The sequence below is a fragment of the Erinaceus europaeus genome (genome assembly GCF_950295315.1).
Source record: "Erinaceus europaeus chromosome 6 unlocalized genomic scaffold, mEriEur2.1 SUPER_6_unloc_53, whole genome shotgun sequence".
In the NCBI taxonomy this organism is placed as follows: Eukaryota; Metazoa; Chordata; class Mammalia; order Eulipotyphla; family Erinaceidae; genus Erinaceus; species Erinaceus europaeus.
Genome location: NW_026647162.1, coordinates 67267 through 211445, shown reverse-complemented (window position 1 = coordinate 211445; position 144179 = coordinate 67267). Strand labels below are relative to the sequence as shown.

The 144179-nt window shown below is 45.5% G+C and overlaps 1 long non-coding RNA gene across 1 annotated transcript; it reads right to left on the bottom strand.

The window, feature by feature from the left end:
• Positions 1-33289: 33289 nt before the first annotated feature.
• LOC132536218 (uncharacterized) lies at positions 33290-133069 on the bottom strand. The gene is made up of 3 exons (XR_009547878.1): positions 133024-133069; positions 39619-39851; positions 33290-33819 (listed from the first exon to the last, which is right to left on the bottom strand). It is a non-coding gene; the product is annotated as an uncharacterized LOC132536218 (long non-coding RNA).
• Positions 133070-144179: the final 11110 nt, after the last annotated feature.

Below are 144179 nucleotides of genomic sequence, written 5' to 3'. Positions count from 1 at the left end.
TGCACTCCTTTGGTTCCCCTTTCGCTGCCCTTGTTGCTTGGTCACTGTGGTGGTTATTGTTGTGGTTGTTGTTGTTGTTTTGACCTTGCATCAGACAGAGAGAAATGGAGAGAGCAGGGGAAATACAGAGTGGGAGAGAAAGATAGAGCCCCTAAAGACCTGCTTCACCCCCTGTAAAGCGACTCCCCTGCAGGTGGGGTCTGGGCGCCAGACCCCAGACCCTTCCACCTGTCCCCTCTTTTCGTGAGCGCCACAAGGCCTTAACCCTCCTACATACCGCCAAACCTCCCGGGATTTACTTTTGAAGGCAATATCACCTGCCTCATTTTGAATCTCATTATCCTGAGGGTCAGTCCTGGAGACAGCGTCATGACACGACACATGGAGATCTCTCTTATCGGACAGCACCTGGAACAGCAGCTGGGGCTCTAGTGCCAGGGCAGGAGCAACTCCCCATCCACCGTACACGGAGTCCACCTGCCTGCATTTTGGTCCTTTTCCCTCCAAAAAAGATCTTTCCCTTTTTTCACTGAGAAACAAGCAGCAGACAGGTTACCCAGGCAGGGGGAAAAAAAATAATTAAAAAGCCTTTTTTTTTTTTTTTTTTTTTTTTAACCGTAGCGAATGACCATCTTCTGGGAAGTACAGTTTTCGAACCAGAAAACTCTGTCTGTCTGTCTGTGTCCTAGTCCACAGAAAGAGCCACTAGACCAGGCAGATCTCACACTCAGATGGGGTGTTTTTGCCAGTCAAAAGTCTGCACAGCGCACTAGGGATTGGGCGGCCTGAGACCCAAATGTTACATTGTAGATGGACTGTTGGCAGAGCTTGCTCCCCAGGACATTGGACTTTCTCAACTCCCTCCCCTACAGCATGAAAAAATGTTCTTGACCAACCATAGAGCAAATGGAGTAGGGGCGAATGGAGCTTCTTGCATGTCTGCGCTGCTCATGCCCAGGTGTCTGTGGGGGGCCGTGGCAGAGGATGTAAGGGGGCTAGGGGCCAGAAGGAGACTGTTTGAGAGCAGGCTGCAGGCAGGGGAGCCCGTGAGTGTGTGCAGGGCTGTGTGTGTGGGTGTGGTGGCAGGGGGTTAGGGCAGGTCCCCCTGCTGGATGATGAGATGGCAGCTGGGCTGGCTCTGGGCCCCCGGGCTGAAGCGCAGAAGCAGGGTGGCAGGAAAGTAGTGCATGGAGGCATACAGTAGATGTTAATTGGGGAGCTGGGGGACAGAGGGCAAGGGGAAAGGGGGCATCCTTGAGCAGGGATCTGGAGTAGAGAGTGGGGGGATCTGTAGGCATGGAAGGTCCCAGGAACCAGGGATTGACAGGAACAGATTCCTGCACCCACCCACTGGATAGAAGCTGCAACAGCCAGAGCACCAGCCCTGGCTTGCCTAGACCAAGGGCACTGAGTGAGTCCCGCTGAGGATGAGGAAGATAAGGAGGAGGAAGTGGAGGAGGAGGAGGAGGAGGAGGAAGAGGAGAAGGAAGAAGAGGAGGAGGAAGAGGAGTAGGAGGAGGAGTAGGGGCAGGAGGGCAGCTATTAGTAGGCAATGGGATTAATAGAGGCCTCCATTACGGAGGGATGCGTCCAGGCAGGCACCCACCAACCCTCAGGGGCAGCTCAGGGCACCCAGGGACCTGGTGTGGGTATATCTGGGTCGGGGACTGTCAGTCAGTCAGCAAGACTGTGTGTCAGTGCAAATGGTGGGACAGGGGCCTGGCGGAACTTGGTCCCCAGCCCTGGGCTGTCAGATGACAGCCCCATGCCCAGACACACAACAATCTGCACATAGCCCCTTGGCCTGGCCGACCTGCACCTGCTTTGGCCTGGTGCTCTGGCTCTGGTGGCTGGCCTCCATCCCTCAAGGTCAAGTTCAGGGTGGGGATCATGGATGCTGGTCAACTGGAAGGGCGGGGTCCCCGTGGCCTAGCAACCACAGGAGCACTCTGTGATGTCCTAGCCCCTGGCAATTTGTGCTGGCCACACTGGCACTGGGCAGCCCAACTGCCCTGCCACTAGGTCAGCCAGCAGCGCCCAGATGCCTGGGCCCTGGCACAGAGAGACGGAAGGATGGGAAGCCAGTGCTGACCGACAAGGGACCTCAGGGCTGGCAGTCAAGAGAAGACAGGTGGAGGTGTGCCCGGGATCCAGGGAGCCCAGGCCAGAGCTGCCTGAATGCCTGCCTGCCTTGCTGGATGTCTGTATGCTGCCTTTGTCTAGGTAGGTTTCTCAGGTCCCCTCCACTCCTGTCCTCTCCTGTCCTCTCCTGTCCTCACCATCCTCTCCCCTCTCCTCTCCTCTGCACTGTGCTTCTCTCCTTTGTCTGTCTTCTCTTCCAGGTGCCCTGCTCAACAGCTCCAGCACTTGTGACGGTTCTCCAGTGACGGCTGTTCGCAACCCCTTCCACCCCCTCCCTGCCCCTGAAGTGACCCACTCACAGGTCTCCGGCTCACCCCACCCACACCCCCCAACACATTCTCTGGTTCAGCCCCTCTGCCCTATTCAGCTGAACTCGCCCCTTTGCAACCTACCTATGCATCCTGGTTTGTCTTCACCATTCAAGGACAGATCTCCTTTTATACTTAGCTTGGTTGACTGGTGGATGGATGGATGGATGGATGGATGCATGGATGGATGGATGGATGGATGGATGTATAGATTGATGGGTGGATGGATGGATGCATGGACAGGTCAATGGATTGGTTTTGTAGAGGCAGAGTACTATCTAGGGGTACTTGAGACCGCTGGCGTCAGAGCCATAGTCTATGTCAAATGTAAAACATTAATTCATCAATAACAAAAATGATTAAGCACATAAATAAATAAATAAATATATAAATAAATATAAAAACTGGTTTAAAAAATACATGGCGACTTTGATTTTCTGCATATGGTATGCTGTGAGGATCTTAAGAAGGAAAGCATTGTCCTGAGTAGCCCCATTGAAGTAGTGGAATATTTCCTTTTTCTTTTTTTACTTTCAATTTTCTTGATTATTTATTGGAATAAATAGACAGGAATGGATAGGGAAGGGAGGGATAGAGAGTTTGTGACACAGAGAGAGTCACCTGCAGCACTTCTGCACCACCTGTAAAGATTTCCCCCGGCAGGTGGGGACCAGGGTCTTGAAGCCCAGTCCCCCTGCATTGTAACATGAGTGCTTAACTGGGTGTGGCACCACCTGGTACCCTTGACGGGACACTTTTTTTTAGCAATGAAAAGAAATTCTCGTGGCAAGGTAATAAATAAATGAAGAAATAAACAAAAGTGCATTTACATGAACTCTGGAAACACACAGGGACATATACATCTCTGTAACCTGTATTACTTATTCGTTGATTGATTGATTGCCTCAAGGGGTTATTGCCTCAGCTCAGTGCCTGCGCCACGAATAATCCACAGCCCCTGCACTCCTTTGGTTCCCCTTTCGCTGCCCTTGTTGCTTGGTCACTGTGGTGGTTATTGTTGTGGTTGTTGTTGTTGTTTTGACCTTGCATCAGACAGAGAGAAATGGAGAGAGCAGGGGAAATACAGAGTGGGAGAGAAAGATAGAGCCCCTAAAGACCTGCTTCACCCCCTGTAAAGCGACTCCCCTGCAGGTGGGGTCTGGGCGCCAGACCCCAGACCCTTCCACCTGTCCCCTCTTTTCGTGAGCGCCACAAGGCCTTAACCCTCCTACATACCGCCAAACCTCCCGGGATTTACTTTTGAAGGCAATATCACCTGCCTCATTTTGAATCTCATTATCCTGAGGGTCAGTCCTGGAGACAGCGTCATGACACGACACATGGAGATCTCTCTTATGGGACAGCACCTGGAACAGCAGCTGGGGCTCTAGTGCCAGGGCAGGAGCAACTCCCCATCCACCGTACACGGAGTCCACCTGCCTGCATTTTGGTCCTTTTCCCTCCAAAAAAGATCTTTCCCTTTTTTCACTGAGAAACAAGCAGCAGACAGGTTACCCAGGCAGGGGGAAAAAATAATAATTAAAAAGCCTTTTTTTTTTTTTTTTTTTTTTAGGCGTAGCGAATGACCATCTTCTGGGAAGTACAGGTTTCAAACCAGAAAACTCTGTCTGTCTGTCTGTGTCCTAGTCCACAGAAAGAGCCACTAGCCCAGCCAGATCTCACACTCAGATGGGGTGTTTTTGCCAGTCAAAAGTCTGCACAGCGCACTAGGGATTGGGCGGCCTGAGACGCAAATGTTACATTGTAGATGGACTGTTTGCAGTGCTTGCTCCCCAGGACACTGGACTTTCTCAACTCCCTCCCCTACAGCATGAAAAAATGTTCTTGACCAACCATAGAGCAAATGGAGTAGGGGCGAGTGGAGCTTGTTGCATGTCTGCGCTGCTCATGCCCAGGTGTCTGTGGGGGGCCATGGCAGAGGCTGTAAGGGGGCTAGGGGGCAGAAGGAGACTGTTTGAGAGCAGGCTGCAGGGAGGGGAGCCCGTGAGTGTGTGCAGGGCTGTGTGTGTGGGTGTGGTGGCAGGGGGTTAGGGCAGGTCCCCCTGCTGGATGGTGAGATGGCAGCTGGGCTGGCTCTGGGCCCCCAGGGCTGAAGCGCAGAAGCAGGGTGGCAGGAAAGTAATGCATGGAGGCATACAGTAGATGTTACATGGGGTGCTGGGGGACAGGGCAAGGGGAAAGGGGGCATCCTTGAGCAGGGGTCTGGAGTAGAGAGTGGGGGGAGCTGGAGTCACGGAAGGTCCCAGGAACCAGGGATTGACAGGAACAGATTCCTGCACCCACCCACTGGATAGAAGCTGCAACAGCCAGAGCACCAGCCCTGGCTTGCCTAGGCCAAGGGCACTGAGTGAGTCCCGCTGAGGATGAGGATGATAAGGAGGAGGAAGTGGAGGAGGAGGAGGAGGAAGAGGAGAAGGAAGCAGAGGAGGAGGAAGAGGAGTAGGAGGAGGAGTAGGGGCAGGAGGGCAGCTATCAGTAGGCAATGGGATTAATAGAGGCCTCCATTACGGAGGCATGTGTCCAGGCAGGCACCCACCAATCCTCAGGGGCAGCTCAGGGCACCCACGGACCTGGTGTGGGTATATCTGGGTCGGGGACTGTCAGTCAGTCAGCAAGACTTTGTGTCAGTGCAAATGGTGGGACAGGGGCCTGGCGGAACTTGGTCCCCAGCCCTGGGCTGTCAGATGACAGCCCCATGCCCAGACACACAACAATCTGCACATAGCCCCTTGGCCTGGCCGACCTGCACCTGCTTTGGCCTGGTGCTCTGGCTCTGGTGGCTGGCCTCCATCCCTCAAGGTCAAGTTCAGGGTGGGGATCATGGATGCTGGTCAACTGGAAGGGCGGGGTCCCCGTGGCCTAGCAACCACAGGAGCACTCTGTGATGTCCTAGCCCCTGGCAATTTGTGCTGGCCACACTGGCACTGGGCAGCCCAACTGCCCTGCCACTAGGTCAGCCAGCAGCGCCCAGATGCCTGGGCCCTGGCACAGAGGGACGGAAGGATGGGAAGCCAGTGCTGACCGACAAGGGACCTCAGGGCTGGCAGTCAAGAGAAGACAGGTGGAGGTGTGCCCGGGATCCAGGGAGCCCAGGCCAGAGCTGCCTGAATGCCTGCCTGCCTTGCTGGATGTCTGTATGCTGCCTTTGTCTAGGTAGGTTTCTCAGGTCCCCTCCACTCCTGTCCTCTCCTGTCCTCTCCTGTCCTCTCCTACCCTCACCATCCTCTCCCCTCTCCTCTCCTCTGCACTGTGCTTCTCTCCTTTGTCTGTCTTCTCTTCCAGGTGCCCTGCTCAACAGCTCCAGCACTTGTGACGGTTCTCCAGTGACGGCTGTTCGCAACCCCTTCCACCCCCTCCCTGCCCCTGAAGTGACCCACTCACAGGTCTCCGGCTCACCCCACCCACACCCCCCAACACATTCTCTGGTTCAGCCCCTCTGCCCTATTCAGCTGAACTCGCCCCTTTGCAACCTACCTATGCATCCTGGTTTGTCTTCACCATTCAAGGACAGATCTCCTTTTATACTTAGCTTGGTTGACTGGTGGATGGATGGATGGATGCATGGATGGATGGATGCATGGATGGATGGATGGATGGATGGATGTATAGATTGATGGGTGGATGGATGGATGCATGGACTGGTCAATGGATTGGTTTTGTAGAGGCAGAGTACTATCTAGGGGTACTTGAGTCCGCTGGCGTCAGAGCCATAGTCTATGTCAAATGTAAAACATTAATTCATCAATAACAAAAATGATTAAGCACATAAATAAATAAATAAATATATAAATAAATATAAAAACTGGTTTAAAAAATACATGGCGACTTTGATTTTCTGCATATGGTATGCTGTGAGGATCTTAAGAAGGAAAGCATTGTCCTGAGTAGCCCCATTGAAGTAGTGGAATATTTCCTTTTTCTTTTTTTACTTTCAATTTTCTTGATTATTTATTGGAATAAATAGACAGGAATGGATAGGGAAGGGAGGGATAGAGAGTTTGTGACACAGAGAGAGTCACCTGCAGCACTTCTGCACCACCTGTAAAGATTTCCCCCGGCAGGTGGGGACCAGGGTCTTGAAGCCCAGTCCCCCTGCATTGTAACATGAGTGCTTAACTGGGTGTGGCACCACCTGGTACCCTTGACGGGACACTTTTTTTTAGCAATGAAAAGAAATTCTCGTGGCAAGGTAATAAATAAATGAAGAAATAAACAAAAGTGCATTTACATGAACTCTGGAAACACACAGGGACATATACATCTCTGTAACCTGTATTACTTATTCGTTGATTGATTGATTGCCTCAAGGGGTTATTGCCTCAGCTCAGTGCCTGCGCCACGAATAATCCACAGCCCCTGCACTCCTTTGGTTCCCCTTTCGCTGCCCTTGTTGCTTGGTCACTGTGGTGGTTATTGTTGTGGTTGTTGTTGTTGTTTTGACCTTGCATCAGACAGAGAGAAATGGAGAGAGCAGGGGAAATACAGAGTGGGAGAGAAAGATAGAGCCCCTAAAGACCTGCTTCACCCCCTGTAAAGCGACTCCCCTGCAGGTGGGGTCTGGGCGCCAGACCCCAGACCCTTCCACCTGTCCCCTCTTTTCGTGAGCGCCACAAGGCCTTAACCCTCCTACATACCGCCAAACCTCCCGGGATTTACTTTTGAAGGCAATATCACCTGCCTCATTTTGAATCTCATTATCCTGAGGGTCAGTCCTGGAGACAGCGTCATGACACGACACATGGAGATCTCTCTTATCGGACAGCACCTGGAACAGCAGCTGGGGCTCTAGTGCCAGGGCAGGAGCAACTCCCCATCCACCGTACACGGAGTCCACCTGCCTGCATTTTGGTCCTTTTCCCTCCAAAAAAGATCTTTCCCTTTTTTCACTGAGAAACAAGCAGCAGACAGGTTACCCAGGCAGGGGGAAAAAATAATAATTAAAAAGCCTTTTTTTTTTTTTTTTTTTTTTAGGCGTAGCGAATGACCATCTTCTGGGAAGTACAGGTTTCAAACCAGAAAACTCTGTCTGTCTGTCTGTGTCCTAGTCCACAGAAAGAGCCACTAGCCCAGCCAGATCTCACACTCAGATGGGGTGTTTTTGCCAGTCAAAAGTCTGCACAGCGCACTAGGGATTGGGCGGCCTGAGACGCAAATGTTACATTGTAGATGGACTGTTTGCAGTGCTTGCTCCCCAGGACACTGGACTTTCTCAACTCCCTCCCCTACAGCATGAAAAAATGTTCTTGACCAACCATAGAGCAAATGGAGTAGGGGCGAGTGGAGCTTGTTGCATGTCTGCGCTGCTCATGCCCAGGTGTCTGTGGGGGGCCATGGCAGAGGCTGTAAGGGGGCTAGGGGGCAGAAGGAGACTGTTTGAGAGCAGGCTGCAGGGAGGGGAGCCCGTGAGTGTGTGCAGGGCTGTGTGTGTGGGTGTGGTGGCAGGGGGTTAGGGCAGGTCCCCCTGCTGGATGGTGAGATGGCAGCTGGGCTGGCTCTGGGCCCCCAGGGCTGAAGTGCAGAAGCAGGGTGGCAGGAAAGTAATGCATGGAGGCATACAGTAGATGTTACATGGGTGCTGGGGGACAGGGCAAGGGGAAAGGGGGCATCCTTGAGCAGGGGTCTGGAGTAGAGAGTGGGGGGAGCTGGAGTCACGGAAGGTCCCAGGAACCAGGGATTGACAGGAACAGATTCCTGCACCCACCCACTGGATAGACGCTGCAACAGCCAGAGCACCAGCCCTGGCTTGCCTAGGCCAAGGGCACTGAGTGAGTCCCGCTGAGGATGAGGATGATAAGGAGGAGGAAGTGGAGGAGGAGGAGGAGGAAGAGGAGAAGGAAGCAGAGGAGGAGGAAGAGGAGTAGGAGGAGGAGTAGGGGCAGGAGGGCAGCTATCAGTAGGCAATGGGATTAATAGAGGCCTCCATTACGGAGGCATGTGTCCAGGCAGGCACCCACCAATCCTCAGGGGCAGCTCAGGGCACCCACGGACCTGGTGTGGGTATATCTGGGTCGGGGACTGTCAGTCAGTCAGCAAGACTTTGTGTCAGTGCAAATGGTGGGACAGGGGCCTGGCGGAACTTGGTCCCCAGCCCTGGGCTGTCAGATGACAGCCCCATGCCCAGACACACACCAATCTGCACATAGCCCCTTGGCCTGGCCGACCTGCACCTGCTTTGGCCTGGTGCTCTGGCTCTGGTGGCTGGCCTCCATCCCTCAAGGTCAAGTTCAGGGTGGGGATCATGGATGCTGGTCAACTGGATGGGCGGGGTCCCCGTGGCCTAGCAACCACAGGAGCACTCTGTGATGTCCTAGCCCCTGGCAATTTGTGCTGGCCACACTGGCACTGGGCAGCCCAACTGCCCTGCCACTAGGTCAGCCAGCAGCGCCCAGATGCCTGGGCCCTGGCACAGAGAGACGGAAGGATGGGAAGCCAGTGCTGACCGACAAGGGACCTCAGGGCTGGCAGTCAAGAGAAGACAGGTGGAGGTGTGCCCGGGATCCAGGGAGCCCAGGCCAGAGCTGCCTGAATGCCTGCCTGCCTTGCTGGATGTCTGTATGCTGCCTTTGTCTAGGTAGGTTTCTCAGGTCCCCTCCACTCCTGTCCTCTCCTGTCCTCTCCTGTCCTCACCATCCTCTCCCCTCTCCTCTCCTCTGCACTGTGCTTCTCTCCTTTGTCTGTCTTCTCTTCCAGGTGCCCTGCTCAACAGCTCCAGCACTTGTGACGGTTCTCCAGTGACGGCTGTTCGCAACCCCTTCCACCCCCTCCCTGCCCCTGAAGTGACCCACTCACAGGTCTCCGGCTCACCCCACCCACACCCCCCAACACATTCTCTGGTTCAGCCCCTCTGCCCTATTCAGCTGAACTCGCCCCTTTGCAACCTACCTATGCATCCTGGTTTGTCTTCACCATTCAAGGACAGATCTCCTTTTATACTTAGCTTGGTTGACTGGTGGATGGATGGATGGATGGATGGATGCATGGATGGATGGATGGATGGATGGATGTATAGATTGATGGGTGGATGGATGGATGCATGGACAGGTCAATGGATTGGTTTTGTAGAGGCAGAGTACTATCTAGGGGTACTTGAGACCGCTGGCGTCAGAGCCATAGTCTATGTCAAATGTAAAACATTAATTCATCAATAACAAAAATGATTAAGCACATAAATAAATAAATAAATATATAAATAAATATAAAAACTGGTTTAAAAAATACATGGCGACTTTGATTTTCTGCATATGGTATGCTGTGAGGATCTTAAGAAGGAAAGCATTGTCCTGAGTAGCCCCATTGAAGTAGTGGAATATTTCCTTTTTCTTTTTTTACTTTCAATTTTCTTGATTATTTATTGGAATAAATAGACAGGAATGGATAGGGAAGGGAGGGATAGAGAGTTTGTGACACAGAGAGAGTCACCTGCAGCACTTCTGCACCACCTGTAAAGATTTCCCCCGGCAGGTGGGGACCAGGGTCTTGAAGCCCAGTCCCCCTGCATTGTAACATGAGTGCTTAACTGGGTGTGGCACCACCTGGTACCCTTGACGGGACACTTTTTTTTAGCAATGAAAAGAAATTCTCGTGGCAAGGTAATAAATAAATGAAGAAATAAACAAAAGTGCATTTACATGAACTCTGGAAACACACAGGGACATATACATCTCTGTAACCTGTATTACTTATTCGTTGATTGATTGATTGCCTCAAGGGGTTATTGCCTCAGCTCAGTGCCTGCGCCACGAATAATCCACAGCCCCTGCACTCCTTTGGTTCCCCTTTCGCTGCCCTTGTTGCTTGGTCACTGTGGTGGTTATTGTTGTGGTTGTTGTTGTTGTTTTGACCTTGCATCAGACAGAGAGAAATGGAGAGAGCAGGGGAAATACAGAGTGGGAGAGAAAGATAGAGCCCCTAAAGACCTGCTTCACCCCCTGTAAAGCGACTCCCCTGCAGGTGGGGTCTGGGCGCCAGACCCCAGACCCTTCCACCTGTCCCCTCTTTTCGTGAGCGCCACAAGGCCTTAACCCTCCTACATACCGCCAAACCTCCCGGGATTTACTTTTGAAGGCAATATCACCTGCCTCATTTTGAATCTCATTATCCTGAGGGTCAGTCCTGGAGACAGCGTCATGACACGACACATGGAGATCTCTCTTATCGGACAGCACCTGGAACAGCAGCTGGGGCTCTAGTGCCAGGGCAGGAGCAACTCCCCATCCACCGTACACGGAGTCCACCTGCCTGCATTTTGGTCCTTTTCCCTCCAAAAAAGATCTTTCCCTTTTTTCACTGAGAAACAAGCAGCAGACAGGTTACCCAGGCAGGGGGAAAAAATAATAATTAAAAAGCCTTTTTTTTTTTTTTTTTTTTTAGGCGTAGCGAATGACCATCTTCTGGGAAGTACAGGTTTCGAACCAGAAAACTCTGTCTGTCTGTCTGTGTCCTAGTCCACAGAAAGAGCCACTAGCCCAGCCAGATCTCACACTCAGATGGGGTGTTTTTGCCAGTCAAAAGTCTGCACAGCGCACTAGGGATTGGGCGGCCTGAGACGCAAATGTTACATTGTAGATGGACTGTTTGCAGTGCTTGCTCCCCAGGACACTGGACTTTCTCAACTCCCTCCCCTACAGCATGAAAAAATGTTCTTGACCAACCATAGAGCAAATGGAGTAGGGGCGAGTGGAGCTTGTTGCATGTCTGCGCTGCTCATGCCCAGGTGTCTGTGGGGGGCCATGGCAGAGGCTGTAAGGGGGCTAGGGGGCAGAAAGAGACTGTTTGAGAGCAGGCTGCAGGGAGGGGAGCCCGTGAGTGTGTGCAGGGCTGTGTGTGTGGGTGTGGTGGCAGGGGGTTAGGGCAGGTCCCCCTGCTGGATGGTGAGATGGCAGCTGGGCTGGCTCTGGGCCCCCAGGGCTGAAGCGCAGAAGCAGGGTGGCAGGAAAGTAATGCATGGAGGCATACAGTAGATGTTCCTTGGGGTGCTGGGGGACAGGGCAAGGGGAAAGGGGGCATCCTTGAGCAGGGGTCTGGAGTAGAGAGTGGGGGGAGCTGGAGTCACGGAAGGTCCCAGGAACCAGGGATTGACAGGAACAGATTCCTGTGATGTGTGTGTGTGTGTGTCTATCTGTCTGTCTGACTGTGTGTGTCTGTGTGTACTCAGAGCTCACCTGTAGTAGTCTCAGAGCATGGGTGGTAAGGTAGCCAGCCTCACCTGCAACTTATGTACAGAGAACCTAGCTGGTCAGGGCAAGCCAGCTAGCCCAGATTGTGGCTAAGCATGAATGCATATGCAAAGGGACTCTCATGTCTAAAATTCCTGTGTTCCCTATTCAATCCCATGCCTCACTATCTATCATCCAAACACTGCCAACAGGGGAAGCTGGGGCACCCCTCAGATTTCAGGGGCATGAGGCTATCCAGTCACCTTTGGCTGCCTACTCAGCCTCCAGGCTCTCAGTCCACTGCTCAGGGCAGCAGATTACAAGCACAGAAAGTACCCAGAAAGAGCTGTGTTTCAACATAGATGGGAACAGTGTTCGACCAAACAATAGTGGATGAATCCGGTCCCTTACACCTACCCTTTGGCTCAGGCTAAGGCAATTGCTCCTGTGGCCTCACTCTCTTGATCATGGTATCCTGGTGTCCACACAGCACACTCAGAGAGATTCCCAGAAGTAGGCATGCATGAGTGTCCCAAACAAAGTCGCTCTGCTTGCAGGAAGCGCAAAATCCCTGGGCCCTTGCTATAGACAAACAAAAGAAAGACGGATGCCTCCATTGGCTGAATTCGAAGCTTCCAGTGGAGATCACAGCCCCGCATCTCACCTGAGGGCCTGGCTGCTGCTAATGAAGGCTATTGGAAACACCTGTTACCACTTGGGCCCTGAGAACATACTCAGTAATCCCTCTAGGAGCTATCAGGCTGGCAGACCTCCTGACCCCTGGATAGCTGTGCTCCTAGTTGGGCGACCCTTCTGGCCAGAGGTGAGAATCTACCCTAGATACAAGAAAGAACTTCAGGTTTCAAAAGGATTTGAAACCCCATGAGGCACTTGGAAAAGACATTTCACAGCCATCAAAACACCCTATTTCTGAACCCTAAAAGCTTCGGTTTTGCGTGGAAAATATGGACACTGGTGTGGCCATCAGTACCACAGATCCTTTACATTTGGCCCAATAGAGGGAAAGCACAATGTGTGCGCCAGGTGGATAGAGTTTCACTTCTCTTGACCTGGGCTCTTATGGAATAAGGACAAGTGTGGTGCAGGCAATTGAGGAGGGCTGCATTTAGGCTGAGTGTCAGCCTCGGGGCCCTGGAGAATGGGAGTCAAGCACAGAGGGCCTGGACGGCTGCAGCTGGAGATGTACATATGCCTGTTACCTGCAGGAGGATCGCTTTCTTTTCAGTTCCCCTCTGTACTACACCATATACATGAGACTAAATAATCCAAAGGGCAAAGAAAGGAAAATTTCAACTCCAGGAAGACCTAGTCTACAATGCATGCACTGACTTTCCGTAAGGGACCAGTGAGGAAGGGACGAAGAGACAGTCAGAGAGACAGAATGACAGGGACAGAAAAGGACTGAAATTCTGGCCCTCTTTTGATCAGTGCCAGAGCACTGAAAACAAACCCTCCATGTCCATGAATACTTCTTACAAGTGGCATTGTTATTTTATGTTTGTGAGGAAAGGTTACACTTAGAACATCTAGGTCTTAGCCCACTCTAATAAACAACATGGCCTGCAGCCTACTCTCCAAAACTGCACTCTCCTCTGCAAATTGGAAGTAGTCTTAGTGATGCTCCAACCAAGATTCAGGCTGGAGTATCTCATCTCCCTGGTCCAGCCTCAGCCTGTCCTGTGTGCAGGGAACTGCACTAAGTCTCTTTCTTCTTTGATTTACAGTATTGGGGTAGGACTCGGTGGACAAAATGAGCAAGAGGGAAGTAGATGATTTGGCAGCTGTAGTTTGTGCTGAGAGAGATTTGTAGAGTGATAAGAGTTATATGAATGGCTCTGTGAGATGTCTCTCATGACTGTGGCTCAGAAGGGCCAGGTGTATCCACTTTACTACCCTAATCCAGAGCTGTGCAGGTCTCTAGCCAAAACATATTTTCAGAGCTCTACATGTTACATATATATATAGAGACAGAGAGAGAGAGAGACACTGAAGTAGTCATTTTCTAAAATGGATTCGATATGACATTCAGAAAAATGATTGCTAAAACCTGGAGAGAAACTGAGCATCAGGAAAAGAATTGTTCAAATGAGTAAAATCTCCAAATCATTAGCAATATGCAGCTCCATCGGTACTGATCAAAAAAGGCTTGAGAAGGAACTCATCTAGGAGACTCTCCACATGGACAGGCACCACAAGTTTCCTAGTCTGGCAACACACACAGGGCAGCTGCTAGTTCCCAGTGCAAGCCTCAGGGCAAAAACTCTCCCTCTTCAGTGTCTCAGAATTCAAAAACCTCCTACACTGTGTTCATTGATGATAGGATCAAACCTGGCTTGTGGAGATTGTAAGGCAGCAGATCCCATGCCCACAGACCCCAGACACACCCAGCCTTCACCATATGCTGTACTACCAGACTTGACAGTAATGTGTGTGTGTGTGTGTGTGTGTGTGTGTGTGTGTGTGTCTGTCTGTCTTCTGACTGTGTGTGTCTGTGTGTACTCAGAGCTTACCTGTAGTAGTCAGAGCATGGGTGGAAGGTAGCCAGCCTCAAATGCAACTTATTAACAGAAAACCTAGCTGGTCAGGGTAAGCCAGCTAGCCCAGATTCTGGCTAAGCAAGAATGCATATGCAAAGGGACTCTCATGTCTAAATCTACTGAGTTCCCTATTCAATCCCATGCCTCACTATCTATCATCCAAACACTGTCAACGGGAGAAACTGGGGAACCCCTCAGAATCAGGGGCATGAGCCTGTGAAGTCACATTTGGCTGCCTACTCAACCTCCAGGCTCTCAGTCCACTGCTCAGGGCAGCAGATTACAAGCACAGAAAGTACCCAGAAAGAGCTGTGTTTCAACATAGATGGGAAGTGTGTTCGACCAAACAATAGTGGATGAACCTGGGCCCTTACACAAACCCTTTGGGTCCAGCTGACACAATTGCTCCTGTGGCCTCACATCCCTGATCATGGTGTCCTGGTGTCCACACATCACACTCAGAGAGATTCCCAGAAGTAGGCATGCATCAGTGTCCCATAGAAAGTCGCTCTGCTTGCAGGAAGCACAAACTCCCCGGGCCCTTGCTATGGACAGACAAAAGTAAGATGGATGCCTCCATTGGCTGAATTCGGAGCTTCCACTGGAGATCACAGCCCTGCCCCTCACCTGAGGGCCTGGCTGTTGCTAATAAAGGCAAATGGAAACCGCTGTTACCACTTGGGCCCTGAGGACATACTCAGGAATCCCTCCAGGAGCTAGCAGAGGCAGACCTCCTGACCCCAGGATAGCTGTGCTCCTAGTTGGGTGGCCCTTCTGGCCAGAGGTGAGAATATTCCCTAGATACAAGAAAGAACTTCAGGTTTCAAAAGGATTTGAAAACCCCATGAGGCACTTGGAAAAGACATTTCACAGCCATCAAAACACCCTCTTTCAGAACCCTGGAAGCTTCCGTTTTCCGTGGAAAATCTGGACACTGGTGTGGCCATCAATATCACAGATCCTTTACATTCGGCTTAATAGAGGGAAAGCACAATGTGTGTGCCAGGTGGATAGAGTTTCACTTCTCTTGACCTGGGTTCACATGGAATAAGGACAAGGATGTGGTGCTGGAAATTGAGCAGGGCTGCATTTAGGCTGAGTGTCAGCCTCAGGGCCCTGGAGAATGGGAGTCAAGCACAGAGGGCCTGGACAGCTGCAGCTGGAGATGGACATATGCCTGTTACCTGCAGCAGGATCGCTGTCTCCTCAGTTCCCCAATGTACTACGCCATATGCATGAGACTAAATAATCCAAAGGGCAAAGAAAGGCATATTTCAACACCAGGAAGTCCGAGATCACGATGCATGACTACCAATAAGGGCCCAGTGAAGAAGGCATGTAGAGACAGTCATACAGACCGAATGACAGTGATAGAAAAGGACTGAAATTCAGGCCCTGTGTTGATCAGTGCCAGAGCACTGAAGACAAACCCTCCATGCCCATGCATACTTCTTACAAGTGGCATTGTTATTTTATGTTTGTGAGGAAAGGTTACACTTAGAACATCTAGGTCTTAGCCCACTCTGAGAAGCAACACTTGGCCGGCAGCCCACTCTCCAAAACTGCCCTTGCATCACCAATTTGGAAGTAGTCTTAGTGATGCTCCAGCCAAGATTCAGGCTGGCGTATTGCATCTCCCTGGCCAATCGTCAGACTGTCCTGTGTGCAGGGAACTGCACTATGTCTATTTCTTCATTGATTTACAGTTTTGGTATAGGATTTGGTGGACAACAAGAGCAAGATGGAAGTAGATTATTTGGAAGTGGTAGTTTGTGCTGAGAGAGAAGTGTAGGGTGATAAGAGGTATACAAATGGCTCTGTGAGATGTCTCTCATGACTGTGGCTCAGAAGGGCCAGGTGTATCAGCATTACTACCCTAATCCAGAGCTGTTCAGGTCTCTAGCTAAAAAATATCTTCAGACCTCTACATGTTACATATATATATATATATATATATATATATATATATATATATATATAGAGAGAGAGAGAGAGAGAGAGAGAGAGAGACTGATGTAGTCATTTTCTACAATGGATTTGATATGACATTCAGACAATTGATTGCTAAAACCTGGAGAGGAACTGTGAATCAGGAAAAGAATTGTCCAAAGGAGTAAAATCTCAAAATCATTAGCTATATGCAGCTTCAACGGGACAGATCGAAAAAGGCTCGAGAAGGAACTCATCAAGGAGACTCTCAATATGGACAGGCACCACAAGTTTCCTAGTCTGGCTGTTGTTGAGGTGGTCTGGTGTCGGGCTGCACCGCGGAGAAGAGAGCGGACGTCCAGAGCAAAGGGGTACACAGATCTTTATTATAGGATGGGGGGGAGGTTTGGTTCAGACCACGTGAAGCCAGCCAGCAATGGCCGACCACGGGGCGAGAGCAGGGAGCGAGACCTCAGAGAGGGAGAGCCAAGAGCCCAGAGAGAGCGAGGGGAGGTGTGAGGGGGCTTTTTATTGGGTGACAACCAGGTGTGACGTGTAGGGCCAGGATTGGTTGAAAGGGGGCACTCTAGGATTTAGCGAGGCATAGAAAAACCTGGGGGCGGAGCCAGGATTGGTTGAAAGGGGGCACTCTAGGATTTAGCTAGGCATAGAAAAACCTGGGGGCGGAGCCAGGATTGGTTGAAAGGGGGCACTCTAGGATTTAGCGGGTCATAGAAAAACCTGGGGGCGGAGCCAGGATTGGTTGAAAGGGGGCACTCTAGGATTTAGCGGGGCATAGAAAAACCTGGGGGCGGAGACTGCATCAGAATAAGTCCTCAGCAACATCTCCTCCTATCCCTTTATATCTAAATGGACACAGTAAAGAAAAATGGAGCATGCTTAAAAGTTTTAGAGGAATGCCATGCTCAGGTGGGAAGATGTAGGACTTTCTGTGGAGGAGGGAAGGCTTAAATGGCTGCCAACCTTGTGTGATTTAAATGTCCTCCTGTGCTCAACCCCTCTTCAGAGAGAGAGACTTACCTGGAGAGACTCATCTCATAGGTTTAAGCGCAGCCTGCTCAACCATCTCTTCACAGTATATCTACATCTTTTCTATCTTTCTATCTAGTAATTGCATAAGATGTACAAAGTCTATAAAAGACTATCATGGGGCAGAAACCTTTTGGACATAAGCCTAAATGACATAACAAAATAGGAAGGGACACGAAGGGGAGAAGTAAAAGTCAGTGTGGTGTGAAGGGAAGGATTGGTGTGTAAAGGAACATTCCCTGCTTGAGTGGGGAAAAGGGCAAGGGTACATAATGAGGGGGAGGCGGGAGGCATGACCCACCAAACAGAGGGGCTATTTGGCATTGTATAGTCCTCAAGGCAACAGTCTGTAAAGTCTATGAATTACTCAGGATTAGTCTATGAAAAACCAGCAGCGTGAAGGGAAATAAGCTGCTTCAAAATTGTGTAAAATGTATATAGGGTATGTCAGAAAGTCCGATACAAGTCTCAGTCCGAAGTAGATGGCTAGGGGAGGAATTGGCAGGGGATGCAATGCTGCATGAGGGAGGTCAGCCGCTGGAATGTTGCTCTTTTGTAGATAGCTAGCTGGAACTGCCAACACGTAACAAGCGGCAACAGACAAGGTGTATCTGGTAGTTCCCAGTGCAAGTCCCAGGGCTAAAAACCTCTCCCTCTTCAGTGTTTTTTTATCTGAAAAGAAGAAAAGTGACCAAGGGCCAAGAGAGCTACAATGGTGTCAATATTGAGCTGTAAATCAGAACGTACCAAGTGTTTTGCAAAAAAATCACTTTATTATAAACTCTGAGTGATAGTGGCATGGAAATGAGGAGACAGAAAATGGCTTGTGTAAGAAAGACTTACAAACTGAGGCTCCAGTAGACTAGGTGAAATCGCCAACACAACAAGCCAGAGCTCAGCAGTGCTCTGGTAACTCTCTTTGTATATTTGGTCCTGTCAGTAAAATAAGTATATAAGTAAAATATTAATGAATGAAAACAGAGTGTCTGAGAGCATGTGAGAGTTAGAGACAGAGAATGCAAGAAGAGAAATAGATGAGTTGGAAAGAGACCAGAATTCAAAAACCTCCTACACTGTGTTCATTGATGACAAGTTCAAAGCTGGCTTGTAGAGATTGTAAGGCAGCAGCTCTCATGCCCACAGAACGCAGACAGCCCCAGCCTTCACCATATGCTGTACTACCAGACCTGGCATGAATGTGTGTGTGTGTGTCTGTCTGTCTCTCTGTCTATCAGTGTGTGTCTGTGTGTGCACAGAACTCACCTATAGTAGTCTCAGATCATTGGTGGCAAGGTAGCCAGCCTCACCAGCAACTTAACTACAGAGAACCTAGCTGGTTAGGAAAAGCCAGCTAGCCCAGATATTGGCTAAGCAAGAATGCATATGCAAAGGGACTCTCATGTCTAGAACTCCTGAGTTCCTGATTCAATCTCATTCCTCACTATCATCCAAAAGTGCCAACGGGGGAAGCAGGGGCACCTCTCAGAATTCAGGGGCAGGACCCTGTCTTGTCACTTTTGGCTGCCTACTCAGCCTCCTGGCTCCCAGTCCACTTCTCAGTGGACAGCAGATTACAAGCCCAGAAAGAACACAGAAAGAGTTGTGTCTCAACATAGATGGGAACTGTGTTTGACCAAACAATAGTGGATGAACCCGGACCCTTACACCTCCCCTTTGAGTCCTGCTAAGGCAATTTCTCCTGTGGCCTCACATCCCTGATCATGGTGTCCTAGTGTCCACACATCACACTCAGAGAGATTCCCAGAAGTAGGCATACATGAGTGTCCCATACAAAGTCGCTCTTCTTGCAGGAAGCACAAACTCCCCGGGCCCTTGCTATGGACAGACAAAAGAAAGATGGATGCCTCCATTGGCTGAATTAGGAGCTTCCAGTGAAGGTCACAGCCCCGCGCCTCACTTGAGGGCCGAGATGCTGCTAATAAAGGCAATTGGAAACAACTGTTTCCACTTGGGCCCTGAGGACATACTCAGGAATCCCTCCAGGAGCTAGCAGGCTGGCAGACCTTCTGACACTGGGATAGCTGTGCTCCTATCTGGGCGGGCCTTCTGGCCAGAGGTGAGAATATTACCTAGATACAAGAAAGAACTTCAGGTTTCAAAAGGATTTGAAACCCCTTGAGTCACTTGGAAAAGGCATTTCACAGCCATCAAAACACCCTCTTTCAAAACCCTGGAAGCTTCCGTTTAGCATGGAAATTCTAGACACTGGTGTGGCCATCAGTACCACAGATCCTTTACATTCGACTTAATAGAGGAAAAGCACAATGTGTGTACCAGGGGGATAGAGTTTCACTTTTCTTCACCTGGGCTATCATGGAATAAGGACAAGGATACTCTGCAGGAAGGTGAGGAGGGCTGCATTTAGGCTGAGTAACAGTCTCAGGGCCCTGGAGAATGGGAGTCAAGCACAGAGGGCCTGGACAGCTGAAGCTGCAGATGGACATATGCCTGGAACCTGCAGCAGCAAAGCTGTCTCTGCAGTTCCCGTCTGTACTACACCATGTGCAGGAGACCAAATAATCCAAAGGGCAAAGAAAGGAAAATTTCAACACCAGTATGACTGAGTTCATGATGCATGCACTGACTTCCAGTAAGGGCCCAGGGAAGAAGGCTCGGAGAGACAGTCAGAGAGACAGAATGACAGAGACAGAAAATGACTGAAATTCTGGCCCTGTGTTGATCAGTGCCAGAGCACTGAAGACAAACCCTCCATGCCCATGCATACTTCTTACAAGTGGCATTGCTATTTTATGTTTGTGAGGAAAGGTAACACTTAGAACATCTAGATCTTAGCCACTCTGAGAAGCAACACTTGGCCGGCAGCCCACTCTCCAAAACTGCGCCCTCCTCTCCAAATTGGAAGTAGTCTAAGTGATGCTACAGCCAAAATGCAGGCTGGCATATTGCATCTCCCTGGTCCAGCCTCAACCTGTCCTGTGTGCAGGGAACTGCACTATGTCTATTTCTTCTTTGATTTACAGTTTTGTGATACGCCTTGGTGGAAAAAAAGAGCAAGAGGGGAGTAGATGATTTGGCAGCTGTAGTTGTGCTGAGAGAGAATTGTAATGTGATAAAGGATATGGCTCTGTGAGATGTCTCTCATGACTGTGGCTCAGAAGGACCAGGTGTATCCACTTTACTACCCTAATAGAGCTGTGCAGGTCTCTAGCTAAAAATATTTTCAGACATCTACATGTTACATATATATATATATATATATATATATATATATATATATATATATATATATACATATATATATATATAGAGAGAGAGACTGATGTAGTCATTTTCTACAATGGATTCGATATGACATTCATACAATTGATTGCTAAAACCTGGAGATAAACTGTGCATCAGGAAAACAATTGTCCAAAGGAGTAAAATCTCCAAATCATTAGCTATATGCAGCTCAAACGGGACCTATCGAAAAGGGCTTGAGAAGGAACTCATCCAGCAGACTCTCCACATGGACAGGCACCACAAGTTTTCTAGTCTGGCAACACACACAGGGCAGCTGCTAGTTTCCAGTGCAAGCCTCAGGGCAAAAACATCTCCCTCTTCAGTGTCTCAGAATTCAAAAACCTCCTACACTGTGTTCATTGATGACAGGTTCAAACCTGGCTTGTACAGATTGTAAGGCAGCAGCTCTCATGCCCACAGACCCCAGACAGCCCCAGCCTTCACCATATGATGTACTACCAGACCTGAGAGTGATGTGTGTGTGTGTGTGTCTATCTGTCTGTCTGACTGTGTGTGTCTGTGTGTACTCAGAGCTCACCTGTAGTAGTCTCAGAGCATGGGTGGTAAGGTAGCCAGCCTCACCTGCAACTTATGTACAGAGAACCTAGCTGGTCAGGGCAAGCCAGCTAGCCCAGATTGTGGCTAAGCATGAATGCATATGCAAAGGGACTCTCATGTCTAAATCTCCTGAGTTCCCTATTCAATCCCATGCCTCACTATCTATCATCCCGGGCAAGCTGGGGCACCCCTCAGAATTCAGGGGCATGACCATGTCCAGTCACGTTTGGCTGCCTACTCAGCCTCCAGGCTGTCAGTCCACTCTTCAGGGCAGCACATTACAAGCACAGAAAGTACCCAAAAAGAGCTGTGTTTCAACATAGATGGGAAATGTGTTCGACCAAACAATATGTGGATCAAACCTGTCCCTTACACATAGACTTTGGGTTCGGCTAAGGCAATTGCTCCTGTGGCCTCACATCCCTGATCATGGTGTCCTGGTGTCCAAACATCACACTCAGAGAGATTCCCAGAAGTAGGCATGCATGAGTTTCCCATACAATGTCGCTCTGCTTGCAGGAAGCACAAACTCCCCGGGCCCTTGCTATGGAGAGACAAAAGTAAGATGGATGCCTCCTTTGGCTGAATTAGGAGCTTCCAGTGGAGATCACAGCCCCGCCCCTCAACTGAGGGCCTGTCTGCTGCTAATAAAGGCAATTGGAAACCCCTGTTACCACTTGGGGCCTGAGGACATACTCAGGAATCCCTCCAGGAGCTAGCAGGCTGGCAGACCTCCTGACACTGGAATAGCTGTGCTCCTAGTTGGGAGGTCCTTCTGGCCAGAGGTGAGAATATTCCCTAGATACAAGAAAGAACTTCAGGTTTCAAAAGGATTTGAAACCCCAGGAGGCACTTGGAAAAGAAATTTCACAGCCATCAAAACACCCTCTTTCTGAACCATGGAAGCTACCGTTTTGCATGGAAAATCAGGACACTGGTGTGGCCATCAGTACCACAGATCATTTACATTCGGCCCAATAGAGGGAAGCATAATGTGTGTGCCAGGGGGATAGAGTTTCAATTCTCTTGACCTTGGCTCTCATGGAATAAGGACAAGGATGCGGTGCAGGAAATTGAGGAGGGCTGCATTAAGGCTGAGTGTCAGCCTCAGGGCCCTGGAGAATGGGAGTCAAGCACAGAGGGCCTGGACAGCTGCAGCTGGAGATGAACACATGCTTGTTACCTGCAGCAGGATCGCTGCCTCCTCAGTTCCCCACTGTACTTCGCCATATGCACGAGATTATATAATCCAAAGGGCAAAGAGTGGAAAATTTCAACACCAAGAAGTCCGAGTTCACTGTTCAAAATGTATGCACTGACTTCCAAAAGGGCCCAGTGAAGAAGGCACGTAGAGACAGTCAGAGAGACAGAATGACAGAGTCAGAAAAGGACTGAAATTCTGGCCCTGTGTTGATCAGTGCCAGAGCACTGAAGACAAACCCTCCATGCCCATGCATACTTCTTACAAGTGGCATTGCTATTTTATGTTTGTGAGGAAAGGTAACACTTAGAAAATCTAGGTCTTAGGCACTCTGAGAAGCAACCCTTGGCCGGCAGCCCACTCTCCAAAACTACCCCAGCCTCTCCAAATTGGAATTAGTCTTAGTGATGTTCCAGCCAAGATGCAGGCTGGCTTATTGCATCTCCCTGGGCCAGCCTCAGACTGTCCTGTGTGCAGGGAACTGCACTATGTCTATTTCTTCTTTGAATTACAGTTTTGGGATAGGACTCGGTGGAAAAAAAGAGCAAGAGGGAAGTAGATGATTTGGCAGCTGTAGTTGTGCTGAGAGAGATTTGTAGAGTGATAAACGATATGGCTCTGTGAGATCTCTCTCATAACTGTGGCTCAGAAGGGACAGGTGTATCCGCATTACTACAATAATCCAGAGCTGTGCAGTTCTCTAGCTAAAAATATTTTCAGACCTCTACATGTTACATATATATATATATATATATATATATATATATATATATATATATAGAGAGAGAGAGAGAGAGAGAGAGAGAGAGAGAGGGAGAGAGACACTGATGTAGTCATTTTCTACAATGGATTCGATATGACATTCAAACAATTGATTGCTAAAACCCAGAGAGAAATTGTGCATCAGGAAAAGAATTATCCAAAGGAGTAAAATCTCCAAATCATTAGCTATATGCAGCTCCATCGGTACCGATCGAAAAAGGCTTGAGAAGGAACTCATCCAGGAGACTCTCCACATGGACAGGCACCACAAGTTTCCTAGTCTGGCAACACACACAGGGCAGCTGCTTGTTCCCAGTGCAAGCATCAGGGCAAAAACATCTCCCTCTTCAGTGTCTCAGAATTCAGAAACCTCCTACAATGTGTTCATAGTTGACAGGTTCAAACCTCGCTTGTAGAGATTGTAAGGCAGCAGCTCTCATGCCCACAGACCCCAGACAGCCCCAGCCTTCACCATATGCTGTACTATCAGACCTGACAGTAATGTGTGTGTGTGTGTGTGTCTCTGTCTGTTTGACTGTGTGTGTCTGTGTGTGCTCAGAGCTCACCTGTAGTAGTCTCAGAGCATGGGTGGCAAGGGAGCCAGCCTCACCTGCAACTTATGTACAGAGAACCTAGCTGGTCAGGGCAATCCAGCTAGCCCAGATTCTGGCTAAGCAAGAATGCATTTGCAAAGGGACTCTCATGTCTAAATCTCCTGTGTTCCCTATTCAATCCCATGCCTCACTATCTATCATCAGGGGGAAGCTGGGGCACCCCTCAGAATTCAGGGGCATGAGCCTTTCCAGTCATGTTTGGCTGTCTACTCAGCCTCCAGGCTCTCAGTCCACTGCTCATCACAGCATATTACAAGCACAGAAAGTACCCAGAAAGAGCTGTGTTTCAACATAGATGGGAACTATGTTGGACCAAACAATAGTGGATGAACCCGGTCCTTACACCTACCCTTTGAGTATGGCTAAGGCAATTGCTGCTGTAGCCTTACATCCCTGATCATGGTGCCCTAGTGTCCACACATCACACTCAGAGAAATTCCCAGAAGTAGGCATGCATGAGTGTCCCATAAAAAGTCGCTCTGCTTGCAGGAAGCACAAACTCCCTGGGCCTTTGCTATGGACAGACAAAAGAAAGATAGATGACTCCATTGGCTGAATTCTGAGCTTCCAGTGGAGATCACAGACCCGCACCTCACGTGAGGGCCTGGCTGCTGCTAATAAAGGCAATTGGAAACATCTGTTATGACTTGGGCCCTGAGGACATACTCAGGAATCCCTCCAGGAGCTAGGAGGCTGGCAGAACTCCTGACCCCGGGATAGCTGTGCTCCTAGTTGGGCGGCCCTTCTGGCCAGAGGTGAGAATATACCCTAGATACAAGAAAGAACTTCAGGTTTCAAAAGGATTTGAAAACCCCATGAAGCACTTGGAAAAGACATTTCACAGCCATCAAAACACCCTCTATCAGAACCCTGAAACCTTCTGTTTTGCATGGAAAATCTGGACACTGGTGTGGCCATCAGTACCACAGATCCTTTACATTCGGCTTAATAGAGGGAACGCACAATGTGTGTGCCAGGGGGATCGAGTTTCACTTCTCTTCACCTGGGCTCTCATGGAATAAGGACAAGGACGCTGTGCAGGAAGGTGAGGAGGGCTGCATTTAGGGTGACTGTCAGCCTCAGGGCCCTGGAGAATGGGAGTCAAGCACAGAGGGCCTGGACAGCTGCAGCTGCAGATGGACATATGCCTGTTACCTGCAGCAGGATCGCTGTCTCCTCAGTTCCCCAATGTACTACGCCATATGCAGGAGACTGAATAATCAAAGGGAAAAGGAAGGAAAATTTCAACACCAGGAAGTCCGAGTTCACGATGCATGCATTGACTTCCATAAGGGCCCAATGAAGAAGGCACGTAGAGAAGGTCAGAGAGACAGGACGACAGAGACAGAAAAGGACTGAAATTTGGGCCCTGTGTTGATCAGTGCCAGAGCACTGTAGACAAACACTCCATGCCCATGCATACTTCTTACAAGTGGCATTGTTATTTTATGTTTTTGAGGAAAGGTTACACTTAGAACATCTAGGTCTTAGCCCCTCTGAGAAGCAACACTTGGCCTGCAACACACTCTCCAAAACTGGCCTCGCCTCTCCAATTTGGAAGTAGTCTTAGTTATGGTCCAGCCAAATGCAGGCTGGAGTATTGCATCTCCCTCGTCCTGCCACAGACTGTCCTGTGTGCAGGCAACTGCACTATGTCTATTTCTTCATTGATTTACAGTTTTGGGATAGGACTCGGTGGACAAAAAGAGCAAGAGGGAAGTAGATGATTTGGCAGTGGTAGTTTGTGCTGAGAGAGATTTGTAGAGTGATATGAGGTATACGAATGGCTCTGTGAGATGTCTCTCATGACTGTGGCTCAGAAGGGCCAAGGGTTTCCGCACTGCTACCCTAATACAGAGCTGTGCAGGTCTCTAGCTAAAATATATTTTCAGACCTGTACATGTTACATATATATAGAGAGAGTGAGATACTGATGTAGTCATTTTCTACAATGGATTCGATATGACATTCAAACAATTGATTGCTAAAACCTGGAGGGAAACTGTGCATCAGGAAAAGAATTGTCCAAAGGAGTAAAATCTCCAAATCATTAGCTATATGCAGCTCCAACAGGACTGAGCAGAAAAGGATGAGTAGGAACTCATCCAGGTGACACTCCCCATGGACAGGCTCACAATTTTCCTAGTCTGGCAACACACACAGGGCAGCTGCAAGTTCCCTGTGCAAGCCACAGGGAAAAAACCTCTCCCTCTTCAGTGTCTTCACAACTGAAAAGAAGAAAAGTGGTCAATGGCCAAGGAGAGCTATAATGGTTTCATATTGAGCTGTAAATCAGAATGTGCCAAGTGTTTTGCAAAAAATCACCTGTGCCACAGTGATTCTGTTGTTCTATCTCTCTCTCCCTCCCTCACACACACACACACACACACACACACACACACACACAAACACACACTCTCACAGTCACACACACGCACACATCCACAGAGGCACAGGCACCAGCGGAGTTATACACATGCGCACTGTACAGCTTTTTCAAGGCACCGCCCTGGGCTGAACCCTGCTTCTCACTTCCTGGAAGCATTCCCTGCCTTTTCAGGCCAGCTCTGAGCTCCCATTGGCGGGCTTCCTTCAGAAGGGCCACTCACAGGTCGCCAGCCAGACTCTGATAGGCCAGAGGCCTAGGCCAGTGTGCTTGGACACGCCCAGGAGGGTCAGGGCCCCTAGTCAGTGATAGGCCAGCAACCTTGAGTACCATGAGTGAAGACAGAGTGTGAGAGAGCATGTGAGAGTTAGGGACAGAGAAGGCAAGAAGAGAAATAGATGAGTTGGAAAGAGACCAGAATTCAAAAACCTCCTACACTGTGTTCATTGATGACAGGTTCAAACCAGGCTTGTAGAGATTGTAAGGCAGCAGCTCTCATGCCCACAGACCCCAAACAGCCCCAGCTTTCACCATATGCTGTACTACCAGACCTGACATTGTGTGTGTGTGTGTGTGTCTGTCTGTCTGTCTGACTGTGTGTGTCTGTGTGTGCTCAGAGCACAAATGTAGTAGTCTCAGAGCATGGGTGTCAAGGTAGCCAACCCCAACTGCAACTTATGTACAGAGAACCTAGCTGGTCCGGGCAAGCCAGCTAGACCAGACTCTGGCTAAGCAAGAATGCCAGAGAACTATGTGGAAGTCCTGGACCCCATTTTGAGCCCCTGGTCACCACTTACCCAGCTAGGGAAAAGCTGGGCTAGTGGCAAATCAGAGCTGCAGCTGTCTCTCTGTCTCTCTTCCTGCTTGGGGCCTGCTCTATCAATTTATGACTGTTTCCTTCTCCTCAATAAGAAAGTTACTAGTGATGTACAGAAATACAGGGAAAGTGGGAAAAATTACCCCCCTTGCCCACTATTACATGTAACTGTTACTGTAAACCATTCATCCCCCTAGAAATAACAGAATAAATATTTTGGACGTTAGAAGCATTGTAGGTTAAATAGTGAGCATTCTCTAGAGCCATGCAATACTAATCCATTGTGCATTGGATGTCACTGTCAAAAACAGTGCAGTAGTAGTTGTAGTAGTGTGTAGTATCTGCAAAAGGAAATGTATTGTGTGTCAGAAGTTCCCTTCAAATATAAGAGAAAATCTATCAGGCAGAAGAAATGACCCCTCATGTGATATTGGACTAAATAAATAAATAAATAAATATGCAAATAAATGGGGATGATCTATGAGGATTTGAAAAAAAATAAAAAATAAAAACAAAGACCACAGGAAGACCTGATTACAGCAGAAATATAAAAAACGTATGCTGAGAAACAGAGGGCTGCTTCAAAAATTCCCTGACACTTCAGGGTCCAGGCATATTAAGAATTCCTGAGAATGGAAAGAAAAGCATACTTATTGAAGCTTACGCTAGAAAATGGAGACAAGTTCTGTGCTATGATAATTACAATAAGGATACTGATAGAAAGGCTACTGTAAATGCTCCTGGAAGGTTTCTAATTTAAAATTGTAGTGAATCCTGCTCCAACTATGTGACCAATTATTTATGAATAAGGAGGCTGTTATAAATGTGGTAATTCTGAGTTAAGATCAAATAAAAAGGTCAATGATTCTAAAAATAACTGATATATGTATATATATATGTACATATATGTATGTGTATCTTTATTATCAACTATGAGGGATATTGGCATGGCTATGAGGAGACAGAGTATGGCTTCTGCCAGAGAGACTTACAGAGCTGAGGCTCCAGAAACCTAGGTGAAATCGCCAACAAAACAAGCCAGAGCTCAGCAGTGCCCTGGTGACTCTCTTTGTATATCTGGGCCTGTCAGTAAAATAATATATAAGTAAAATATTAAAGAGTGCAGACAGAGTGAGTGAGAGCCTGTGAGAGTCAGAGACAGAGAAGGCAAGAAGAGAAATAGAAGAGTTGGAAACAGACCAGAAGTCAAAAACCTCCCACACTGTGTTCATATATTACAGGTTCAAACCTGGGTTGTAGAGATTGTAAGGCAGCAGTCTCATGTCCACAGACCCCAGACAACCCCAGCCTTCACCATATGTGTGTACTATTTAGGACAGGAAATGTATTGTGAGTGTAAACTTCCCTTCAATTATAAGAGAAATATCTATCAAGCAGAAGAAATGACCCCTCATGTTATATAGGACTAAATAAATAAATAAATATGCAAATAAATGGGGATGATCTATAAGGATTTGAAAAAAAGAAAAATAAAAACAAAAAGAACAGGAAGACCTGATTACAGTAGAAACATAGAAACCATCTGCTGAGAAACAGATGGCTGCTTCAAAAATTCCAAGACACTTCAGAGTCCAGGGAAATGAAGATTTCAGGAGAATGAAAAGAAACTCATATTTCTTGAAGCTTATACTAGAGAAAGGAGGCAAGTTCTGTACTATTATAATTTCAATAAGGATGCTGATAGAAATCCTATTAGAAATGCTACTGGAAGGTTCTATTATTTATAATTGTATTGAATCCTGCTCCAGCTATGTGGCCAATTATTAATGAAAAAGGAAGCTGTTATAAATGTGTTAATTCTGATCAATTACATAGTTTGACAATTCCAAAAATGACAGATATATATATATATATATATGTATATTTATATATGTATAAGGATGTATATCTTTATTATAAAGTCTGAGAGATACTGCCATGTATATGAGGAGACATAATATGGCTTGTGTCAGATACACTTACAAAGCTGAGGCTCAAGTAACCTAGGCGAAAACACCAACAAAAAGCCAGAGCTCAGTAGTGCTCTGGCAACTCAATTTGTATATCTGGGCCTGTCAATAAAATAAGGATATAAGTAAAATATGACTGAGTGCAGACAGAGTGAGTGAGAGCCTGTGAGAGTCAGAGACAGAGATGGCGAGAAGAGAAATAGAAGAGTCGGAAATAGACCAGTAGTCAAAACCCCCTAGATTTTGTTCATTCATGACAGGTTAAAACCTGGGTTGTAGAGATTGTAAGACAGTAGCTCTAATGCCTACCGACCCCAGAGAACCCAAGTCTTCTCAATATGTGTGTATTATATGCCCCAGGAAATGTATTGTGCTTCAAAAGTTCCCTTCAATTATATGAGAAAATCTATCAAGCAGAAGAATGACCGTATATGTGATACCTGACTAAATAAATAAATATGCAAATAAATGGGGATGATCTAGGAGGACTTGAAAAAATAAAAAATAAATAAAAAGAAAAACCACAAGAAGACCTGATTACAGCAGAAACATAGAAACCATCAGCTGAGAAACAGAGGGCTGCCTCAAAAATTCCCTAACACATCAGGGTCCAGGGAAATTAAGATGTCCGGAGAAAGAAAAAAAAACACATATGTATTGAAGCTTACACTAGAAAAAGAAGGGAAGTTCTGGGCTATGATAATTACAATAAGGATGCTGATAGAAACATGATTAGAAATGCTACTGGAAGGTTCTATTATTTATATTTGTATTGAATGCTGCTCCAACTGTATGGCCATTATTTCTGAAAAACTAGGCTGTTATAAATGTGGTAATTCTGAATTAAGGTCAAATACATAGTTCGACAATTCTAAAAATATCAGATATATAAATATATATATATGTATATCTTTATTATAAACTCTGAGTGATACTGGCATAGAAATGAGGAGACAGAATATGGCTTGTGTCAGAAAGACTTACAAACTGAGGCTCCAGTAGCCTAAGTGAAATCGCAAACACAACAAGCCAGAGCTCAGCAGTGCTCTGGTAACTCTCTTTGTATATCTGGGCCTGTCAGTAAAATAATTATATAAGTAAAATATTAATGAGTGAAGACAGAGTGTGTGAGAGCATGTGAGAGTTAGAGACAGAGAAGGAGAGAAGAGAAATAGACGAGTTGGAAAGAGACCAGAATTCAAAAACCTCCTACACTGTGTTCATTGATGACAGGTTCAAACCTCTCTTGTAGAGATTGTAAGGCAGCAGCTCTCATGCCCACAGACCCCAGACTACCCCAGCCTTCACCATATTCTGTACTAACAGACCTGACAGTAATGTGTATGTGTGTGTCTGTGTGTGGTCAGAACTCACCTATAGTAGTCTCAGAGCATGGGTGGCAAGGTAGCCAGCCTCACCTGCAACTTATGTACAGAGAACCTAGCTGGTTAGGGAAAGCCAGCTAGACCAGATGCTGGCTAAGTAAGAATGCATATGCAAAGAGACTCTCATGTCTCGCTCTCCTGAGTTCCGGTTCAATCTCATGCCTCACTATCATCCAAACACTGCCAAAGGGGGAAGCTGGGGCACCACTCAGAATTCAGGGTCAGGACCCTGTCCAGTCACGTTTGGCTGCCTACTCAGCCTCCAGGCTCTCAATCCACTGCTCAGGGCAGCAGATTACAAGCACAGAAAGTACCCAGAAAGAGCTGTGTTTCAAAATAGATGGGAACAGTGTTTGACCAAACAATAGTGGATGAACCCGGCCCCTTACACCTACCCTTTGGGTCCGACTAAGGCAATTGCTACTGTGGCCTCACAATCCCTGATCATGGTGTCCTGGTGTCCACACATCACACTCAGAGAGATTCCCAGAAGTAGGCATGTAAGAGTGTCCCATACAAAGTCTCTCTGCTTGCAGGAAGCACAAGCTCCACTGGTCCTTGCTATGGAGAGACAAAAGAAATATGGATGACTCCATTGGCTGAATTAGGAGCTTCCAGTGGAGATAACAGTTCCGCCCCTCACCTGAGGGCCTGGATTCTGCTAATAAAGGCAATTGGAAGCAGCTGTTACAACTTGGCCACTGAGGACATACTCAGGAATCCCTCCAGGAGCTAGCAGGCTGGCAGACCTCCTGACCCCAGGATAGTTGTGCTCCTTGTTGGGGAGGCCTTCTGGCCCGAGGTGAGAATATTCCCTAGATACAAGAAAGAACTTTAGGTATCAAAAAGGATTTGAAACCCCAGGAGGCACTTGGAAAAGACATTTCACAGCCATCAAAACACCTTCTTTATGCACCCATTGAACCTTGGAGGCTTCCGTTTTGCATGGAAAATCTGGACACTTGTGTGGCCATCAGTACCACAGATCCTTTACATTTGGACCAATAGAGGGAAAACACAATGTGTGTGCCAGGGGGACAGAGTTTCACTTCTCTTGCCCTGGGCTCTCATGGAATAAGGACTAGGATGCTGTGCAGGAGGTGAGGAGGGCTGCATTTAGGCTGAGTGTCAGCCTCAGGGCCCTGGAGAATGGGAGTCAAGCACAGAGGGCCTGGACAGCTGCAGCTGGAGATGAACACATGCTTGTTACCTGCAGTAGGCCCGGCCAGCAGGGCGGTGAGCAGGGGCTAGGAACCCAATGAGACCTGAAATGAAAGGGACAAGAGACACGAAGAACGAAAGCAAGACAGGTTTCTGATCAAGCTCTAAATTTTATTGTGAACACAGGCATTATAAGGCTTTGGGGAAGGAGGGGGAAGTGCTGGAGGAGGAGGAGGGGGAGCAATCTTCAAAGGGGGAATGTTCCTTGCAACATACAATGGATGAAATCATGTTTGCTACCACAACTATGTGTTGTGTCACTGTTTCTGATAATTGGTCTACCTGAGGGGAAAATGGCCTGCCCAGGGGGAAATGAAACTTGTCTCGAGGGCTTCCATTGTTTCAAAGCTTATCATCTATCAAGCAGAGAAATGGCTCCTGGCATTTCATCCCTTCGTTATAATTTAACTTGAGGCAGTTAGTTGAGGTGAGGAGCAGGGACCTGAACAGCAGGTATAACCAGAGGGGGGAAGTACTGACCCAATTCCTCCTGCGGGGTGGGTGCAGAAACCAACCTTCCCGCATCTTATAAGGCTCTCGGTGTCTTTTTGGGGAGGGGAGGCAGAGCCACAGTTTCCAGGGAAATGATTTTTTGTTCCTGAAACCAACCTCCATGCAAATCAGGTTTGCTTCACGGGGGACTCAGAGGCGGACAATAGGGTCCTCCCCCTGCAGTGCTTTGCCTTGCACCCCTTACTGGTGTCTTTTCCCTGCCAAGGTTGGATGTCTCACTGCATAATTATGACTTTTATGCCATCCAAAAGGGAGGTCAGTCATCCTCAGGTTCAGCCAGGCCTCTATCAGCCAAATCAAGTCTGTGATAATGGATTTGCAAAGGTTTTGATGCCAAGGAGTCAATCTGCCGTTTTATAAAATCAGTAATCTTATTAAAAATAAAGGGTCCTAAGGTAATCATTAACAAAAGGCTAATCAAGGGTCCTACAATTGATGGCAGCCAAGTAAAAAAGGGGGAATTCATCCATGATGGTGTAAAGGAAGGGTCATATCTATTTCTCAAATCTCGACTAAGTGTTTGTAGGTTCCTGACATTTTCTTCTATAACTCCTGATTCATTAATGTAAAAACAACATTCTTCTTGTAAAGCTAAGCAGGTTCCTCCCTTTTCTGCCATCAAAAGGTCAAGAGCTCGCCTGTTCTGTAAAGTAACTTTTGCCAGTGACGTGATCTGTCTCTGTAATGACTCTAGACTATTTGTGGTGGAGTCTATGACTTGCTGTAATTTGTTAGAAAAATCATGGGAGAAGTAAATGGAATGTCCTAGTGCCCCACCAGCTATGCCGGTAGAGGTAGCTAAGCCTATGCCAATTATCAATGGGAGGAAAACAGCTCTTTTACGAGTGGAGTGTAAGAGCCATGCAAACTCATCAGGTTCATATAAAGTGAGTTGGGGGACTATAGCTACTATGAGGCAGGGTCCAGGGGTAGTGGTATTTATGCTAGTCAGAAGTGTCCCACCGCACCAGAAGTAAGCTAATGGGGGGGCTGTATGGACAGCACTTACAGAGACATTACGGGTGCAGGTGAAATTAACAGAGCTGGAGTTGCTGGTATAAAGACACACCAGTATAAATGAACTGCCTATGTGTTCTAGAAAAAGTGGGGCTGAGGGGGCGGAGGGATGGGGCCCCATAGGGGGTTTTTTTGTAGTGACCTACAGAGAAGCTGGAGGTGTGTTGTTTAAAGGTGCTGCTGCGATAATGGGTCGTGAAAGGGATGCACACAGCAAGCAACGAGAAGTGTTGAGAACAATCTGAGAATAATTTAAAAGATTAATTGCATATTGAAGATAAAGGGGCCAGTTAGCCCATTTTTTAGTGACTTCCATGGCCGAATTTGTTTGGAAAACCGAATGGAGCTTATTTTCTGTTTCTATAATGACTTGATTTACTTGTTGACTGTGCTCAGCCAACACCAATTGTCAGGAGATGTGTATAGTTCCAGTAGGATATCTGGAATATCCATCATTATATAATTTACCTATAACTCCCTCTTGCCAGCGGGTATTCAAAGGATCAGAAATCTGAATAGTAAACTGGGACCCTTGTAATCTGAGAATACTGGGCTTTCCAGTGCGGGTTTTTGGCGAGTGGGCATCATGAATAATGCAGGACCAGTAGCGGCAGCCTCCATAAGTGGAGACATCAGTAAGGCATCCGCTCCTGTCTTTATTATCAAAGGGAAAGCAGGCATAATGCCGATAGGTGCTAGATATAGTTTTGGGAGAAATATTAATAACAACAGTCTCCCGGCAACCTTTAGGAGGACAGCATGCCATGCCAATGTTTCAGACTGTGGTGTGTGAGTCCTTAGTTTGTGTCTCTCTAACCTGAAATTCCCACTGATAAACAAGAGCTGCATGTGTGGGAATGGCCAATAATAGGGGCAAGTAGAGAAGACAAGGAAGTATCACACGGCTGGACTTCTTTGGAGCCATCTTCAAATTGTTGAGTTGTTTTTCTGAAAGACAAAAGAAGAAAAAAGGCCTCAGGAACTTACGTTCTTGGGTGTGGAATGCATTAGTAACTCTTGGTGCTTTTAAGGAAGTGTATCAACACTGTTTTTTGGAAGAGCAGGGCAATCTCCCCTTGAGGGTGAGATACCATTGACTTGTCTAACAAGTCTTTCAGGAAGCCACCTAGGAGCTCCTTCATTCTGATCATATATGCAGGCTGAACCACGTCCCCATATGAGGACAGGGTCGGGACCCTTCCATTGCGAGGTCAGGGGATCACGCCATCTGACCATGGCTTGTCTATCATGGGTCTCTGGGTGCCAGAGACGGTCAGCAGCAGATTTTCCTTGTGCATCGAGATTGAGAAAATTAAGGACAAAAAGAGCATGGTTAAGGATATTACGTGGCGCTCCACGAGTCTCATAGAGGGAGGTATTTTTGAGTTTATGCAGAGCTGCCTTAAGTGTTTGGTGAGCTCGTTCTACAATACCTTGGCCTTGAGGGTCATAGGGGATGCCAGTGATATGTTTAATACAGAGTCTCTGGCAGAAGGCCTGAAAATTTTTTCCCACGTATCCTGGACCATTGTCTGTCTTGACCACCCTGGGTTTACTGATGACTGAAAGGCATTAAAGGACATGAGCAATAACATTTTTTGAGGCCTCTCCAGTATGGAGGGAGGCAAAGATAAAGCCACTAAAGGTATCAACAGTAACATGAATGTATTTAAGTTTTCCAAATTCATTAAAATGAGTAACATCCATTTGCCAAATTTCACTCGGGACCAGTCCACGTGGATTAACTCCAATGTGAGGGACTGGAAGTGAGATAGAGCAGTCAGGGCAGTTTTTAACAATTTCACGAGCTTGGTCACGGGTAACCTTGTATGCAAGGCGAAGGGTCTGAGAGTTAAGGTGGTGGAGAGAATGGGCCTGTTGTGCTAGGGAAACGGGGTCAGCAAGTACAGGGAAAGTTAACTGAGTGGCAGCATCTGCCAGTGCATTTCCTTCAGAAAGGGGACCAGGTAACAGTGTGTGAGCACACAAATGGCCTATGAAAAAAGGGCAGGTTCGAGCAACAATTAAGGAGCGCAATGTTAGAAATAAAGGAGAAGCATTGGTGGAGGATTTGATAAAAGGAACAGTCTCTAACAAGGGCACTGAATGAGCAGCATAGGCACTGTCTGTATATAGGTTAAAGGGCTGGGAATGCAATTCCTGAAACACTTTGATGATAGCATAAAGTTCAACAAGCTGAGCTGAAGTGTAAGGGGAGAGGCAGGAGGCGGGGTTCCCATCAATCACGTAGGCTGCAATTCCATTAGCAGAGCCGTCAGTAAATACCAAGTAGGCCTTATCAAGAGGCTGGGTGGCTGTTACTTTGGGGAACACAAAGGGATGTACAGCAGCAAATTGAAGCAGGGGATTGTTGGGATAATGATTATCAATGGTGCCTGAGAAAGAGGCACATGCAATAGGCCAGTCGTCAGAAGCTTGGAGCAACCAGTCAAGCTGGTCTTTAGTGTAAGGTAAGATAAGAGAATCAGGATCTTTTCCAAAATATTGACGGCTTAATTTACGTGCTTTTATAATCAGCTGTGCAATCAGGAATGGATATGTGGCAAGCACTTTTTGAGGGGAAGCGGGCAGATGAACCCATAATAGGGGGTGCCCCTTATCTTTGGCTTTAAGTGAGTTTTGCCAGAAAACACCAGTGGGCGTATGAGAAGTGGAACAGATAACAAACAGCAGGGGTGTATTATAGTCAATTTGAAAAACAGACTGTTCTTGTTTGGAGCGGTTTATAAGGGTTAAGGAAGCTTGGGCTTCAGGGGAAAGTTTTCTGGGAGACGATGGATTTGGGTCACCATTACGAATTTCATTTAGGGGGAGCAGGGCATGAGTGGGTAATTTTAAATATGGTCTAAGCCATTGAATGTCACCTAAAAGTTTTTGGAAGTCATTCAAGGTCTGCAAATGGGAGGTGCATAGTTGAATCCGTGGGGTTAGCACACGGTGATGAAGCAATTCATATCCTAAGTAAGTATAAGGGTCAGCTATTTGTACTTTATCGGGGGCAACTTGAAGTCCTCTATTTGAAAGGCTGGCTATCAGGTCTTCTAGGCATAGGAACAGGCTGTCTTTTTGGGGGGCCGCCAAAAGTATATCGTCCATATAATGTAGTAAATATATGGAAGGCCACCTTTGTCTAATTGGGGCAACAGCCTGATCAACAAATTTTTGACAAAGGGTAGGGCTATTGGCCATGCCTTGTGGTAGTACTTTCCATTGATAACGGGGCATAGGGCCCTGAAAATTTATTTGGGGTATGCTGAAGGCAAAATGAGGCCTATCATCAGGGTGTAAGGGAATAGTGAAGAAACAGTCTTTGAGATCAATAACTATTTTAAAATAGCCAGAGGGAATTACTACAGGGGAGGGCAGACCCGGTTGAAGGGCCCCCATAGGGAACATTACTTTGTTAATAGCTCTCAGGTCTTGTAATAATCGCCATTTTCCTGATTTCTTTTTTATGACAAAAATTGGGGTATTCCATGGGGAGGTGGTTGGTTCTATGTGACCTGCAGCAAGCTGCTCCTGCACTAGCGTCAGTGCTGCCTTGGCTTTTTCTTGTGTTAAAGGCCATTGATCAACCCATACGTGAACACTTGTTTTCCAGGAAATTTTTCTGCATGGGGTGCAGGTATGTCAATGGCCATTAGGAAAAAGGCGGAGGGGGAGGGATACCCAGCCCCGACTGATCTGTTCTTTGAATGACTGTAAGGGGATCTCTAATTCCTTGAGGTTTTTTTTCCTAATCCTCTTCCCGGGAGAAAACCTTGATTTAACATCTGCCGGGTAACTTTTTCATTGGGGTTGCACATAATAACATTCATTTGAGAGAGAATATCACGACCCCAGAGATTAACTGGCAGCCCAGGGATAACAAATGGAGTAACAGAGCCAATATTGCCTTCTTCATCTGACCAAGTAAGAGCCTGGGAGCTGATTTTGGGATCAGTGGACTGACCTATGCCTTTTAAATGGGTGTGAGAGGCTGTTAAGGGCCAAGTGTGTGGCCAGTCTTTTTCAGAAATGACTGTGGCATCAGCCCCTGTGTCTATAATACCAGTAAAAGGTTTGCCATTTAAAAATAGTTTTAAGGAGGGGCGGTCAAGAGAAACCTGTTGGACCCAATATGCGTCTGAAGACCCAGGGGGGTCATTGAGACGGGACTGTTTATGGAAATTGTTATTAAGATGTTGTAAGGGAAGTAATATTAACTGTGCTAATCGCTCACCGGGTGGAATGACCTGTGTGCCTTCCTGAGAGGAGGCAATAATTTTAATTTCTCCGGTGAAGTCATTATCAACAACTCCAGGGATCAAATGCAAACCTCGGAGGGTGGAACTAGCTCTTCCTAGTATGAGGCCAAACAAATTTGGGGGAAGAGGACCAAAAACTCCAGTATTTATGGTCTGTGGGCCTGTATCAGGGGTTAATCTTGTGCGGGAGGTGGCACAGAGGTCCAGTCCTGCGCTGCAAGCGGTGGCTCTCCAGAGACTAGAGACTGACCTGCGAAGGCATTGGGAATTGACTGGGGAGGGGGAAGCGGCTGGAGCGGCTGCTGAAGTGGTTGGGCTGAAGCCCGAGGGACAAACCTTGTAGCCCCAGGGTTTGTCCTTTGTGTGGGGGCCAGGGGCCGGCCCCGCAGGAATTTTCCCGATGGTCGGGGGTTTAAGAATTGGCCCTGGATGTTAGTTTTTGATTTGCATTCAGAAGCCCAGTGTCTGCCTTTTTGGCAACGTGGACAACCTGTTGCTAGTAGAGGGCGCTCTGACACAGGAGATTGAATTTGGGCAGTAGCCGTGCATTCTCTCATAAAATGACCAGGCTGTTTGCAGTTAAAGCAAGTCCTATTATGTTGGCCGGCACCTGCAGCAAAATTATCATTACGAAGGGCGACCCCGATGGCGAGCCCAAGAGCATGCGTAGTGCCGATGCCAGAGCAAAGCTTAACATAATCAGCAAGAGTGCCATGCCTGTAAGGACGGATGGCATCTTGACAAGCGGGGTTAGCATTTTCAAAAGCCAAATGTTTAACAAAAGGATTATCAGTTTCTTCACCTCCGAAAAGCCTTTCTGCTGCCTCAATTAGGCGGCTGATAAAATCACTATAGGGCTCTTCTGGGCCTTGTCTAATTTTTGCCAAGGAAGTGGTGGTTGATCCCTTAGGGGGAAGAAGTTTCCATGCTTTTAGGCCAGCCTGCTGTATCTGGGTGAGCAAGCCGGGTGGGAAACGGGCTTGAGCTTCATTGGAATTATACGGGCTCTCACCAACAAGTTTTTTAACGGTCCAAGTTTTTGAGGAGTCTTTTCTCTCATTGCGCTGAGCCATGTCCCTACAGTTTTCTATGAATTCAATTCTCCAGGAGACATAGTCTCCTCCACTAAGAGCAGCACGAGCCAGCCTATTCCAATCATTAGGAGTAAGCCATTTATCACTAAATCCTTCTAACAAGTTTATAGTAAAGGGAGCAGTCGGTCCATAGTTAGCAACCGCCGCTTTTAGTTTTTCTAAGTACTTAAGATTTAGATTTTTGTATCTCTGAGAACCATTACCATGATGATTTAAGTTTTTATGTCTTTGAGAACAATTATCATCATTATCATCATCTGAATTTGATTGGGCTTTGTCATCTTCAGTTTTAAAGGGTGCGGGGGGTTCTGGAAGATTATCATCACTATCATCATCTGAACCTGGAGGGTCTTCAGGATTTTCTATTTGTATAGAGTCCTCATTTTCAGGATCAGTTTGAGCCTGGCTCTGAGTAACAGGGAAAGCCAAAATTGGTTTAGATTTGGATGGTTTAGTTTTAGTTTTAGTTTTAAGGATTGGGTTTTTAGGTGAGGCTAAAAATGTAAGTTCTTCTGTAACTGCAGCTATTTCTTTCATTAATTGAAGCTGCTCTCTCCGGTCAGCAAGGACCTTGCGGAGAGTGGAAATTCCTGTAAGGGATCCTGAGCGTGCCCTCCTGATGGAGGGGTTATCAAGGAGAGGGTCAGGCTGGAGAGTGGAAGCATGGATATAGGGAGGGGGATTAAAGGGAGGAGGATACCAATCAGGATTGTGATATTTGGCAGCCTCTTTTTCTATCAAAGCCTCATCCTCCGCGGGAAGTGCTTCAGGAGAGGGGGGGCTTTGTGGGAGGTTTTGTAAAACTGGATAGAAGCGGGGGAAGAATGCTGGGTTTCATTCTCAAGTGAATTAGCAATAGGAGGGTCAATGGAGGGAACTTTAGTAAGTGCAGTGGGACCTGTAGGGAGGGGAATAGGGCTTTTACTTTCATCAGGTGCTGGGAGGCTTTTATTTTGACTGGGTACTGGGGGATCAAGATCAATAACCTCAGAAGGGCATGGAGATGGGGTCTTTGTCCTGGACGGTGGACGAGAAAGTTGCCGGAGGACCTTTTCACCCTCTGTAATAAGGTTTTTAATATCAGGGTGATTATTATAGATTTTTAAGATATCATTAATTAAATTCCAGTAACAAAAGGCAGAAACAGGTACACGTTCAGGACCAAAAGACTGATAGTAATCATTAAGACAGTCACCAATTCTCATCCAACGTTTCTCATGTATAGTGCCTTCCTGGGGGAACCAGGGGCAAATATTTCCAATATAATCTAAAAACTTCTTTAATTCTTTCTTTTTAACCCTAGTTCCTCGTGTCTTGAGTGACTCCTTGAGTCCTTTAATGAATAAATCTTGTTTGCTAAATTCATGTCCCATGGTTTTGCTTACCTCAGCCGCTGTGAACACTCTCCTCCAGATGCATCTCACGGTCGGGTATCTCCATGGTGATCTCTGCGAGTCTTTGCGTTACCCCCTCGGCCGTGGTGACTCAGTGAATTCGGGTAGGCCTACCCCCTCGATCAGCGAGTTTCTAGGTCCAGAAGGCTTCTTTGCCCCACGCTCGGGCGCCAGAATGCCCCGGCCAGCAGGGCGGTGAGCAGGGGCTAGGAACCCAATGAGACCTGAAATGATAGGAACAAGAGACACGAAGAACGAAAGCAAGACAGGTTTCTGATCAAGCTCTAAATTTTATTGTGAACACAGGCATTATAAGGCTTTGGGGAAGGAGGGGGAAGTGCTGGAAGAGGAGGAGGGGGAGCAATCTTCAAAGGTGGAATGTTCCTTGCAACATACAATGGATGAAATCATGTTTGCTACCACAACTATGTGTTGCGTCACTGTTTCTGATAAATGGTCTACCTGAGGGGAAAATGACCTGCCCAGGGGGAAATGAAACTTGTCTCGAGGGCTTCCATTGTTTCAAATCTTATCATCTATCAGGCAGAGAAATGGCTCCTGGCAGCTGCCTTCTCAGTTCCCCACTGTACTACGCCATATTCATGATATTAAATAATCCAAAGGGCAAAGAAAGGAAAACGTCAACACCAGGAAGACCGAGTTCACGATACATGCACTGACTTCCAGTAAGGGCCCAGTGAAGAAGGCACGTAGAGACAGTCAGAGAGATAGATTGACAGTGACAGAAAAGGACAGAAATTCTGGACCTGTGTTTATCAGTGCCAGAGCACTGAAGACAAATCCTCCATGCGCATGCATACTTCATACAAGTGGCATTGTTATTTTATGTTTGTGAGGAAAGGTTACACTTAGATCATCTAGGTCGTAGCCCACTCTGAGAAGCAACACTTGGCCTGCAGCCCACTCTGCAAAACTGCCCTTGCCTCTCCAAATTGGAAGTAATTTTAGTAATGCTCCAGCCAAATGCAGGCTAGCGTAGTTCATCTCGCTGGTCCAGCCTCAGTCTGCCCTGTGTGCGGGAACTGCACTATGTCTATTTCTTCATTGATTTACAGTTTAGGGATAGGACTTGGTGGACAAAAAGAACAAGAGGGAATAGATGATTTGGCAGCTGTAGTTTTTGCTGAGAGATATTTGTAGAGTGACAAGAGGTAAACGAATGGCTCTGTGAGATGACTCTCATTACTGTGGCTCAGAAGGGCCAGGTGTATCCGCATTACTACCTGAATCCAGAGCTGTGCAGGTCTCTAGCTAAAATATATTTTTGACCTCTACATCATATATATATATATATATATATATATATATATATATATATAGAGAGAGAGAGAGAGAGAGAGAGAGAGAGAGAGAGGGCAAGACACTGATGTAGTCATTTTCTACAATGGATGCTATATGACATTCAGACAATTGATTGCTAAATCCTGGAGAGAAACGGAGCATCAGGAAAAGAATTGTCCAAAAGAGTAAAATCCCCAAATCATTAGCTATATGCAGCTCCAACAGGACCGAGCGAAAAAGGCTCCAGAAGGAACTCATCCAGGAGACTCTCTACAGAGACAGGCACCACAAGTTTCCTACTCTGGCAATACACACAGGGAAGCTGCTCGTTCCCAGTGCAAGCCTCAGGGCAAAAACCTCTCCCTCTTCAGTGTCTTTACATCTGAAAAGAAGAAAAGTGACCAAGGGCCAAGGAGAGCTACAATGGTGTCAACATTGAGCTGTACATCAGAATGTGCCAAGTGTATTGCACAAAATCACCTGTGCCACAGTGAATCTGTTGTTTTCTCTCTCTCCCTCTCTCTCTCTCACACACACACACACAAACACACACAAACAAACACTCTCACATTTACACACACACACACATCGACAGCTGCACAGGCACAAACGGAGTTATACACATGCACACTGCACAGCTTCTGCAAGGCAGGGCCTTGGGCTGAACCCTGCTTCGCACTTCCTGGAAGCACGCCCAGGCTTTTAAGTCCAGCTCTGAGCTCCCATTTTCGGGCTTACTTCAGAAAGCCCGCAGACAGGGCACCAGCCATGCTCTGATAGGCCAGAGGCTTAGGCCTCGCCCAGAAACCCTGCCAGCAATGTCATTGGACAGTGTGCTACTACACGCCAAGGAGTATCAAGGCCCCTCGTCAGTGATTGGCCAGCAAACTTGAGCACCGCCCACACGATTCTGCAGCACTCTCATTGGGCAGCCTTTGGAAGGCCCGCCCACCAGCCACTTCTGCTGGAAAGCGATGAGAATTCAAAAAACTCCTACACTGTGTTCATTGATGACAGGTCCAAACCTGGCTTGTAGAGATTGTAAAGCCGCAGCTCTCATGCCCACAGACCCCAGACAGCCCCAGCCTTCACCATATGCAGTACTACCAGACCTGACAGTAATGTGTGTGTGTCTGTGTCTGTCTGTCTGTCTGTGTCTGAGTGTGCTCAGAGTTCACCTATAGTAGTCTCAGAGCATGGGTTGGAAGGTATCCAGCCTCACCTGCAACTTATGTACAGAGAACCTAGCTGGTCAAGGCAAGCCAGCTAGCCCAGATTCTGTCTAAGCAAGAATTAACATGCACAGGGACTCTCATGTCTCCCTCTCCTGAGTTCCCGATTCAATCTCATGCCTCACTATCATCCAAACACTGCCAACGAGGTAAGCTGGGGCACCCCTCAGAATTCAGGGGCAGGAGCCTGTCAAGTCACGTTTTGCTGCCTACTCAGCCTCCAGGCTCTCAATCCACTGCTCAGGGCAGCAGATTACAAGCCCAGAATGAACCTAGAAAGAGCTGTGTTTCAACATAGATGGGAACAGTGTTTAACAAAACAATAGTGGATGAACCCGGCCCCTCAAACCTACCCTTTGGGTCCGGCTAAGGCAATTTATCCTGTGGCCTCACAATCCCTGATCATGGTGTTCTGGTCTCCACACATCACACTTAGATAGATTCCCATTAGTAGGCATGCATGAGTGTCCCATATATGTATATGGATGTATATCTTTATTATAAAGTCTGAGAGATACTGCCATGGATATGAAGAGAAATAATATGGCTTGTGTCAGAGAGACTTACAAAACTGAGGATCCAATAGCCTAGGTAAAATCACCAAAAAAAAACAAGCCAGAGCTCAGCAGTGCTCTGGCAATTCTCTTTGTATATCTGGGCCTTCAATAAAATAAGGATATAAGTAAAATATTACTGAGTGCAGAAAGAGTGAGTGAGAGCCTGTGAGAGACAGAGACTGAGAAGGAGAGAAAAGAAATAGAGGAGTTGGAAATAGACCAGAAGTCAAAAACCCCCTAGACTGTGTTCATTCATGACAGGTTCAAACCTGGGTTGTAGAGATTGTAAGGCAGCAGTTCTAATGCCCACAGACCCCAGACAACCCAAGCCTTCACCATATGTGTGTAGTATTTGCCCCAGGAAATGTATTGTGCATCAAAAGTTCCCTTCAATTATAAGAGAAATTATATCAAGCAGAAGAAATGACCCTCATGTGATACCTTACTAAATAAATAAATATGCAAATAAATGGTTATGATTTAGGAGGACTTGAAAAAATTAATGAAAACAAAAACCACAAGAAGACCTGATTACAGCAGAAACATAGAAACCATCTGCTGAGAAACAGAGGGCTGCTTCAAAAGTTCCCTAACACTTCAGGGTCCAAGGAAATTAAGATTTCCAGAAAAAGAAAACAAACACATATGTATTAAAGCTTACACTAGAAAAAGAAGGGAAGTTCTGGGCTATGATAATTACAATAAGAATGCTGATAGAAACACGATTAGAAATGCTACTGGAAGGTTCTATATTTAATATTTGTATTGAAAGCTGCTCAAACAATATGGCCAATTATTTCTGAAAAACCAGGCTGTTATAAATGTGGTAATTCTGAATTAAGGTCAAATACATAGGTCGACAATTCAAAAAATGAAAAATATATAAATATATAAGTATATATATATATATATATATATATATATATATATATATATATATATACGTATCTCTTTATTATAAACTCTGAGTGATAGTGGCATGGAAATGAGGAGACAGAAAATGGCTTGTGTCAGAAAGACGTACAAACTGAAGCTCCAGAAGCTTAGGTGAAATCGCCAACACAACAAACCAGAGCTCAGCAGTGCTCTGGTAACTCTCTTCGTATATCTGGGCCTGTCAGTAAAAAAAGTATATAAGTAAAATATAAATGAGTGAAGACAGAGTGTATGAGAGCATGTGAGAGTTAGAGACAGAGAAGGTGAGAAGAGAAATACATGAATTGGAAAGAGACCAGAATTCAAAAACCTCCTACACTGTGTTCATTGATGACAGGTTCAGCTGGGTTGTAGAGATTGTAAGACAGCAGCTCTCATGCTCACAGACCCCAGACAGCCCCAGCCTTCACCATATGCTGTACTACCAGACCTGACAGTAATGTGTGTGTGTCTGTGTCTGTCTGTCTGTCTGTGTCTGAGTGTGCTCAGAGATCACCTATAGTAGTCTCAGAGCATGGGTGGCCAGGTAGCCAGCCTCACCTGCACCTTATGTACAGAGAACCTAGCTGGTTACCGAAAGCCAGCTAGCTCAGATTCTGGCTAAGCAAGAATGCATATGCAAAGGGACTCTCATGTCTAAATCTCCTGAGTTCCCTATTCAATCTCATGCCTCACTATCATCCAAACACTGCCAACGGGGGAAGCTGGGGCACCCCTCAGAATTCAGGGGCAGGACCCTGTCCAGTCACGTTTGGCTGCATACTCAGCCTCCAGGCTCCCAGTCCACTTCTCAGGGCAGCAGATTACAAGCCCAGAAAGAACCGAGAAAGAGTTCCAACATAGATGGGAACTTTGTTTGACCAAACAATAGTGGATGAACCCGGCCTCTGACACCTCCCATTTGGGTCCAGCTAAGGCAATTGCTCCTGTGGACTCACCATCCCTGATCATGGTGTCCTGGTGTACATACATCATACTCAGAGAGATTCCCAGAAGTAGGAATCCATAGTGTCCCATCTAAAGTCGCTCTGCTTGCAAGTAGCACAAACTCCCCGGGCCCTTGTTATGGAGAGACAAAAGGAAGATGGATGCCTCCATTGTCTGAATTAGGAGTTTCCAGTGGAGATCACAGCCCCGCCCCTCACCTGAGGGCCTGGCTGCTGCTAATAAAGGCAACTGGAAACACCTGTTACCACTTGGGGCCTGAGGACATACTCAGGAATCCCTCCAGGAGCTAGCAGATTGGCAGACCTCCTGACCCCAGGATAGCTGTGCTCCTAGTTGGGAGGGCCTTCTGGCCAGAGGTGAGAATATTCCCTAGATACAAGAAGGAACTTCAGGTTTCAAAAGGATTTGAAACCGCAGGAAGAACTTGTAAAAGACTTTTCACAGCCATCAAAACACCCTCTTTCAGAACCCTGGAAGGTTCCGTTTTGCGTGGAAAATCTGGACACTGGTGTGGCCATCAGTACCACAGATCCTATACATTCGGCCCAATAGAGGGAAAGCACAATGTGTGTGCCAGGGGGATAGAGTTTCACTTCTCTTGACCTGGGCTCTCATGGAATAAGGACAAGGAGGTGGTGCAGGAAATTGAGGGGGGCTGCATTTAGGCTGAGTGTCAGCCTCAGGGCCCTGGAGAATGGGAGTCAAGCACAGATGGCCTAGACAGCTGCAGCTGGAGATGGACATATGCCTGTTACCTGCAGCAGGATCCCTGTCTCCTAGTTCCCCAATGTACTACGCCATATGCAGGAGACTGAATAATCCAAAGGGCAAAGAAAGGAAAATTTCAACACCAGGAAGTCCGAGATCACGATGCATGCCCTGACTTCCAATAAGGGCCCAGAGAAGAAAGCACGTAGAGACAGTCAGAGAGACAGAATGACAGTGAGAGAAAAGGACTGAAATTCTGGCCCTTTATTGATCAGTGCCAGAGCACTGAAGACAAACCCTCCATGCCCATGCATACTTCTAACAAGTGGCATTGTTATTTTATGTTTGTGTGGAAAGGTTACATTAGAACATCTAGGTCTTAGCCCACTCTGAGAAGCAACACTTGGCCTGCAGCCCACTCTCCAAAACTGCCCTCGCCTCTCCAAATTGGAAGTAGTCTTAGTGATGCTCCAGCCTAGATGCAGTCTGGCGTATTGCATCTACCTGGTCCAGTCTCAGACTGTGTGCAGGGAACTGCACTATGTCTATTTCTTCTTTGATTTACAGTTTTGCGATAGGACTCGGTGGACAAAAAGAGCAAGAGGGAAGTAGATGATTTGGCAGCAGTAGTTTGTGCTGAGAGAGATTTGTACAGTGATAAGAGGTATACTAATGGCTCTGTGAAATGTCTCTCATGACTGTGGCTCAGAAGGGCCAGGTGTATTCGCATTACTACCCTAATCCAGAGCTGTGCAGGTCTAGCTAAAAAAATATTTTCAGATCTCTACAGGTTACATATATATATGAATATATATATATGTATATATATGTATATATATATATATATATATATATAGAGAGAGAGAGAGAGAGAGAGAGAGAGAGAGAGAGTGATGTAGTGGTTTTCTACAATGGATTCGATATGACATTCAGACAATTGATTGCTAAAACCTGGGGGGAAACTGTGCATTGGGAAAAGAATTGTCCAAAGGAGTAAAATCTCATTATCATTAGCTATATGCACCTCCAATGGGACAGAGCGAAAAAGGCTTGAGAAGGAACTCATCAAGGAGACTCTGTACATGGACAGGAACCACAAGTTTCCTAGTTTGGCAACAGACACAGTGCATCTGGTAATTCCCAGTGCAAGCCTCGGCAAAAATCTCTCCCTATTCAGTGTTTTTACATCTGAAAAGAAGCAAAGTGACCAAGGACCAAAGAGCTACAATGGTGTCAATATAGAGCTATAAATCAGAATGTACCAAGTGTTTTGCAGAAAAATCACTTTATTATAAACTGTGAGTGATACTGGCATGAAAATGAGGAGACAGAATATGGCTTGTGTCAGAAAGACTTCCAAACTGAGGCTCCAGTAGCCTAGGTGAAATCGCCAACACAACAAGCCAGAGCTCAGAAGTGCTCTGGTAACTCTCTTTGTATATCTGGGCCTGTCAGTAAAATAAGTATAAAAGTAAAATATTAATGATTGAAGACAGAGTGTGTGAGAGCATGTGAGAGTTAGAGACAGAGAAGGCTAGAAGAGAAATAGATGAGTTGGAAAGAGACCAGAATTAAAAACCTCCTACACTGTGTTCATTGATGACAGGTTCAAACCTGGCTTGTAGAGATTGTAAGGCAGCAGATCTCATGCCCTCAGACCCCAGACAGCCCCAGCCTTCACCATATGCTGTACTACCAGACCTGACAGTAATGTGTGTGTGTGTGTCTGTCTGTCTATCTCTGTGTGTCTGTGTGTGTCTGTGTGTGTCTTTGTGTGCTCAGAACTCACCTATAGTAGTCTAAGAGCATGTTTGGCAAGGTAGCCAGCCTCACCTGCAACTTATGTACAGAGAACCTAGCTGGTTAGGGAAAGCCAGCTAGACCAGATTCTGGCTAAGCAAGAATGGATATGCAAAGGGACTCTCATGTCTCGCTCTCCTGAGTTCCTGATTCAATCTCATGCCTCACTATCATCGAAACACTGCCAATGGGGGATGCTGGGGCACCCCTCAGAATTCAGGGACAGGACGCTGTCCAGTCACGTTTGGCTTCATACTCAGCTTCCCGGCTCCCAGTCCACTTTTCAGTGGACAGCAGATTACAAGCCCAGAAAGAACCCAGAAAGAGCTATGTCAACATAGATGGGAACTGTGTTTGACTAAACAATAGTGGATGTATCCGGCCCCTTACACCTCTCCTTTGGGTCCTGCTAAGGCTATCACTCCTGTGGCCTCACAATCCCGGATCACGGTGTCCTGGTGTCCACAGATCACACTCAGAAAGATTCCCAGAAGTAGGCATCCATGAGTGTCCCATACAAAGTCGCTCTGCTTGCAGGAAGCACAAACTCCCCGGGCTCTTGCTATGGAGAGACAAAAGGAAGATGGATGCCTCCATTGGCTGAATTAGGAGCTTACAGTGGAGATCACAGCCCCGCCCCTCACCTGAGGGCCTAGCTGCTGCTAATAAAAGAATTGGAAACACCTGTTACCACTTGGGACCTGAGGACATACTCAGGAATCCCTCCCGGATCTAGCAGGCTGGCAGACCTCCTGAGCCCAGGATAGCTGTACTCCTAGTTGGGAGGGCATTCTGCCAGAGGTGAGAATATTCCCTAGATACAAGAACGAACCTCAGGTTTCAAAAGGATTTGAAACCCCATGAGGCACTTGGAAAAGACATTTCACAGCCATCAAAAAACCATCTTTCTGAACCCTGTAAGCTTCTGTTTTGCATGGAAAATCTGGACACTTGTGTGGCCATCAGTAGCACAGATACTTTACATTCAGCCCAATAGAGGGAAAGCACAATGTGTGTGCCAGGGGGATAGAGTTTCAATTCTCTTGACCTGGGCTCTCATGGAATAAGGACAAGGATGCGGTGCAGGAAATTGAGGAGTGCTACATTTAGGCTGAGTGTCAGCCTCAGGGCCCAGGAGAATGTTAGTCAAGCACAGAGGGCCTGGACAACTGCAGTCTAGATGGACATATGCCTGTTACCTGCAGCAGGATCGCTGTCTCCTCATTCCTCAATGTACTACGCCATATGCAGGAGATTGAATAATCCAAAGGGCAAAGAAAGGAAAATTTCAACACCAGGAAGTCGGAGTTCACGATCCATGCACTGAATTCCATAAGGGCCCAGTGAAGAAGGCACGTAGAGACAGTCAGAGAGACAGGATGACAGAGACAGTAAAGGACTGAAATTCTGGCCATATGTTGATCAGTGCCAGAGCACTGAAGGCAAACCCTCCATGCCCATGCATACTTCTTACAAGTGGCATTGTTATTTTATGTTTGTGAGGAAAGGTTACACTTAGAACATCTAGGTCTTAGCCCACTCTGAGAAGCAACACTTGGCCTGCAGCCCACTCTCCAAAACTGCCCTCGCCTCTCCAATTTGGAAGTAGTCTTAGTGATGCTCCAGCGAAGATGCAGGCTGGCATATTGCATCTCCCTGGTCCAGCATCAGACTGTCCTGTGTGCAGGGAACAGCACTATGTCTATTTCTTTTTGATTTACAGTTTTGGGATAGAACTTGGTGGATAAAAAGAGCAAGAGGGAAGTAGGTGATTTGGCAGCTGTAGTTTGTGCTGAGAGAGATTTGTAGAGTGATAAGAGGTATACGAATGGCACTGTGAGATGCCTCTCATGACTGTGGCTCAGAAGGGCCAGGTGTATCCGCATTACTACCCTAATCCAGAGCTGTGCAAGTCTGTAGCTAAAAAATATTTTCAGATATCTACATGTTATATATATATATATATATATATATATATATATATATATATATATATATAGAGAGAGAGAGAGAGAGAGAGCAACACTGATGTAGTCATTTTCTACAATGGATTCGATATGACATTCAGATAATTGATTGCTAAAAATTGGAGAGAAACTGTGCATCAGGAAAAGAATTGTCCAAAGGAGTATAATCTCAAAATCCTTAGCTATATGCAGCTCCCACGGGACAGAGCGAAAAAGTCTTGAGAAGGAACTCATCAAGGAGACTCTCCACATGGACAGGAACCACAAGTTTCCTAGTCTGTCAACAGACACAGTCCATCTGGTAATTCCCAGTGCAAGCATCAGGGCAAAAACCTCTCCCTCTTCAGTGTTTTTTCATCTGAATAGAAGAAAAGTGACCAAGGGCCAAAGATAGCTGTAATGGTGTCAATATTGAGCTGTAAATCAGAATGTACCAAGTGTTTTGTGTGTCAATATTGAGCTGTAAATCAGAATGTACCAAGTGTTTTGCAAAAAAATCACTTTATTATAAACTCTGAGTGATACTTTCATGGAAATGAGGAGACAGAATATGGCTTGTGTCAGAAAGACTTACAAACTGAGGCTCCAGTAGCCAAGGTGAAATCGCCAACACAACAAGCCAGAGCTCAGCAGTGCTCTGGTAACTCTCTTTGTATATCTGGGTCTGTCAGTAAAATGAGTATATAAGGAAAATATTAATGATTGAGGACAGAGTATGTGAGAGCATGTGAGAGTTAGAGATAAAGAAGGCGAGAAGAGAAATAGATGAGCTGGAAAGAGACCAGAATTCAAAAACCTCCTACACTGTGTTCATTGATGACAGGTTCAAACGTGGCTTGTAGAGATTGTAAGGCAGCAGCTCTCATGCCCACAGACCCCATACAATCCCAGCCTTCACCATATGCTGTACTACCAGACCTGACAGTAATGTGTGTGTGTGTGTGTGTGTGTGTGTGTGTGTGTGTGTGTGTGTGTGTGTGTCGGTCGCTCTGTGTGTGTCTGTGTGTGTTCAGAGCTCACCTGTAGTAGTCTCAGAGCATGGGTGTCAAGGTAGCCAACCCCAACTGCAACTTATGTACAGAGAACCTAGCTGGTCAGGGCAAGCCTTCTAGCCCAGATTCTGGCTAAGGAAGAATGCCAGAAAATTTGTGGAAGCCCAGGACCCCATTTTGAGCCCCTGGTCACCACTTATCCAGCTAGGGAAATGCTGGGCTACTGGCAAATCAGAGCTGCAGCTGTCTCTGTGTCTCTCTTCCTGCTTGGGCCCTGCTCTCTCAATTTATGACTGTTTCCTTCTCCTCAATAAGAAAGTTACAAGTGATGTACAGGGAAAAATACAGGGAACATGGGAAAAATTACTCCCCTTGCCCACTATTACATGTAACTGTTGACTGTAAACCAATCATCCCCCAAGAAAGAACAGAATAAATATTTGGGAGGTTAGAAATATTGTAGGTTAAATAGTTAGCATTCTCTAGATCCATGCAATACTAATCCATTGTGCATTGGATATCACTGTCAAAAACAGTGCAGTAGTAGTTGTAGTAGTGTGTAGTATCATCAAAAGGAAATGTATTGTGTGTCAGAAGTTCCCTTCAAATATAAGAGAAAAGCTATCAGGCAGAAGAAATGACCCCTCATGTGATATTGGATTAAATAAATAAATAAATATGCAAATAAATGGGGATGATCTAGGAGGATTTGAAAAAAATAAAAACAAAGAACACAGGAAGACCTGATTACAGCAGAAATATAGAAAACATCTGCTGAGAAACAGAGGGCTGCTTCAAAAATTCCCTGGCACTTCAGGATCCAGGGAAATTAAGAATTCCCGAGAACGAAAAGAAAGGCATACGTATTGAAGCTTACACTAGAAAATGGAGGCAAGTTCTGTGCTGTGATAATTACAATAAGGATACTGATAGAAAGGCTATTGGAAATGCTCCTGGTAGGTTTCTAATTTAAAATTGTAGTGAATCCTGCTCCAACTATGTAACCAATTATTTATGAATAAGGAGGCTGTTATAAATGCGGTAATTCTGCGTTAAGATCAAATAAAAAAGTCAACAATTCTAAAAATAACTGATATATATATGTATATATATGTACATATATGTATGTGTATCTTTATTATCAAGTATGAGGGATGCTGACATGGCTATGAGGACACAGAGTATGGCTTGTGCCAGAGAGACTTACAAAGCTGATGCTACAGAAACCTAGGTGAAATCACCAACAAAACAAGCCAGAGTTCAGCAGTGCCCTGGTGACTCTCTTTGTATATCAGGACCTGTCAGTAAAATAAGTATATAAGTAAAATATTAATGAGTGCAGACAGAGTGAGTGAGAGCCTGTGAGAGCCAGAGACAGAGGAGGCAAGAAGAGAAATAGAAGAGTGGGAAAGAGGCCAGAAGTCAAAAACCTCCCACACTGTGTTCATACATGACAGGTTCAAACCTGGGTTGTAGAGATTGTAAGGCAGCAGTCTCACATCCACAGACCCCAGACCACCCCGGCCTTCACCATATGTGTATAGTATTTACCACACGAAATGTATTGTGAGTGTAAACTTCCCTTCAATTATAAGAGAAAAATCTCTCAAGCAGAAGAAATGACCCCTCATGTAATATAGGACTAAATAAATAAATAAATATGCTAATAAATGGGGATGATCTAGGAAGATTTGAAAAATGAAAAATAAAAACAAAAAGCACAAGAAGACCTGATTACAGCAGAAAATGGAAACCATCTGCTGAGAAACAGAGGGCTGCTTCAAAAATTCCGAGACACTTCAGAGTCCAGGGAAATTAAGATTTCAGTAGAATGAAAAGAAACTCATATGAACTGAAGCTGACACTAGAGCAAGGAGGCAAGTTCTGTACTATGATAATTACAATAAAGATGCTGATAGAAATGCTATTAGAAATGCTACTGGAAGGTTTTATTATTTCTAATTGTATTGAATCCTGCTCCAACTAGGTGGACAATTATTAATGAAAAAGGAAGCTGCTATAAATGTGTTAATTCTGATAAAGTTCAATTACATAGGTCGACAATTATATAAATGATATATATATATATATATATATATAATAAACATATATATATATATATTATATATATAATAAACATATATATACATATATGTTTATTATAGAGTCTGAGATATACTGCCATGGAAATGAGGAGACAGAATAAGGCTTGTGTCAGAGAGACTTACAAAGCTGTGGCTCCTGTAGCCTAGGTGATATCACCAACAAAACAAGCCAGAGCTCAACAGTGCTCTGGTAACTCTCTTTGTATACCTGGGCCTGTCAGTAAAATAAGTATATAAGTAAAATATCAATCAGTGAAGACAGAGTGTGTGAGAGCATGTGAGAGTTAGAGACAGAGAAGGCAAGAAGAGAAATAGATGAGTTGGAAAGAGACCAGAAGACAAAAACCTCCTACACTGTGTTCATTGATGGCAGGTTCAAACCTGGATTGTAGAGATTGTAAGGCAGAAGCTCTCATGCCCACAGACACCAGACAGCTCCAGCCTTCACCATATGCTGTACTTACAGACCTGACAGTAATGTGTGTGTGTCTGTCTGTCTGTATGTGTGTTTGTGTGTGTGTGTGCACTCAGAGCCCACCTATAGTAGTCTCAGAACATGGGTGTCAAGGTAGCCAGACTCACGTGCAAATTATATACAGAGAACCTAGCTGTTCAGGGCAAGCCAGCTAGCCCAGATTCTGGCTAAGCAAGAATGCATATGCAAAGGTACTCTCATGTCTCCCTCTCTGGAGTTCCCGATTCAATCCAATCCCTCACTATCATCCAAAAACTGCCAACGGGGTAAGCTGGGGCACCCATCAGAACTCAGGGGAATGAGCCTGTCCAGTCACGTTTGGCTGCATACTCAGTCTCCAGACTCTCAGTCCACTGCTCAGGGCAGTAGATTACAAGCCCAGAAAGAGCTGTGTTTCAACATAGATGGGAACTGTGTTTGATCAAACAATAGTGGATGAACCTGGTCCATTACACCTACCCTTTGGGTCCGGCTAAAGCAATTGCTCCTGTGGCCTCACAATCCCTGATCATGGTGTCATGGGGTCCACAAATCAAACTAAGACAGATTCCCAGAAGTAGGCATGCATGAGTGTCCTATACAAAGTCGCTCTGCTTGCAGGAAGCGCAAACTCCCTGGGCCCCTGCTATGGAGAAACAAAAGGAAGATGGAAGCCTCCATTGGCTGAATTAGGAGCTTCCAGTGGAGATCACGGCCCAGCCACTCACATGAGGGCCAGGCTGCTGCTAATAAAGGCAATTGGAAACACCTGTTACCACTTGGGACCTGAGGAAATACTCAGGAATCCCTCCAGGAGCTAGCAGGCTGGCAGACCTCCTGACCCCAGGATAGCTGTGCTCCTAGTTGGGAGGGCCTTCGGGCCAGAGGTCAGAATATTCCCTAGATACAAGACCAAACTTCAGGTTACAAAAGGATTTGAAACCCCAGGAGGCACTTGGAAAAGACATTTCACAGCCATCAAAACACCCTCTTTCTGAACCCTGGAATCTTCCGTTTTGCGTGGAAAATCAGGACACTGGTGTGGCCATCAGTACCACAGATCCTTTACATTAGGCCCAATAGAGGGAAAGCACAATGTGTGTGCCAGGGGGATAGAGTTCCACTTCTCTTGACCTGGGCTCTCATGGAATAAGGACAAGGATGCAGTGCAGTAAATTGAGGAGGGTTGCATTTAGGCTGAGTGTCAGCCTCAGGTCCCTGGGGAATGGGAGTCAAGCACAGAGGGCCTGGACAGCTGCAGCTGGAGATGGACATATGACTGTTACCTGCAGCAGGAACGCTGTTTCCTCAGTTCCCCTCTGTACTACGCAATATGCACGAGATTAAGTAATCCAAAGGGCAAAGAAAGCAAAATTTCAACACCAGGAAGTCCGAGTTCACGATGCATGCACTGACTTCCACGAAGGGTCCAGGGAAGAAGGCACGCAGAGACAGAGAGACAGAATGACACTGACGGAAAAGGACAGAAAATCTGGCCCTGTGTTGATCAGTGCCAGAGCACTGAAGACAAACCCTCCATGCCCATGCATACTTCTTACAAGGGGCATTGTTATTTTATGTTTGTGTTGAAAGGTTACACTTAGAACATCTAGTTCTTAGCCCACTCTGAGAAGGAACACATGGCCTGCAGCCCACTCTCCAAAACTGCCCTTGCCTCTCCAAATTGGAAGTAGTTTTAGTGATGCTCCAGCCAAGATGCAGGCTGGCGTATTCATCTCCCTGGTCCTGCCTCAGCTTGTCCTGTGTGCAGGGAACTGCACTATGTCTTTTTCTTCATTGATTTACAGTTTTGGGATAGGACTCCGTGGGAAAAAAAACAGGGAAGTAGATGATTTGGCAGCTGTTGTTTGTGCTGAGAGAGATTTGTAGAGTGACAAGAGGTAAACAAATGGCTCTGTGAGATGTCTCTCATGACTGTGGCTCAGAAGTACCAGGTGTATCCGCATTACTACCTTAATCCAGAGCTGTGCAGGTCTCTAGCGAAAATATATTTTCAGACCTCTACAAGTTACATATATAAATATATATATATATATATATATATATATATATATATAAATATATATATATATATATATATATATATATAGAGAGAGAGAGAGAGAGAGAGAGAGAGGGCGCAAGACACTGATATAGTCATTTTCTACAATGGATGCAATATGACATTCAGACAATTGATTGCTAAAACATGGAGAGAGACTGTGCATCAGGAAAAGAATTGTCCAAAGGAGTAAAATCTCCAAATCATTAGCTATATGCAGCTCCAACGGGACCTAGCAAAAAATGCTCCAGAAGGAACTCATCCAGGAGACTCTCCACATGGACAGACCACAAGTTTCCTAGCCTGGCAACACACACAGGGCAGCTGCTAGTTCCTTGTGCAAGCCTCAGGGCAAATACCTCTCCCTCTTCAGTGTCTTTACATCTGAAAAGAAGAAAAGTGAACAAGGGCCAAGGAGAGCTACAATGGTGACAGTATTGAGCGGTAAATCAGAATGTGCCAAGTGTTTTGCACAAAATCACCTGTGCCACAGTGATTCTGTTGTTCTCTCTCTCTCTCCCTCACACACACACACACACACACACAAACACACACTCTCACAGTTACACACACGCACACATCCACAGAGGCACAGGTACAAATGGAGTTACACACATGCACACTGTACAGCTTCTGCAATGCAGGGGCCTGGGCTGAACCCTGCTTCGCACTTCCTGGAAGCAGGCCCAGCCTTTTAAGGCCATCTCTGAGCTCCCATTGTCGAGCTTACTTCAGAAGGCCCCCAGACAGCGCACCAGCCATGTTCTGATATGCCAGTGGCCTAGGCCACGCCCAGAACCCCTGCCAACAATATCATTGGCCAGTGTGCTAAGACATGCCCAGGAATGTCAAGGCCCCTAGACAGTGATTGGCCATCAACCTTGAGCACAGCCCACACGGCCCTGAGCACGCTCATTGGGCAGTCTCTGGAAGGCCGACCCACCAGCCACTTCTGCTGGAAAGAGATAAGAATTCAAAAACATCCTACACTGTGTTCATTGATGATAGATTCAATCCTGGCTTGTAGAGATTGTAAGGCAGCAGCTCTCATGCCCACAGACCCCAGACAGCCCCAGACTTCAGCATATGCTGTACAACCAGACCTGACAGTAATGTGTGTGTGTGTGTCTGTGTCTGTGTGTGTTCAGAGATAACCTATAGTAGTCTCAGAACATGGGTGGCCAGGTAGCCAGCCTCAATTGCAACTTATGTACCGAGAACCTAGCTGGTCAGGGCAAGCCAGCAAGCCCAGATTTTGGCTAAGCAAGAATGCAAATGCAAAGCGACCCTCATGTCTCCCTCTCCTGAGTTCCCGATTCAATACCATGCCTCACTATCATCCAAACACTGCCAATGGGGGAAGGTGGGGCACCCCTCAGAATTCAGGGGCAGGAGCCTGTCCAGTAAAGTTTGGCTGCCTACTCAGCCTCCAGACTCTCAGTCCACTGCTCAGGGCTGCAGATTACAAGCCCAGAATGAACCCAGAAAGAGCTGTGTTTCACCATTGATGGGAATGGTTTTTGACCAAACAATAGTGGATGAACCCAGCCCCTCACACCTACCCTTTGGGTCCGGCTAAGACAATTGCTCCTGTGGCCTCACAATCCCTGATCACGGTGTCCTGGTGTCCACACATCACACTCAGAGAGATTCCCAGAAGTAGGCATGCATGAGTGTCCCATACAAAGTCGCTCTGCTTGCAGGAAGCACAAACTCCCTGGGCCCTTGCTATGGAGAGACAAAAGGAAGATGGATGCCTCCATTGGCTGAATTAGGAGCTTCCAGGGGAGATCACAGCCCCTCCCATCACCTGAGGGCCTGGCTGCTGGTAATAAAGGAAATTGGGAACACATGTTACCACTTGGGGCCAGAGGACATACTCAGGAATCCCTCCAGGAGCTAGCAGGCTGGCAGACCTACTGAACCCGGGAAAGCTGTGCTCCTAGTTGGGAGGGCCTTCGGGCCAGATTGAGAATATTCCCTAGATAGAAGAACAAACTTCAGGTTTCAAAAGGATTTGAAACCCCAGGAGGCACTTGGAAAAGACATTTCACAGCCATCAAAACACCCTCTTTCTGAACACTGGAAGCTTCCGTTTTTCGTGGAAAATCTGAACACTGGTGTGGCCATCAGTACCACAGATCCTTTACATTAGGCCCAATAGAGGGAAAGCACAATGTGTGTGCCAGGGGGATAGAGTTTCACTTCTCTTGACCTGGGCTCTCATGGAATAAGGACAAGGATGCAGTGCAGGAAATTGAGGATAGCTGCATTTAGTGTGAGTGTCAGCCACAGGGCCCTGGTAATGGGAGTCAAGCACAGAGGACCTGGACAGCTGCAGCTGGAGATGGACATATGCCTGTTACCTGCAGCAGGAACGCTGTCTCCTCAGTTCCCCTCTGTACTACCCCATATGCCGGAGACTAATTAATCCAAAGGGCAAAGAAAGCAAAATTTCAACACCAGGAAGTCCGAGTTCACGATGCATGCACTGACTTCCACGAAGGGTCCAGGGAAGAAGGCAAGCAGAGACAGTCAGAGAGATAGAATGACAATGACTGAAAAGGACAGAAATTGTGGCCCTGTGTTAATCAGTGCCAGAGCACTGAAGACAAACCCTCCATGCCCATGCATAGTTCTTAAAATTGGCATTGTTATTTTATGTTGTGAGGAAAGGTTACTCTTAGAACATCTAGGTCTTAGCACACTGTGAGAAGCAACACTTGGCCTGCAGCCCACTCTCCAAAACTGCCCTTGCCTCTCCAAATTGGAAGTAGTTTTAGTGATGCTCCAGCCAAGATGTAGGCTGGCGTATTCCATCTCCCTGGTCCTGCCTCAGCTTGTCCTGTGTGCAGGGAACTGCACTATGTCTATTTTTTCTTTGATTTACAGTTTTGGGATAGGACTCGGTGGATAAAAAGAGGAAGAGGGAAATAGATGATTGGCAGCTGTAGTTTGTGCTGAGAGAGATTTGTAGAGTGACAAGAGGTAAAAGAATGGCTCTGTGAGATGCCTCTCATGACTGTGGCACAGAAGGGCCAGGTGTATCCGCATTACTACCTGAATCCAGAGCTGTGCAGGTCTCTAGGTAAAATATATTTTCTGACCTCTACATGTTATATATATATATATATATGGAGAGAGAGAGCAAGACATTCATGTAGTTATTTTCTACAATGGATGCGACATGACATTCAGACAATTGATTGCTAAAACCTGGAGAGAAACTGTGCATCAGGAAAAGAAATGTCCAAAGGCGTAAAATCTCCAAATGAATAGCTATATGCAGCTCCAAAGGGACCTAGCAAAAAAGACTCGAGAAGGAACTCATCCAGGAGACTCTCCACATGGACAGGCACCACAAGTTTCCTAGTCTGGCAACATACAAGGCAGCTGCTAGTTCCCAGTGCAAGCCTCAGGGCAAAATCCTCTCCCTCTTCAGTGTCTTTACATCTGAAAAGAAGAAAAGTGACCAAGGGCCAAGGAGATCTACAATGGTGTCTATATTGAGCTGTAAATCAGAATGTACCAAGTGTTTTGCACAAAATCACCTGTTCCACAGTGATTCTGTTGTTTTCTCTCTCTCTCCCTCCCAAACACACACAAAAACACAAACACACACTCTCACAGTTACACACACGCACACATCCACAGAGGCAAAGGCACAAACGGAGTTATACACATGCGCACTGGACAGCTTCTGCAAGGCAGGGCCCTGGGCTGAACCCTGCTTCACAATTCTTGGAAGCACGCCCAGCCTTTAAGGCCAGCTCTGAGCTCCCATTTTCAGGCTTACTTCAGAAGGCCTGCAGACAGGGCACCAGCCATGCTCTGATATGCCAGAGTCCTAGGTCACGCCCAGAACCCCTGCCAGCAATATCATTGGCCAGTGTGCTAAGACACGCCCAGGAATGTCAAGGCCCCTAGACAGTGATTGGCCATCAACCTTGAGCACAGCCCACACGTCCCTGAGCATGCTCATTGGGCAGCCTCTGGCAGGCCCGCCCACCAGCCACTACTGCTGGAAAGAGATGAGAATTCAAAAACCTCCTACACTGTGTTCATTGATTACAGGTTCAAACCTGGCTTGTAGAGATTGTAAGGCAGCAGCTCTCATGCCCACAGACCCCAGACAGCCTCAGCCTTCACAATGTGCTGTACTACCAGACCTGACAGTAATGTGTGTGTGTGTGTGTGTGTGTGTGTGTGTGTGTGTGTGTCTGTCTGTCTGTCTGTCTGTCTGCCTGTGTCTGTGTGTGTTCAGAGATCACCTATAGTAGTCTCAGAGCATGGGTGAGAAGGTAGCCAGCCTCACCTGCAACTTATGTTCAGAAAACCTAGCTGGTCAGGGCAAGCTAGCTAGCCAAGATTCTGGCTAAGCAAGAATACATATGCAAAGCGAATCTCATGTCTAAATCTCCTGAGTTTCCTATTCAATCCCATGCCTCACTATCTATCATCCAAACACTGCCAACGGGGTAAGCTGGGGAAACCCCCAGAATTCAGGAGCATGACCCTGTCCAGTCACGTTTCGCTGCCTACTCAGCCTCCAGGCTGTCAGTCCACTGCTAAGGGCAGCAGATTACAAGCACAGAAATTACAAAGAAAGAGCTGTGTTTCAACATAGATGGGAACTGTGTTCGACCAAACAATAGTGGATGAACCCGGTCCCTTACACCTACCCTTTGGGTCTGGCTAAGGCAATTGCTCCGGTGGCCTCACATCCCTGATCATGGTGTCCTGGTGTCCACACATCACACTCAGAGAGATCCCCAAAAGTAGGCACGTATGAGTGTCCCACACAAAGTCGCTCTGTTTGCAGGAAACACAAAATCCCTGGGCCCTTGCTAGAGACAAACAAAAGAAAGATGGATGCCTCCATTGGCTGAATTCAGAGATTCCAGTGGAGATCACAGCCCCGCACCTCACCTGAGGGCCTGGCTGCTTCTAATAAAGGCTATTGGAAACACCTGTTACTACTTGGGCCCTGAGGACATATTCAGGAATCCCTCCAGGAGCTAGCAGGCTGGCAGACCTCCTTACCCAGGGATAGCTGTGCTCCTAATTGGGAAGGCCTTCTGGCCAGAGGTGAGAATATTCCCTAGATACAAGAAAGAACTTCAGGTTACAAAAGGATTAGAAACCCCATGAGGAAATTGGAAAAGACATTTCACAGCCATCAAAACACCCTCATTCTGAAACCTAAAAGCTTCCTTTTCGCGTGGAAAATATGGAAACGGGTGTGGCTATAAGTACCACAGATCCATTACATTCGGCCCAATAGAGGGAAATCAGAATGTGTGTCCCAGGTGGATAGAGTTTCACTTCTCTTGACCTGGGCTCTCATGGAATAAGGACACGTGTGGTGCAGGCAATTGAGGAGGGCTGCATTTAGGCTGAGTGTCAGCCTCAGGGCCCTGGAGAATGGGAGTCAAGCACAGAGGGCCTGGATAGCTGAAGCTTGAGATGTACATATGCCTGTTACCTGTAGCAGGATCGCTTTCTTCTCAGTTCCCCTATGTACTATGTCATGTCCATGAGACTAAATAATCCAAAGGGCAAAGAATGGAAATTTTCAACTCCAGGAAGACTGAGACTACAATGCATGCACTGACTTCTAGTAAGGGCCCAGTGAGGAAGGCACGTAGAGTCAGTCAGAGAGACAGAATGATAGAGACAGAAAAGGACTTAAATTCTGGCCCTGTGTTGATCAGTGCCAGAGCACTGAAGACAAACTCTCCATGCCCATGCATACTTCTTACAAGTGGCATTGCTATTTTATGTTTGTGAGGAAACATTACACTTAGAACATCTACGTCTTAGCCCATTCTGAGAAACAACAGGGCCAGCAGCCCACTCTCCAAAACTGCCCTCGCCTCTCCAAATTGGAAGTATTCTTAGTGATGATCCAACCAAGATGCAGGCTGGAGTATCTCATGGCGCTGGTCCAGCCTCAGCCTGTCCTGTGTGCAGGGAACTGCGCTAAGTCTATTTCTTCTTTGATTTACATTTTTGGGATAGGACTCCGTGGACATAAAGAGCAAGAGGGAAGTAGATGATTTGGCAGCTGTAGTTTGTGCTGAGAGAGATTTGTAGAGTGATAAGAGGTATACTAATGGCTCTGTGAGATGTCTCACATAACTGTGGCTCAGAAGGGCCAGGTGTATCCACTTTACTACCCTAATACAGAGCTGAGCAGGTCCCTAGTTAAAAAATATTTTCAGACCTCTACATGTTATATATATATATATATATATATATATATATATATATATAGAGAGAGAGAGAGAGAGAGAGAGAGAGAGAGAGAGAGACATACACTGATGTAGTCATTTTATACAATGGATTCGATATGACATTTAGACAATTGATTGCTAAAACCTGGAGAGAAACTGTGCATCAGGAAAAGAATTGTCTAAAGGACTAAAATATCCAAATCATTAGCTATATGCAGCTCCATTGGGACCGATTGAAAAATGCTCGAGAAGGAACTCATCCAGGAGACTCTCCACATGGATAGGCACCACAAGTTTCCTAGTCTGGCAACAGACACAGTGCATCTGGTAGTTCCCAGTGCAAGCCTCAGGGTAAAAACCTCTCCCTCTTCAGTGTCTCAGAATTCAAAAAACTCCTACACAGTGTTCACTGATTACAGGATCAAACCTTGCTTGTAGAGATTGTAAGGCAGCAGCTCTCATGCCCACAGACCCCAGACAGCCCCAGCCATCACCATATGCTGTACTACCAGACCTGAGAGTAATGTGTGTGTGTGTGTATGTCTGTCTGTCTGTCTGATTGTGTGTGTCAGTGTGTGCTCAGAGCTCACCTGTAGTAGTCTCAGAGCATGGGTGTCAAGCAGGCCAGCCTCACCTGCAACTTATGTTCAGAAAACCTAGCTCATCTGGGCAAGCCAGCTAGCCCAGATTCTGGCTAAGCAAGAATGCATGTGTAAAGGGACTCTCATGTCTAAATCTCCTGAGTTCCCTATTCAATCCCATGCCTCACTATCTATCATCCAAACACTGCCAACAGGGGAAGCTTGGGCACCCCTCAGAATTCAGGAGCATGAGCCTGTCCAGTCACGTTTGCCTGCATACTCAGCCTCTAGGGTCTCAGTCCACTGCTCAGGGCAACAGATTACAAGCACAGAAAGTACCAAGAAAGAGCAGTCTTTCAACAGAGATGGGAACTGTGTTCGACCAAACAATAGTGGATGAACCCGGTCCCATACAACTACCTTTGGGTCAGGCTAAGGAAATTGCTGATTATTATTATTGCCACAAGCCCTTAACCCTCTGACATACCGACAAACCTCCCTGCATTTACTTTTGAAGGCAATATGACCTGCCTCGTTTTGAATCCTCATTAATCTGAGGATCAGTCCTGGAGACAGTCGTGTGTCATGACACGACACACGGAGATCTCTGGTATCAGAGAGCACCTGGAACAGCAGCTGGGGCTCTAGTGCCAGGGCAGGAGCAACTCCCCATCCACCCTCCATGGAGTCCACCTGCCTGCATTATGGACCTTTACCCTCCAAAAAAGGTTTTTCCCTTTATTCACTGCGAAAAGGCAGCAGACACATTCCCTGGTTCAGCCCCTCTGCTCTATTCAGCCGAACTGGCCCCTTTGCAACCTACCTATGCATCGTTGTTTGTCTTCACCACTCAAGGAGAGACCTCCTTTTGTACTTAGCTTGGTTGACTGGTGGATGGATGGATGGATGGATGAATGGATGGATGGATAGATGGATGGGTGGATTTATGAATGGACAGGTCAATGGATCGGTTTTGTTGAGGCAGAGTACCATCTAGGGGTACTGGAGACGGCTGGTTTCAGATCCTTAGACAATGTCAAATGTAAAACATTAATTCATCAATAACAAAAATGAATAAGCACCTAAATAAATAAATAAATAAATAAAAATAAAAACTGGGTTAAAAATACATGGCGTCTTTGCCTTTCTGCATATGGAATGCTGTGAGGATCTTAACAAGGAAAGCATTGTCCTGAGTAGCCCATTTGAAGTCGTGGAATATTTCCTTTTCCTTTTTCTTTTTTTACTTTCTATTTTCTTGATTATTCACTGGAATAAATAGACAGGAATTGAGAGGGAAGGGCGGGAGAGAGAGTTTGAGACACAGAGAGAAACACCTGCAGCACTTCTGCACCACTTGTAAAGATTTCCCCTGGCAGGTGGGGACCAGGGTGTTGAAGCCCAGTCCTCCTGCATTGTAACGTGAGTGCTTAACTGGGTGTGGCACCACCTGGTACCCTTGATGGGGCACTTTTTTTTAGCAATGAAAAGAAATTCTCGTGGCAAGGTAATAAATAAATGAAGAAGTAATTAAAAGTGCATTTACATTAACTCAGTGGAAACACAGAGGGACATATATGTCTCTGTTACCTGTATTACTTCTTCATGTATGGATTGATTGCCTCAAGGGGTTATTGTCACAGCTCAGTGCCTGTGCCACAAATAATCCACAGCTCCTGCACTCCATTTGTTCCCCTTTCACTGCCCTTGTTGCTTGGTCACTGTGGTGGTTATTGTTGTTGTTGTTGTTACTGACCGTGCATCTGACAGACACAAAAGGAGAGAGCAGAGGAAATACAGAGTGGGAGAGAAAGATAGTGCTCCTAAAGACCTGCTTTACCCCCTGTAAAGCGTCTCCCCTGCAGGTGGGGGTCTGGGGGCCAGACCCCGGATCCTTCCACCTGTCCCCTCTTTTCGTGAGCACCACAAGCCCTTAACCATCTGACATACCAACAAACCTCCCTGGATTTACTTTTGAAGGCAATATGACCTGCCTCGTTTTGAATCCTCATTATCCTGAGGGTCAGTCCTGGAGACAGTGTCATGACAGGACACACGGAGATCTCTGGTATCAGAGAGCACCTGGAACAGCAGGTGGGGCTCTAGTGCTTGGGCAAGAGAAACTCCTCATCCACCCTCCACGGAGTCCACCTACCTGCATTTTGGTCCTTTTCCCTCCAAAAAATTTGTTCCTTTTTTCACTGAGAAACAGGCAGCAGACAGCTTACCCAGGCAGGGGAAAAAAAAAAAAAAAAGTCTTTTTTTTTTTTTAACCGAAGTGAATGACCATCTTCTTGGAAGTACAGGTTTTGGACCTAAAAACTCTGTCTGTCTGTCTCCTAGTCCACAGAAAGAGCCACTAGGCCAGCCATATCTCACACTCAGATGGGGTGTTTTTGCCAGTCAAATGTCTGCACAGCGCACTAGGGATTGGGCGGCCTGAGACCCAAATGTTACATTGTAGATGGACTGTTTGCAGTTCTTGCTCCCCAGGACATTGGACTGTCTCACCTCCCTCCCCTACAGCATGAAAAAAAGACTCTTGCCAACCTTGGAGCAACTGGAGTGGGGGCGAGGGGAGCTGTTTGCATGTCTGCACTGCTCATGCCCAGGTGTCTGTGGGGGTCCATGGCAGAGGCTGTAAGGGGGCTAGGGGGCAGAAGGAGACTGTTTGAGATACAGGCTGCAGGCAGCGGAGCCCATGAGTGTGTTCAGGGCTGTGTTTGTGGGTGTGGTGGCAGGGGGTTTGGGCAGGTCTCCCTGCTGGATGGTGAGATGGCAGCTGGACTGGCCCTGGGCCCTCAGGGATGAAGGGCAGAAGCAGGGTGGGAGTAAAGTATGGCAGGGAAGCACACAGTAGATGTTTTTTGGGGAGCTGGGGGACAGAGTGCAAGCGGAAAGAGGGCATCCTTGAGGAGGGGTCTGGACTAGAGAGTGGGGGGAGCCGGAGGCATGGAAAGTCCCAGGAATCAGGGACTGACAGGAACATATTCCTGCACCCACCCACTGGATAGAAGCTGCAGCAGCCAGAGCAGCAGCCCTGGCTTGCCTAGGCCAAGGGCGCTGAGTGAGTCCCTCTGAGGATGAGGAAGAGGAGGAGGAGGTGGAGGAGAAGGAGGAGGAAGAGGAGGAGGAAGAATAAGAGGAGGAGGAGGAGGAGGAGGGGCAGGAGGGCAGCTGTCAGTAGGCGACAGTATTAATAGAGGCCTCCATTACGGAGACATGTGTCCAGGCAGGCACCCACCAACCCTCAGGGGCAGCTCAGGGCACCCAGGGACCTAGTGTGGGTATCTCTGGGGCGGGAACTGTCAGTCAGTCAGCAAGACTGTGTGTCAGTGCACATGGTGTGACAGGGGCCTGGCGGACCTTGGTCCCCAGCCCTGGGCTGTCAGATGCCAGCCCCATGCCTAGACACACACCAATCTGCCCATAGCCCCTTGACTGGCCTACTGACCATCACCTGCTTTGGCCTGGGGCTCTGGCTCTGGTGGCTGGCCACCACCCCTCAGGTCAAGTTCAGCGTGGGGTTCATGGCTGCTGGTCAACTGCATGGGTGGGGTCCCCGTGGCCTAGCAACGACAGGATCCCGCTGTGATGTCCTAGCCCCTGGCATTCTGTGCTGGCCGCATTGGCACTGGGAAGCCCATATGCCCTGCCACTAGGTCAGGCAACAGCGCCCAGATGCCTGGGCCCTGGCACAGAGGGACGGAAGGATGGGAAGCCAGTGCTGACCGACGAGGGACCTCAGGGACCTCTAGCAGCCAAGAGAAGACAGGTGAAGGTGCGCCCGGAATCCAGGGAGCCCAGGCCAGAGCTGCCTGCAGGCCTGCCTGCCTTCCTGGATGTCTGTATGCTGCCTTTGTCCAGGTAGGTTTCTCAGGTCCCCTCCACTCCTGTCCTCTCCTGTCATCTCCTGTCCTCAACACCCTCTCCCCTCTCCTCTCCTATGCACTTTGATTCTCTCCTTTGTCTGTCCTCTCTTCCGGGTGCCCTGCTCACAAGCTCCAGCACTTGTGATGGTTCTCCAGTGACAGCTGTTCGCAACCCCTTCCACCCCCTGCCTGCGCCAGACGTGACCCAGCTCAAGGGTCTCTGGCTCACCCCACCCTCACACACACCCACACACCCCAACACATTCCCTAGTTCAGCCCCTCTGCACTATTCAGCCAAACTGGCCCCTTTGCAACCTACCTGTGCATCGGTGATTGTCTTCACCATTCAAGGAGAGATCTCCTTTTGTACTTAGCTTGGTTGACGGGTGGATGGATTGATGGATGAATGGATTGATGGATGAATGGATGGATGGATAGATGGATGGGTGGATTTATGGATGGATAGGTCAATGGATCGGATTTATAGAGGCAGAGTACCATCTAGGGGTACTGGAGACCGCTGGTGTCAGATCCTTAATCAATGTCAAATGTAAAACATTAATTCGTCAATAACAAAAATGAATAGGAACCTAAATAAATAAATGAATAAATAAATATAAAAACTGGGTTAAAAAATACATGGCGTCTTTGCCTTTCTGCATATGGAATGCTTTGAGGATCTTAACAAGGAAAGCACAGTCCTGAGTAGACCCATTGAAGTATGGAATATTTCCTTTTCCTATTTCTTTTTTTACTTTCTATTTTCTTGATTATTCACTGGAATAAATAGACAGGAATTGAGAGGGAAGGGAGGTAGAGAGAGTTTGAGACACAGAGAGAGACACCTGCAGCACTTCTGCACCACTTGTAAAGATTTCCCCTGGCAGGTGGGGACCAGGGTGTTGAAGCCCAGTCCTCCTGCATTGTAACATGAGTGCTTAACTGGGTGTGGCACCACCTGGTACCCTTGATGGGACACTTTTTTTAGCAATGAAAAGAAATTCTCGTGGCAAGGTAATAAATAAATGAAGAAGTAAATAAAAGTGCATTTAAATTAACTCAGTGGAAACACACAGGGACATTTACGTCTCTGTTACCTGTATTACTTCTTCATTTATGGATTGATTGCCTCAAGGGGTTAATGCCACAGCTCAGTGCCTGCACCACGAATAATCCACAGCACCTTCTCTCCATTTTTTTCCAATTTCGCTGCCCTTGTTGCTTGGTCTCTGTGGTGGTTATTGTTGTTGTTGTTGTTACTGACCGTGCATCTGACAGACACAAAAGGACAGAGCAGAGGAAATACAGAGTGGGAGAGAAAGATAGAGCTCCTAAAGACCTGCTTCACCCCCTGTAAAGCGACTCCCCTTCAGGTGGCGGTCTGGGGGCCAGACCCCGGATCCTTCCACCTGTCCCCTCTTTTCGTGAGTGCCACAAGCCCTTAACCCTCTGACATACTGCCAAACCTCCCTGGATTTACTTTTGAAGGCAATATGACCTGCCTCGTTTTGAATCCTCATTATCCTGAGGGTCAGTCCTGGAGACAGTGTCATGACAGGACACACGGAGATCTCTGGTATCAGAGAGCACCTGGAACAGCAGGTGGGGCTCTAGTGCTAGGGCAGGAGCAACTCCCCATCCACCCTCCATGGAGTCCACCTGCCTGCATTTTGGTCCTTTTCCCTCCAAAATAGGTTTTTCCCTTTTTTCACTGAGAAACAGGCAGCAGACAGGTTACCCAGGCAGGGGAAAAAAATAAAAAGCTTTTTTTTTTTTCTTTTTAACCGAAGTGAATGACCATCTTCTGGGAAGTACAGGTTTTGAACCTGAAAACTCTGTCTGTCTGTCTCCTAGTCCACAGAAAGAGCCACTAGCCCAGCCAGATCTCACGCTCAGATGGGGTGTTTTTGCCAGTCAAAGGTCTGCACAGCGCACTAGGGTTTGGGCGGCCTGAGACCCAAATGTTACATTGTAGATGGACTGTTTGCAGTTCTTGCTCCCCAGGACATTGGACTGTCTCTACTCCTTCCCCTACAGCATGAAAAAAAGACTCTTGACAACCTTGGAGCAAATGGAGTGGGGGCAAGGGGAGCTGTTTGCATTTCTGCGCTGCTCATGCCCAGGTGTCTGTGGGGGCCGTGGCAGAGGCTGTAAGGAAGCTAGGGGGCAGAAGGAGACTGAATGAGAGGCAGGCTGCAGGCAGGGGAGCCTATGAGTGTGTTCAGGGCTGTGTTTGTGGGTGTGGTGGCAGGGGGTTTGGGCAGGACCCCCTACAGGATGGAGAGATGGCAGCTGGATTATCCCTGGGCCTTAAGGGCTGAAGGGCAGAAGCAGGGTGGCAGTAAAGTAGCGCAGGGAGGCACACAGTAAATGTTAGTTGGGGATCTGGGGGACGGAGGGCAAGGGGAAAGGGGGCATCCTTGAGGAGGGGTCTGAACTAGAGAGTGGGGGGAGCTTGAGGCATGATAGGTCCCAGGAATCAGGGACTGACAGGAACAGATTCCTGCACCCACCCACTGGATAGAAGCTGCAGCAGCCAGAGCACGAGCCCTGGCAAGCGTAGGCCAAGGGCCCTGAGTGAGTCCGACTGAGGATGAGGAATTGGAGGAGGAGGTGGAGTAGGAGGAGTAGGAGAAGGAGGAGGAGGAGGAGGAGGGGTAGTTGGGCAGCTGTCAGTAGGCAAGGGATTAATTGAGGCCTCCATTACGGAGGCATGTGTCCATGCAGGCACCCAGCAAACCTCAGGGGAAGCTCAGGGCACCCAGGGACATGGTGTGGGTATCTCTGGGGTGGGGACTGTCAGACAGTCAGCAAGACTGTGTGTCAGTGCACATGGTGGTACAGGGTCCTGACGGAACTTGGTCCCCAGCCCTGGGCTGTCAAATGCCAGTACCTTGCCCAGACAAACACCAATCTACCCATAGCCCCTTGGCCGGGCCGACCTGCACCTGATTTGGCCTGGGGCTCTGGCTCTGGTGGCTGGCCACCACCCTCAGGTCAAGTTCAGGGTGGGGGTCATGGCTGCTGGTCAACTGGGTGTGCGGGGTCCCCGTGGCCTAGCAACCACAGGAGCCCTCTGTGATGTCCTAGCCCCTGGCATTCTGTGTTGGCCAGACTGGCACTGGGCAGTCCAACGGCCCTGCCACTAGGTCATCCAGCAGTGCCCAGAATCCTGGGCTCTGGCACAGAGGGACAGAAGGATGGGAAACAGTGCTGACCGACGAGGGACCTCTGGCAGCCAAGAGAAGACAGGTGGAGGTGTGCCCGGGATCCAGGGAGCCCAGGCCAGAGCTGCCTGCATGTCTGCCTGCCTTCCTGGATGTCTGTATGCTGCCTTTGTCCAGATAGGTTTCTCAGATCCCCTACACTCCTGTCCTCTCCTGTCCTCACCATCCTCTCCCCTCTCCTTTCCTCTGCACTTTGCTTCTCTCCTTTGTCTGTCCTCTCTTCGGGGTGCCCTGCTCACCAGCTCCAGCACTTGTGATGGTTCTCCAGTGACAGCGGTTCGCAACCCCTTCCACCCCCTCCCTGCCCCTGATGTGACCAAGCTCACAGGGTCTCCGGCTCACCCACCCACACAAACACCCCCCAACACATTCCCTGGTTCAGCCCCTCTGCCCTATTCAGCCAAACTGGCCCCTTTGCAACCTACCTATGCATCGTTGTGTGTCTTCACCATTCAAGGGGAGATCTCCTTTTGTACTTAGCTTGGTTGACTGGTGGATGGATGGATGGGTGGATGGATGGATGGATGGATAGCTGGATGGATAGCTGGATGGGTGGATGGATGGACAGGTCAATGGATTGGGTTGTAGAGGCAGAGTACCATCTAGGGGTACTTGAGACCATTGGTGTCTGAGCCCTAGTCTATGTCAAATGGAAAACATGAAATAATCAATAACAAAAATGAATAACCACCTAAATAAATAAATAAATATAAAAACTGGGTTAAAAAATACATGACGTCTTTGCCTTTCTGCATATGGTATGCTGTGAGTATCTTAACAAGGAAAGCATTGTCCGGAGTAGCCCCTTTGAAGTAGTGGAATATTTCATTTTCCTTTTTCTTTTTTGACTTTCCATTTTCTTGATTATTTATTGGAATAAAAAGTCAGGAATTGAGAGGGAAGGGAGGGATAGAGAGCTTGAGACACAGAGAGAAACACTTGCAGCACTTCTGCACCACTTGTAAAGATTTCCCCCGGCACGTGGGGACCAGGGTCTTGAAGCCCAGTCCTCCTGCATTGTAACATGAGTGCTTAACTGGGTGTGGCACCACCTGGTACCCTTGATGGGACACTGTTTTTAGCAATGAATAGAAATTCTCATGACCAGGTAATAAACAAATAAATGAAGAAATAAATAAAAGTGCATTGACATTAACTCAGTGGAAACACACAGGGACATATACATCTCTGTTACCTGTATTACTTATTCATTGATTGATTGATTGCCTCAAGGGGTTATTGCCACAGCTCAGTTCCTGTGCCACGAATAATCCACAACTCCTGGACTCCATTCGTTCCCCTTTCGCTGCCCTTGTTGCTTTGTCACTGTGTTGGTTATTGTTGCTGTTGTTGTTCTTACTGACACTTGCATCGGACAGAGAGAAAAGGAGAGAGCAGGGGAAATACAGAGTGGGAGAGAAACATAGATCCCCTAAAGACCGGCTTCACCCCTGTAAAGCCACTCCCCTGCAGGTTGGGGTCGGGGTTCCACATCCCAGACCCTTCCACCTGTCCCCTCTTTTCCTGAGCGCCACAAGCCCTTAACCTTCCGACATACCACCAAACCTCCCTGCATTTACTTTTTAAGGCAATATGACCTGCCTCGTTTTGAATCCTCATTATCCTGAGGATCAGTCCTGGAGACAGTGTCATGACATGACACACAGAGATCTCTGGTTTCAGAGAGAACCTGGAAAAGCAGCTGGGGCACTAGTGCCAGGGCAGTGCAACTCCCCATCCACCCTCCATGGAGTCCACCTGCCTGCATTTTGGTCCTTTTCCCTCCAAAATAGGTTTTTCCCTTTTTTCACTGAGAAACAGGCAGCAGACAGGTTACCCAGGCAGGGGAAAAAATAAATAAAAAGCTCTTTTTTTTTTTTAACCATAGCAAATGACCATCTTCTGGGAAGTACAGGTTTTGAACCTGAAAACTCTGTCTGTCTGTCTCCTAGTCAACAGAAAGAGCCACTAGACCAGCCAGATCTCACGCTCAGATGGGGTGTTTTTGCCAGTCAAAGGTCTGCACAGCGCACTAGGTATTGGGAGGCCTGAGACACAAATGTTACATTGTAGATGGACTGTTTGCAGTTCTTGCTTCCCAGAACATTGGACTTTCTCAACTCCCTCCCCTACAGCATGAAAAAAAGACTCTTGACAACCTTCGAGCAAATGGAGTGGGGGCGAGTGGAGCTGGTTGCATGTCTGGACTGCTCAAGCCCAGATGTATGTGGGGGGCCGTGGCAGAGGCTGTAAGGTGGCTAGGGGGCAGAAGGAGACTGTTTGAGAGGCAGGCTGCAGGCAGGGGAGCCCGTGAGTGTGTGCAGGGCTGTGTGTGGGTGTGGTGGCAGGGGGTTAGGGCAGGTCCCCCTGCTGGATGGTGAGATGGCACCTGGGCTGGCCCTGGGCCCCCAGGGCTGAAGGGCAGAAGCAGGGTGGCAGTAAAGTAGTGCAGGGAGGCACACAGTAGGTGTTAGTTGGGGAGCTTGGGTACAGAGGGCAAGGGGAAAGGGGGAATCCTTGAGAGGGGTCCGGACTATACAGTTGGGGGAGCTGGAGGCATGGAAGTTCACAGGAACCAGGGACTGACAGGAACAGATTCCTGCACCCAACCACTGGATAGAAGCTGCAGTCGCCAGAGCAGCAGCTCTGGCTTGCCTACGCCAAGGGCGCTGAGTGAGTCCCTCTGAGTATGAGGAAGAGGAGGAGGAGGTGGAGGAGGAGGAGGAGTAAGAGGAGGAGTAGGAGGAAGAAGAGGAGGAGGAGGAAGAGGAGGGGCAGGAGGGCAGCTGTCAGTATGCAGCGGGATTAATAGAGGCCTCCATTACGGAGGCATGTGTCCAGGCAGGCACCCACCAACCCTCAGGGGCAACTCAGGGCACCCAGGGACCTGGTGTAGGTATCTCTGGGGCGGGGACTGTCAGTCAGTCAGCAAGACTGTGTGTCAGTGCACATGGTGGGACAGGGGCCTGGCGACCTCGGTCCCCAGCCCAGGGCTGTCAGATGCCAGCCCCTTGCCCAGACACACAACAATCTGCCCATAGCCCCTTGGCCCGGCCGACCTGCACCTGCTATGGCCTGGGGCTCTGGCTCTGGTGGCTGGCCACCACCCCTAAAGGTCAAGTTCAGGGTGGGGGTCATGGCTGCTGGTCAACTGGACGGGCGGGGTCCCCGTGGCCTAGCAACCACAGGAGCACTCTGTGATGTCCTAGCCCCTGGCATTCTGTGCTGGCCACACTGGCACTGGGCAGCCCAACTGCCCTGCCACTAGGTCAGCCAGCAGCGCCCAGATTCCTGGGCCCTGGCACAGAGGGACGGAAGGATGGGAAGCCAGTGCTGACCGATGAGGGACGTCAGGGACCTCTAGCAGCCAAGAGAAGACAGCTGGAGGTGTGCCCGGGATACAGGGATCCCAGGCCATAGCTGCCTACATACCTGCATGCCTTCCTGGATGTCTGTATGCTGCCTTTGTCCAGGTAGGTTTCTCAGGTCCCCTCCAATCCTGCCCTCTCCTGTCCTCACGATCCACTCCCCTCTCCTCTCCTGTGTTCTTTGCTTCTCTCCTTTGTCTGTCCTCTCTTCCGGGTGCCCTGCTCAACAGCTCCAGCACTTGTGATGGTTCTCCAGTGACAGCTGTTCGCAACCCCTTCCACCCCCTCCCTGCCCCTGACGTGACCCAGAACACAGGGTATCCGGCTAACCCCAACCACACCCAAAACCCCCAGAACATTCCTTGGTTCAGCCCCTCTGCCCTATTCAGCTATACTGGTCTCTTTGCAACCTACCTATGCATCATTGTTCGTCTTCACCATTCAAGGAGAGATCTACTTTTGTACTTAGCTTGGTTGACTTGTGGATGGATGGATGGATGGATGGATAGCTGTATGGATAGCTGGATGGGTGGATGGATGAATGGACAGGTCAAAGGATTGGTTTTGTAGAGGCAGAGTACCATCTAAGGCTACTTGAGACCGCTGGTGTCAGAGCCCTAGTCTATGTCAAATGGAAAACATGAATTCATCAATAACAAAAATGAATAACCACCTAAATAAATAAATAAATATAAAAACTGGGTTAAAAATACATGGCATCATTGCCTTTCTGCATATGGTATGCTGTGAGGATCTTAACAAGGAAAGCATTGTCCTGAGTAGCCCCTTTGAAGTACTGGAATATTTCATTTTCCTTTCTCTTTTGTGACTTTCCATTTTCTTGATTACTTATTGGAATAAAAAGACAGGAATTGAGAGGGAAGGGAGGGATAGAGAGTTTGAGACACAGAGAGAGACACCTGCAGCACTTCTGCACCACCTGTAAAGATTTCCTCCGGTAGGAGGGGACCAGGGTCTTGAAGCCCAGTCCTCCTGCATTGTAACATGAGTGCTTAACTGGGTGTAGCACCACCTGGTACCCTTGATGGGACACTGTTTTTAGCAAGGAATAGAATTTCTCGTGGCAAGTTAATAAATAAATGAAGAAATAAATAAAAGTGCATTGACATTAACTCAGTGGAAACACACAGGGACATATACATCTCTGTTACCTGTATTACTTATTCATTGATTGTTTGATTGCCTCAAGGGGTTATTGCCACAGCTCAATGCCTGTGCCACGAATAATCCACAGCTCCTGCAATCCATTTGTTCCCCTTTCACTGCCCTTGTTGCTTGGTCACTGTGGTGGTTATTGTTGCTGTTGTTGTTCTTACTGACACTTGCATTAGACAGAGAGAAAAGGAGAGAGCAGGGGAAATACAGAGTGGGAGAGAAACATAGAAACCCTAAAGACCTGCTTCACCCCCTGTAAAGCGACTCCCCTGCAGGTGGGGGTCAGGGCGCCACACCCCAGACCCTTCCACCTGTTCCCTCTTTTCGTGAGCGCCACAAGCCCTTAACCCTCTGACATACCGCCAAACCTCCCTGCATTTACTTTTTAAGGCATTATGACCTGCCTCGTTTTGAATCCTCATTATCCTGAGGATCAGTCCTGGAGACAGTGTCATTACACGACACACGGAGATCTCTGGTATCACAGAGCTCCTGGAACAGCAGCTGGGGCTCTAGTGCCAGGGCAGAGGAACTCCCCATCCACCCTCCATGGAGTCCACCTGCCTGCATTTTGGTCCTTTTCCCTCCAAAATGGTTTTTCCCTTTTTGCACTGAGAAACAGGCAGCAGACAGGTTACCCAGGCAGGGGAAAAAATAAATAAAAAGCTTTTTTTTTAACTGTAGCGAATGACCATCTTCTGGGAAGTACAGGTTTTGAACCTGAAAACTCTGTCTGTCTGTCTCCTAATCCACAGAAAGAGCCACTAGCCCAGCCAGATCTCATGCTCAAATGGGGTGTTTTTGCCATTCTAAGGTCTGCACAGCGCACTAGGGATTGGGCGGCCTGAGACCCAAATGTTACATTGTAGATGGACTGTTTGCAGTTCTTGATCCCCAGGACATTGGACTGTCTCAACTCCCTCCCCTACAGCATGAAAAAAAGACTCTTGACAACCATGGAGCAAATGGAGTGGGGGTGAAGGGCGCTGGTTGCCCCTGTCTGCAGGCCTTCTGAAGTAAGCCAGACAATGGGAGCTCAGAGCTGGCCTTAAAAGGCTGGGCGTGCTTCCAGGAAGTGCGACGCAGGGTTCATCCCAGGGCCTTGCCTTGCAGAAGCTGTCCAGTGTGCATGTGTATAACTCCGTTTGTGCCTGTGCCTCTGTGGATGTGTCCGTGTGTATAAGTGTGAGAGTGTTTGTTTGTGTGTGTTTGTGTGTGTGTGAGGGAGGGAGAGAGAGAGAGAGAACAACAAAATCACTGTGGCATAGGTGATTTTGTACAAAACACTTGGCACATTCTGATTTACAGCTCAATATTGACACCATTGTGGCTCTCCTTGGCCCTTGGTCACTTTTCTTATCTTCAGATGTAAAGACACTGAAGAGGGAGAGGTTTTTGCCCTGAGGCTTGCACTGGGAACTAGCAGATGCCCTGTGTGTGTTGCCAGACTAGGAAACTTGTGGTGCCTGTCCATGTGGAGAGTCTCCTGAATGAGTTCCTTCTCGAGCCTTTTTCGATAGGTCCCGTTGTCGCTGCATATAGCTAATGATTTGGAGATTTTACTCCTTTGGCCAATTCTTTTCCTGATGCACAGTTTCTCTCCAGGTTTGAGCAATCAATTGTCTTAATGTCATATCACATCCATTGTAGAAAATGACTACATCAGTGTCTCTCTCTCTCTCTCACAGAGCCATTTGGTTTCCTCTTGTCACTCTACAAATCTGTCTCAGTACAAACTACAGCTGCCAAATCATCTACTTCCCTCTTGCTCTTTTTGTCCACCGAGTCCTATACCAAAACTGTAAATCAAAGAAGAAATAGACATAGTGCAGTTCCCTGCACACAGGACAGGCTGAGGCTGGACCAGGGAGATGAAATACGCAAGCCTGCAGACTAATTCCAATTTGGAGAGGCAAGGGCAGTTTTGGAGAGTGGGCTGCAGGCCAAGTGTTTCTTCTCTGAGTGGGCTAAGACCTAGATGTTCTAAGTGTAACCTTTCCTCACTAACATAAAATAACAATGCCACTTGTAATAAGTATGCATTGGGATGGAGGGTTTGTCTTCAGTGCTCTGTCACTGATCAACACAGGGCCAGATTTTCTGTCCTTTTCAGTCACTGTCATTCTGTCTCTCTGACTGTCTCTGTGCCTTCTTCTATGGACCCTTCCTGGAATTCAGTGCATGCATCGTGAAACGGTCTTCCTGGTGTTGAAATTTTCCTTTCTTTGCCCTTTGGATTACTTAGTCTTGTGCATATGGAGTAGTACAGAGGGTAACTGAGGAGACAGCGTTCCTGCTGCAGGTAACAGACATATGTCCATCTGCAGCTGCAGCTGTCCAGGCCCTCTGTGCTTGACTCCAATTCTCCAGGGCCCTGTGGCTGACACTCAGCCTTAATGCAGCCCTCCTCAATTTCCTGCACTGCATCCTTGTCCTTATTCCATGAGAGCCCAGGTCAAGAGAAGTGAAACTCTATCTCCCTGGCACACACATTCTGCTTTCCCTCTATTGGGCCAAATATAAAGGATCTGTGGTACTGATGGCCACACCATTGTCCAGATTTCCAAACAAAATGGAAACTTCCAGCGGTCAGAAAGAGGGTGTTTTGATGACTGAGAAATGTATTTTCCAAGTGCCTCCTGGGGTTTCAAATCCTTTTGAAACCTGAAGTTCGTTGTATATAGGGAATACTCTCACCTCTGGCACGAAGGACCTACACCTAGGAGTACAGCTATCCCTGGGTCAGGAGGTCTGCCAGCCTGCTAGCTCTTGGAGGGATTCCTGAGTATGTCCTCAGGCCCCAAGTGGTAACAGGTGTTTCCAATTGCCTTTATTAGCAGCAGCCAGGCCCTCAGGTGAGGGGCGGGGCTATGATCTCCACTGGAAGCTCTGAATTCAGCCAATGGAGGCATCCATCTTCCTTTTGTCTCTCCATAGCAAGGGCCCTGGAGTTTGTGCTTCCTTCCAGCAGAGCTACTTTGTATGGGACACTCATGCATGCCTACTTCTGGGAATCTCTCTGAGTGTGATGTGTGGACACCAGGCACCATGATCAGGGATTGTGAGGCCACAGGAGGAATTACCTTAGCCGGACACAAAGGGTAGGTTTAAGGGGCCGGGTTCATCCACTATTGTTTGGTCATACACAGTTCCCATCTATGTTGAAACAGCTCTATCTGGTTTCTTTCTGGTCTTGTAATCTGCTGCCCTGATCAGTGGACTGAGATTCAGGAGGCTGATTAGGCAGCCAAACGTGACTGGACAGACTCATGCCCCTGTATTCTGAGGGGTGCCCCAGCTTACCCCATTGGCAGTGTTTGGATGATAGTGAGGCCTGGGATTGAATCGGGAACTCAGGAGAGGGAGACATGAGAATCCCTTTGGATATACATTCTTGCTTAGCCAGAATGTGGGCTAGCTAGCTGACCCTGTCCATCTAAGTTCTTTGTACATAAGTTGCAGGTGAGGCTGGCTACCTTGACACCCATGCTCTGAGACTACTATAGGTGAGCTCTGAGAACACACAAACACACACAGACAGACACACACTCACACACACATTACTGTCAGGTCTGGTAGTACAGCATATGGTGAAGGCTGGGGCTGTCTGTGTTATGTGGGCATGAGAGCTGCTGCCTTACAATATCTACAAGCCAGGTTTGAACCTTTCATCAATGAACACAGTCTAGGAGGTTTTTACTTCTGGTCACTTTCCAACTCATCTATTTCTCTTCTCGCCTTCTCTGTCTCTAACTCTCACAGACTCTCACATACTCTGTCTTCACTCATTGATATTTTATTTATATACTTATTTTACTGACAAGCCCATATATACAAAGAGATTTACCAGAGCACTGCTAAGCTCTGGCTTGTTTTGATGGTGATATCACCTAGGCTACTGGAGCCACAGCTTTGTAAGTCTCTCTGACACAAGCCATATACTGTATCCTCATATCCATGGCAGTATTTCTCAGACTTTATAATAAACATATACATCCATATATATATATTTGTTATTTTTAGAATTGTCGACCTATGTAATTGATCTTTATCAGAATTAACACATTTATAACAGCTCCCTTTTTCACTAATAATTGGCCACATAGTTGGAACAGGATTCAATACAATTATAAATAATAGAACCTTCCAGTAGCATTTCTAATAGCATTTCTATCAGCATCCTTATTGTAATTATCATAGTACAGAACTTGCCTCCTTTCTCTAGTGTAAGCGTCAGTACATATAAGTTGCTTCTCATTCTCCTGAAATCTTAATTTGCCTGGACTCTGAAGTGTCTCAGAATTTTTGAAGCAGCCCTCTGTTTCTCAGCAAATGGTTTTCATTATCTGCTGTAATCAGGCCTTCTTGTGCTTTTTGTTTTTATTTTTCATTTTTTTCAAATCCTCCTAGATCATCCCCATTTATTTGCATATTTATTTATTTATTTATTTAGTCCTATGTTACATGAGGGGTCATTTCTTCTGCTTGATAGATTTTTCTCTTATAATTGAAGGGAAGTTTGCACTCACAATACATTTCCTGTGGTAAATACTACACACATGTGGTGAAGGCTGGGGTGGTCTGGATTCTGTGGACTTGAGACTTCTGCCTTACAATCTCTACAACCCAGGTTTGAACCTTTCATGTGTGAACACAGTGTGGGAGGTTTTTGACTTCTGGTCTCTTTCCAACTCTTCTACTTCTATTCTTGCCTTCTCTGTCTCTGACTCTCACAGGCTCTCACTCACTCTGTCGGCACTCAGTAATATTTTACTTATACAATATTTTACTGACAGGCCCAGATATACAAAGGAAATCACCAGGACACTGCTGATCTCTGGCTTGTTTTGTTGGCGATTTCACCTAGGTTTCTGGAGCCTCAGCTTTGTAGGTCTCTCTGGCACAATCCATACTCTGTCTCCTCATAGCCATGCCAGTATTCCTCAGACTTTACAATAAAGATACACATATATATGTACATATATATACATATATATATATATATATATATATATATATATATATATATCAGTCATTTTTAGAATTGTTGAACTTTTTATTTGATCTTGATGCAGAATTACCACATTTATAACAGCCTCCTTATTCATAAATAATTGGACACATAGTTGGAGCAGGATTCACTACAATTATAAATTATAAGCCTTCCAGGAGCATTTCCAATAGCCTTTCTATCAGTATCCTCATTGTAATTATCATAGCACAGAACTTGCCTCCATTTTCTAGTGTAAGCTTCAATACATATGCCTTTCTTTTCATTCTCTGGAATTCTTAATTTCCTGGACCCTGAAGTGTCAGGGAAGTTTTGAAGCAGCCATCTGTTTCTCAGCCGACATTTTCTATAAGCCTGCTGTAATCAGGTCTTCCTGTGGTTTTTGTTTTTATTTTTTTCAAATCCTTCTGGATCATCCCCATTCATTTGCATATTTATTTATTTATTTAGTCCCATATCACATGACTGGTAATTTCTTCTGCCTGATAGATTTTCTCTTATAATTGAAGGGAACTTTTGACACACAATACATTTCCTTTTGCAGATACTACACACTACTACAACTACTACTGCACTGTTTTTGACAGTGACATCCAATGCACAATGGATTAGTATTGCATGGCTCTAAAGAATGTTCACAATTTAATCTACAATGTTTTTAACCTCACAAATATTTATTCTGTTCTTTCTTGGGGGATGAATGGTTTACCGTCAACAGTTACATGTAATAGTGGGCACGGGGGTAATTTTCCCACTTTCCCTGTATTTCTGTACATCATTTGTAACTTTCTTACTGAGTAGAAGGAAACAGTCATAAATTGAGAGAGCAGGGCCCAAGCAGGAAGAGAGACAGAGAAACAGCTGCAGTTCTGATTTGACACTAGCACAGCTTTTCCCGAGCTGGGTACGTGGTGAGCAGGGGCTCAAAACGGGGTCCTGGGCTTCCACATAGTTCCCTGGCATCTCCACCAGCTGTGCCTCCAACCCATGCTTCCTTTGTTGTCCATGTAACTATAGATCTGCTCTAGGCACTTCTCACCTTCATATGCCAGAAACTTAACACTTGTCCCCTCCACCCATGAAACTTTGACCTTTTACTTGAGTGCAAAACAGCAACCCCAATCAACGTTATTTCAGGGAAAAGTGTGTGCGTCTCTGTGGGAGGGTGTGTGTGTGTGTGTGTGTATAAGTGTACATAGTGTGTTTCAGTTATGATTAGCACTGTTGTTTCTTTATTCCTGACGCAGATTCTTACGAACTGGGATGTGCTATGACAAAAAAGTTTCCACTGCACAAGTGGTTTTTCAAATATGAATGGCACATTGGATATTCTGGACACTGTTGTGCATTCTCCCAGGTGGTCCTCAGATGCGTTCTTTCCTTTACTATTCCCATGCTGTGTGCAATTTTCTGTGTAGACTCAAAGAGGTGTGGCATGGAGGAGCTCAGCTGCATTCTGCTGCGTGTCCACAAGGTGGCAGCAAAGCCCATAGTTGAGTGTAGTGATTCTGTGGAATGAGGAGAACTCTGGGATTTGTGGCCCATGGACAGCAAGGTTGAAATTGACGTAGAGGACCCTAGACATCTGTTCTTTCCTGTGGGGTGGGGGGATGCCCCATTTGGCTTTGCAAGTGGAAGGGGTTTCTCTCTTTGTCTGGGATGACTCTACTGGGAGCTTGTGAATTCCTGTGCTCAGCTGCATTCTGCTGGGTGCCCACAAGAGGGCAGCAGCAGTGAGGGACTAAGGATCCATGGGACAAGTGCCCTGAGGCACTGGGCTACAAGTGTGGAGACAGTGATCTGGGTGTGCCCCAAGAGCATGGCCAGCCTAGTTCAAGCAGGCAGTGTCCTAAGGACGGGTCCAGACAGGAGCTATGTGGGTCGTGTTGGCAGAAACAGGGCCTTCAGAGGACGGCAGACAGTCCCTGGGGGCGGGTCTAAGAGACCCTGCCCTCTGAGCCTGAGGGGAGGGCCCAGTGTGTATTCATAGAGACAGCTGGCCAATTAGAGAAGAAGAACATCACCCGCAGGGGAGTGAACCAAGAGCTGGCCAATGAGAACAGAGGAGAAGTTGCGAGGGCGGGACAAAGAGAGCAGCCTTCTGAAGGAAGCCCACCAATGGGAGCTCAGAGCTGGCCTTAAAAGGCTGGGCGTGCTTCCAAGAAGTGCGAAGCAGGGTTCAGCCCAGAGCCCTGCCTTGCAGAATCTGTCAAGTGCGCATGTGTATAACTCCGTTTGTGCCTGTGCCTCTGTGGATGTGTGCGTGCATGGCTGTGAGAGTGTGTGTTTGTGTTTGTTTGTGTGTGTGTATGTGTGTGGTAGGGAGAGAGAGAGAACAACAGAGTCACTGTGGCACAGGTGAATTTGTGCAAAACACTTGGCACATTGTGATTTACCACTCAATATTGACACCATTGTAGCTCTCCTTGGCCCTTGGACACGTTTTTCTTTTCAGATGTAAAGACACTGAAGAGGGAGAGGTTTTTGCCCTGAGGCTTGCACTGGGAATTAGCAGCTGTCCTGTGTGTGTTGCCAGACTACGAAACTTGTGGTTACTGTCCATGTGGAGAGTCTCCTGGATGAGTTCCTTCTCGATCCTTTTTCGCTAGGTCCCGTTGGAGCTGCATATAGCTAATGATTTGGAGATTTTACTCCTTTGGACAATTCTTTTCCTGATGCACAGTTTCTCTCCAGGTTTTAGCAATCAATTGTCTGAATGTCATATTGCATCCATTGTAGAAAATGACTACATCAGTGTCTTTCTCTCTCTCTCTCCCTCCCCCCCCTCTCTCTCTCTCTCTCTCTCTCTATATATATATATATATATATATATATATATATATATATATATGTATGTATGTATATATGTAACATGTAGAGGTCTGAAAATATATTTTAGCTAGAGACCTGCACAGCTCTGGATTAGAGTAGTAATGTGGATACTCCTGGCCCTTCTTAACCACAGTCATGAGAGATATCTCACATAGCCATTCGTATACCTCTTGTCACTCTACAAATCTCTCTCAGCAGTAACTACAGCTGCCAAATCATCTACTTCCCTCTTGCTCTCTTTGTCCACAGATCCTATCCCAAAACTGTAAATCAAAGAAGAAATAGACATAGTTCAGTTCCCTGCACACAGGACAGGCTGAGGCTGGACCAGGGAGATGCAATACGCCAGCCTACATCTTGGGTGGAGCATCACTAAAATTACTTCCAATTTGGAGAGGCAAGGGCAGTTTCAGAGAGTGGGCTGCAGGCTTCTCAGAGTGGGATAAGACCACTTAGATGTTCTAAGTGTAACCTTTCCTCACACACATAAAATAGCAATGCCACTTGTAAGAAGTATGCATGGGCATGGAGGGTTTGTCTTCAGTGCTCTGGCACTGATCAAACTAGGGCCAGAATTTCTGTCCTTTTCAGTCACTGTCATTCTGTCTCTCTGACTGTCTCTGCATGCCTTCTTCCCTGGACCCATCGTGGAAGTCAGTGCATACATCGTGAACTCGGTCTTTCTGGTGTTGAAATTTTCCTTTCTTTGCCCTTTGGATTATTTAGTCTCCTGCATATGGCGTAGTACAGAGGGGGACTAAGGAGACAGTGTTCCTGCTGCAGGTAACAGGCATATGTCCATCTCCAGCTGCAGCTGTCCAGGCCCTCAGTGCTTGACTCCCATACTCCAGGGCCCTGTGGCTGACACTCAGCCTTAATGCAGCCCTCCTCAATTTCCAGCACTGCATCCTTGTCCTTATTCCATGAGAGCCCAGGTCAAGAGAAGTGAAACTCTATCCCCCTGGCACACACATTGTGCTTTCCCTGTATTGGGCCAAATGTAAAGGATCAGTGGTACTGATGGCCACACCAGTGTCCAAATTTTCCACACAAAACGGAAGCTTCCAGGGTTCAGAAAGAGGGTGTTTTGATGGCTGTGAAATGTCTTTTCCAAGTGCCTCATGGGGTTTCAAATCCTTTTGAAACCTGAAGTTCTTTCTTGTATCTAGGGAATATTCTTACCTCTGGCCTGAAGGCCCTCCCAACTAGGAGCACACCTATCCCGGGATCAGGAGGTCTGCCAGCCTGCTAGCTCCTGGAGGGATTCCTGAGTATGTCTTCAGGCCCCAAGTGGTAACAAGTGTTTCCAATTGTCTTTATTAGCAGCAGCCAGGCCCTCATGTGAGGTGCAGGGCTGTGATCACCACTGGAAGCTCCGAATTCAGCCAGTATAGGCATCCATCTTTCTTTTATCCATAGCAAGTGCCTGGGGAGTTTGTGCTTCCTGCAAGCAGAGCGACTTTGTATGGGACACTCATGCATGCCTACTTCTGGGAATCTCTCTGAGTGTGATGAGTGGACACCAGGACACCATGATCAGGGATTGTGAGGCCACAACAGCAATTGCCTTAGCTGGACCGAAATGGTAGGTGTAAGGGGCCGGGTTCATCCACTATTGTTTGGTCAAACACAGTTTCCATCTATGTTGAAACACAGCTGTCTCTGTGTTCTTTCCAGGCTTATAATCTGCTGCCCTGTGCAGTTGACTGAGAGCCTGGAAGCTGAGTAGGCAGCCAAACATGACTGGACAGGCTCATGCCCCTGAATTCTAAGCTACCCATTGGCAGTGTTTGTATGATAGTGAGGCATGGGATTGAATGGGGAACTCAGGAGAGCGAGACATGAGAGTCCCTTTGAACATGCATTCTTGCTTAGCGAGAATCTGGGCTAGCTGGCTTGCCCTGACCATCTAGGTTCTCTGTTCATAAGTTGCAGGTGAGGCTGGCTACCTTGACACCCATGCTGTGAGACTACTATAGTTGAGCTCAGAGCACACACAGATACACACAGACAGACAGAGACACACACACACACACACACATTAATGTCGGGTATGGTAGTACAGCATATGGTGAAGGCTGGGGCTGTCTGGGTTCTGTGGGCATGAGAGCTGCTGCCTTACAATCTCTACAAGCTAGGTTTGAACCTGTCATCAATGAACACAGTGTAGGAGATTATTGAATTCTGGTCTCTTTCCAACTCATATATTTCTCTCCTCGCCTTCTCTGTCTCTAACTCTCACATGCTCTCATACACTCTGTCTTCACTCATTTATATTATACTTATATAGTTATTTTACTGACAGGCCCAGATATACAAAGAGAGTTACCAGAGCACTGCTAAGCTCTGGTTTGATGTGTTGGCGATTTCTCCTAGGCTACTGGAGCCTCAGTTTGTAAGTCTTTCTGACACAAGCCATATTCTGTCTCCTCATTTCCATGCCAGTATCACTCAGAGTTTATAATAAAGATATACATACATACATATACATATATATTTATATATATGTCATTTTTAGAATTTTTGACCTATGTATTTGACCTTAATTCAGAATTACACATTTATAACAGCCTAGTTTTTCAGAAATAATTGGCCATATAGTTGGAGCAGGATTCAATACAATTATAAATAATAGAAGCTTCTAGTAGCATTTCTAATCGTGTTTCTATCAGCATCCTTATTGTAATTATCATAGCCCAGAACTTCCCTCCTGTTTGTAGTGTAAGCTTCAATACATATGTGTTTGTTTTCTTTTTCCAGAAATCTTAATTTCCTTGGACCCTGAAGTGTTAGGGAATTTTTGAAGCAGCCCTCTGTTTCTCAGCAGATGGTTTCTATGTTTCTGCTGTAATCAGGTCTTCTTGTTGTTTTTGTTTTTATTATTTTTTATTTTTTCAAGTCCTCCTAAATCATCCCCATTTATTTTCATATTTATTTATTTAGTTAGGTATCACATGAGGGTCACTTCTGCTTGATAGATTTTCTCTTATAATTGAAGGGAACTCTTGACGCACAATGCATTTCCTGGGGCAAATACTACACACATATGGTGAAGGCTTGGGTTGTCTGGGGTCTGTGGACATTAGAGCCGCTGCCTTACAATGTCTACAACCCACGTTTGAACCTGTCATGAATGAACACAGTCTAGGGGGTTTTTGACTTCTGGTCTATTTCCAACTCCTCTATTTCTTTTCTCTCCTTCTCAGTCTCTGACTCTCAAAGGCTCTCACTCACTCTGTCTGCACTCAGTAATATTTTACTTATATCCTTATTTTATAGACAGGCCCAGATATACAAAGAGAGTTGCCAGAGCACTGCTGAGCTCTGTCTTGTTTTGTTGGTGATTTTACCTAGGCTACTGCAGCCTCAGCTTTGTAAGTCTCTCTGACACAACCATATTCTGTCTCCTCATATCCATGGCAGTATCTCTCAGACTTTATAATAAAGATGTACATCCATATACATATATAAATATACATATATATCTGTCATTTTTAGAATTGTCGACCTATGGTCTTCCTGTGGTTTTTATTATTTTTTTATTTTTTCAAATCCTCCTAGATCATCCCCATATATTTGCATATTTGTTTATATATTGTTGCTGATGTGTTATTCTGATGCAGTCTCCTCCCCCAGGTTTTTCTACACCCCGCAAAATCCTAGAGTGCCCCCTTTCAACCAATCCTGGCCCTATATGTCACCCCTGGTTGTCGCCCAATAAAAAGTCCCCTCACCCCCCTCTCTGGTCTCTCAGCTCTCCCTCTCTGAGGTCTGGCTCCCTGTTCTCCCCCTATGGTCAGATAGTGGGGACGGCCATTGCCTGCTGGCTCCACGTGGTCTGAATCAAACCCCCCATCCTATAATAAAGATTTGTGTACCCCTTTGCTCTGGACGTCTGCTCTCTTCTCTGTGGTGCAGCCCGACACCAGACCACCACAACAACATCTGGTGCCCATCGTGTTCCGTACCCACACCATGCCCGGCCTGAGGTCTCTGAAACTTCCCAGACACAGGTAAGTGGCACCCGCCCACTTCTGTGGCCCTGTGTTTCCCGCCACCATGGGAAATTTCTCATTTTATCAGGAGGTGTCCCAGTCATTATCTCTTGACCCGGGACAGATTTGCACTGTCATTAATGGTTTAATTTTCGATACCCCTTGCATTTTTTTAACTGTGGTCGCCACTTTCAAGATACGTAAAACGTGGTATGCCATAAAGATAAGTGACCTTGAGGCTGAGGTACAAGAGTTAAATCACATGTGCTTAAGACTTAGACTTCCTAAACAATCAGCGGCTAAACCCAAGAATTCCATTCCCACAGACACGCACACCTGTTCGGATGCTCCTCCTCTAACCCCGCCCCCTTCCGCCCCGGTTTCAGCTCTGCCTGAGGTTTCTGCGTCCCTGAACCCGCCCCCGGCCCCTGCCTCCCCGGTTTCAGCTCCGCCTGCAGCTTCCGTTTTCCTGACCCCGCCCCCAGCTCCTGCTGCTGCAGTTTCAGCTCCACCTGAGGTTTCTGCGACCCTGAATCCCCCTGCCCCTGCCGCCCCAGTTTCAGCTCCGCCTGCAGCTTCCACGTTCCTGACCCTACCCCTATCCCCTGCTGCCCTGGTTTCAGCTCTGCCTGAGGCTTCCTCGTCCCTGACCACGCCCCCTGCTGATACGTCACCATTAAGGGACCTAGTGGCTGAGATAAGAGAGCTAAAGGATATTTTTTCAGTATTTAAGGATGTTAAACCATGTGCAGTCCACCCCGGGAGCTCAGTCCCCGTAGATATTCGTTTAGTCTCCTCTGCAGCCACTACAGCAGTTTCTATGGCACTTTCCACTTCTGTAGCTCCCTCTACCGTGCCATCAGACCAAATTCACACATTCCAGGTAAACTTGGCCCCTTCTAAACAAAACCCTCAGCCATGGCAGCCATATTCCTCTAAAAATTTTAGAACACTCAGAAAAGCAGTCAGGGAGGACGGAATGCAATCTCCATGGACCAAGTCCGTCTTGAGGAGTTTTTACCAGCATTTAAATACACCACAAGACAGGAAATATCTGGCTCGTGCTGCACTCCCAGACCCACTCTATCTTCAGTGGCAGGCATGCTTCCAGGATGAGTGCTCTAAGGCAATCGCAGGAAAATAGTAACAAACAGGTAGAATAGAATTCTGATGCTTTGTTTGGAGCAGGAGCTTATGAATCTGGAGCTCAGCAGGCAGAAGCCAGGTTTCCAACCAGTTATTTTGAACAGGTAAGCATCTGTGCAACACAAGCATGGGAAAGGGTTTCCACACCCAATGTAGATCCGTCAGCACCCATTAACTCTTTTCACCAAGGCTTTGATGAATCATTGGCGAGCTTCATCTCAAGGGTGAAGAGAAGCTTAGAGAGAAAGGTTTATAATCCTGACGTCCGCACACTACTCCTGCGCTCCATTGTCTGGGAAGGCATGACACCACAGTTCCATCAGGTATGCCTTAATCTTAAACACCTACACCCAGATAATTGGATTCTAGTGAAACAGGAACTTACATCAGGCAATTATGGGGCACCCTCTATGACGCAGGTCTATGCAGTTACCCCACGTAAGCAAAACGGGACCTGCTTTCAGGGCGGTCGCCAAGGACATTGGCGTAACCAATGTCCTGATGAGTTGCGACCACGCCTCCAGTCAGGGAAACCACGCCTCCAGCCAGAGCAACCAGGCTTTCAGTCAGGGAGCCAGAGACCACGTACTGTTTGTCCAAAATGTCGTAAGGGGTTTCATTGGAAGAGAGATTGTTGGTCCCAATTTCATAAAGATGGTTCGCCCCTGAATGGTACCAATCCGGGGCCTGAGATTTTTTGGACCACTCCTGTTTTAGAACAAGGTCACCCTTCTATGACAGTAAAGATTGGCAATATTCCTTTTGAATTTTTGATTGACATGGGGGCAGCAAAGACGATTTTAAGGCAAGAAGAGGTTCCCCAAGATTGGGAACTCATCCCTTGACGCAGTTTATATGGAATAGGAGGGATGACGAGAGCATTTTGCACACGAGACTCGCTTATGTGGGAAGACTCAGAAGGTTCTACCAGACACTTCCGCCATTTGGTAGCTAATATTAGCACCAACTTACTGGGCAGGGATCTTCTGGAATGTCTTAATATTATGATATCCACAGATGCCTCTGCAGAGCGTAAAACTCATTCCTGCTATACCAGGTCTATTTAGCACCCCCAATACTAAATGCCATAGTTCGTAGCCAAACACCCCGTTTAAGCTGGCTTTATAATGAGCCTGTCTGGGTGGAACAGTGGCCTTTACCTAGGGATAAGCTAAAAATTTTAAAAGAGCTCATCCGCGAGCAGTTGTCCTTGGGACACATTCGTCATTCTCGAAGCCTATGGAATACTCCTGTCTTTGTGATTAAAAAGCGCTCAGAAAAATGGCGCCTCCTTCAAGATTTCCGTGCAGTAAATAAAACCATGCAGGTCTGGGGCTCCCCCCAAAGGGGTTTGCCTCTTGCTTCTGCAATTCCCACGGGAATTCCAATCATAGCTATTGATATACAAGATTGTTTTTTCTCTATCCCCTTGCATCCGAGAGATTGTAAACGTTTTGCCTTCTCTGTTCCGTCTATTAATAACGCCAGCCCTGCTGATAGATTTGAATGGGTGGTGCTGCCCCGGGGTATGGCCAATAGTCCTACAATTTTTCAGGAGGCTGTTAAATCTGCCCTTGTCCCATATATTCATAAGGGCCTTAATATTTTTCATTATACAGATGATATTTTAATATGGGGAAAATCATATACAGATCTCTATGCCTTACGTGATTTTCTCATTCCTGCATTAAAGAAAAGCGGCCTTAATGTAGCCCCTGAGAAGATACAGCTAATCCCTCCAATATCCTTCCTAGGTTCAGAGATTTCTCTAACGCAAATTCGTCCCTTAAAACCTAATGTTACCTTCCCTTCTAACCTTACTCTTGCTTCTTTACAAAGTTTTCTAGGAAATTTAAATTGGCTCAGGCAGTATCTCTATCTGCCCACAAGCTGCCTCCAACCACTGTTTGACCTGTTGAAAGTAAACAAACAGCCCTCTTCAAAACATAAGTTAACTCCTGAGGCCTGCTTGGCACTGGAAAGGGTTAACCAGGCCCTCCAGGACATGCACCTTGTTCGATTCTCCCCCTCCTCTCCGGTAAACCTTCTAATCTTCAACTCCACCCCCACAGTAGTAGGGGCACTGTGGCAAGACATGGGGTTCTCAAATGGCTTCACACGCCAGTAGGAGGAGCTCCAAGACTCCTCACTGAGATAGACACGTTAGCATTCATGTTTCGCCAAGGGAGAAATAGGTCTGTGCAGGTCTTAGGGAAAGAACCGGATTTAATCATTCTGCCCTTTTCTCTCACAGATACAGAGTGGCTTATACACCATCATTCCCGCTTTGCCATAAGCTTCGTGGGGTTTCCAGGACAAATAGATAACCATTTTCCTTCTAATAAATTGATAGCTTCTTTACCTCTTCTGCCTCTACTAGCACCTAAACTTTTCTTTCGGGATCCCATTACCTCTGCTCCTACAATCTTTACTGATGGCGGAAAAAGGGGAGCTGCTGCCCTTATATATTACCCAGACAAACAATCTCCTAAACCTCTGTTTACTGAGCTTCCTGATAATTCCCCTCAGTTCAAAGAAATTTATGCTGTTTTTCTTGCACTAAAAGCTGTACCAGAATCCTTCAACCTTTTCTCTGACAGTGTGTATACTGTTAACTTACTTCCATGGCTTGCTCCTTCTTATGTGAAAATTGATGACAACCCACTTTCCCCTCTCTTGATTCAAATCGCCTCTATGCTCTGTTCTTGAACCCAACCACCGTATATTCAACACCTTCGTTCCCTCTTCCTGGTTCCCTGTCCAATGGGAATGCTGCAGTTGACCACCTTGCCTTCATGGGAACTTTCCCAGTCTCTGTCTCTGATCCTGCTAATTTTCATTCTCTAACCCATGTTAATCTTAAAGGCCTTCGAGCTCGATTCCCTGGTGTTCCTGTACCACAGTTAAAACATATCCTCGCTACATGCTCTTCTTGTGCAAGTCTCATAAAGACACCTGCTATACAGAACCCTTGGGGTTAACCCCCGAAGTTTAAAAGCTAATACTATTTGGCAAATTGATGTCACCCATATACCAAACTTTGGCAAACAAAAATATGTGTTTGTCTCAATTGATACCTTTTCTAAATTTATGTGGGCTACAGCTCAGACAGGAGAAAGTGCTAAAAAGCTTGTAAGCCATATGCTCTTGTTTTGCCGTTATGGGGGTCCCATTATTTTTGAAAACAGACAATGTACCTATGTTTACAAGCAAACAATTTAAAGATTTTTGTTCCCTCTGGAATATTACTCATACCACGGGCATTCCCTACAATCCACAGGGACAAGGCATTGTCGAGAGGGCCCATCAAACTCTGAAGGCTCAAGTAAAGAAAGATAAAGGAGGAACATATCCCCCCAATATCCAGCTAGCAAAGCCTTAACTACGTTAAATCTCTTTAATATTTACAATAACTTGGCCTTACCCCCTATTGTTCTTCACTGGCAAACACCATCTACCCTCCCATCTATTAAGGTCAAATGGAGAGACCCACTCGATAAAATTTGGAAAGGGCCTGACCGATTATTGACCGTGGGAATGGGTTTCGCATGCATTTTGCCTCAAAATTTCTCTAAACCTGTCTGAGTTCCTGCCCGCCATGTCCGACAATACCCGCAGGAGGGAGCTGTTATTCCTGAAGAACAAGAAATACTACAAGAGGACCAGATGCAGGATACATCCCAGGACCCGTAATACAACATGGCAGAACCTACAAAATTTGGCTCACAGAGACCTCTCTCCTACACTTTCCCTGTATGTCTTATGTTATAACTGGCCAGTTGTTTTTGTGAGTGAGTGTGTTGAATGACAAAAAAAAAAAATTTTTTTTGCATGACCCATCTGCTTGGAGTACTCTAAGAGGTAATTGGCTTTATATAAAAATTCTGGACACAGCCAAACTTTCTGGAGACGTCCAGAAACATTCCAAAAATTTTTTTCTTTCACCCTCTTTTGAATTTTATATATAGTTTTGGTATATATGTAAGTGTTTAGTCTTAAACTGTGTGACTAATGACAGATTTAAATTTGTTTTAAATAATGTGTTTTTATAACAAAAGTTCTTTTTCCTCCAGTTTGTTATAACTAAATGTTTATGGGTATGTCTCAAGTTTGGTAACACTAAATTAACGGTCAAAAGTGTAACCCTACAGCTACACTTTTACCAGACAAGGTAAAAATTAATTTGTTAAGGTAACTTACTATTTAGGTAAAAGTCTAAATGTTCAATGTGATTATTCATTCCCAAAACTAAACTATATAAATTTTATATACAGGACACCTTTGAAGGGCCCCCAAAGGTGCCCTGTAAACTATCTTGTGGAAATTAATCCACAACAGATCTGGCATCAATCTGGCACTATAAACGTTAAAATCATTGTCACGAATATGCATTAACTCTCTAAGCAATTTGAGTCTGTTTAAAATACATATTTTAGCTAAAATTGGTCTCAAGATCCTGCGGTAGAGGCTGCTACAGGAGGTCACATTAGATGGCCTTTAAATAAAATCATAAAGAGATTCTAAACCAATTATAATCATCGAGGTATCAACTATAACAAACCTATAACTTGTTACAAGTTCAAATTAACCACGAGAAGCAGATTGTTTGTGTTTCTTTCACAGGAATCCCAGAAAAACCATCTGAACCCCTGCACACCCTGACGTCACCCACTAGATGGCACGACTACCATGGCACACCCCCCGAAACCCTAGATGTCACTCAACGCGATCTGAAGAACCTGATACACAGACTCCAAGGACAGAACTTTCTTCATGGCTGGTTACCGTTCCTGCTTCTGACCTGCTTGGCACGTGTTGGCAGTTCCAGCTGGCTATCTACAGAAAAGCAACATTCCAGCGGCTGACCTCCCACATGCAGCATTGCATCCCCTGCCAATTCTTCCCCTAGCCATCTACTTCGGACTGAGATTTGTATCGGACTTTCTGACGTACCTTATATACATTTTACACAATTTTGAAGCAGCTTATTTCCCTTCACGCTGCTGGTTTTTCATATACTGATCCTGAGTAATTCATAGACTTTACTGACTATTGCCTTGAGGACTATACAATGCCAAATAGCCCCTCTGTTTGGTAGGTCATGCCTCCCGCCTCCCCCTCATTATGTACACTTGCCCATTTCCCCACCCAAGCAGGGAATGTTTGTTTACACACCAATCCTTCCCTTCACACCACACTGCCTTTTACTACTCCCCTACTTGTCCCTTCCTATTTTGTTATATCATTTAGGCTTATGCCCAAAAGGTTTCTGCCCCAGGATAGTCTTTTACAGACTTTGTACATCTTATTCAATGACTACATAGAAAGATAGAAAAGATGTAGAGATATTGTGAAGAGATGGTTGAGCAGGCTGCGCTTAAACCTATGAGATGAGTCTCTCCAGGTAAGTCTCTCTTTCTAAAGAGGGGGTGAGCACAGGAGGACGCATAAATCTCACAAGGTTTGCAGCCATTTAAGCCTTCCCTCCTCCACAGAAAGTCCTACATCTTCCAACCTGAGCATGGCATTCCTCTAAAACATTTAAGCCTGCTCCATTCCATTTTTCTTTACTGTGTCCATTTAGATATAAAGGGATAGGAGGAGATGTTGCTGATGAGTTATTCTGATGCAGTCTCCGCCCCCAGGTTTTTCTACGCCCCGCAAAATCCTAGAGTGCCCCCTTTCAACCAATACTGGCACTACACGTCACCCCTGGTTGTCACCCAATAAAAGCCCCCTCATCCACCCTCTCTCTCTGTGCTCTCAGCTCTCCCTCTCTGAGGTCTGGCTCCTGCTCTACCCCCGTGGTCAGATAGTGGGGACGGCCATTGTCGGCTGGCTCCACATGGTCTGAACCAAACCCCCCCATCCTATAATAAAGATTTGTGTACCCATTTGCTCTGGACGTCCGCTCTCTTCTCCGCGGTGCAGCCCGAAAATAGACCACCACAACAATATATTTAGTCCGATATCACATAATGGGTCATTTCTTCTGCCTGACAGATTTTCTCTTATAATTGAAGGGAACTTTGGACACACAATACATTTCCTTTTGCAGATACAATACACTACTAGAACTACTACTGCATTGTTTTTGACAGTGACATCCAATGCACAATGGATTAGTATCTCATGGCTCTAAAGAATGTTCCCTGTTTAACCTACAATGTTTTTAACCTCACAAATATTTATTCTGTTCTTTCTTGGGGGATGAATGCTTTACAGTCAACAGTTACATGTAATAGTGGCAATGGGGGTAATTTTTCCCACTTTCCCTGTATTTCTGTACATCATTAGTAGCTTTCCTATTGAGGAGAAGGAAACAGTCATAAATTGAGAGAGCAGGGCCCAAGCAGGAAAAGAGACAGAGAGACAACTGCAGCTCTGATTTGCCACTAGCCCAGATTTTCCCTAATTCGGTAAGTGTTGTTAAAATTTCGGAGGCTCTTGCCGGGACGGCTAGCTTCACGGGCGGGTAACAGAGACGCGGAGACAACGGCTGGGCAGGGAAGCTCTATTTCTTTATTCAGGAACAACGATTCATAAACTAAGACAAACTAATCACCAAACAGAACTCTGCTGTCTCTTTGCGGCGGCACAAGCACTCTATCTTTTACTCTCTAACTCAGGAACTCTCCAACTCTGGCACTCTGGAACACTCGTACTTGAGAGCCCTCTGAAACTCTTCCACTGTGGAACTCTCTCTTACTCTGTAACTCTGAAACTCTCGAACTCCTGAACTCAGGAACTCTGGCACTCTCGAACTCAGGAACCCTCTCCCGGGGTTCCTCTGGGGCGGGGCCAAGCGGGCCCGCAAAATTAGCAGGCCTGATCCAATTCTCTTGGCGGGGGGAGGGCAAGAACAAGCCAATGAAAAGCATACGACACGTAAGTGGTGACCAGGGGCTCAAAATGGGTTCTTGGGCTTCCACATAGTTCTCTGGCATTCTTTTTTTTTTTTTTAATATTTATTTTATTTATTTATTCCCTTTTGTTGCCCTTGTTGTTTTATTGTTGTAGTTATTATTGTTGTTGTTGTTGGATAGGACAGAGAGAAATGGGCAGAGGAGGGGAAGACAGAGAGGAGGAGAGAAAGATAGACACCTGCAGACCTGCTTCACCGCCTGTGAAGCGACTCTCCTGCAGGTGGGGAGCCGGGGTTCGAACCGGGATCCTTATGCCGGTCCTTGTGCTTTGCGCCACCTGCGCTTAACCCACTGAACTACAGCCCGACTCCCTCTGGCATTCTTGATTAGCCAGAAAATGGGCTAGCTGGCTTTCCCTGACCAGCTAGGTTTTCTGTACATAAGTTGCAGGTGAGGCTGGCTACCTTGACACCCATGCTCTTAGACTACTACAGGTGAGCTCTGAGCACACAAAGACAGACACACACACATTACTGCCAGGTCTGGTAGTACAGTATATGGTGAAGACTGGAGCTGTCTGGGGTCTGTGGGCATGAGAGCTGCTGCCTTACAATCTCTACAAGCCAGGTTTGAACCTGTCATCAGTGAACACAGTGTAGGAGGTTTTTGAATTCTGGTCTCTTTCGAATTCATCTACTTCTCTTCTCATCTTCTCTAACTCTCACATTCTCTGGCTGGCTGGGGGCGTGTCCCTGGAACAACAGGCCAATCAGAGTCGAGCTGATGTGGCTGGTGGGCGGGCCTTCCAGAGTATGCCCAATGAGCATACTCCAAGGCAGCAGTGGTGGTGGTGCTCAAGGCCACTGGCCAATCAATCACTAGGAGCGCAGACCCTCCTGGGCGTGTCCAAGCAGACTGGGCAATGAGATTGCTGGCAGGGGTTCTGGGTGTGGCCGAGGCCTCTGGCCTATCAGAGCATGGCTAGCGCCCTGTGGGCGGGCCTTTTGAAGGAAGCCCGACTATGGGAACTCAGAGCTGGCCTTACAAGGCTGGGCGTGCTTCCAGGAAGTGCGAAGCAGGGTTCAGCCCAGGGCCCTGCCTTGCAGAAGCTGTCCAGTGCGCATGTGTATAACTCTGTTTCTGCCTGTGCATATGTGGATGTGTGCGTGTGTGTGACTGTGAGAGTGTGTGTTTGTGTGTGTTTGTGTTGTGTGTGTGAGGGAGGGAGAGACAGAGAAAAACAGAATTACTGTGGCACAGGTGATTTTGTGCAAAACACTTGGCACATTCTGATTTACAGCTCAATATTGACACCATTGTAGCTCTCCTTGGCCCTTGGTCACCTTTCTTCTTTTCAGATGTAAAGACACTGAAGAGGGAGAGGTTTTTGCCCTGAGGCTTGCACTGGGAACTGTCAGCTGCCCTGTGTGTGTGCCAGACTAGGAAACTTGTGGTGCCTGTCCATGTGGAGAGTTTCCTGGATGAGTTCCTTCTCAAGCCTATTTTGCTCGGTACCCTTGGAGCTGCATAGAGCTAATGATTTGGAGATTTTACTCATTTGGACAATTCTTTTCCTGATGTACAGTTTCTCTCCAGGATTTAGCAATAAATTGTTTGAATGTCATAACGAATCCATTATAGAAAATGAATACATCAGTGTCTCACTCTCTCTCTCTCTCTCTCTCTCTCTCTCTATATATATATATATATATATATATATATATGTCTGAAAATATTTTTAGCTAGAGACCTGCACAGCTCTGGATTATTGTAAGTATTCGGATACACCTGGCCCTTCTGAGACACAGTCATGAGAGACATCTCACAGAGCCATTCCTATACGTCTTGTCAGTCTACAAATCTCTCTCAGCACAAACTACTGCTGCCAAATGATCTAATTCCCTCTTGCTCTTTTTCTCCACCGAGTCCTATCCCAAAACTGTAAGTCAAAGAAGAAATAAACATAGTGCAGTTCCCTGCACACAGGACAGGCTGAGGCTGGACCAGGGAGATAAAATACGCCAGCCTGCTTCTTGGCTGGAGCCTCACTAAGACTACTTCCAATTTGGAGAGGTGAGGGCAGTTTTGGAGAGTTGGCTGCAGGCCAAGTGTTGCTTCTCAGAGTTGGGTAAGACCTAGATGTTTAAGTGTAACCTTTCCTCACAAACATAAAATAGCAATGCCACTTGTTAGAAGTATGCATGGGCATGGAGGATTTGTCTTCAGTGCTCCGGCACTGATCAACAAAGGTCCAGAAATTCTGTACTTTTCTGTCACTGTCATTCTGTCTCTCTGACTGTCTCTACATGCGTTCTTCACTGGGCCCTTACTGGAAGTCAGTGCATGCATCATTAACTCGGTCTTCCTGGTGTTGAAATTTTCCTTCCTTTGCCCTTTGGATTATTTAATCTCGTGCATATGGCATAGTACAGTGGGAAACTGTGGAGGCAACGATCCTGCTGCAGGTAACAGGCATGTGTCCATCACCAGCTGCAGATGTCCAGGCCCTCTGTGATTGACTCCCATTCTCCAGGGCCCTGAGGTTGACACTCAGCCTAAATGCAGCCCTCCTCACCCTCCTGCACAGCATCCTAGTCTTTATTCCATGAGAGCCCAGGTCAAGAGAAGTGAAACTCTATCCCCCTGGCACACACATTGTGCTTTCCCTCTGTTGGGCCGAATGTAAAGGATCTGTGGTACTGATGGCCACACCAGTGTCCAGATTTTCCATGCAAAACGGAAGCTTACAGGGTTCAGAAAGAGGGTGTTTTGATGGCTGTGAAATGTCTTTTCCAAGTGCCTCATGGGGTTTCAAATCCTTTTGAAAACTGAAGTTCTTTCTTGTATCTAGGGAATATTCTCACCTCTGTCCAGAAGGCCTTCCCAACTAGGAGCACACCTATCTCGGGGTCACGAGGTCTGCCAGCCTGCTAGCTCCTGGAGGGATTCCTGAGTATGTCCTCAGTGGCCAAGTTGTAACAGCTGCTTCCAATCGCCTTTATTAGCATCAGCCAGGGCCTCAGGTGAGGGGCGGGACTGTGATCTCCACTGGAAGCTCCTAATTCAGCCAATGGAGGCATCCATCTTTCTTTTGTCTCTCCATAGCAAGGGCCTGGGGAGTTTGTGCTTCCTGCAAGCAGAGCGACTTTGTATGGGACACTCATGAATGCCTACTTCTGGGAATCTCTCTGAGTGTCATGAGTGGACACCAGTACACCATGATCAGTGCTTGTGAGGCCACAGGAGGAATTGCCTTAGCCCAACACAAAGGGTAGGTGTAAGGGGCCGGGTTCATCCACTATTGTTTGGTCAAACACAGTTCCCATCTATATTGAAACACAGCTCTCTCTGGGTTCTTTCTGGGCTTGTAATCTGCTGCCCTGAGCAGTGGACTGAGAGCCTGGAGCCTGAATAGGCAGCCAAACATGACTGGCCAGGCTCATGCCTCTGAATTCTAAGGGATTCGCCTGCTTCCCTCATTGGCAGTGTTTGGATGATAGTGAGGCATTGGATTGAATGGGGAACTCAGGAAAGGGAGACATGAGAGTCCCTTTGCATATGCATTCTTGCTTAGCCAGAATCTGGGCTAGCTGGCTTGTCCTGACCAGCTAGGTTCTCTGTACATAAGTTGCAGGTGAGGCTGGCTAACTTGACACCCATGCTCTGAGACTACTATAGGTGAGCTCAGAGCACACACAGACACACACAGACAGACACACACACACACACACACACACACACACACACACATTACTGTCAGGTCTGGTAGTACAGCTTATTATGAAGGCTGAGGCTGTCTAGAGTCTGTGGGCATGAGAGCTGCTGCCTTACAGTCTCTAAAAGCCAGTTTTGAACCTGTCATCAATGAACACAGTGTAGGAGGTTTTTGAATTCTGGTCTCTTTCCAACTCATCTATTTCTCTTCTTGCCTTCTCTGTCTCTAACTCTCTCATGCTCTCATACACTCTGTCTTCACTCATTTATATTTTACTTATATACTTATTTTACTGACAGGCCCAGATATACAAAGAGAGTTACCAGAGCACTGCTGAGCTCTGCCTTGTTGTGTTGGCAATTTCACCTAGGCTACTGGAGCATCAGTTTGTAAGTCTTTCTGACACAAGCCATATTCTGTCAGCTCATTTCCATGCCAGTATCACTCAGAGTTAATAATAAAGAGATACATACATATATATATAAACATATATATTTATATATATGTCATTTTTTGAATTTTCTACATATGTATTTGACCTTAAATCAGAATTACCACATTTATAACTTCCTAGATTTTCAGAAATAATTGGCCATTTAGCTGGAGCAGTATTCAATACAATTATAAATAATAGAACCTTCCAGTAGCATTTCTAATCGTGTTTCTATCAGCATCCTTATTGTAATTATCATAGCCCAGAACTTCCCTCCTTTTTCTAGTGTAAGCTTCAATATGTATGTGTTTGTTTTCTTTTTCAGGAAATCTTAATTTCCTTGGACCGTGAAGTGTTAGAGAATTTTTGCAGCAGCCCTCTGTTTCTCAGCATATGGTTTCTATGTTTCTGCTGTAATCATGTCTTCTTGTGGTTTTAATTTTCATTATTTTTATTTTTTCAAGTCCTCCTAAATCATCGCCATTTATTTGCATATTTATTTATTCAGTCAGGTATCACATGAGGGTCCTTTCTTCTGTTTGATATATTTTCTCTTATAATTGAAGGGAACTCTTGACACCCAATGCATTTCTTGGGCCAAATACTACACACATATAGTGAAGGCTTGAGTTGTCTGGGGTCTGTGGGCATTAGAGCTGCTGCCTTACAATCTCTACAACACAGGTTTGAACCTGTCATGAATGAGCACAGTCTAGGGGGGGTTTGACTTCTGGTCTATTTCCAACTCCTCTATTTCTTTTCTCTCCTTCTCTGTCTCTGACTCTCACAGGCTCTCACTCACTCTGTCTGCACTCAATAATATTTTACTTATATCCTTATTTTTTGACAGGCCCAGATATACAATGAGAGTTGCCAGAGCACTGCTGAGCTCTGTCTTGTTTTGTTGGTGATTTCACCTAGGCTACTGGAGCCTCAGCTTTGTAAGTCTTTCTGACACAAGCCATATTCTGTCTCCTCATATCCATGGCTGTATCTCTCAGACTTTATTATAAAGATATACATCCATATACATATATAAATACACATATATATCTGTCATTTTTAGAATTGTCGACCTATGGTCTACCTGTGGTTTTTATTATTTTTTATTTTTTTTAAATCCTCCTAGATCATCCGCATATATTTTCATATTTATTTATATATTTATTTCGATATCACATGAGGGGTCATTTCTTCTGCCTGATAGATTTTCCCTTATAATTGAAGGGAACTTTGGACACACAATACATTTCCTTTTGCAGATACTACACACTACTACAACTACTACTGCACTGTATTTGACACTGACATCCAATCCACAATGGATTAGTATTGCAAGACTCTAAAAAATGTTCCCTATTCAACCTACAAACTTTTTAACCTCAAAAATATTTATTCTGCTCTTTCTTGGGGGATGAATGGTTTACAGTCAACAGTTACATGTAATAGTGGCTAAGGGGGTAATTTTTCCCACTTTCCCTGTATTTCTGTACATCATTTGTAACTTTCCTATTGAGGAGAAGGAAACAGTCATAAATTGAGAGAGCAGGGCCAAATCAGGAAGAGATACAGAGAGACAGCTGCAGCTCTGATTTGCCACTAGCCCAGCTTTTCCCTAATTGGTAAGTGATGACCAGGGGCTCAAAATGGGGCATTGGGCTTCCACATAGTTCTCTGGCATTCTTCCTTAGGCAGAATCTTGACTAGCTGGCTTGCCCAGACCAGCTAGTTTCTCTGTACATAAGTTGCAGGTGAGGCTGGCTACCTTGACACACATGCTCTGAGACTACTACAGGTGAGCTCTGAGCACACACAGACACACACAGACAGACAAACAGACACACACACACACACATTACTGTCAGGTTTGGTAGTACAGTATATGGTGAAGAGTGGGGCGGTCTGGGGTCTGTGGGCATGAGAGCTGCTGCCTTACAATCTCTACAAGCCAGGTTTGATACTGTCATCAATGAACACAGTGTAGGAGGTTTTTGAATTCTGAGACACTGAAGAGGGAGAGTTTTTTTCCCTGAGGCTTGCACAGGGAACTAGCAGCTGCCATGTGTGTGTTGCCAGACTAGGAAACTTGTGGTACCTGTACATGTGGAGAGTCTCCTGGATGAGTTCCTTCTTGAGCCTTTTTCGATCGGTCCCACTGGAGCTGCATATAGCTAATGTATTGGAGAATTTACTCCTTTGGACAATTCTTTTCCTGATGCACAGTTTCTCTCCAGGTTTTAGCAATCAGTTGTCTGAATGTCATATCGAATCCATTGTAGAAAATGACTACATCATTGTCTCTCTATCTCTATCTTTCTCTATATATATATGTAACTGTATATGTATATGTATATGTCTGAAAATATTTTTTAGCTAGAGACCTGCACAGCTCTGGATTAGTGTAGTAAAGTGGATACACCTGGCCCTTCTGAGCCACAGTCATGAGAGACATCTCACAGAGCCATATTGTTTATCACTCTACAAATCTCTCTCAGCACAAACTACCTCTGTCAAATCATCTACTTCCCTCTTGCTCATTTAGTCCACTGATTCCTATCCCAAAACTGTAAATCAAAGAAGAAATAGACATAGTGCAGTTTCCTGCACACAGGACAGGCTGAGGCTGGACCAGGGAGATGCAATATGCCAGCCTGCATCTTGGCTGGAGCATCACTAGGACTACTTCCAATTTGGAGAAGCACGGGCAGTTTTGGAGATTGGGCTGCCGGCCAAGTATTGCTTCTCAGAGTGGGGTAAGACCTAGATGTTCTAAGTGTAACCTTTCCTCACAAACATAAAATAACAATGCCACTTGTAAGAAGTATGCATGGGCATGGAGGATTTGTCTTCAGTGCTCTGGAACTGATCAACACAGGTCCAGAAATTCTGTACTTTTCTGTCACTGTCATTCTGTCTTTCTGACTGTCTCTACATGCGTTCTTCACTGGGCCCTTACTGGAATTAAGTGCATGCATCGTTACTCGTTCTTCCTGGTGTTGAAATTTTCCTTTCTTTCTGCTTTGGATTATTTAATCTCGTGCATATGGCATAGTACAGTGGGGAACTGTGGTGGCAGCGATCCTACTGCAGGTAACAGGCATGTGTCCATCACCAGCTGCAGCTGTCCAGGTCCTCTGTGATTGACTCCCATTCTCCAGGGCCCTGAGGCTGACACTCAGCCTAAATGCATCCCTCCTCACCTTCCTGAACAGCATCCTAGTCCTTATTCCATGAGAGCCCAGGTCAAGAGAAGTGAAACTCTATCCCCCTGGCACACACATTGTGCTTTACCTCTGTTGGGCCGAATGTAAAGGATCTGTGGTACTGATAGCCACACTAGTGTCCACATTTTCCATGCAAAACGGGCTTCCAGGGTTCAGAAAGAGGGTGTTTTGATGGCTGTGAAATGTCTTTTCCAAGTGCCTCATGGGGTTTCAAATCCTTTTGAAACCTGAAGTTCTTTCTTGTATCTAGGGAATATTCTCACCTCTGGCCAGATGGCCTTCCCAACTAGGAGCACACCTATCCTGGGGTCAGGAGGTCTGCCAGCCTGCTAGCTCTTGGAGGGATTCCTGAGTATGTCCTCAGGGCCCAAGTGGTAACAGCTGTTTCCAATTGCCTTTATTAGCATCATCCAGGCACTCAGGTGAGGGGCGGGACTGTGATCTCCACTGGAAGCTCCTTATTCAGCCAATGGAGGCATCCATCTTCCTTTTGTCTCTCCATAGCAAGGGCCCGGGGAGTTTCTGCTTCCTGCAAGCAGAGCCACTTTGTATGGGACACTCATGCATGCCTACTTCTGGGAATCTCTCCGAGTGTCATGAGTGGACACCAGTACACCATGATCAGGGCTTGTGAGGCCACAGGAGCAATTGCCTTAGCCGGACACAAAGGGTAGGTGTAAGGGGCCGGGTTCATCCACTATTGTTTGGTCAAACACAGTTCCCATCTATATTGAAACACAGCTCTCTCTGGGTTCTTTCTGGGCTTGTAATCTGAAGCCCTGAACAGTGGACTGAGAGCCTGGAGGCTGAGTAGGCAGCCAAACATGACTGTACAGGCTCATGCCCCTTAATTCTAAGTGTTGCGCCAGCTTCACTCAATGGCAGTGTTTGGATGATAGTGAGGCATGGGATTGAATGGGGAACTCAGGAGAGTGAGACATGAGAGTCCCTTTGCATATGCATTCTAGCTTAGCCAGAATCTGGGCTAGCTGGCTTGCCCTGACCAGCTAGGTTCTCTGTACATAAGTTGCAGGTGAGGCTGGCTACCTTGACACCCATGCTCTGAGACTACTATAGGTAAGCTCATAGCACACACAGATACATACAGACAGACAGACACACACACACACACACATTACAGTCAGGTCTGGTAGTACAGCTTATGGTGAAGGCTGGGGCTGTCTGGGGTCTTTGGGCATGATAGCTGCTGCCTTACAATCTCTAAAAGCCAGCTTTGAACATGTCATCAATGAACATAGTGTAGGAGGATTTTGATTTCTGGTCACTTTCTTTTTTTTTTTTATTTATTTATTTATTTATTTATTTTATTTAAGAAAGGATTAATTAACAAAACCATAGGGTAGGAGGGGTACAACTCCACACAATTCCCACCGCCCAATCTCCATATCCCACGCCCTCCCCCTATAGCTTTCCCATTCTCTATCCCTCTGGGAGCATGGACCCAGGGTCATTGAGGGTTGCAGAAGGTAGAAGGTCTGGCTTCTGTAATTGCTTCCTCGCTGAACATGGGCGTTGACTGGTCGGTCCATACTCCCAGTCTGCCTCTCTCTTTCCCTAGTAGGATGGGTCTCTGGGGAAGCTGAGCTCCAGGACACATTGGTGGTGTCTTCAATCCAGGGAAGTCTGGCTGGCATCCTGATGACACCCGGAACCTGGTGACTGAAAAGAGAGTTAACATACAAAGCCAAACAAATTGTTGAGCAATCATGGACCCTAAGCTTGGAAAAGTGGAGAGGATGTATTAGGGAGGTACTCACTGCAAACTCTAGTATACTTCTGCTTTCTTACTTTGGTGCCATACTCCAAACTCAGTCAATTTCTGCTTTGCGTTTCTACTTCTTTTTTTTTTTTACATGCATAACATTCCCCAGATTCCCATTTAGCAATACAACCCCCACTATTTCATTCATCATTTTTCATGGACCTGTATTCTCCCCACCCACCCACCCACCCCAGAGTCTTTTATTTGGTGTAATACTCCAATTCCATTTCAGGTTCGACTTGTGTTTTCTTTTCTAATCTTGTTTTTCAACTTCGGCCTGAGAGTGAGATCATCCCATATTCATCCTTCTGTTTCTGACTTATTTCACTCAACATGATTTTTTCAAGGTCCATCCAAGATCGGCTGAAAACGGTGAAGTCACCATTTTTTACAGCTGAGTAGTATTCCATTGTGTATATATACCACAACTTGCTCAGCCACTCATCTGTTGTTGGACACCTGGGTTGCTTCCTGGTTTTGGCTATTACAAATTGTGCTGCCAAGAACATATTTGTACACAGATCTTTTTGGATGGATGTGTTGGGTTCCTTAGGATATATCCCCAGGAGGGGAATTGCAGGGTCATAGGGTAGGTCCATTTCTAGCCTTCTGAGAGTTCTCCAGACTGTTCTCCACAGAGGTTGGTCCAATAGACATTCCTACCAGCAGTGCAGGAGGGTTCCTTTGACCCCACATCCTCTCCAGCATTTGCTGCTGTTACCTTTTCTGATGTGTGACATTCTCACAGGAGTGAAGTGATATCTCATTGTTGTCTTGATTTGCATTTCTCTGACAATCAGAGACTTGGAGCATTTTTTTCATGTGTTTCTCAGCCTTTTGGATCTCTTCTGTGGTGAATATTCTGTCCAATTCCTCCCCCCATTTTTGGATGGGGTTATTTGTTGTCTTGTTGTTGAGTCTGGTAAGCTCTTTATATGTGTTGGTTATTAAACTCTTATCTGATGTATGGCATGTAAAGATCTTCTCCCATTCTGTGAGGGGTCTCTTGATTTGGGTAGTGGTTTCTTTTGTTGTGAAGAAGCTTTTTAATTTGATGTAGTCCCATAGGTTTATACTTGCCTTAGTCTTCCTTGTAATTGGATTCGTTTCATTGAAAATGTCTTTAAAATTTATGCGGAAAAAAGTTCTTCCAATATTTTCCTCTAAGTATCTGATAGTTTCTGGTCTAACATCCAAGTCCTTGATCCACTTGGAATTTACTTTTGTATTTGGTGAAATACAGTGATTCAGCTTCATTCTTCTGCATGTTTCAACCCATTGTTTCCAACACCATTTGTTGAAGAGACTCTGCTTTCCCCATGTAATAGTCTGGGCCCCTTTGTCAAAGATTAGATGTCCATAGGTGTGGGGCCTCATTTCTGGGCTCTCAATTCTATTCCACTGGTCAGTGTGTCTGTTCATGTTCCAGTACCAAGCAGTTTTTATGACAATGGCCCTATAATATAGTTTGAGATCTGGCAGTGTAATGCCTCCGGTTCTGTTCTTTTTTCTCAAGATTGTTTTGGCAATTCTAGGTCTTTTCTGGTTCCAGATAAACATTTGTAGCATTTGTTCTATTCTCCTAAAAAATGTGCTTGGGATCTTGATGGGGATAGCATTAAATTTGTAGATGGCTCTGGGTAATATATTCATTTTGATGATGTTAATTCTTCCAACCCATGAGCATGGAATATCTTTCCACTTCTTTGTGTCTTTTTCAATTTCTTTGAGTAGTGACTCATAATTTTCAGTATACAAGTCTTTCACTTCTTTGGTTAGGTTTATTCCTAGATATTTTATTGTTTTTGTTGCTATAGAAAAAGGAACTGATTTCTGGATTTCAATTTCTTCTAACTTAGTGTTTGCATAGAGGAATGCCACTGACTTTTGAATGTTAATTTTATAGCCTCACACATTACTGTATTGCCTGATGATTTCCAAAAGCTTCTTGCTAGATTCCTTAGGTTTTACCATGTATACTATCATGTCATCTGCAAATAAGGAGAGTTTGACTTCTTCTCTTCCTTTATTCCTTTATCTGTATTCCTTTAATTCCTTGCTCCTGCCTGATTGCTATGGCAAGAACTTCCAACTCTATGTTGAATAGTAATGGTGATAGTGGGCAGCCCTGTCTAGTACCTGATCTGAGGGGAAATGCTTCCAGTTTTTCACCATTGAGTATGATGTTGGCTGTAGGTTTGCTATATATAGACTCCACTATCTTCAGGAATTTTCCATCTATTCCTATTTTTTGTAGTGTTTTGATCATAAAGGGATGTTGTATTTTGTCAAAGGCTTTCTCTGCATCTATTGATATGACCATGTGGTTTTTGGTCTTGCTTTTGTTGATGTGGTGGATCACATTGATTGATTTACGTATATTAAACCAACCTTGCATGCCTGGAATAAACCCTACTTGGTCATGATGAACAATATTTTTGATATACTGCTGTATCCGGTTGGCTAGAATTTTGTTCAATATTTTCGCATCTATGTTCATCAGAGATATTGGTCTGTAGTTTTCTTTTTTGGTTGTGTCCCTGTCTGCTTTTGGTATCAGGGTGATGTTGGCTTCATAGAAGCTGGCAGGGAGTATTCCAGTGTCTTCAATCTTCTGGAAGACTTTTAAAAGTAGAGGTATTAGTTCTTCTTTGAAAGTTTTGTAGAATTCATTTGTAAAACCATCTGGTCCAGGAATTTTATTTTTGGGAAGATTTTTGATAACTGTTTCAATTTCATTATCTGTGATGGGCCTGTTCATGTTATCCACTTCCTCTTTACTTAGTTCTGGAAGTTGGTAGGTATCTAGGAAATCATTCATTTCTTCCAGGTTCTCTAACTTGGTGGCATATAGTTGTTCATAGAAGCCTCGCATGATATGTTGAATTTCTGCAGTGTCTGTTGTGATATCTCCTCTTTCATTTACTATCCGATTTATTTGGGTCTTCTCCCTTTTTTGTTTTGTGAGTCTGGCTAAAAGTTTGTCGATTTTGTTTACTCTTTCGAAGAACCAACATTTACTTTCATTGATCTTTTGTATGGTTTTCCTATTCTCAATGTTATTTATTTCTGCCCTAACTTTAGTAATTTCTGTCCTTCTGGTTGCTTTAGGGTTCCTTTGTTGTTCTTCTTCTAGGTCTTTAAGATGTGCAATCAGGCTGTTTATTTGTGCCTTTTCTTGTTTCCTAATGTGTGCTTGTATAGCTATGAACTTCCCTCTTAGGACTGCTTTAGCTGTGTCCCAAATATTTTGATAGCTTGTGTCTTCATTTTCATTGAACTCTCGAAACATTTTGATTTCTTCCTTGATTTCCTCTTTGACCCAGAAGTTGTTAAGAAGTGTACTGTTGAGCTTCCACATTTTGGCACTGTTACTAATCTTTTGTTGATTGTTAAGTGTTAGTTTAATTCCACTGTGGTCTGAGAAGATGCTTGGGATGATTTCAGTGCTCTTGAATAGGCTGATGCTGTCTTTGTGGCCTAACATATGGTCTATCTTTGAGAATGATCCATGTGGATTTGAGTAAAATGTGTATTCCAGTTTATTGGGATGAATGACTCTGAAAATGTCCAATAGTTCTAGTTTATCTATCTCTTCATTTATCTCCCTTATGTCTTTACTGATTTTCTTCCTGGATGATCTGTCAAGTTGAGATAGTGGGGTGTTGAAATCCCCTACTATGATTGTGTTACTGTTAATATAATGCTGTAGCTCTTTCAGTAGAAGTTTGATGTATTTAGATGGCTTCTCATTGGGTGCATAGATATTAATAATTGTTAAGTCCTCTTGATTGACTGATCCTCTGAGCATTAAGTAGTGTCCATTCCTATCTTTTTTAATCTTATCTATTTTAAAGTCTATCATGTCAGATATGAGAATAGCTGTTCCTGCCCTTTTATGTGAGCCATTGGCTTGAATGATAGTTTTCCATCCTTTCACTTTAAGTCTTTGTTTGTCTTGTTGCGTTAGGTGAGTTTCCTGTAGACAACATATTGTTGGGTTGTGTTTTCTGATCCATCTTTCTACTCGGTGTCTTTTAATAGGTGAATTCAGGCCATTCGCATTTATTGATATCAAAGATTGAAGATATTTTAACGCCATTATTGTAGAGTTTTAGAGTGTTTTGATATATGTTCTATTTGTGGTGGTCTGGTTGTTTATAGGAAACCTTTCAGAACTTCTTTCAAGGCAGGCTTGGTGATGGTTGCTTCCTTCAACTGTTGCTTGTTTGAGAAGGTTTTGATGCTTCCATCTAGTCTGAATGACAATCTAGCAGGATATAGTATTCTTGGCTGAAAGCCTTTCTCATTGAGCACTCGATAGATATCTTGCCATTCTCTTCTGGCCTGTAGTGTTTGTATGGAGAAGTCTGCTGCTAATCTTATGGGTTTTCCTTTGTAGGTGACTCTTTGTTTTTCTCTTGCAGCCTTGAGGATCCTTTCTTTATCCTTATTCCTTTCCAATCTAAGTATGACATGTCTTGGTGTCTTTAGGTCTGGGTTAATTCTGTTTGGGACCCTCTGGGCTTCTTGAATCTTTATGTCTTTGGTGTTGTCTAGACTAGAGAAATTTTCAGCTATTATGGCCTGGAGAACGCTTTCTTCCTCCCCTTCTATTTCTTCCTCTGGTAAGCCAATAATGCGTATATTGTTTCTTTTGAAGTCATCCCATAGGACTCTGTTGTTGTTTTCAGCATCTCTTAATCTCTTTTTGAGATCTCTTACTTCTTCTTTAGTTGTCTCTAATTCATCCTTAATCTTGCTAATTCTGTCTTCAGCCTCATTGATTCTATTCTCTCTGCCCTCTACTGCTTTCTGGAGTTCATCTATTTTGTTGCCCTGCTCTGATACTGTTTTAGCTTGTTCAGCTAGTTGCCTTCTTAGCTCATCAATTTCAGCTTTCAGCTCTCTAATAACCATGAGATTATTAGAATTTTCTTCCATATTCTCATTTGTTGTTCCTGCAGTTCTGATTACAATTTTTTCAAATTCTTTACTCACTCCTGTTATTATTTCCTTAGCTAATGTTTGGATGTTGAAATCGTTGTTTTGTGCTTCGCCCTCTGGAGGACTTTTAGCTGGACTCTTGTCCTGGTTCGAGTCTCCAATATTTTTTCTTGTTGTTTTAACCATTTTATATAAGTTAACAGTTTTTTCAATCCCTGAGTTGGAGTTCAGTGGTGTAAAAGCCTTTTTTTTTCCCCTGTAGGCTATGGTAGCCTGAGGGCTTTTAAACTATCAATAGGCTTCTTGGCTTAATCAATGACTCCTGACCAAGATATAAAGCAGGGTGTGGCAGAGATAATCCAGTGGTTATGCAAAGAGACTTTCACAGCCCTTCAGCTATGCCACCGAGGTATAGGTCTTCTCCTGAGTTTCCCTGTTAGATCTCTGTGCCCTGGTGTCCCTCCCTGTTGCTGCTCCAGATTCTGAGGGTAGTAGCAATGGAGACTCAGAGTTGTACTTGGTGAGTCTCTGGGGAGTCCTTTCCTCCCTTCACCTGTCCCCTTGTTGGTGGAGCAGACTGGAGGTGGTGTCTCCATTGACAAACTGTCGAACTGTTAGCAGTCACTTAATCCCTCCTTAGGCCCCTCTCTCCTCTCTGTCACCAGCCATGTGTGTTTGTACTCACGGGTGATTTACTGGGTTTCTGTGGTCATTCTAGTCCTGTCTTGTTTCGGTCCAGGTGGTCTCCTTTGGTATTCCTAGTTGATCCGGCAGAGGAGAGGAGAGGAGAGAAAGCGATCTGCTGCTCGTAGCTCTGCCTCCGGAAGTCGAATCCTCTGGTCACTTTCTAACTCATCTATTTCTTTTCTCTCCTTCTCTGTCTCTGACTCTCACAGGCTCTCACTCACTCTGTCTGCACTCAGTAATATTTTACTTATATTTTTATTTTATTGACAGGCCCAGATATACAAAGAGAGTTGCCAGAGCATTGCTGAGCTCTGGCTTCTTGTGTTGGTGATTTCACCTAGGCTACTGGAGCCTCAGCTTTGTAAGTCTTTCTGACACAAGCCATATTCTGTCTCCTCATATCCATGGCAGTATCTCTCAGACTTTATAATAAACATATACATCCATATATATATATATATATATATATATATATATCTGTTATTTTTAGAATTGTCAACCTATGTAATTGATCTTTCTCAGAATTATCACATTTATAACAGCTTCCTTTTTCATTAATAATTGGCCACCTAGTTACAGCAGGATTCAATACAATTATAAATAATAGAACCTTCCAGTAGCATTTCTAATAGCATTTCTATCAGCATCCTTATTGTAATTATCATAGTACAGAACTTGCCTCCTTTCTCTAGTGTAAGCTTCAGTACATATGAGTTTCTTTTCATTCTCTTGAAATATTAATTTCCCTGGACTATGAAGTGTCTCAGAATTTTTGAAGCAGCCCTCTGTTTCTCAGCAGATGGTTTACATTACCTGCTGTAATCAGGTCTTCCTGTGCTTTTTGTTTTTATTTTTCATTTTTTTCAAATCCTCCTAGATCATCCCCATTTATTTGCATATTTATTTATTTATTTAGTCCTATATTACATGAGGGGTCATTTCTTCTGCTTGATAGATTTTTCTCTTATAATTGAAGGGAAGTTTACACTCACAATACATTTCGTGTGGTAAATACTACACACATATGGTGAAGGCTGGGGTGGTCTGGGTTCTGTGGACTTGAGACTTCTGCCATAGATCTCTACAACCAAGGTTTGAACCTTTCATGTATGAACACAGTGTGGGAGGTTTTTGACTTCTGGTCTCTTTCCCACTCTTCTATTTCTCTTCTTGCCTTCACTGTCTCTGACTCTCACAGGCTCTCACTCACTCTGTCGGCACTCATTAATATTTTACTTATACATTATTTTACTGACAGGCCCAGATATACAAAAGGAATCACCAGGACACTGCTGATCTCTGGCTGTTTTATTGGTGATTTCTCCTAGGTTTCTGGAGCCTCAGCTTTGTAAGTCTCTCTGGCTCAAGCCATATTCTGTCTCCTCATAGCCATGCCAGTATCCCTCAGAGTCTATAATAAAGATACACTTACATATATGTACATATATATATATATATATATATATATATATATATATATATATATATCAGTCATTTTTAGAATTGGTGACCTTTTTATTTTATCTTAATTCAGAATTACCAAATTTATAACAGCCTCCTTATTCATAAATAATTGGTCACAGAGTTGGAGCAGGATTCACTACAATTATAAATTATAAGCCTTCCAGGAGCATTTCCAATAGCCTTTCTATCAGTATCCTCATTGTAATTATCATAGCACAGAACTTGCCTCGATTTTCTAGTGTAATCTTCAATACATATGCCTTTCTTTTCATTCTCGGGAATTCTTAATTTCCCTGGACGCTGAAGTGTCAGTGAAGTTTTGAAGCAGCCCTCTGTTTCTCAGCAGATGTTTTCTATATTTCTGCTGTAATCGGATCTTCCTGTGGTTTTTGTTTTTATTTTTTTTCAAATCCTCCTAGATCATCCCCATTAATTTGCATATTTATTTATTTAGTCCCATATCACATGACTGGTCATTTCTTCTGCCTGACAGATTTTCTCTTATAATTGAAGGGAACTTTTGACACACAATACATTTCCTTTTCCAGATACTACACACTACTACAACTACTACTGCACTGTTTTTGACAGTGACATCCAATGCACAATGGATTAGTATTGCATGGCTCTAAAGAATGTTCACTATTTAACCTACAATGTTTTTAACCTCACAAATATTTATTCTGTTCTTTCTTGGGGGATGAATGGTTTACCGTCAACAGTTACATGTAAAAGTGGCACGGGGGTAATTTTCCCACTTTCCCTGTATTTCTGTACATCATTTGTAACTTTCTTACTGAGTAGAAGGAAACAGTCATAAATTGAGAGAGCAGGGCCCAAGCAGGAAGAGAGACAGAGAAACAGCTGCAGTTCTGATTTGACACTAGCACAGCTTTTCCCGAGCTGGGTACGTGGTGAGCAGGGGCTCAAAACGGGGTCCTGGGCTTCCACATAGTTCCCTGGCATCTCCACCAGCTGTGCCTCCAACCCATGCTTCCTTTATTGTCCATGTAACTATAGATCTGCTCTAGGCACTTCTCACCTTCATATGCCAGAAACTTAACACTTGTCCCCTCCACCCATGAAACTTTGACCTTTTACTTGAGTGCAAAACAGCAACCCCAATCCACGTTATTTCAGGGAAAAGTGTGTGTGTCTCTGTGGGAGGGTGTGAGTGTGTGTGTGTGTGTGTGTGTGTGTAAGTGTACATAAGTGTGTTTCAGTTATGATTACGGCTGTTGTTTCTTTATTCCTGACGCAGATTCTTAGGAACTGGGTTTTGCTATGACAAAGGAAGTTTCCACTGCACAAGTGGTTTTTCAAATATGAATGGCACATTGGATATTCTGGACACTGTTGTGCATTCTCCGAGGTGGTCCTCAGATGGGTTCTTTCCTTTGCTATTCCCATGCTGTGTGTAATTTTCTGTGTAGACTCAAAGAGGAGTGGCATGGGGGAGCTCAGCTGCATTCTGCTGTGTGTCCACAAGATGGCAGCAAAGCCCATAGTTGAGTGTAGTGATTCTGTGGAATGAGGAGAACTCTGGGATTTGTGGCCCATGGACAGCAAGGTTGAAATTGACGTAGAGGGCCCTAGACATCTGTTCTTTCCTGTGGGGTGGGGGGATCCCCCATTTGGCTTTGCAAGTGGAAGGGGTTTCTCTCTTTGTCTGGGATGACTCTACTGGGAGCTTGTGAATCCCTGTGCTCAGCTGAATTCTGCTGGGTGTCCACAAGAGGGCAGCACCAGTGCGGGACTAAGGCTCCATGGGGCATGTGCCCTGAGGCACTGGGCTATGAGAGTGGAGACAGTGTTTATGGTTGTGCCCCAAGAGCATGGCCAGCCTAGCTCAAGCAGGCAGTGTCCTAAGGACGCATCCATACAGGAGCTGTTGGGTTGTGTTGGCAGAAACAGGGCCTTCAGAGGACGGCAGACAGTCCCCAGGGGCGGGTCTAAGAGACCGTGCCCTCTGAGCCTGAGGGGAAGGCCCAGTGTGTATTCATAGAGACAGCTGGCCAATTAGAGAAGAACATCACCCTCAGGGGCGTGAACCAAGAGCTGTCCAATGAGAACAGAGGAGAAGTTGCGAGGGCGGGACTCAGAGAGAAGCCTTCTGAAGGAAGCCCGCCAATGGGAGCTCAGAGCTGGCCTTAAAAGGCTGGGCGTGCTTCCAGGAAGTGCGAAGCAGTGTTCAGCCCAGGGCCATGCCTTGCCGAAGCTGTCCAGTGCGCATGCGTATAACTCCATTTATGCCTGTGCCTCTGTGGATGTGTGCTTGAGTGACTGTGAGAGTGTGTGTTTGTGTTTGTTTGTGTGTGTGTGTATGTGTGTGGTAGGGAGAGAAAGAGAACAACAGAATCACTGTGGCACAGGAAATTTTTGTAAAACACTTGGCACATTCTGATTTACCACTCAATATTGACACCGTTGTAGCTCTCCTTGGCCCTTGGATACTATTTTTCTTTTCAGAAGTAAAGACACTGAAGAGGGAGAGGTTTTTGCCCTGAGGCTTACACAAGGAACTAGCAGCTGCTCTGTGTGTGTTGCCAGACTAGGAAACTTGTGCTGCCTGTCCATGTGGAGAGTCTCCTTGATGAGTTCCTCTCGATCCTTTTTCGCTAAGTGCCGTTGGAGCTGCATATAGCTAATGATTTGGAGATTTTACTCCTTTGGACAATTATTTTCCTGATGCACAGTTTCTCTCCAGGTTTTATCAATCAATTGTCTGAATGTCATATCGCATCCATTGTAGAAAATGACTACGTCAGTCTCTCTCTCTCTTTCTCTCTCTCTCTCTCTCTCTCTCTCTCTATATATATATATATATATATATATATATGTAAGATGTAGAGGTCTGAAAATATATTTTGGCTAGAGAACTGCACAGCTCTGGATTCAGGTAATAATGCAGATACACCTGGCCCTCTGAGCCAGAGTCATGAGAGACATCTCACAGAACATTCGTTTACCTCTTGTCACTCTACAAATCTCTCTCAGCACAAACTACAGCTGCCAAATCATCTACTTCCCTCTTGCTTTTTTTGTCCACAGAGTCCTATCCCAAAACTGTAAATCAAAGAAGAAATAGACATAGTTCAGTTCCCTGCACACAGGACAGGCTGAGGCTGAACCAGGGAGATGAAATACGCAAGCCTGCATCTTGGCTGGAACATCACTAAAACTACTTCCAATTTGGAGAGGCAAGGGCAGTTTTTCAGAGTGGACTGGAGGCTTACTGTTGCTTCTCAGAGTGGCCTAAGACCTAGATGTTCTAAGTGTTACCTTTCCTCACAAACATAAAATAACAATGCCACTTGTAAGAAGTATGCATGGGCATGGAGGGTTTGTCTTCAGTGCTCTGGCACTGATCAACACAGGGCCAGAATTTCTGTCCTTTTCCGTCACTGTCATTCTGTCTCTCTGACTGTCTCTGCGTGCCTTCTTCCCTGGACCCTTCGTGGAAGTCAGTGCATGCATCATGAACTCGGTCTTCCTGGTGTTGAAATTATCCTTTCTTTGCCCTTTAGAATACTTAGTCTCGTGCATATGGCGTAGTACAGAGGGGAACTGAGGAGACAGCTTTCCTGCTTCGGATAACAGGCATATGTCCATCTCCAGCTGCAGCTGTACAGGCCCTCTGTGCTTGACTCCCATTCTCCAGGGCCCTGTGGCTGACTCTCAGCCTAAATGCAGCCCTCCTCTGTTTTATGCTTTACATTGGGTGCTAGTTCTCCCCCACCAAGAGAATTAGTTCAGGCCTGCTAATTTTGCGGGCCCGCTTAGCCCCGCCCCTAGGAAGCCCGCCAGAGTTCCAGAGTTGGAGAGTTTCAGAGGGTTCCCCAGTAAGAGAGTTCCAGAGTTCCAGAGTGAGAGAGTTCGAGGGTTCCTGAGTTCCAGAGTAAGAGAGAGAGTGCTTGCGCCGCCGCAAAGAGACAGCAGAGTTCTGTTTGGTGATTAGCTTGTCTTAGTTTATGAATCGTTGTTCCTGAATAAAGAAATACAGCCTCCCTGCCCAGCCTTTGTCCTCCAGTCTCTGTTCACCACTGCGAAGCTAACCCGCCAGGCTAGAGCTTAAGAATTTTAACAACAAATGGCGCCCAACGTGGGGCTGACCTGTGCATCTCTCAGATAAGTAAAGACAATTTGGCTACCTAGGCACTATGGCCTTCTCTTCTGCTTGTGAAGAGATCTCCAAAGACCTCCGCTCTTTCTTCACGAGACTGTTTTGCTGTTTCTGGAACATTTATCTCTGGACCACTCTGTGGTTTCCACTCGCTCGGGCGAACTCAGAACAGCCAGTGGGAAGAGCCAGCGGGCGGGATGCGAGGCGCGGAGCTGCCGTTTCCACCTGGTTAAACGGCCAGCCAGCCGGCTGCGCCCAGACAACCCCGCGCACCACGCCCGCAGCCCAGCAGCCCTGCAGCCCGCAGGAGGCCGAAGCCAGCACACAAGAGCCCCTGGAGCCCGAGGCCAACACGCAAGAGCCTGAGGCCAGCCCACAGGAGCCGGCTCTCCACCGCGTGGCGCAGGGCACTGGACGTGTGATCCCTCCACGCTGCTCGGCCACTGCGAACAGGGCAACAGACAAGGCAGGGCCATGGGGCAGGGCCGCGGCGGCCCATCATGGCCACCACCCCTGGGCACCTAGGCCCACGCCTTCTACAAAGATGGCCTGCCTGCCCTCTTTCTATGAATTCTGGAACCATCCCGGGCCTCCCGGACCCCAGGGCTCCCTGCCAAAACTGGGCACACGAGATCTCCAGCCGCCGGTCGGGTCTGACGACAGACAAGCTGTAGTACGCAGAGACTTGTGCAGAGATCACAACCTGCAATTCCTAGAAGTGGAGCTGCTCGGAAATGGAGCTGCAAGGGAAGCCACCTCCGGATGGTGAACCCCCCCCAACAACTAAGACAGTACAGATTTAAATTCGTGTTTAAAATGACATGTCTTCGTAACAAAGGTTTCTCTCCTTGTGTATTAATGACTATGTTTATGTGTATGTTTAAAGTTTGGTAAACAGTAGCTTTAAGGCTAAATTCTTACTAGTCAAAGTTAAATGAAAAAGGTTTTCAATGTAATTCTCATAAAGATAAAATTAACTTACATTTAAAGTCTAAGGTAAAAATTAGTTAACAATCAATATATTTTAACTAAGTTAGTCTAAACAAAAGGTTAAATAGACTTGTTGATGTGTAAAACTCTCCATTACCTTCTCTATTAGAAATGGTAGATTGCACAGTGGCTATGCTAATTATTCTCATGCCTGAGGTTTCCTCTCCAGCCCACACCTAGGGTGTGTCTCCATCTTGAATGGGTGTAACAAAAGGTTAAAAGACCTTGTTGATATGTAAAAGTCTCAAATTCCTTCTCTATTAGAAACGTTGGATCGTGCAGTAGATATGCTAATAACAAGTTATTTTTCATAGTAAGTAAGTTGCAGCCAGCTGCCTGTGGGACTCTAGGCCGTTCCCCGCCCCCATGCAAATGCCCGTCGAAGAAAGTACGCCCCCCAGAGGCAAGAAATGTTTTTTTTAAGCTGATAAAGTTTAGTTTGTGCCAGTTTCTTTTTTAAAAAATGCCTGTACGATATAGGTTTCTGTTCACCCCACACCCTTGATACTGTAGCCATTTAGTTAAAAGAAAAGGGAGAATTGTTGTATGCTTTACATTGGGTGCTAGTTCTCCCCCGCCAAGAGAATTAGATCAGGCCTGCTAATTTCGCGGGCCCACTTAGCCCCGCCCCTAGGAAGCCCGCCAGAGTTCCAGAGTTGGAGAGTTTCAGAGGGTTCCCCAGTAAGAGAGTTACAGAGTTCCAGATTGAGAGAGTTTCGAGGGTTCCTGAGTTCCAGAGTAAGAGAGAGAGTGCTTGCGCCGCCGCAAAGAGACAGCAGAGTTCTGTTTGGTGATTAGTTTGTCTTAGTTTATGAATCGTTGTTCCTGAATAAAGAAATACAGCCTCCCTGTCCAGCCTTTGTCCGCGAGTCTCTGTTCACCACTGCAAAGCTAACCCGCCCGGCTAGAGCTTAAGAATTTTAACAACACTCCTCAGTTTCCTGCACCGTATCCTTGTCCTTATTCCATGAGAGCCCAGGTGAAGAGAAGTGAAATTCTACCAACCTGGCACACACACTGTGCTTTCCCTCTATTGGACTGAATGTAAAGGATCTGTGGTACTGATGGCCACACCAGTGTCCAGATTTTCCACGCAAAACGGAAGATTCCAGGGTTCAGAAAGAGGGTGTTTTGATGGCTGTGAAATGTCTTTTCCAAGTGCCTCCTCGGGTTTCAAATTCTTTTGAAACCTGAAGTTCTTTCTTGTATCTAGGGAATATTCTCACCTCTGGCCCAAAGGCACTCCCAACTAGGAGCACAGTTATCCCGGGGTCAGGAGGTCTGCCCGCCTGATAGCTCCTGGAGGGATTCCTGAGTATGTCCTCAGGCCCCAAGTGGTAACAGGTGTTTCCAATTGCCTTTATTAGCAGCAGCCAGGCCCTCCGGTGAGGGGTGGGGCTGTGATCTCCACTGGAAGCTCCTAAATCAGTCAATGGAGACATCCATCTTCCTTTTGTCTCTCCATAGCAAGGGCCCAGGGAGTTTGTGTTTCCTGCAAGCAGAGCGACTTTGTATGGGCCACTCATGCATGCCTACTTCTGGGAATCTCTCTGAGTGTGATGTGTGGACACCAGGACACCATGATCAGGGATTGTGAGGCCACAGGAGCAATTGCCTTAGCCTGACCCAAAGGGTAGGTGTAAGGGGCCGGATTCATCCACTATTGTTTGGTCAAACACAGTCCCCATCTATGTTGAAACACAGCTCTTTCTGGGTTCTTTCTGGGCTTGTAATCTGCTGCCCTGAGCAGTGGACTGAAAGTCTGGAGGCTAAGTAGGCAGCCAAACATGACTGCCTACTCATCCTCATGCCCCTGAATTCTGAGGGGTGCCCCAGCTTACCCCGTTGTCAGTGTTTGGATGATAGTGAGGCATGGGATTGAATCGGGAACTCAGGAGAGGGAGACTTGAGAATCCCTTTGCATATGCATTCTTGCTTAGCCACAATCTGGGCTAGCTGGCTTGCCCTGTCCAGCTAGGTTCTCTGTACATAAGTTGCACATGAGGCTGAATACCTTGACACCCATGCTCTGAGACTACTATAGATGAGCTATGAGCACACACAGACACACACAGACAGACAGACACACACTCACACACACATTACTGTAAGGTCTGGTAGTACAGCATATGGTGAAGGCTGGGGCTGTATGGGGTCTCTGGGTATGAGAGCTGCTGCCTTACAATCTCTGCAAGCCAGGTTTGAACCTGTCATCAATGAGCACAGTGTAGGAGGTTTTTGACTTCTGGTCACTTTCCTACTTATCTATTTCTTTCTTGCATTCTCTGTCTCTAACTCTCACATGCTCTCACACACTCTGTATACACTCATTGATATTTTACTGACAGGCCCAGATATACAAAGAGAGTTACCAGAGCACTGCTGAGCTCTGGCTTGTTTTTTTGGTGATATCACCTAGTGTACTGGAGTCACAGCTTTGTAAGTCTCTATGACACAAGCCGTATTCTGTCTCCTCATATCCATGGCAGTATCTCTCAGACTTTATAATAAACATATACATCCATATATGTATATATATAAATATACATATATATATATCATTTTTAGAATTGTTGTCCTATGTAATTGATCTTTATCAGAATTCACACATTTATAACAGCTTCCTTTTTCATTAATAATTGGCCACCTAGTTGGAACAGAATTCAATACAATTATAAATAATAGAACCTTCCAGTAGCATTTCTAATAGCATTTCTATCAGCATCCTTATTGTAATTATCATAGTACAGAACTTGCCTCCTTTCTCTAGTGTAAGCTTCAGTACATATGAGTTTCTTTTCATTCTCCTGACATCTTAAATTCCCTGGACTCTGAGGTGTCTCGGAATTTTTGAAGCAGCCCTCTGTTTCTCAGCAGATGGTTTCCATTTTCTACTGTAATCAGGTCTTCTTGTACTTTTTGTTTTTATTTTTCATTTTTTTTCAAATTCTCCTATATCATCCAAATTTATTTGCATATTGATTTAGTCCTATATTACATGAGGGGTCATTTCTTCTGCTTGATAGATTTTTCTTTTATTATTGAAGGGAAGTTTACACTCACAATACATTTCATGTCGTAAATACTACACACATATGGTGAAGGCTGGGGTGGTCTGGGGTCTGTGGACATGAGACTGCTCCCTTACAATCTCGACAACCCAGGTTTGAACCTGTCATGTATGAACACAGTGTGGGAGGTTTTTGACTTTTGGTCTCTTTCCCACTCTTCTATTTCTATTCTTGCCTTCTCTGTCTCTGACTCTCACAGGCTCTCACTCACTCTGTCTGCACTCATTAATATTTTACTTATATACTTATTTTACTGACAGGCCCTGATATACAAAGAGAGTCACCAGGGCACTGCTGAGCTCTGGCTTGTTTTGTTGCCAATTTCACCTAGGTTTCTGGAGCCTCAGCTTTGTAAGTCTCTCTGGCACAAGCCATACTCTGTCTGCTCATAGCCATGCCAGTATCCCTCAGAGTCTATAATAAAGATACACTTACATATATGTACATATATATATATATATATATATATATATATATATATATATATATCAGTCATTTTTAGAATTGTTGACCTTTTTATTTGATCTTAATGCAGAATTACCACATTTATAACAGCCTACTTATTCATAAATAATTGGTCACATAGTTGGAGCAGGATTCAGTACAATTATAAATTGTAAACATTCCTGGAGCATTTCCAGTAGCCTTTCTATCAGTATCCTCACTGTAATTATCATAGCACAGAACTTGCCTCCATTTTCTAGTGTAAGCTTCAATAAGTATGCCTTTCTTTTCATTCTCGGGAATTCTTAATTTGCCTGGACCCTGAAGTGTCATGGAAGTTTTGAAGCAGCCCTCTGTTTCTCAGCAGACCTTTCCTATATTTCTGCTGTAATCAAGTCTTCCTGTGGTTTTTGTTTTTATTTTTTTTCAAATCCTCCTAGATCATCCCCATTTATTTGCATATTTATTTATTTATTTATTTATTCCGTTATCACATGAGGGGTCATTTTTTCTGACTGATAGATTTTCTCTTATAATTGAAGGGAACTTTTGACACACAATACATTTCCTTTTGCAGATACTACACACTACTACAACTACTACTGCACTGTTTTTGACAGTGACATCCAATGCACAATGGATTAGTATTGCATGGCTCTAAAGAATGTTCACTATTTAACCTACAATGTTTTTAACCTCACAAATATTTATTCTGTTCTTTCTTGGGGGATAAATGCTTTACAGTCAACAGCTACATGTAATAGTGGGCAAGGGGGGTAATTTTTCCCACTTATCTGTATTTCTGTACATCATTTGTAACTTTCTTATTCAGGAGAAGGAAACAGTCAAAAATTGAGAGAGCATGTCCCAAGCAGGAAGAGAAACAGAGAGACAGCTGCAGCTATGATTTCACACTAGCCCAGCTTTTCCCTAGCTGAGTAAGTGGTGAGCAGGGACTCGAAATGGGGTCCTGGGCTTCCACATAGTTCCCTGGCATCGCCACCAGCAGTGCCAAGAAGTGAAACTCTACCACCCTGGCACACACATTGTGCTTTCCCTCTATTGGGCCAAATGTAAAGGTCTGTGGTACTGATGGCCACGCGAGTGTCCAGATTTTCCATGAAAAACGGAAGCATCCAGGGTTCAGAAAGAGGGTGTTTTGATGGCTGTGAAATGTCTTTTCCAAGTGCCTCCTGGGGTTTCAAATCCTTTTGAAACCTGAAGTTCGTTCTTGTATTTAGGGAATATTCTCACCTCTGGTCCGAAGGCCTACCCAACTAGGAGCACAGCTATCCCGGGGTCAGGAGGTCTGCCAGCCTGCTAGCTCCTTGAGGGATTAGTGAGTATGTCCTCAGGCCCCAAGTGGTAACAGGTGTTTCCAATTGCCTTGATTAGCAGCAGCCAGGCCCTCAGGTGAGGGGCGGGGCTGTGATCTCCACTGGAAGCTCCTAATTCAGCCAATGGAGGCCTCCATCTTCCTTTTGTCTCTCCATAGCAAGGGCCCAGGGAGTTTGTGCTTCCTGCAAGCAGAGCGACTTTGTATGGGACACTCATGCATGCCTACCTCTGGGAATCTCTCTGAGTGTGATGTGTGGACACCAGTACACCATGATCAGGGATTGTGATTCCACAGCAGCAATTACCTAGCCGGACCCAAATGGTAGGTTTAATGGGCCGGGTTCATCCACTATTGTTTGGTCAAACACAGTTCCCATCTATGTTGAAACACAGCTCTTTCTGGGTTCATTCTGGGCTTGTAATCTGCAGCCCTGAGCAGGGGACTGAGAGTCTGGAGGCTGAGTAGGCAGCCAAACTTGACTGGACAGGCTCCTTCCCTTGAATTCTCAGGGGTGCCCCAGCTTACCCCGTTGACAGTGTTTGGATGATAGTGAGGCATGATATTGAATCAGGAACTCAGGAGAGGGAGACATAAGAGTCCTTTTGCATGTGCATTCTTGCTTAGCCAGAATATGGGATAGCTGGCTTGCCATGACCAGCTAGGTTCTCTGTACATAAGTTGCAGGTGAGGCTGGCTACCTTCCCACCCATGCTCTGAGACTACTATAGGTGAGTTCTGAGCACACACAGACACACACACACAGACAGACAGACACACACACACACACACACACACACACAAATTACTGTCAGGTCGGGTAGTACAGCATCTGGTGAAGGCTTGGGCTGTCTGGGGTCTGTGGGCATGAGATCTGTTGCTGTACAATGTCTATAAGCCAGCTTTGAACCTGTCATCAATGAACAGAGTGTAGGAGCTTTTTGACTTCTGGTCTCTTTCCAACTCATCTATTTCTCTTCTCGCCTTCTCTGTCTCTAACTCTCACATGCTATCACACACTCTTTCTTCACTCATTGATATTTTACTTAATAATTATTTTCCTGACAGGCCCAGATATACAAAGAGAGTTACCAGAGCACTGCTGAGCTCTGGCTTGTTTTGTTGGTGATATCACCTAGGCTACTGGAGCCACAGCTTTGTATGTCTCTCTGACACAAGCCATATTCTGTCTCCTCATTTCCATGGCAGTATCTCTCAGACTTTATAGTAAAGAGTTTATATATATATATATATTAAAGACTATATATATATATATATATATATATATATATATATATATCTGTCATTTTTAGAATTGTCCACCTATGTTGATCTTTATCAGAATTACCACTTTTAACAGCTTCCTTTTTCATTAATAATTGGCCACCTAGTTGGATCAGGATTCAATACAATTATAAATAATAAAACCTTCCAGTAGCATTTCTAATAGCATTTCTATCAGCATCCTTATTGTAACTATCATAGTATAGAACTTGCCTCCTTTCTCTAGTGTAAGCTTCAGTACATATAAGTTTCTTTTCATTCTCCTGAAATCTTAATTTCCCTGGACTCTGAAGTGTCTCAAAATTTTTGAAGCAGCCCTCTGTTTCTCAGCAGATGGTTTCCATTTTCTGCTGTAATCAGGTCTTCTTGTGCTTTTTGTTTTTATTTTTCATTTTTTTCAAATCCTCCTAGATCATCCCTATTTATTTGCATATTTATTTATTTATTTAGTCCTATATTACATGAGGGGTCATTTCTTCTGCTTGATAGATTTTTCTCTTATAATTGAAGGGAAGTTTACACTCACAATACATTTCGTGTCATAAATACTACACACATATGGTGAAGGCTGGGGTGGTCCAGGGCCTGTGGACGTGAGACTGCTGCCTTACAATCTCGACAACCCATGTTTGAACCTGTCATGTATGAACACAGTGTGGGAGGTGTTTGACTTTTGGTCTCTTTCCCACTCTTCTATTTCTATTCTTGCCTTCTCTGTCTCTGACTCTCACAGGCTCTCACTCACTGTGTCTGCACTCATTAATATTTAACTTATATACTTATTTTACTGACAGGCCCTGATATATAAAGAGAGTCACCAAGGCACTGCAGAGCCCTGGCTTGTTTTGTTGGCAATTTCACTTAGGTTTCTGGAGCCTCAGCTTTGTAAGTCTCTCTGGCACAAGCCATACTCTGTCTCCTCATAGCCATGCCAGTATCACTCAGAGTCTATAATAAAGATACACTTACATATATGTACATATATACATATATATATATATATATCAGTCATTTTTAGAATTGTTGACCTTTTTACTTGATCTTAATGCAGAATTACCACATTTATAACAGCCTCCTTATTCTTAAATAATTGGTCACATAGTGGGAGCAGGATTCACTACAATTATAAATTATAAACCTTCCAGGAGAATTTCCAATAGCCTTTCTATCAGTATCCTCATTGTAATTATCATAGCACAGAACTTCTCTACATTTTCTAGTGTAAGCTTCAGTACATATGCCTTTCTTTTCATTCTCGGGAATTCTTAATTTGCCTGGACCCTGAAGTGTCATGGAAGTTTTGAAGCAGCCCTCTGTTTCTCAGCAGACGTTTTCTATATTTCTGCTGTAATCAGGTCTTCCTGTGGTTTTTGTTTTTATTTTTTTCATATCCTCCTAGATCATCCCCATTTATTTGCATATTTATTTATATATTTAGTCCCATATCACATGAGGGGTCATTTCTTCTGCCTGATATATTTTAACTTATAATTGAAGGGAACTTTTGACACACAATACATTTCCTTTTGCAGATACTACACACTACTACAACTACTGCTGCACTGTTTTTGACAGTGACATCCAATGCACAATGGATTAGTATTGCATGGCTCTAAAGAATGTTCACTATTTAAATTACAATGTTTTTAACTTCACAAATATTTATTCTGTTATTTCTTGGGGGATGAATGCTTTACAGTCAACTATTACATGTAATAGTGGGCAGGGGGGGTAATTTTTCACACTTTCCCTGTATTTCTGTACATCATTTGTAACTTTCTTATTGAGGAAGTGGAAACAGTCATAAATTGAGAGAGCAGAGCCCAAGCAGGAAGAGAGACAGAGAGACAGCTGAAGTTCTGATTTGACACTAGCCCAGCTTTTCCCTAGCTAAGTAAGTGGTGACCAGGGGCTCAAAACGGGGTCCTGGGCTACCACATAGTTCCCTGGCATCTCGACCAACTGTGCCTCCAACCCAAGCTCCCTTCGTTGTCCATGTAACTATCGATCTGCTCTAGGCACTTCTCACCTTCATATGCCAGAAACTTAACACTTGTCCCCTCCACCCATGAAACTTTGACCTTTTACTTGAGTGCAAAACAGCAACCGCAGTCCACATTATTTCAGGGAAAAGTGTGTGCGTCTCTGTAGGAGGGTGTGTGTGTGTGTGTGTGTGTGTGTGTAAGTGTACATAAGTGTGTTTCAGTTATGATTACTGCTGTTGTTTCTTTATTCCTGACGCAGATTCTTAGGAACTGGGATGTGCTATGACAAAGGAAGTTTCCACTGCACAAGTGGTTTTTCAAATATGAATGGCACATTGGATATTCTGGACACTGTTGTGCATTCTCCGAGGTGGTCCTCAGATGGGTTCTTTCCTTTGCTATTCCCATGCTGTCTGTAATTTTCTGTGTAGACTCAAAGAGTGGCATGGGGGAGCTCAGCTGCATTCTGCTGTGTGTCCACAAGATGGCAGCAAAGCCCATAGTTGAGTGTAGTGATTCTGTGGAATGAGGAGAACTCTGGGATTTGTGGCCCATGGACAGCAAGGTTAAAATTGACGTAGAGTGCCCTACACATCTGTTCTTTCCTGTGGGTGGGGGGATGCCCCATTTGGCTTTGCAAGTGGAAGGGGTTTCTCTCTTTGTCTGGGATGACTCTACTGGGAGCTTGTGAATCCCTGTGCTCAGCTGCATTCTGCTGGGTGTCCACAAGAGGGCAGCACCAGTGGGGGAACTAAGGCTCCATGGGTCAAGTGCCCTGAGTCACTGGGATATGAGAGTGGAGACAGTGTTTCTGGGTGTGCCCCAAGAGCATGGCCAGCCTAGCGCAAGCAGGCAGTGTCCTAAGGATGGTTCCATACAGGAGCTGTGTGGGTCGTGTTGGCAGAAACAGGGCCTTCAGAGGAAGACAGACAGTCCCAGGGGGCGAGTCTAAGAGCCTGTGCCCTCTGAGCCTGAGGGGAGGGCCCAGTGTGTATTCATAGAGACAGCTGACCAATTAGAGAAGAGGAACATCACCCTCAGGGGCGTGAACCAAGAGCTGGCCAGTGAGAACAGAGGAGGAGTTGCAAGGGCAGGACTCGGAGAGCAACCTTCTGAAGGAAGCCCACCAATGGGAGCTCAGGGCTGGCCTTAAAAGGTTGGGCATGCTTCCAGGAAGAGCGAAGCAGGGTTCAGCCCAGGGCCCTCCCTTGCAGAAGTTGTCCAGTGAGCATGTGTATAACTCCGTTTGTGCCTGTGCCTCTGTGGAATTGTGTGTCACTGTGAGAGTGTGTGTTTGTGTGTGTTTGTGTGTGTGTGTGTGTGTGGGAGGGAGAGACAGAGGGAACAACAGAATCACTGTGGCAAAGGTGATTTTGTGCAAAACACTTGGCACATTCTGATTTACATCTCAATATTGACACCATTGTAGCTCTCCTTGGCCCTTGGTCATTTTTTTTCTTTTCAGATGTAAAGACACTGAAGAGGGAGAGGTTTTTGCACTGAGGCTTCCACAATGAACTAGCAGCTGCCCTGTGTGTGTTGCCAGACTAGGAAACTTGTGGTGCCTGTCCATGTGGAGAGTCTCCTGGATGAGTTCCTTCTTGAGCCATTTTTCCTTGGTCCCGCTGGAGCTGCATCTAGCTAATGATTTGGAGATTTTACTCCTTTGGACAATTCTTTTCCTGATGCACAGTTTCTCTCCAGGTTTTAGCCATCAATTGTCTGAATGTCATATCTAATCCATTGTAGAAAATGACTGCATCAGTGTCTTTCTCTCTCTCTCTCTCTCTCTCTATATATATATATATATATACATATACATATACATATACATATACATATACATATACATATACATATACATATACATATACATATACATATACATATATGTATGTATATATGTAACATGTAGAGGTGTGAAAATATATTTTAGCTAGAGACCTGCACAGCTCTGGATTAGGGTAGTAATACACCTGGCCCTTCTGAACAACAGTCATGAGAGACATCTCACATAGCCATTCGTATACTTCTTGTCACTCTACAAATCTCTCTTAGCAGTAACTACAGCTGCCAAATATCTACTTCCCTCTTGCTCTTTTTGTCCACAGATCCTATCCCAAAACTTTAAATAAAATAAGAAATAGACATAGTTCAGTTCCCTGCACACAGGACAGGCTGAGGCTGAACCAGGGAGATGCAATACACCAACCTACATCTTGGCTGGAGCATCACTAAAATTACTTCCAATTTGGAGAGGCAAGGACAGTTTTGGAGAGTGGGCTGCAGGCCAAGTGTTGCTTCTCAGAGTGGGCTAAGACCTAGATGTTCTAAGTGTAACCTTTCCTCACAAACATAAAATAGCAATGCCAATTGTAAGAAGTATGCATGGGCAGAGGGTTTGTCTTCAGTGCTCTAGCACTGATCAACATAGGGCCAGAATTTCTGTCCTTTTCAGTCACTGTCATTCTGTCTCTCTGACTGTCTCTGCCTGCCTTCTTCACTGGACCCTTCATGGAAGTCAGTGCATGCATCATGAACTCGGTCTTCCTGGTGTTGAAATTTTCTTTTCTTTGCCCTTTGGATTATTTAGTCTCATGCATATGGCGTAGTACAGAGGGGAAGTGAGGAGACAGTGTTTCTGCTGCAGGTAACAGGCATATGTCCATCTCCAGCTGCAGCTGTCCAGGCCCTCTGTGCTTGACTCCCATTCTCCAGGGCCCTGTGGCTGACACTCAGTCTTAATGCAGCCCTCCTCAATTTCCTGCACCGAATCCTTGTCCTTATTCCATGAGAGACCAGGTCAAGAGAAGTGAAACTCTATCCCCATGGCACACACATTGTGCTTTCCCTCTATTAAGCCTAAAGTAAAGGATCTCTGGTATTGATGGCCACACCAGTGTCCAGATTTTCCTCGCAAAACGGAAGCTTCCAGGGTGCATAAAGAGGGTGTTTTGATGGCTGTGAAATGTCTTTTCCAAGTGCCTCATGGGGTTTCAAATCCTTTTGAAACCTGAAGTTCGTTCTTATATCTAGGGAATATTCTCACCTCTGGCCTGAAGGACCTCCCAACTAGGAGCACAGCTATCCCAGGGTCAGGACGTCTGCCAGCCTGATAGCTCCTGGAGGGATTCTTGAGTATGTCCTCAGGCACCAAGTGGTAACAGGTATTTCCAATTGCCTTTATTAGCAGCAGTCAGGCCCTCAGGTGAGGGGTGGGGCTGTGATCTCCACTGGAAGCTCCAAATTCAGCCAATGAAGGCATCCATCTTCCTTTTGTCTCTTCATGGAAAGGGCCCAGGGAGTTTGTGCTTCCTGCAAGCAGAGCGACTTTGTATGGGACACTCATGCATGCCTACCTCTGGGAATCTCTCTGAGTGTGATGTGTGGACACCAGTACACCATGATCAGGGATTGTGATTCCACAGCAGCAATTACCTAGCCGGACCCAAATGGTAGGTTTAAGGGGCCGGGTTCATCCACTATTGTTTGGTCAAACACAGTTCCCATCTATGTTGAAACACAGCTGTCTCTGGGTTCTTTCCAGGCTAGTAATCTGCGGCACTGAGCAGTGGACTGAGAGCCTGGAGGCAGAGTAGGCAGCCAAACATGACTGGACAGGCTCCTGCCCCTGAATTATAAGGGGTGCCCCAGCTACCCCATTGGCAGTATTCGGATGATAGTGAGGCATGGGATTGAATGGGGAACTCAGGAGAGCAAGACATGAGAGTCCCTTTGCATATGCATTCTTGCTTAGCCAGAATCTGGGCTAGCTGGCTTGCCCTGACTAGCTAGGTTCACTGTACATAAGTTGCAGGTGAGGCTGGCTACCTTGACACCCATGCTCTGAGACTACTACAGGTGAGCTCTGAGCACACACATACAGACAGACAAACACAAACACACAAACACATACACACACACATTACTGTCAGGTCTGGTAGTACAGCATATGGTGAAGGCTGGGGCTGTCTGTGGTCTGTGGGCATGAGAGCTGCTTCCTTACAATCTCTACAAGCCAGGTTTAACCTGTCATCAATGAACATAGTGTACGAGGTTTTTGAATTCTGGTCTCTTTCCAACTCATCTATTTCTCTTCTTGCCTTCTCTGTCTCTCTCACATGCTCTCACACACTCTGTCTTCACTCATTAATATTTTACTTATATACTTATTTTACTGACAGGCCCAGATATACAAAGAGAGTTACCAGAGCACTGCTGAGCTCTGGCTTGTTGTGTTGGTGCTTTCACCTAGGCTACTGGAGCCTCAGTTTGTAAGTCTTTCTGACACAAGCCATATTCTGTCTCCTCATTTCCATGCCTGTATCACTCAGAGTTTATAATAAAGATATGCATACATATATATTTATACAGATATATTTATATATCTGTCATTTTTATAATTGTCGACGTAAGTACTTGACCTTAATTCAGAATTACCACATTTATAACGGGCTAGTTTTTCAGAAATAATTGGCCATATAATTGGAGCAGCATTCAATACAAATATAAATAATAGAACCTTCCAATAGCATTTCTAATCGAGTTTCTATCAGCATCCTTATTGTAATTATCATAGCCCAGAACTTCCCGTCTTTTTCTAGTGTAAGCTTCAATACGTATGTGTGTGTTTTCTTTTTCCAGAAATATTAATTTCCCCGGATCCTGAAGTGTTAGGTAATTTTTGAAGCAGCCCTCTGTTTCCCAGCGGATGGTTTCTATGTTTCTGCTGTAATCAGGTCTTCTTGTGGTTTTGGTCTCCTTTTTTTATTTTCTCAAGTCCTCCTAGATCATCCCCATTCATTTGCATATTTATTTATTTATTCAGGTATCACATGAGGGGTCATTTCTTCTGCTTGATAGATTTTCTCTTATAATTGAAGGGAACTTTTGACGCACAATACATTTCCTGGGGCAAATAATACACACATATGGTGAAGGCTTGGGTTGTCTGGGTTCTGTGGGCATTAGAGCTGTTGCCTTACAATCTCTACAACCCAGGTTTGAACCTGTCATGAATAAACACAGTCTAGGGGTTTTTTGACTTATTGTCTATTTCCAAGTCTTCTATTTCTCTTCTCGCCTTCTCTTTCTCTGACACTCACAGGCTCTCACTCACTCTGTCTGCCCTCATTAATATTTTACCTATTTATTATTTTACTGACAGGCCCTGATATACAAAGAGAGTCACCAGGGCACTGCTGAGCTCTGGCTTGTTTTGTTGGCGATTTCACCTATGTTTCTGGAGCCTCAGCTTTGTAAGACTCTCTGGCACAAGCCATACTCTGTCTCCTCATAGCCATGCCAGTATAACTCATAGTTTATAATGAAGAAACACATACATATATGTATGTATGTATATATATATATATATATCAGTCATTTTTAGAATTGTTGATCTTAATGCAGAATTTTATTTTTTATTTTATTTGATCTTAATGCAGAATTACCACATTTATAGCAGCCTCCTTATTCAAAATAATTGGTCATATAGTTGGAGCAGGATTCACTACAATTATAAATTAGAAACCTTCCAGGAGCATTTCCAATAGCCTTTGTATCAGTATCCTTATTGTAATTATCATAGCACAGAACTTGCCACCATTTTCTAGTGTAAGCTTCAATATGTATGTGTTTCTTTTCTTTCTCAGGGATTCTTAATTTGCCTGGACCCTGAATTGTCGAGGAATATTTGAAGCAGCCCTCTGTTTCTCAGCAGATGTTTTCTATATTTCTGCTGTAATCAGGTCTTCCTGTGGTTTTTGTTTTTATTTTTTATTTTTTTCAAATCCTCCTAGATCATCCCCATATATTTGCATATTTATTTATATATTTACTCCGATATCACATGAGGGGTCATTTCTTCTGCCTGATAGATTTTCTCTTATAATTGAAGGGAACTTCTGACACACTGCCCCGACCAGCAGGGCGGTGAACAGGGGCTAGGAACCCAATGAAACCTGAAATGATAGGGACAAGAGACACGAAGAACGATAGCAAGTCAAGTTTCTGATCAAGCTCTAAAATTTTATTGAGAATACAGGCATTATAAGGCTTTGGGGAAGGAAGGGGAATGCTGGAGGAGGGGAAGGGGGAGCAAACTTCAAAGAGGAATGTTCCTTGCAACAAATGGCAGGAACCAAACTGCGTGTTGACTCACTTGTGTTGACTCACTTGATTACTGATAAATGGTTTACCTAAGGGGAAATGGCCTGCCCAGGGGGGAATTAACATTTGTCTTGAGGGGTTCCATTGTCTCAAAGCTTATCATCTATAAAGCAGAGAAATGGCTCCTGGCATATCCTCCCTTTGTTATAATTTTAAAATTGAGGCAGGCAATGTGTGTGAGGAGCAGAGACCCTGACAGCAGGTTTGGTGGGCTTAACCAGAGGAGGGAAGTATTGACCTGATTCCTCCCATGGGGTGGGTGCAAAACCAACCTTCCCGCATCTTATAAGGCTCTTGGTGTCTTTTTGGGGAGGGGAAGCAGAGCCACAGTTTCTAGGGAAACGATTTTTGTTGCTGACACCAACCTCCATGCAAATCAGGTTTGCTTCACGGGGGACTCAGAGGCGGACAATAGGGTCCTCCCCCTGCAGTGCTTTGCCTTGCATACCTTACTGGTGTCCTTGCCCTGCCATGGTTGGATGTCTCAATGCATAATTCTGAGTTTTATGCCATCCGAAAGGGGGTCTGTCATCCTCAGGTTCAGCCAGGCCTCTGTCAGCCAAATCAAGTCTGTGATAATGTATTTGCAAAGGGTTTAATGCCAAGGAGTCAATCTGCTGTTTTATAAAATCAGTAATCTTATTAAAAATAAAGGGTCCTAAGGTAACCATTAACAAAAGACTAATAAGGGCCTCATAAGGGGCTCTGTAGTGACTCAAGACTATTTGTGGTGGAGTCTATAACCTGTTGTAATTTGTCAGAAAATTTATGGGAGGAATATATAGAGTGTCCTAGCGTGCCACCAGCAAGTCTAAGGGAAGCAGTCAGTGGATGTGATGTCCAGGGGAAGAAACACAGCACATCTGGTCTTCTGGTCAGCGCCAACTGATGAAATTTTCTTCTTCTGGTCAGCTGTGGAACAAGCAAAACTAGGAGGCAAGGACCAGGTAGAGAAGAATTGACATGAAAATATAGGATGGTGTTTACCAAAACACAGAGGAGGTGCATACACATTAGAAGTCAAGGTGAGGTTCCTTGAACATTGAGGAATATTTTGAGAAAAGTGAGCAGTCAATAAACATGCAAAGATGAAGTCAGCAGTGGTAGGTCAGCAGAAAGAGAAGACTTGGATAAGCTGGTGAGGTTAGCTGGAGTATATACTGCCATGGAGTCCTTTGTGGTAAGGACTTGCCAACAGGGACTCTGTGGATTTTGAAAGAGCAATGTCATCCACCATAATAAAAAGAAAACAAACATGGACATCCAGTGTTGAAAAAAGAGAAAAAGGAAATATGTCTCTGTGACTGGAAAAGTGGGTGGCTTTGTCAATGAGATATAATAAATGGACAATTCAAATTTTTGTAAATATTAAAAAGATTTAGTATGTTACTTCATTGACACTTTAGCCAACTGAATACTGAGGGGTGCATTGGCTTTTATCAATGGAGATGAATCTTAAAAGTCTGAATAGCAAGATCTTAATTAAACAATGTAGGAGCCAGTAAAGTGCTCTCACTATGGCAGGTCAAGCGTTATAATTTTAAGAGGCTTGTAAAAAAATGAGAAAAATTTAGGATATGAGTGACTTTAGGAGACATCACACACACATAAATAAAAATTAAAAATGTTTAGTTTTAAATCTTACCATATGAGCAGTCAGTTCTTCATGTAAAGATGTACCTATAATTATTTACTTAGGGAGAGAACTTGTACCAAGTTAATTGATGATCTAATGGTTAGAATTGACTTGTTTTTTTTATATGATTTTAGAAGGCTCTTTATTAGAATAAACCAATATGTTATAGAAAGTCAATACCTAATGTGTTGACATGATAAAATATTTACCATTTTTAGCATTATTTTAAACTGATTAGACAGTTTAAGTACACTATTATACATTTAGTTTACTAAGATCTTTACTCATCACAAGGCTATCATGAGTAAGCATAGATATAAAACTTTTAATAGATTTTGTTCCTTAGAACTCTAATATGGCAACTTAAAAGGCTAAAATAAAACCTCATAGTTTAAATATTCAAAATATTAATTTTGTTAAATCATGATTTGCCAAAACAAATCTTCTATCAGACCAAAAACATAATGTATTACCTTAATTTATCAAGAATAAACCTCTGGCAGTGTCTTAAAACAAACCAGATAATTTTTAAAAGCAGAAAGATATAAAGAGGAAAACCAGCGCAAGAGCCTCTGGCATGTAAATAATCAACATAACTATTGTGTTATCTTTTACTAACCCAAGCCAGTTTTGCCTGTTTAGTTGAGAAAGTATTTTAAAAGTTTTTTTTTTTTTTTGAAATCACTTAAACAATTTTAAGTAAAATGTTAAACTTTGTTTGTTAGGATCTTTGTTTATCACAAAGCTATCACACCCTTAGGGCAGCTATGAACAAGGGTGGGTACACAACTTAATTGATCTTTCACTTTGATTTAGATAGGTAACTTAAAAAGCTAAGATAAACCTTAAAGCTGAAATGTTAAAATAAATTTTTACTGTTAACATTTCTTTTAGATGACCATTTTACACTAAATAATTTTGTTGAATCACATCTGTTGAATAAAAAAATTTATCAGGCCAGGAATAGCACGTTTAACCCTTTTTTTCCTGGCAAGGCCACTGCTCTACACTGACTGGGTTATTAGAAAGTCAGTTCAAGCATGGAATTAAATTAACAAACAGTGGCAGTTGGTATTGAGGTGCTGGTAATATCTACAATTTTCACAAGAGTGAGAGAGACTACAGAGGCATTTTACCATGCATAGATATCTCAGAAAATCTTTTTAACTAATGAATTGATGCTGATATTAGCTATCAGAAGGACGAAATTGTCTTATATTTTACTCTGGTAAAGGTGCCAACTCTATGAGTCTGGATCTTTAAAACCACATTTAGCTTAACTAAATCTTATTTAAAACTTAAAACAAACTTTAGTTACTTAGGGGTTAACACACATTAATGAAAACAAGGTTAGCACAGACTTAAAACATACATTCTTGGTGAAAGGAAAATTTTCCCTTTGAAAAACCGCTTTGGATTTTGGATTCCTAACTCACAGACTCGCTACCCCCCCAAGGAGGGGCCTTTGTGGCTTAGGGGAATGATTGACTGACTGAATTTTCCAATCTGTGGAGCAGGGGCTCTGTGCCATGATTGGCTGTGCGGGCGGAACAGGCGGGCTTAGTTTACTGCAGCCGCGCAGAGAAAAATCTTTAAAATTCTTTTTCTGGGCTAAGGTACATTTTACAGTTTTAAAGAAAGTGGTCTAATCAGTATTATTGGTCAAGTCAAGGACCGGAGCACAAAACGGAGGGGCGGTGGTGTAGGGAGGCAGTCTGGACAAGGAAGAGCATAGGGGTTAGGGCTAGCCAGTTTGAGCCTGGCTCCGAGTAACAGGGAAAGCCAAAACCGGGTTTGATTTGGATGGTTTAGTTTTAGCTTTAGGGATTGGGCTTTTTGGTGAGGATAAAAATGTAAGCTCTTCTGTAACTGCAGCTATTTCTTTCATTAATTGAAGCTGCTCTCTCCGGTCAGCAAGGACCTTGGGGAGGGTGGAAATTCCTGTAAGGGCTCCTGAGCGTACCCACCTGTCAGAGGGATTGTCAAGAAGAGGGTCAGGCTGGAGAGCAGGGGCACGGATATAGGGAGGGGAATTAAAGGGAGGAGGATACCAATCGGGATTGTAGTATATGGCAGCCTCTTTTTCAGCAAAGCCTCATTCTCTGCGGGAAGTGCTTCAGGAGACGGGGGGCTTTGTGGGAGGTTTTGTAAAACTGGATAGAGGCAGGGGAAAGAATGCTGGGTTTCTTCCTCATGTGAATTAGCAATAGGAGGGTCAATGAAGGGAACTTTAGTCAGTGAGGTGGAACCTGTAGGGATGGGAACAGGGCTTTTACTTTCAATGGGTGCTGGGAGGCTTTTATTTTGACTGGGTACTGGGGGATCAAGATCAATAATCACAGAAGGGCATGGGGATGGGGACTTTGTCCTGGACGGCGGACTAGAAAGTTGCCGGAGGACTTTTTCACCCTCTGTAATAAGGTTTTTAATATCAGGGTGATTATTATAGATTTTTAAGATATCATTAATTAAATTCCAGTAACAAAAGGCAGAAACAGGTACACGTTCAGGACCAAAAGACTGATAGTGATCGTTAAGACAATCAACAATTCTCCAACGTTTCTCATATATAGTGCCTTCCTGGGGGAACCAGGGGCAAATATTTTTAATATAATCTAAAAACTTCTTTAATTCTTTCTTTTTAACCCTAGTTCCTCATGTCTTGAGTGACTCCTTGAGTCCTTTAATGAATAAATCTTGTTTGCTAAATTCATGTCCCATGGTTTTGCTTACCTCAGCCGCTGTGAACACTCTCCTCCAGATGCGTCTCACGGGCGGGTATTTCCGTGGCGATCTCTGCGAGTCTTTGCGTTACCCCCCTCGGGCTGCAGTGACTCTGTGAATTCGGGTAGGCCTACCCTCTCTATCAGCGGAGTTTCTAGGTCTAGAAGGCTTCTTCACCCCATGATCCGGGCGCCAGAATGCCCCGACCAGCAGGGCGGTGAACAGGGGCTAGGAACCCAATGAAACCTGAAATGATAGGGACAAGAGACACGAAGAACGAGAGCAAGTCAAGTTTCTGATCAAGCTCTAAAATTTTATTGAGAATACAGGCATTATAAGGCTTTGGGGAAGGAAGGGGAATGCTGGAGGAGGGGAAGGGGGAGCAAACTTCAAAGAGGAATGTTCCTTGCAACAAATGGCAGGAACCAAACTGTGTGTTGACTCACTTGTGTTGACTCACTTGATTACTGATAAATGGTTTACCTAAGGGGAAATGGCCTGCCCAGGGGGGAATTAACATTTGTCTTGAGGGGTTCCACTGTCTCAAAGCTTATCATCTATAAAGCAGATAAATGGCTCCTGGCAACACACAATACATTTCCTTTTGCAGATACTAAACACTTCTACAGCTACTACTGCACTGTTTTTGAAAGTGACATCCAATGCACAATGTATTAGTATTGCATGGCTCTAAAGAGTGTTCCATATTTAACCTACAGTGTTTTTAACCTCACAAATATTTATTCTGTTCTTTCTTGGGAGATGAATGATTTACAGTCAACAGTTACATGTAATAGTGGCTAAGGGGGTAATTTTTCCCACTTTCCCTGTATTTCTGTACATCATTTGTAACTTTCTTATTGAGGAGAAGGAAACAGTCATAAATTGAGAGAGCAGGGCCCAAGCAGGAAGAGAGACAGAGAGACAGCTGCAGCTCTGAATTGCCCCTAGCCCAGATTTTCTCTAGCTGGGTAAGTGGTTACCAGGGACTCAAAATGGGGTCCTGGGCTTCCACATAGTTCTCTGGCATTCTTGCTTAGCCAGAATCTGGGCTACTGACTTTCCCTGACCAGCTAGGTTCTCTATACGTAAGTTGCAGATGAGACTGGCTACCTTGACACCCATGCTCTGAGACTATTACAGGTGAGCTCTGAGCACACACAGACACACATACAGACAGACAGACACACACACACACACACACACACACACACACATTATTGTCAGGTCTTGTAGTACAGCATATGGTGAAGGCTGGGGATGTCTGGGATCTGTGGGCATGAGAGTTGCTGCCTTACAATCTCTATAAGCCAGGTTTGAACCTATCATCAATGAACACAGTGTAGGAGGTTTTTGAATTCTGGTCTCTTTCCAACTCATCTATTTGTCTTCTCGCCTTCTCTGTCTCTAACTCTCACATGCTCTCACACACTGTCTTCACTCAATAATATTTTACTTATATACTTATTTTACTGACAGGCCCAGATATACAAAGAGAGTTACCAGAGCACTGATGAGCTCTGGCTTGTTGTGTTGGCGATTTCACCTAGGCTACTGGAGCGTCAGTTTGTAAGTCTTTCTGACACAAGCCATATTCTGTCTCCTCATTTCCATGCCAGTATCACTCAGAATTTATAATAAAGTGATTTTTTTGCAAATACTTGGTACATTCTGATTTACAGCTCAATATTGACACCCTGTAGCTCTTTGGCCCTTGGTCACATTTCTTCTTTTCAGATGTAAAAACACTGAAGAGAGACAGGTTTTTGCCCTGAGGCTTTCACTGGGAACTAGGAGATGCACTGTGTCTGTTGCCAGACTAGGAAACTTGTGGTGTCTGTCCATGTGGAGAGTCTCCTTGATGAGTTACTTCTCAATCCTTCTTCGCTCTGTCCCATTGGAGCTGCATATAGCTAATGATTTAGAGATTTTACTCCTTTGGACAATTATTTTCCTGATGCACAGTTTCTCTCCAGGTTTTAGCAATCAGTTGTCTGTATGTCATATCGAATCCATTGTCGAAAATGACTACATCAGTGTCTCTCTCTCTCTCTCTCTCTCTCTCTCTCTATATATATATATATATATATATATATATATATATATATATACATATATATACATATACATGTACATGTACATGTACATGTAGAGGTCTGAAAATATTTTTTTAGCTAGAGAACTGCACAGCTCTGGATTAAGTTAATAATGCGGATACACTTGGCCCTTCTGAGCCACAGTCATGAGAGACATCTCACAGAGCCATTCGTATACCTCTTATCACTCTACAAATCTCTCTCAGCACAAACTACCGCTGCTAAATCATCTACTTCCCTCTTGCACTATTTGTCCACCGAGTCCTATCCCAAAATTGCAAATCAAAGAAGAAATAGACAGTGCAGTTCCCTGCACACAGGACAGTCTGAGGCTGGACCAGGGAGATGCATTATGCCAGCCTGCATCTTGGCTGGAGCATCACTAAGTCTAAGTCCAAATTGGAGAAGCGAGGGCAGTTTTGGAGAGTGGGCTGCAGGCCGAGTGTTGCTTCTCAGAGTGGGCTAAAACCTAGATGTTCTAAGTGTAATCTTTCCTCACAAACATAAAATATCAATGCCATTTTTAAGAAGTATGCATGGGCATGGAGGGCCAGAATTTCTGTCCTTTTCAGTCACTGTTATTCATCTCTCTGACTGTCTCTACGTGCCTTCTTCACTGGGACCTTACTGGAAGTCAGTGCATGAATCAGGAACTCGGTTTTCCTGATGTTGAAATTTTTCTTTCTTTGCCCTTTGGATTATATGGTCTCGTGCATATGGCTTAGTACAGAGGGGAACTGAGGAGACAGCGATCCTGCTGCTGGTAATAGTCATATGTCCATCTCCAACTGCAGATTTCCAGGCCCTCTGTGCTTGACTCCCATTCTCCAGGACCCTGAGACTGACACTCAGCCTAAATGCAGCCCTCCTCAATTTCCTGCATGACATCCTTGTCCTTATTCCATGAGAGCCCAGGTCGAGTAGTGAAACTCTATCCCCCTGGCACACACATTGTTTTTTCCTCTAATGGGCCCAATGTAAGGGATCTGTGGTACTGATGGCCACACCAGTGTCCAGATTTTCCACGCAAAACGGAAGCTTCCAGGGTTCAGAAAGAGGGTGTTTTGATGGCAGTGGAATGTCTTTTCCAAGTGCCTCATGGGGTTTCAAATCCTTTTGAAACCTGAAGTTCTTTCTTGTATCTAGGGAATATTCTCACCTCTGACCCGAAGGCCCTCCCAACTAGGAGCACAGCTATCCCAGGGTCAGGAGGTCTGCCAGCCTGCTAGCTCCTGGAGGGATTCCTGAGTATGTCCTCAGGTCCCAAGTGGCAACAGGTGTTTCCAATTTCATTTATTAACTGAAGCCAGACCCTCAGGTGAGGGGAGGGGCTGTGATCTACACTGGATGCTCCTTATTTAGCCAATGGAGGCATCCATATTCTTTTGTCACTCCATAGCAAGGGCCCTGGGAGTTTGTGCTTCCTGCATGCAAAGCGACATTGTATGGGGCACTCATGCATGCCTACTTCTGGGAATCTCTCTGAGTGTGATGTGTGGACACCAGGACACCATTATCAGGGATTGTGAGGCCACAGGAGCAATTGCCTTAGTCAGACCCAAAGGGTAGGTGTAAGGGGCCGGGTTCATCCACTATTGCTTGGTCAAACACAGTTCCCATCTATGATGAAACACAGCTCTTTCTGGGTTCTTTCCGGGCTTGTAACCTGCTGCCCTGAGCAGTGGACTGAGAGCCTGGAGGCTGAGTAGGTAGCCAAATGTGACTGGACAACGTCCTGCCCCTGAATTCTGAGGGGTGCACAGCTTCCCCCGTTGGCATTTTTTGGATGATAGTGAGGTATGAGATTGAATCGGGAACTCAGGAGAGCGAGAAATGAGAGTCCCTTTGCATATGCATTCTTGCTTAGCCAGAATCTGGGCTAGCTGGCTGGCCCTGACCAGCTAGGTTCTCTGTAAATAAGTTGCAGGTGAGGCGGGCTACCTTGCCACCCTTTCTCTGAGACTACTATAGGAGAGCTCTGAGCACACACAGACACACACAGACAGACAGACAGACAGACAAACACACACACACACACACATTACTGTCAGGTCTGGTAGTACCGCATATGGTAAAGGCTGGGGCGGTCTGGGGTCTGTGGGCATGAGAGCTGCTGCCTTACAATCTCTACAAACCAGGTTTGAACCTTTCATCAATGAACAGTGTAGGAGGTTTTTGAATTCTGGTCTCTTTCCAACACATCATTCCTCTTCTAGCCTTCTTTGTCTCTAACTCTCACATGCTCTCACACACTCTGTCTTCACTCATTAATATTTTACTTATATACTTATTTTACTGACAGGCCCAGATATACAAAGAGAGTTACCAGAGCACTGCTGGGCTCTGGCTTGTTGTGTTGGCGATTTCACCTAGGCTACTGGAGCCTCAATTTGTAAGTCTTTCTGACACAAGCCATATTCTGTCTCCTCATTTCCATGCCAGTATCACTCAGAGTTTAATAATAAAGTGATTTTTTTTGCAAAACACTTGGTACATTCTGATTTACAGCTCAATATTGACACCATTGTAGTTCTCTTTGGCCCTTGGTCACTTTTCTTCTTTTCAGATGTAAAAACACTGAAGAGGGAGAGGTTTTTGCCCTGAGGCTTGCACTGGGAACTAGCAGCTGCCCTGTGTGTGTTTCCAAACTAGGAAACTTGTGGTGCCTGTCCATGTGGAGAGTCTCCTTGATGAGTTACTTCTCAAGCCTTTTTCGCTCTGTCCCATTGGAGCTGCATATAGCTAATGATTTGGAGATTTTACTCCTTTGGACAATCTTTTCCTGATGCACAGTTTCTCTCTAGGTTTTAGCAATGAATTCTTTGAGTGTCTTATAGAATCCATTGTAGAAAATGACTACATCAGTGTCTAGCACTCTCTCTCTATATATATATATATGTAACATGTAGAGGTCTGAAAATATTTTTTATCTAGAGACCTGCACAAATCTGGATTAGGGTAGTAATGCGGATACACCTGGCCCTTCTGAGCCACAGTCATGTGAGACATCTCGCAGAGCCATTCGTATACCTCTTATCAGTCTAAAAATCTCTCTCAGCACAAACTACCGCTGCCAATCATCTATTTCCCTCTTGCTCTTTTTGTCCACCGAGTCCTATCCCAAATCTGTAAATCAAAGAAGTAATAGAAATAGTGTAGTTCCCTGCAGACAGGACAGGCTAAGGGTGGACCAGGGAGATGTAATACTCCAGCCTGCATCTTGGCTGGAGCATCACTAAGACTACTTCCAATTTGGAGAGGCGAGGGAAGTTTTGGAGAGTGGGCTGCCAGTCAATTGTTGCTTCTCAGAGTGGCTAAATCCTAGATGTCCTAAGTGTTACCTTTCCTCACAAACATAAAATAGCAATGCCACTTGTAAGAAGTATGCATGGGCATTGAGGGTTTGTCTTTAGTGCTCTGGCACTGATCAACACAGGGCCAGAATTTCAGTCCTTTTCTGTCTCTGTCATCCTGTCTCTCTGACTCTCTCTATGTGCCTTCTTCACTGGACCCTTACTGGAAGTCAGTGCATGCATCGTGAACTCAGACTTTCTGGTGTTGAAATTTTCCTTTCTTTGCCCTTTGGATTATTTAGTCTCGTGCGTATGGTGTAGTACATTGGGGAAATGTGGAGACAGCATTCCTGCTGCAGGTTCCAGGCATATTTCCATCTCCAGCTGCAGCTGTCCAGGCCCTCTGTGCTTGACTCCCATTCTCCTGGGCCCTGAGGCTGACATTCCGCCTAATTGCAGCCCTCCTCAATTTCCTGCACCGCATCCTTGTCCTTATTCAATGAGAGCCCAGGTCAAGAGAAGTGAAACTCTATCCCCCTGGCACACACATTGTGCTTTCCCTCTATTGGGCCAAATGTAAAGGATATGTGGTACTGATGGCCACGCCAGTGTCCAGATATTCCACGCAAAATGGAAGCTTCCAGGGTTCAGAAATAGGGTTTTTTGATGGCTGTGAAATGTCTTTTCCAAGTGCCTCATGGGGTTTCAAATCCTTTTGAAACCTGAGGTTCTTTCTTGTATCTAGAGAAGATTCTCATCTCTAACCAGAAGGGCCGCCCAACTAGGAGCACATCTATCCCGGTGTCTGGAGGTCTGCCAGCCTGCTAGCTCCTGAAGGGATTCCTGAGTATGTCCTCAGGGCCCAAGTGGTAACAGGTGTTTCCAATTGCCTTTATTAGCAGCAGCCAGGCCCTCAGGTGAGGGGAGGGGTTGTGATCTCCACTGGAAGCTCCTAATTCAGCCAATGGAGGCATCCATCTTCCTTTTGTCTCTGCATAGCAAGGGCCCGGGAGTTTGTGCTTCCTGCAAGCAGAGCAACTTTGTATGGGACAATCATGGATGCCTACTTCTGGGAATCTCTCTGAGTGTGATGTGTGGAAACCAGGACACCATGATCAGGGATGTGAGGCAACAGGAGCAATTGCCTTACCTGGACCCAAAGGGTAGTTGTAAGGGGCCGGGTTCATTCACTAATGTTTGGTCGAACACAGTTCCCATCTATGTTAAAACACAGCTCTGGGTACTTTCTGGGCATGTAGTCTTCTTCCCTGAGCAGAGAACTGAGAACCTGGAGGCTGAGTAGGCAGCCAAACGTGACTGGACAGGTTCATGTGCCTGAATTATGATGGGTGCCCCAGCTTCCGACCTTGGCAGTGTTTGGATGATAGTGAGGCATGGGATTGAATCGGGAACTCAAGAGAGCAAGACATGAGAGTCCCTTTGCATATGCATTCTTGCTTAGCTAGAATCTGGGCTAGCTGGGTTCTCTGTACATAAGTTGATTGTGAGGCTGGCTACCTTGACACCCATGCTCTGAGACTACTACAGGTGAGGTCTGAGCACACACAGACACACACAGACAGACAGACAGACAGACAAACACATTACTGTCAGGTCTGGTAGTACAGCATATGGTGAAGGCTGGGGCTGTCTGGGGTCTGTGGGCATGAGAGCTGCTGCCTTACAATCTCTACAAGCCAGATTAGAACCTGTCATCAATGAACACAGTGTAGGAGGTTTTTGAATTCTGTTCTCTTTCCAACTCATCTATTTCTCTTCTTGCCTTCTCTGTCCCTAACTCTCACATGCTCTCACACACTCTGTCTTCACTCATTAATATTTTACTCATATACTTATTTTACTGACAGACCCAGATATACAAAGAGAGTTACCAGAGCACTGCTGAGCTCTGGCTTGCTGTGTTGGTGATTTCACCTAGGTGTTAGCGAGTGAAATCAAACCACCATCCACTGCAAGGAAGTAAAAGATGTTTATTCACGAATTGCAATCCGGGCCGAGATGGTGACTGGTGTTAGTCTACCAAGCTCGACCCTGAACAAAGCTCAAACCATACAATTTATAGGAATTCTGACTACACTCAGGGAGGGGGAACACATCACCTTATCTGCCTATATCCAATCATTTCAAACTTATCAAATGCCTGATCCATTCAGAGCAAAGCATGGGCTATTTCTAAACATTGCACCAGACCAATAGGTCATTGCCAAAGTGGGGGTCACCACATTCTTTAGTTCTTTGTTGGGACCACCGACCATCTGTTTGCAATCTATCGGGCCATCATTTGTCAGGCCATTTTTACCTGTCTGGTAACAGTATTCTGTTGCAGAGGTCATGAGGAGTCCTGCTTGCTGCAGGGTCTGTCAAAATAATTGATGGCCTCTCAGGTTCTGTCGAGGGGAAAAGGGCAAGGAATTTTCCACCTCACTGGTCAGGAAGGCAAAAAGCAACTATATTTAAACTATTCTTAAAACTCAAACTTAAAAAGCAACTATAACTATTTTAGAGTTACTGCCTCTAACACTAGGCTAATGGAGCTTCAGTTTGTAAGTCTTTCTGACACAAGCCGTATTCTGTCTCCTCATTTCTATGCCAGTATCACTCAGAGTTTATAATAAAGATATACATATATATACACATATATATTTATATATCTGTCATTTTTAGAATTGTCGACCTATGTATTTGACCTTAATTCAGAATTACCACATTTATAACAGCCTAGTTTTCCAGAAATAATTGGCCATATAGTTGGAGCAGCATTAAATACAAAAATAAATAATAGAACCTTTCAGTAGCATTTCTTTTTTTAATTTTTTATTTAAGAAAGGATTAATGAACAAAAACATAAGGTAGGTGGGTTACAACTCCACACAATTCCCACCACCCAATCCCCATAACCCACCCCCTCCCATGTTAGCTTTCCCATTCTCTAGCCCTCTGGGAGCATGGAACCAGGGTCATTGAGGGTTGCAGAAGGTAGAAGGTCTGGCTTCTGTAATTGCTTCCCCACTGAACATGGGCGTTGACTGGTCAGTCCATACTCCCAGTCTGCCTTTCTCTTTCCCTAGTAAGGTGTGTCTCTGGGGAAGCAGAGCTCCCGGACACATTGGTGGGGTCTTCAATCCAGGGAAGCCTAGCCAGCATCCTGGTCGCTTCTAGAACCTGGTGATTGAAAAGTGAGTTAACATATGAAGCCAAACAATTTGTTGAGCAATCATGGATTCCAAGCTTGGAATAGTAGAGAGGAAGTGTTAGGGAGGTACTCACTGCAAACTCTAGTGTACTTCTGCTTTCAGGTATATATTTTGCAGTAGTTTATGGATACGTGTGCACATAAGCTCTCTCTCACAGAAACTGGTGTATATCTAGGTTATGGGACTTTGTTAGAAAGTGAACTACCTGAGATGAAATTAGAGTGTACTATAAAAGGAAAGGTCTCACCCGAGTAATGAAGCTGAAGGGTTGTCATTCCACATGTGAAGTCTCTGGATACAGTCTGAGGTGAAGCATGTTGAGGTGGCAATCGTTGCTTTGGTTAGGTTGTGATCGGAGGATGCAATATTATTTGGTTTGGATTGGGAGATGCATACGGGAAAGTGGGCCCTATCCAAGGGTTCCAGGACTGGGGGAAGTAGGGGCTCTGTAGTGGAGATGTGAGGTTCCTGCTGTCTTAGGGTTCAAACAGATAATCGATAGTTAATTATCATCACATTATTTGTTAATTGGGTTAACATTGAAAAGTCCCTTTGTTATGGTTTGCTGTACAGTATCCAGTATCTTGTATATAGCTGTGCTATTGGATGCTTCTAATCTACTTGGTCTAGGCTTTTGAGAGAGTCTGCATATCAAATACGTAGCCTATGTATTAAAAAGATTCAGTTTGTCTTTTGAGAAACTTTGAGACATACAATTGATTTCCTCCCTCTCATATTAATTAACTACTGATTTATATGTCTACATTTTGCTAGGAGTGTACATAAACACCATTCCCACCACCAAAGGACTGTGACCCATCCCCCCCGCCCACTCCCACTCCCCACTGGCCCAGGAAGCTGCATGTCTACCCCTCACCACTGGGTTTTTACTTTGGTGCCCTACTTACAATTTCATCAGGTCCTGCTTTTAGTTTCCCTTTCAGATCTTCTTACTCAGCTTCTGTTGATGAGTGGGATCATCCCATACTCATCTTTATCTTTCTGACTTAGTTCACTTAACATAATTCCTTCTATCTCTGTCCAAGATGGGTCAGTGAAGGTGGGTTAATTGTTCTTGATAGCTGCATAGTATTCCATTGTGTATATATACCACAGCTTTCTCAGCCACTCATCTGTTCTTGGGCACCTGGGTTGCTTCCAGGATTTAGCTATTATGAATTGTGCTGCTATGAACATAGGAGTACACACCTCTTTTTGGTTGGGTATTATGGAGTCCTTGGGGTATAACCCAGGAGAGGAATTACTGGATCATATGGAAGGTCCATGTCTAGCCTTGTGAGAGTTTTCCAGACTGCTCTCCACAGAGGCTGTACCAATTTACATTCCCACCAGCAATGTAAAAGGGTTCCTCTGTCCCCACATCCTCTCCAGCATTTATTGCTGCTGTCCTTTTTGATGTATGCCATTCTTACAGGAGTGAGGTGGTATCTTAGTGTTGTCTTAATTTGCATTTCTCTGACAATCAGTGACCTAGAGCAGTTTTTCATATGTTTGTTAGCCTTTTGAATCTCCTCTGAGGTGAATGTTTTGTTCATTTCATCTGCCCATTTTTGGATGGGGTCATTTGCTTTTTTGGTGCTAAGTTTGCTGAGCTCTTTATATATTTTGGTGATTAGTTTCATGTCTGATGTCTGGCATGTGAAGATCTTCTCCCATTCTGTGAGGGGTCTCTCTGTTTGTTCAATAGTTTCTTTGGATGTGCAGAAGCTTTTCAATTTGATGTAGTCCTGTTGTTTTTATTATTTTTTATGTTTTCAAATCCTCCTAGATCATCCCCAAATATTTGCATATTTATTTATATATTTAGTCCGATATCACATGAGGGGTCATTTCTTCTGCCTGATAGATTTTCTATTATAATTGAAGGGAACTTTGGACACACAATACATTTCCTTTTGCAGATACTACACACTACTACAACTACTAATGCACTGTTTTTGATAGTGACATCCAATGCACAATGGATTAGTATTGCATGGCTCAAAAGAATGTTTCCTATTTAACCTACAAAGTTTTTAACCTCACAAATATTTATTCTGTTCTTTCATGGGGGATGAATGGTTTACAGTCAACAGTTACATGTAATAGTGGCTATGGGGGTAATTTTTCCCACTTTCCCTGTATTTCTGTACATCATTTGTAACTTTCCTATTGAGGAGAAGGAAACTGTCATAAATTGAGAGAGCAGGGCCCAAGCAGGAAGAGTGACAGAGAGACAGCTGCAGCTCTGATTTGCCACTAGCCCAGCTTTTCCCTAGCTGGGTAAGTGGTGACCAGGGGCTCAAAATGGGGTCTTGGGCTTCCACATAGTTCTCTGGCATTCTTGCTTAGCCAGAATCTGGGATAGCTGGCTTGCCCTGACCAGCTATGTTCTCTTTACATAAGTTTCAGGTGAGGCTGGCTACCTTGACACACATGCTCTGAGACTACTACAGGTGAGCTCTGAGCACACAAAGATACACACAGACAGACAGACACACAAACACACACACATTACTGTCAGGTCTGGTAGTACAGCATATGGTGAAGACTAGGGCTGT